Source organism: Hibiscus syriacus, unplaced genomic scaffold (assembly GCF_006381635.1).
Source record: "Hibiscus syriacus cultivar Baekdansim isolate YM2019G1 unplaced genomic scaffold, ASM638163v2 tig00111493_pilon, whole genome shotgun sequence".
NCBI lineage: Eukaryota > Viridiplantae > Streptophyta > Magnoliopsida > Malvales > Malvaceae > Hibiscus > Hibiscus syriacus.
The window spans coordinates 386,322-527,447 of record NW_024063102.1 but is presented as its reverse complement, the minus strand read 5'-3'; the positions used below and the strand labels follow the sequence as shown (position 1 = coordinate 527,447).

General features: G+C 34.5%; 4 protein-coding genes, 3 long non-coding RNA genes and 3 pseudogenes across 11 annotated transcripts; 6 read left to right on the top strand and 4 right to left on the bottom strand.

The window, feature by feature from the left end:
• The first annotated feature begins 27,743 nt into the window (after positions 1-27,743).
• On the top strand, positions 27,744-31,945 carry LOC120163655 (ankyrin repeat domain-containing protein 2A-like). Of its 5 annotated transcripts, XM_039173537.1 has the most exons (9): positions 27,744-27,831; positions 27,962-28,008; positions 28,398-28,543; positions 29,903-30,115; positions 30,233-30,381; positions 30,533-30,701; positions 30,784-30,876; positions 31,494-31,633; positions 31,723-31,945. In XM_039173537.1, the coding sequence occupies exons 2-9, from the start codon at positions 27,972-27,974 to the stop codon at positions 31,820-31,822; spliced, it is 1,047 nt and encodes a 348-aa protein (XP_039029468.1). In that variant the 5' UTR covers positions 27,744-27,831; positions 27,962-27,971; the 3' UTR covers positions 31,823-31,945. The 5 variants fall into 5 exon arrangements, with proteins under 5 accessions (XP_039029468.1, XP_039029471.1, XP_039029469.1 ...); XM_039173540.1 differs by lacking the exon at positions 31,723-31,945 and having other exon boundaries at positions 27,756-27,832; positions 28,374-28,543; positions 31,494-31,637; XM_039173538.1 differs by lacking the exon at positions 27,744-27,831 and having other exon boundaries at positions 27,874-28,008.
• Positions 31,946-37,250: 5,305 nt separating this feature from the next.
• Positions 37,251-41,012, top strand: LOC120163665 (phototropin-2-like). The gene is made up of 11 exons (XM_039173543.1): positions 37,251-37,304; positions 37,503-38,218; positions 38,514-38,696; positions 38,795-38,886; positions 38,955-39,225; positions 39,358-39,574; positions 39,812-39,882; positions 40,305-40,411; positions 40,509-40,558; positions 40,649-40,753; positions 40,923-41,012. The coding sequence occupies exons 2-11, from the start codon at positions 37,539-37,541 to the stop codon at positions 41,010-41,012; spliced, it is 1,866 nt and encodes a 621-aa protein (XP_039029474.1). The 5' UTR covers positions 37,251-37,304; positions 37,503-37,538.
• Positions 41,013-59,506: 18,494 nt separating this feature from the next.
• Positions 59,507-60,448, top strand: LOC120163704. The gene is made up of 5 exons (XR_005519675.1): positions 59,507-59,629; positions 59,810-59,859; positions 59,979-60,083; positions 60,180-60,302; positions 60,415-60,448. It is a non-coding gene; the product is annotated as an uncharacterized LOC120163704 (long non-coding RNA).
• A 509-nt stretch (positions 60,449-60,957) lies between these two features.
• On the top strand, positions 60,958-61,498 carry LOC120163705. Its single transcript, XR_005519676.1, has 3 exons — positions 60,958-61,086; positions 61,195-61,310; positions 61,470-61,498. It is a non-coding gene; the product is annotated as an uncharacterized LOC120163705 (long non-coding RNA).
• A 1,764-nt stretch (positions 61,499-63,262) lies between these two features.
• LOC120163656 lies at positions 63,263-64,584 on the bottom strand (annotated as a pseudogene).
• Positions 64,585-71,229: 6,645 nt separating this feature from the next.
• LOC120163707 lies at positions 71,230-98,530 on the bottom strand. The gene is made up of 3 exons (XR_005519677.1): positions 98,463-98,530; positions 83,938-83,943; positions 71,230-71,240 (listed from the first exon to the last, which is right to left on the bottom strand). It is a non-coding gene; the product is annotated as an uncharacterized LOC120163707 (long non-coding RNA).
• LOC120163706 (monosaccharide-sensing protein 2-like) lies at positions 94,237-97,592 on the top strand. The gene is made up of 5 exons (XM_039173560.1): positions 94,237-94,320; positions 94,528-95,094; positions 95,324-96,297; positions 96,718-96,905; positions 97,067-97,592. Exons 1-5 carry the CDS (start codon positions 94,242-94,244, stop codon positions 97,509-97,511), a joined length of 2,253 nt encoding a protein of 750 aa, XP_039029491.1. The 5' UTR covers positions 94,237-94,241; the 3' UTR covers positions 97,512-97,592.
• Positions 98,531-105,907: 7,377 nt separating the features above from the next.
• LOC120163735 lies at positions 105,908-114,539 on the bottom strand (annotated as a pseudogene).
• Positions 114,540-121,301: 6,762 nt separating this feature from the next.
• LOC120163736 (protein NUCLEOLAR COMPLEX ASSOCIATED 4-like) lies at positions 121,302-126,543 on the bottom strand. The gene is made up of 15 exons (XM_039173583.1): positions 126,103-126,543; positions 125,918-126,010; positions 125,733-125,806; positions 125,328-125,389; positions 125,173-125,224; positions 124,866-124,966; positions 124,443-124,537; positions 124,172-124,273; positions 123,928-123,986; positions 123,673-123,847; positions 122,934-123,107; positions 122,698-122,839; positions 122,175-122,232; positions 121,990-122,095; positions 121,302-121,641 (listed from the first exon to the last, which is right to left on the bottom strand). Exons 1-15 carry the CDS (start codon positions 126,463-126,465, stop codon positions 121,447-121,449), a joined length of 1,851 nt encoding a protein of 616 aa, XP_039029514.1. The 5' UTR covers positions 126,466-126,543; the 3' UTR covers positions 121,302-121,446.
• A 2,699-nt stretch (positions 126,544-129,242) lies between these two features.
• Positions 129,243-132,390, top strand: LOC120163664 (annotated as a pseudogene).
• Positions 132,391-141,126: the final 8,736 nt, after the last annotated feature.

Sequence of the window (141,126 nt, the reverse complement as noted above, 5' to 3'; positions counted from 1 at the left end):
TATTAATAATAATTACTAAATCATTAGTATTAAATCATTAAATATTTAAAAATCATTAATAAATTCGACTATGTATAAATTTAAATTAGAGAAGTCCACACTTGTACACTCATTTGTTATTATTCCATAATTATTAGTAATAATTATTAAATCATTAGTAATAATTATTAAATTATTAGTATTAAATCATTATTATAAAATCATTATTAAATCATTATTATCATTATTATTAAATTATTATTATAATGATTATTACTAAATCATATTATAATGATTATTATCAAATCATTACTAAATCATCAAATCATTAAATATTAAAATCATTATTAAATCATTATTATAATGATTATTACTAAATCATTATTATAATTTCATTACTAGTAATCATTAATAAATCATTAGTATCAAATAATTAAATATTAATAATAAATAATTATTAATAATAATTACTAAATCATTAGTATTAAATCATTAAATATTTAAAAATCATTAATAAATTCGACTATGTATAAATTTAAATTTGAGTAGTCCACATTATTACACTCATTTGTTATTATTCCATAATTATTAGTAATAATTATTAAATCATTACTATCAAATCATTAAAAATTAATAATAATATCATTATTACTAATCATTACTAATAAATCATTAAATATTAATAATAATTTCATTATTACTAATCATTACTAAATTAGACAAGTCATTATTACAAATCAAACAAGTGTTCCATGGATGAGTATTAGTTTTGTAACAAAAATGGCGTTAATTAAACCACACATCCATTCAAATCTATTTAACTCCTCGAATTATAAATCATTACAAAATTAAATCCGGATAAATACATAGAAATACATATATGATTACTAATGATGAGGCATATATCTTGGTAAATTAGGACAATTGTTTTTTGAATGGCCTTCACCCCTACATAATTCGCATCTCTTTGATTGACCTCTCTCTCTAGCATGAAAATCCATACTGGTATAAATATGAGTGGACTCAGGTTGACCCTTTGGACTTCTACGAAGCATTGGATTTGGCAGCCATTCATCATGATCATTTTTGGGCCAATACGATTCATTTGGGATCTGTCTGAACGCATAGCTGTAGACATCTAATATCCTACGTAGGTGAAAGAATTCATCAACATAAGTGTATGCGCTTACACCTGCATACATACATGGAGCGACTGCATGAGCACATGGATATTTTCATGCCTGAAAACGACCACAATCACACCATTTGTGTTGTAAATCAACTCTAAATGTTTGGTATTCTCCTCCGACGTTACGACGTATGCACAACACGACAAAAGTATGACCAACTCGATCAAAATTATGAACCACCACTATAGGAGCCCAAGTTTTACCTCTATTTATGAGACTCTCAATTTCCTTGCCTTTATCCGACCAAACTTTAGCCAATCTAAAGTACGTCTCTTTCACCACACTTGCTATTGAGAGATGGCGTGTACCTTTTAGTATCGAATTAATGGCCTCAACAAGGTTTGTGGTTATATGTCCGTATCTCCGACCTTCATCGTATGCTTGCGACCATTTTTCCCGCGGTATTTTTGAAGCCCACTTCCAAACACGTTGATCATCGTAAAATACCTTCAAATTCTCCAATCTCTTGTCAAAATTTGGTCGACGTAGTTCGTATCCTGTTTCATAATATATTGTGTTAAACTGCAATTAAAAAAAACACGTAAAAAATGCACAAATATTGAAAATAAAACTTACCCATGCTGACTATCTCGCTACGAATGTGTGCGTTATGAAACTGGTCGATACTATTCTTACCAATATGACGGATACAAAATGTCGAATATGCATATGGAGGTATCCAACGACTTCCTGGTCGTTCAATTGCCGCCAAAATACCCGTTCCTCTATCGGATATCAAGCAAACTCCATCTTCACGAACGACATATTGACGTAGATTGGTCAGAAAGAAATCCCAAGCCTTTGTTCTCTCTCCCTCAACAATGGCGAATGCAATTGGGAAGATATTCCGCTCACCATCTTGAGCAACTGCCATCAAAAGTACATGCCTATATTGACCATACAGCCACGTACCATCTACTTGGATCATACGTTTGCAAAATGGAAATCCTTCAATACATGCCTTGAATTCCCAAAATAGTCTATGAAATATTTTCTTCCCTGCCAGAAGTTGACCTTCTTCGTCATATGGTTCCTAGGATAAATCACTTCATTTCTTGTAGCAAATTTGGTAGCTCATTGTACGATGTATCCCAATGTCCATACGCCAGCTTCATTGCCTTCATCTTCGCATTCCACACCTTGCCATATTTTACTTGATATCCAAATTGGTTTCGAATAGGTGCAACTAACACTGAACAAGATATCCTTGGACCCTTTTCAACCATCGCCTTCACGTATTCGCATATTACATCAGAGTCCAATAGTCGGTGGTCTTGTTCGATGGAGTTTCGCCATGTGTGCGGACCATTGTACCTCGTGATGACCCAAACATCGTGCCTTTGATTTTTTGACACTCTGATCTTCCACTTGCACTCTGGGACATATTTTATACACTTTGCGTATAGGGTTTTCTGGTTGGACTCTGCAACATGAACATCAACATGGCATTTGATGCAGTACTCTTTAATCGCCAGGGTAGCTTCATTTTTTCCTCTGAATTGCACCCCAACTGAAAATTCATCAGAATTATCGAATGATTCAGTCATTTGGTACGGAGGTAAATGTGGCATGTCTGGGAATTTAGGTTCCCTCATCGCATCATAGTCTATCTCGTACATGTGAGGAGTAGCTTCATACGGTGTCGGAACTTCATCAATTACACCTCCATCGAAAATATTTTCATTGTCGCCCAAAACGGGTTCTTCGGTTTCTTCATCTTCGCTTGAATCATCATGAATTTCTCCCCATCGATTTTCAGCATTAATATCAACAGCCAATTCCGGTATGTTTCTCGTCTCATACTCTGCTGTTGTAGATGTCCCTCCGACTTCATTTACACTTTCCAATAGTGCCATAAAACTGTTCGGGAACCTGTATGTCGGCTCCTCAAACTGACTATATAAAGCCATTTCAGATGGATTTTGAGACACATCTCTTGATGACCCAGGAACATCACATATGTTATGCACATCAACAAAAAACTCAATAACTGCTATATTAGTTGACTTATGTAATCCAACCATGGTTCCAATATCATCATCTTCTTCAAGTGGAACTGCAGCATATCTGACTGGGTTGGGGCATGTCATAAACCTATACCTCAAACCATCAACTGCAGCTCGAATTTTTCTTTCTATCTTATGCTTCATTTCTATAAATGTGATGTCTTTTTTGAACATCATATTTATTGGTTTTTCAGACTGAAAAACTACTCCGATCTCATTTTCCATAATCTGTCCATTATAATGGACAGTCGTGAAAAAGTTGTTGCTCATTCTCTCTACAAATAAAAAAATAAATAAATTTAGATTACAAAATTAGATAAGATAATTTCATAAATCATTTAGTAATTATTACTAATAATAATGATTAGTTTGATAATATTTTTATTTTTTTAAATATCAAACAAATTTGTTAATAATTGTTATAAAATTTAAGATTATATAATCTAATATAAATTAAACAAAATATTCTTTTTAAAACACCACTAAATATTTTTAAACACAATATTTTTTTAAACGGAAATAAATTAAACAAATTAATTTTATATACTCTAATATAAACTAATTAATTTACACATACACAACAACAAAAAATGAATAACAAAAAATTATAAATTACCCCGTATTTATGCCTTATTCCTTTCTTTTCCTTTCTTGTTTCTTTCTTCGAAACAATATGTGCGTGGGAAAATGTTGTGGAATAATGCATTGTACGTGTAAAAAATTATTTTTTTAAACAACAATAAATTAAACAAATTAAATTTATATAATCTAATATATTATAATATAACTTAAACTAATAAACTATTTCTTTATTATAATATAATTTAGTTAAAATAACAAACTAACAAACTAATTAAGCACTAATTAACTTTTTTAATATTTTAACTTAAACTGCAACAAACAACCTAATATACGTTTAAACACACTAACAAATTAATTAAATATTTTTTTACATTTAATAACTTAAACTAAGAAACTAATTAACTAATTTTTTTATATAATCTAATATATAACTTAAACTAACAAATTAATATAATATAACTTAAACTAACAAACTAATAATTTATACTAACAAACTAATTAACTAAATTTATGTTTTACCATAAACCCTAAACTAACAAACTAATTATTTCATAATTTCATATTAATAAACTAAATTAAACAATTAAAAATTACCTCACGAACGATGTTCGAGCCTTTATCTCCCTTTCTTCTTCTTCTTTTCCTTTCCTTTCCTTTCCTTTCTCTCGCCAAATTTTCTTTCTTTCTTATGATTCTACCCTAAACCCCTCATATCCAATATATAATGATCTTTGCACGGTTGGTAAGCTGCAATAAATTTGAGCTGTATAATTCACGTTGAAGGCTGTAAAATTTTCAACCGTTGAACGCTGCAATAATACAACACTAATTGCTGCATGCAGCAGCTGATTTTACGCTGCACCAATGCAGTTATGATAACAAGAGGGGACAATCTCGAAGCTATGGCATGAGGGAGCAGCTATGACTCGAAGCTAGGGCACGAAGCTATGACACTTTGCAGCTCAAATCATGCTGCAATAATGCAGCTATTACAGTTGCATGCATGAGGTCTCCTGAGCAGCTGCAAGAGGAATCACGCGAGGAACAAGAGGAATAGGTTATCCTGAGCAGCTGCAAGAGGAATCACACACGAGGAGAGGATTGTATGGCGACCTACAAGGTCGCCCGGAGTGCTTGGCGACCTACAAGGTCGCCCGGAGTGCTTGGCGACCTACAAGGTCGCCCGGAGTGCTTGGCGACCTACAAGGTCGCCCGGAGTGCTTGGCGACCTACAAGGTCGCCCGGAGTGCTTGGCGACCTATGCTTGGGGACGTGCATGTGCCATACAACACGTTTATTCTCTATGTGTGTTTGTTTGGAAGCTGGCCACGTAGTAGGTCGCTCGAATGGCATGGGGACCTACAACCAATACTGTGGATTTTACCCCATTTGGGCAATTAATCTGGGGAGTGCATTATCTCGTGAAATAAAAAGTTCGAGAACATTATTTCGTTAATTTTGCCGGCGAGAAATCATTAACCTACTTTTTTAAAATATATATATTACTCAACAACTCTATGATTGTTCCTCTATTGCTTAATGTTAAAGATTATTATAAGATAGGAATAGTAAATTGTATTACTTTTTGGTTAGAATGATCAATAAAGTAAATTATAGAAGATGAAGATCAGTGCAGACATTTTTTTACTAAAATTTAGGAAGAAATTTCAATCAAAGAAGATTTTGGATGAACTTTGCCTTAATTAAAAGATAAGAAAAGCCATACAGTTTTATCTTTTGAGATCAAGACATTAAAAATGTTCTCATTCGTTTAACTTTTGGGTAAATTACGCCTTTAGTAATTAAACTATCAGTTTTAGTACTTAAACTATCAGTTTTAGTACTTAAACTTTCAATTTTTTAAAATCATACTTAATGTTTAGTTTTTGTTTCACTCTAGTGCATATGTTCAAAATTTAACGTTAAGTTCTGAAAAATTAAAAGTTTATGTATTAAAACATACCAAGACTGATAGTTTAGGTATTAAACGCCTTATGTTTTTTACGGTGGGGTACTAAAATGAAACAAGAACTAAATGTTAGGTATATTTTGAAAAAAAAAATGAAAGTTTAGGTACCAAAATAGATCAATACTAATAGTTTAGATATTAAACGTGGAGTTGAAGCCTACTTTTTTTTATTGTCCCTCAATAAATTATAATCTTGCTATATAAAATTTCAAATATATAAAATTAAATTTGAAATTTTATATATTCAATAAATTTTTTTTTTGTAATTATAAATTGTAAACTTTGTGGTTTAATGATTAAAATTGAGACTATGTATAATTAATTAAATATTATGTAAAGTATTCGTTTAAATTTTATGTAACAAATCTTTTAAATTAGAATTTAATAAATAATGTTTAATATTATAAATATATATATATATATCATCTTATTAAATTGAATGTTACCCCATGTGTTGTTTGCGGTCCTATAAACCTGGTGAACTCCATGATGAACCTTCACCAAGGTGCTTTGATGCTTCTAGTTCTAGGCCCGACCATGAATGCCAAGGTTGCATTTGAACTCTCTAAAAGGATTCATCATTTAGGCTTGAGCGTGGAGGAACAATGTCACAGTGTCATGGAATAGCTTTTTGAATGAAATTACTAGGTTTCCGGGTTGTCTACTCGGGCCTTGAGGACCACCCTCAACACCAACTATTGAATTCCATGGCCAACACGGGTTATGGGTTCGACGGGTATTCTTTGTGTCGACGTGGAATCATAGCGATTAGCTTGAGTAAGTATGAGACTTTCATGTCTTGCTTTGAGAGCAGTACCGGAAGTAAACATAATGCTAATGAAAAGGTCCTTGTCGGTATCTCGTCGGGACTGGTGAGTAGCAAATGGGTGGTGAAGAATGGGGGACAAATTAGTGGGGAAGATGAGCGAGAGATGGGTGGTGGAAGGTGAAAAATATATAAAAATAATATTAATAAAATATTAATTGGTTTAAAAAATAATAAAAAACATGTCATCACAGAATTAGCGAATTAACGGTAGAGTGACAAAAAATTTTCAATGTCTAAAGTTCAGTAGCAAATTAAAAAAAATTAAAAATACGGTGAATAAAATGAGAGATAGAGTAAAGTTCAGAGAGTAAGCATGCAATTTACCCAATACTTTATCGTGGATAAGATAGCAAGCAATTTAATTTGTCAAAAAATTTAAAAAAAATGGTAAATTAGTGTTCAATACCCAAACTATCAGTTTTAGTCCATTTTAGTATTTAAACTTTCAAATTTTTCATAACCATACCTAATGTTTTGGTTTTTGTTTTATTTTTGTACCCCACCACTAAACACTTAACACGTTTAGTATCTAAACTACTAGTTTTGGTCCATTTTAGCACCTACATTTCATTTTTTTAAGACGTAACATTAAGTTTTTAATGAGATATTAAAATGAAACAAAAACGAAACGTTAGGTATATAAAAAAATAAAAGTTAAAATATTAAAACGGACCAAAATTGATAGTTTAAATACTAAATGCTTAATTTACCCTAATAAAAATCATTATCTGTATGATGAAATAAAGAATAGAGGATATTCAAAAGATGGATTTCTTCCTTGATTTCTTTAGGTTTACACAGTAGAAGATATATACAAGATAGTGTAAGATTTTAGAATAAACTCGGCTATATAAGTGACATCATTTCCCCTTTCAACTCATGTAACAAACTTAACCACATCTTCTATAATAATTACAGACCACATATTGGCTCAATATTCTCTCTACTCCTTTAGGCCTTCTTCTTCAATAACACAAACTCTTTTTCAGAAAATAGTAAAAGAGGGTTTGGTTAATGATTTAGTTAAACCATCAACAATTTGATGACCTACATATACGTAATTCACACATACTTCTTTGTTCATCACCTTTTCTCTAACAAAGCACGTGTCTAATTCAACATGTTTTATTTTTGCATAAAACACCATATTAGCACTCATGGAAATGACACTAATGTTATCACACTAAACCACAGGAATATCACTGAGTTGTTCTCCTAAATCAGCAAGCAATGTTTTAATCCAAGTAATTTCAGAAACACCATCGGCAACACTGTGAAATTATGCCTTGGTGGTCGAACGAGCAACTGTCTTTTGCTTCTTGGAGCTCCACGAGATGAGATTACTTCCCAAGAAAACACATGAGCTTGAGATCGATAGACGATCATCAGCACTGTTGGCCCAATCAACATCAACAAAAGTAAGAATTTTAGAAGACATCAAAACAGCTCGAAACACTATACCATGTTGTAGTGTTCCACGTAGGTATCTTAGAATTCTTTTTACAGCCATCCAATGTCCTTCACAAGGACTATGCATGTACTGAGCAACTCTATGAAAACTTAACATTATATTAGGTCGGGTATGGGTAAGGTAGAGAAGGGCTCCAACAATGATTCTATAAAACTGAGCATCTTCAAGCAATTTTCTAGAGTCTTTTATGAGTTTAGGAGAATATACTATAGGTTTTGGAGTTGGATTTGCTTCACTCATATTTGTTCTTTCAAGCAAATCGACAATGAATTTTCTTTGTCGCAACATAAGACAATTACTAATCCTGGTAACCTCGATACCCAAGAAAAACTATAGATCACCAAGGTCCTTAAGAAAGAATTGCTTACCTAATTGCACGATGACCTCTTCAATGATAGTAATAGAGTTTCTATTGATAATTATATCGTCGACGTAAATTAGCATGGAGATTTGCGTGCTACCAGTTCGTTGGATAAACAGGGAAGCATCTGTAACAGACTCCTTGAACCCAATTTGAGTTAAAAACTACTTCAAATTTCTATATCACATTCTCGGGGCTTATTTTAAGCCATAAAGAGCTTTATTTAGCCGACATACTAAGGGTGAACTATTATGATAGCGTTGCTTGAAACTAGGTGGCTGTGACATGAAAACCTCCTCACTCAAGTCACCATTAAGGAAGGCATTATTTATATCCACTTGACGCAATCCTCATCCATTTGAAACAATAATGGACAAAACAACATTAATCGTAGAGAGCCTTATAACGAGGCTAAAAGTTTCACCAAAATCATGGTCAAGGACTTGATAGAATCCCTTGACAACTAACCTTGTTTTGTGTCTTGCAAGTGAGTCATCAGAGTTGCATTTGAGTTTGAATAACCACTTACACCTAATGATTACTCGACCAGGCGGAAGAGGTTTTAGGTGCCAGGTATCATTACAAAGAAGAGCAGTGTATTCATCAAGCACTGCTTGTCGCCATAATGGATCATTAAGGGTCTGGGAGATTGTCCTCGACACAACTTCTTCTTCAAAGGAAGAGGCATCTGTTAAAAAAATTGGTTTGAAAATTCTTAGCTTGCTTCTCGTGAGCACAGGGTGTTGATTTGATGTTGCACTCGTAGACTAGGTTATGGCAGTATGTTCTACATTAGTGTTAGCACATAAACATGAACTAAACATAATTACGAAGGTTTTATCGGCTAGGTTAATATTTAGGAAGATGTGGACAATACTTTCCATTGTGACCTTCACCTCTGCAATGGTCACAAAGTTTTGGTAAATATTTATCTCATTAAGGATCATCCATATCAGTATGAATTTGACTAGATTCAGGTCGATCCTTCAACTTCATACGTAATTCTAGATTTGACAACCATGTTTTAAAAATAATTGGTGGCCAATAAGCATCGATTGGGAGATACTTAAATTCACAATTGTATATGTTACGCATAGTATGCAAGCTATAACAATCATCAGCATAAGAGTATTGGTCAACATTAACATGCATACATGCAACAACGACATGAGAGTATGTGTATCTAAAAGCTTAAAATCGATCGCAATGACATTATCTTCTATTGAGTTCATCAATGTATGTGGCAGAATTGCCACCCTCATGAGATTGAATAAGTGCTTGGACAATGTAATCAGAATAAAGTCTAATGAAATTATGAACAAATATTGATGTTGCATGTGTTTGACTTTGTTCATTACCTTCTCCAAATCTGGAGCCCAATTTCTCTCATCATTGATCATTGCCTCTATTTGTGCATTTTTTCTACCCAAACTTTTATCCAATCTAAAGTAAGTCTCTCTAAAAATACTTGCTATCGGAAGATGTCGAGTCTTTTAAGCACTAAATTGATACATTCTGCAAGATTGATTGTTCTATGGTTGTAACGTCGACCTTGATCATCATATGCTTATGACCATCTTTCCCGAGGCATTTCAGCTGTAAAGTTATAAACATATTCTCTGTATATCCTCAAATTTTCTAGTTGTACAAGGAAGTTTGGTTGTAGTAAATCATATTTAAGAATAATAAAGAAAGAACATAAATGAAGCATAAATCATTAACCAAAAAAATGTAGAAGTTACTCATGTTGGTAATCTATTTTTTGATCTTTTTGTTCTTAAACGACATCATAGCATTGGAGGCAATATGATGTATAAAATACATTAGATATACGTGGGGAGACGACCACCTATTTCTTAGTCTAGAAATCGTTGTTAACAACCTAAGTGAATGATATGGTATCATGTAAACCCTATATTAAGTGAAACCATAAGAATACAAGTTGGAGAGAAAGAAATTCCAAGTTTCCTTTGACTCATTTTTAACAATGGTGAAGGCAGTAGGGAAAATGTTTTTGTCACATCTTGTGCAACAGCTATCACCAAGACGTGTTTGTATACCCCATACAAAAAAGTCTCATCCACTTGAACCATTTATTTTCAAAATTGAAACCTTTCAATATATGACTTGAAAACATAGAACAAGTCACAAAAAATTCTCTTTCCTGTGATAACTTCTCCGTGAATCTTAGCTGCAGAAAGAGTATAAGATCTTACAATGGTTTTAGGGATGGAAAATCTCATTAACTGCAACAAATGTGGTAAATCATTATGTAACACCCTAGACCAGTACAATACACAGTCGACCAATTAGGGTGCTACACGAAAACACTAGAGTGGTTGACCAACCTTTTTCTTATTTCTCTTATTTTAAAATGATTATTTTCTTTATAATTTCAACTATAAAAATATAATTAAAATTGTACACTGTGGAGCTCCCAAAATAAATATTTACATTCAAAATAATAATACAGACGACTTTAAAATACATTTACGACTCAAATTTGTCCTTATGGAGCATTCTAAAATCCATGACCCCGTGAAATCGTTGCCTCCAAAAATCACCCTTAATATCGAAACCTTGTCCCTATACAGCAATCTCAACAATATCAGAATCATCAAGTATTGGCGTGTCGTCATCTACTATCATTGGAACGATAGTTTCATTATCCTCGCTAAACACAACAAAGCTTTCACTGAATCATCCAACAAGGTTATCATTTGCACCACTTTTATGTGGTATAGATGTTCCTGGTTCTTTTGTGACAGGTGCAGCTGTTGATGAGGTAGGAAGATTTGATACATTTTTCGTTTCAGTATAAATTACGATCATTTGATTATTTGATGATTGAGGTAGTCCAATAATAACAACAATATCATCATCATCCTCAAGCTAGATTGCTCCATATGTGAGTGGAGTTTCTGAGGTTAAATGTCGATAACTCAAATATAAAACAAAAAACTTTAAGTTTTCTTTCAATTTTCTGCTTTATTTTACGATGAGATACATATGCAAGGAATGTCATGTTTACGGGCCACTATGAAGTAAACACGACATCGTCATCAGTTTCTAGAATTTGGTCATTGGATTGGACAACTTTGAAAATTTTGTTAGCCATTGTTTGAATTTTTTTGTAGATTCAAGGAAGTTGTTAAAAGTATATTTTTTTGTAGATTTAAGGAAGCTGTGAAAAAATATTTTTTTAAAGATTCAAAGAACATAGAGCAATTTAAAAGACCTTATCAAAATGTCCTTTATCTTTTTAGTGATATATTAACTGAATTTAGTGATATATCATACCATTTAATGATGTTTTTGACCATTTTTAATGAAAATGTCCTTTTTTTTCTTTTTAGTGACCATTGAATGAAAAAAGACAGAGAATATTTTTAGTGATATATCTTGTCATTTCTAAACTTTTTAGTTATATATCACCTTAATTCAGTGATATATTAGATCATAACATAATAATTAATCAGACCCTATCATAATAATTCAAAACGTTCTTTTTCTTTTCAGTGATATATCACCTCATTTCTGAACTTGTTGATCATATTTACTCATTGATCATACCCTATCATAATAATTCCACCATGACTTTTCAGTGATAAATAACCTCAAAATGACATTTTAGTGAAATCTAAATGAAAAACGTCATTTTTCCTTTCATTGATATATCATCTAATTTATGAACTTTTCAGTGCTTATTTAATAATTGATCAGACCCTATCATAATAATTTCACCATGACTTTTCAGTGATATATCACCTCAAAATGAATTTTCAGTGATGTCTAAATTCAAAACATCATTTTTTTCCAGTGATATATCAAATTTCAAGGTGTAAATATCTGATAATAACATTAAAATGTATATTTATGTAGATATCGAGCCTAGACAAGTTCCGGAACATTGGACAAGTAGATCGATTGAGGAAAGATAAGAGACCGATATTGACTATAATTGACTAGTGAGGCCAGGTGAGTGCATACTCGATAGTATATGTTGTGTGATGGGAATAAGGTTTGCGATGAGTCTATTTCCTATAAGTGTTATGTATAAATTCATGATTAAAGGCATGAATTGAATATGAGTGTATGTATGTTTGATTATATGAATTGATCTGTTATTGTATGTGCTATGTGATTCATGTAAAAACACTATTAAGTGATAATAGGAGAATATAAAATAAATTAAGAAATTATATGAATATAAAGGATAAGTTATGTGATAAGATCTTTGGGATATATGAAAATGAAATATAAGACTACGCGAATACAAGATATGAGATAGATTAGGTAATAATATGAGAATATAATAAAAGTGAGTTTATGAAAAATGCTATGAACTAAGTATGCAAATATAAATGTTATATAAACAATAAGAATTTGAGTTGGGTAAGTACATAATTATATGATCATTGATGTGAAATAGTAAAATAGAATTATATTATTAAATGAGAAGTGAAATAAGCCAGATAATATTGACCTATAGGATGAAATGAGAATAGTATATCAACTAGGAGACTTGAACATAAGTAATAATATAAACATATAAAATAAACTAGATGGGAGAGATTCATATGCTTAAATAAAAATATGACGCATGGGTTGTATGATAGAAATCTATGGAGCCATATGAGAAGATTATAAGAGTTACATGAAATTGAATTAAGTATATAGATTAATTGGTATCTAAAAGAAATAATAGAAGTGATATATATATATATATTTATAAGTATGAAACAGATTACATGATCTATGTGCCTATATGTGTGATATGTGATTTAAGTAACAATGAGTTATATGAAAATAAGTGAAGTGATTGCATGATCACAAGAGATAAGTGATATGAAGGTGAATATGTGACATAGGTTGTGAGCTAAAGAGATAAATTATATGAGATATGACATATGTGGTTACATGAGACATGATATGAAAAAGAGTACAAGTATATGTGATAAGATATGTGAAGGTGAATTACACGAAAATATGTTATGTGTAAGTGAACCATGTGATTATATGAACATGTGATGAACATATCATAATGCCCATGTTATGTATCAAGAGAGCTAGAGGTATAATTGGCAAGCCAAGAGCCGAAGGATTATCAGTGGTCCTTCGGGACATAATGGTCCTTTGGGACATAGTGATCCTTTGGGACAAATATTCAGTGCCCCTAGTGGGAATTTATTCGAGATGTGGTGACAACATTCGTGCACAACTTCAATGTACTGGCATATATTTAGTTCTCATGAGTATACATGGGCTAATAAAAGAGATAATATAAATATATCTTGTGTGATGCTATTTGTGCTCTTGCAAAAGGTGTTATATGTTGTGCATAAATGATAAGTATAAGTTTATGCGTTAAAAAAGGGATAATGATGGTAAGGTTATATACACGATATGATATTGATAATGATAGGTATAGTATGTAACATGATCATGTAAATATGATATAGTCAAAGAGATGAGAATTTATATGTTCGAAGGGAGTTTTAAAGAAATAGAACAAGTGTTTTAATGAATTAAGTAAGTATTTGGATTTGGTATTTGATGAAAAAAGAAGAAGGAAATACAAGTATAAGAGACGATAATTAATGAGGTTTTGTATAAGTAAAGTTGAATATCAAAGTTATGGAAATGTGAGAAAGATCGATAAGTAGAGATGAGTATTAGCGATTAAAAAAGAGTATTGAAATAAGAAGAAAATATATGATCTATGTTGTAAGAGGATTTTCAAAAGTGGAGAAGATAAGGATTTGCATGTTTGAAGGAAGTTAAGGATTGATAGAAAAGTTTAAGATGATGAAAAAAGGCATGTGTATTGTGATTTGAATAAGGATTTTACAAAGAATAAGATTTGTACAAGAAGTGTTGACTATCAGAGTTATGAAAATGTTATAAAGATTGATAATCAGGGTGAAGTATGAAGGATATAAAAAGAGTATATGAGTATAAAGGAAAAGATATGATCCATGCTAAAAAAGAGATTTTAATTGAGGGAATAATAGTTAAATAGAAAATTTAAGATAAAGTTAAAGTTTAAAGGATCAATTATGATAAAGATTATATTAAGGCATGGATTATGAGAATGATTAGAAGTAAGAATGGTATATCAGATGATGTGAAAGATTAGTTAATTTAGAAAAGTGTATGTTTTAATCAATTATGATGAACATTTAAGGAATTTGATTGATTCATGATTTTGAGTAATATGAATTAAAGCTATTGTTTACATGATAAGTGACAGTAGAGGGAAGGTATCAACAAAAAGGTAGTGGAAGAACTAAAGGAAGGAAATGCAAGTTTCTAACGGTGACAAGAAGGAACATTAAAAGATATGTTCTTATTAAGGTGTGCAATGAAAATTCGAGGACGAATTTTCTTAAAAGGATGAGAGATTTGTAACATCCCAAAAGCTGTGTCAGTGACTAAAATGCAAATTCTGAAAACTTGGAGCTCAATTTTGAAATAAGTTAAAAGTTCAATGACTTAATTGGAAATTGTTAGGATTTTCGGAAGCTCGAATCGACAACTGGAACGGTTTGCAAAGAGGGGTCAGAACGGTTTTGTGTTTAGGGAGTAAGGAAATTGAAAAATAGAGAATTGCACATCGATTTATAGTGGTTCGACTTTCTAAATCAAAGTCTACGTCCACTACCTTAGCTCCTCACCAAGGATTTTGCAACAAATTCACTAATTTGTTCTTTCTTTTGAGGATAAAGAGTAACCTTACAAACTCCCTAGTTTTTCCGGGCTAAACTAGAACATTTCCATAGCTTTTACACGGGCTAAGCTAGAACCTTATCCCTTTACAAAATGATAAGAAATGTAAACAAGAAAACCTCTCTAAGGTAGGTGTTTACAAGATTGAGCTCGCAAGAACAAAATATATACAAGAGAAAGATGAAATAAGAATGAAAAATTCTTCTCTTGTGTTTGATTGCTTGGATAGTTGTTCTATTACTTCTTCAAGTGTCCTTAGCTTGTATTTATAGCTTTGAATGTGTTTGAAGTCATATCTAGCCGTTGGGATGTTTTGGAGCCGTTTGGGAATGATTTTTGCTGCAAAAATAGGCTGCCCAGAATGGGGGGAATCGGTACCCCTTCATAGGGAATCGATACCCCTTCATAATATTCAAATATTATAACCGTTGGGCTGATGAACAGTGAGGGAATCGGTACCCTCAAGGGGGGAATCGGTTCCCTCCGAGTAATTTGTTATTTCTCGAAGCCAAACCATGCAGGGGGGAATCTGTACCCGGGGAATCGATACCCCTGGGGGAATCTGTTCCCGGGGAATCGATACCCCCTAGGGGGAATCTGTTCCCCCTGGGGGGAATCTGTACCCCCTGGACAATCTGATTTTTCTTGAAACCCTTTAAAAAGAAAATATTTTTTGCTCGATTAAGGCTCAAAATACTTTGTAAAATTGTTTTAAAATAGTTTAAGTATAAAACACAATTTTACACTTTAGTAAGGATTAAAATGAACTTTGAAAGACTTGGAGTAATATTTTGATATTCGAATAATTACATCGAATATACTTAGAAAATCTTTTGTAAAATCTTAAAATTCATTTAACTTAATTTGTTATATCGAAACATCAAAATGTTTTCAACAATCTCCCCCTTTTTGATATAACAAAACATTTGAGTAATTTTAAGATTTTGAAATCAAGTTTGAAATTACTCCCCCTTACTTTAACACTTCTCCACTTTAACACCTTCACACTTCTCCCCCTTTTTGTTAAATCAAAAAGACTCTAATATTTTAAGTTCAAAATAACTTTGGAGAGTAAGTAGTAAATTTGACATTTTAAAAATCATTTGAAAAAAATTCAAATATCCCCCTCAATAAATGCATTCCAAATAAAATTTTTCTTTTAGGATCTTGACACTTAAACAAAATTGAATTTCAACAAAGAATAACAAACATGTTAGTAGCATATGAAATTCAATATATCCAAGACTAAAATACTTTATGCAATACCAATTGTTGAATTTAAGATCATATGCATAAAGTTTTCTAAAAATGTTATGCATTTGAAAATTTTTGATATCAATTATTAGAGGAATATCATTTTTATTTAAACCACATGCATAAACATTTAAATTTAGGTCAATTTTTTTAAAGATTTATAAAATCAAAGTATTTGAAAAGTTGATATCAATTGTTAGAGAGATGTCATTTGCATTAAAACAAATTTTGACCAAAATTTTATTATGATGAACAAAATATTCTGAAAAATCATTACAATTTTAAAATGTTCATCATAATCATCTTTTCAACATACATGAGAGTAAAACAATGATGCATAATCATTTAAAACCAAAACTCATGCATGCTTAAAATCAAATGAGCAACCAAATAATCCAAAATTAAAAGTATTAAGCTTAGAGGTTACCCATTCCTTTTTCATGTGTGGCTAGAGCATATTGAATATTATCATTTTCATCACAATTGCTTCCACACACCTACAAGAGACATTTAAGTAGATTTTGGTATCCAAATTGCTTTGGATCCTTGAACGTTAGTTACAATCCCCCTTGTTCCTTTTGGAACCCTTACTTGCCTAATTTTAAAATGTTTTCCTTTCTTCAAAGGACAAGTATGTTCCATATGACCATGATAATGGAAATGTGAGCATTTTGCCATTTTTAAACTTAATAGATTGTTTTTAGAAATTAATTCCTTTTCTTTTGTTAAGCATTTATTTTGATTTTTGAAAGTTCTAAATCATTTTTCAAAATTTCATTTTGATTTTCAAAATCAACTCTAGCTTTCAAAATAGATTTATTTTCAATTTTGAGTTTTGAAATTAATTTCGTATATTTGGAATTCATGGTCTTAAATCCCAAATACAACCTATTATAAGCATCTTGTAACTCATCAAAAGTAAATGAATTAAATTCATTTGAGTTAGAAGATACCTCGAATTCTTCTTGAGTGGTCATGAGGCATAGGTTGACTACTTCATCTTCATCATTGGAATCATCTTCATCACTCCAAGATGCAACAAATATATTCTTCCCCTTTTTCTTTAGAAGAGGACATTCATACATGACATGCCCCTTTCTTTGACAATCAAAACATACCGGGGGACTCTTCTTCTTGGTTGATTCATGTTTCACTTCCTTGGAAATCATGAATCTCTTGAGTTCCTTCAAGAGCTTGACCATCTCTTCTTTTTGTTCATCATCGTCTTCACCCACCTCATCACTTGAATCTTGATAGCTTTCATTGATGCCTACGTCCTCATTCTTCTTCTTCTTGTTTTTCTTCTCTTCCCTTTCTTCATCTTCCTTCACCATCATCTCATGAGTGAGAAGGGAACCAATTAGCTCATCGAGAGTGAGAGACTTTAGGTTTGTTGCTTCGATAATGGCCTTCTTCTTTGATTTCCACTCCTTTGGAAGAGAGTAAATCATCTTCCTCACAAGCTTCTCATTTGGGATTACTTCTCCATATCCATTGAGACCGTTGACAATCATAGAGAATCTATCCATCATAGCTTTGATGTCTTCATCGGGTTTCATCTTGAAGTTCTCGTAGCTATGGTTGAGAAGACTTTTCTTTGATTCCCTCACTTCGTCGGTTCCTTCATGAGTGACTTGGAGCTTATCCCAAATCTCTTTGGCACTGGAACAAGATGAGACTCTTCCATATTCATTTGGGCCTAAAGAACAAAATAGAATATGTATAGCCATAGAATTAAGCTGAAAATTTTTCTGCTCTTCTCTACTCCAATCGTTGTACTTACCGGGTGGAAAGGAGTAACCGTCCATGATTGAGTACCAAGCTCCTAGATTGTATGATTTAATGAAGTACATCATCTTATTCTTCCAATGTGTATAATTTGCTCCATTGAAGAAGGGTGGCTTGTTGACTGGTTGTGAATCCATAATAGGATATTCTTCAAGATAATAAGCACCGGAGGAAAAAGTCATTTCTTTGTCGGTTGTGTCGGGAATTGGTAGAGCTTCTTCTAGGATCGTCTCAAGGTGGTTAAACCTTCTTAACGAGTTAGGCTCTGATATCAATTGTTAGGATTTTCGGAAGCTCTAATCGACAACCGGAACGGTTTGTAAAGAGGGGTCGGAACGGTTTTGTGTTTAGGGAGTAAGGAGATTGAAAAATAGAGAATTGCACAGCGATTTATAGTGGTTCAACTTTCTCAATCAAAGTCTACATCCACTACCTTAGCTCCTCACCAAGGATTTTCCAACAAATTCACTAATTTGTTCTTTTTTTTTAGGATAAAGAGTAACCTTACAAACTCCCTAGTTTTTCTGGGCTAAACTAGAACCTTTCCCTAGCTTTTACACGGGCTAAGCTAGAACCTTTCCCCTTTACAAAAGGATAAGAAATGTAAACAAGAAAACCTCTCTAAGGTAGGTGTTTACAAGATTGATCTCACAAGAACAAAATATATACAAGAGAAAGATGAAATAAGAATGAAAAATTCTTCTCTTGTGTTTGATTGCTTGGATAGTTGTTCTATTACTTCTTCAAGTGTCCTTAGCTTGTATTTATAGCTTGGAATGTGTTTGAATTCATATCTAGCCATTGGGGATGTTTTGGAGCCGTTTGGGAATGATTTTTCTGCAATAATAGGCTGCCCAGAATGGGGGGAATCGGTACCCCTTCATAGGGAATCGATACCCCATAATAATATTCAAATATTATGACCGTTGGGCTGATGAACAGTGAGGGAATCGATACCCTCAAGGGGGAATCGGTTCCCTCCGAGTAATCTGTTATTTCTCGGAGCCAAACCATGCAGGGGGAATCTGTACCCGGGGAATCGATACCCCTAGGGGGAATCTGTTCTTGGGGAATCGATACCCCCTGGGGAGAATCTGTACCCCCTGGACAATCTGATTTTTCTTGAAACCCTTTAAAAAGAAAATATTTTTGGCTCGATTAAGGCTCGAAATACTTTGTAAAATTGTTTTTAAATAGTTTAAGTATAAAACACAATTTTACACTTTAGTAAGGATTAAAATGAACTTTGAAAGACTTGGAGTAATATTTTGATATTCGAATAATTACATCGAATATACTTAGAAAATCTTTTGTAAAATCTTAAAATTCATTTAACTTAATTTGTTATATCGAAACATCAAAATGTTTTCAACAATCTCCCCCTTTTTGATATAACAAAACATTTGAGTAATTTTAAGATTTTGAAATCAAATTTGAATTTACTCCCCCTTACTTTAACACTTCTCCACTTTAACACATTCACACTTCTCCCCCTTTTTGTTAAATCAAAAAGACTCTAATATTTGAAGTTCAAAATAACTTTGGAGAGTAAGTAGTAAATTTGACATTTTAAAAATCATTTGAAAAAAATCAAATCTCCCCCTCAATAAATGCATTCCAAATAAAATTTTTCTTTTAGGATCTTGACACTTAAAAAAAAATGAATTTCAACAAAGAATAACAAACATGTTAGTAGCATATGAAATTCAATATATCCAAGACTAAAATACTTTATGCAATACCAATTGTTGAATTTAAGATCATATGCATAAAGTTTTCTAAAAATGTTATGCATTTGAATTTTTTTGATATCAATTATTAGAGGGATATCATTTTTATTTAAACCACATGCATAAACATTTAAATTTAGGTCAATTTTTTTTTAAAGATTTATAAAATCAAAGTATTTGAAAAGTTGATATCAATTGTTAGAGAGATATCATTTGCATTAAAACAAATTTTGACCAAAATTTTATTATGATGAACTAAAAATTCTGAAAAATCATTACAATTTTAAAATGTTCATCATAATCATCTTTTCAACATACATGAGAGTAAAACAATGATGCATAATCATTTAAAACCAAAACTCATGCATGCTTAAAATCAATGAGCAACCAAATAATCCAAAATTAAAAGTATTAAGCTTAGAGGTTACCCAATCCTTTTTCATGTGTGGCTAGAGCATCTTGAATATCATCATTTTCATCACAATTGCTTCCACACACCTACAAGAGACATTTAAGTAGATTTTGGTATCCAAATTGCTTTGGATCCTTGAACGTTAGTTACAATCCCCCTTGTTCCTTTTGGAACCCATACTTGACTAATTTTAAAATGTTTTCCTTTCTTCAAAGGACAAGTATGTTCCATATGACCATGATAATGGCAATGTGAGCATTTTGCCATTTTTAAACATAATAGATTGTTTTTAGAAATTAATTCTTTTTCTTTTGTTAAGCTTTCAAGCTTAACTTCTAACTCAAAATTTTTCTTTTCTAAATCATTTATTTTGATTTTTAAAAGTTCTAAATCATTTTTCAAAATTTCATTTTGATTTTCAAAATCAACTCTAGCTTTCAAAATCGATTTATTTTCAATTTTGAGTTTTGAAATTAATTTCGTATATTTGGAATTCATGGTCTTAAATCCCAAATACAACCTATTATAAGCATCTTGTAACTCATCAAAAGTAAATGAATTAAATTCATTTGAGTTAGAAGATACCTCGAATTCTTCTTGAGTGGTCATGAGGCATAGGTTGACTACTTCATCTTCATCATTGGAATCATCTTCATCACTCCAAGATGCAACAAATGTCTTCTTCCCCTTTTTCTTTAGAAGAGGACATGCATACATGACATGCCCCTTTCTTTAACAATCAAAACATACCGGGGGACTTTTCTTCTTGGTTGATTCATGTTTCACTTCCTTGGAAATCATGAATCTCTTGAGTTCCTTCAAGAGCTTGACCATCTCTTCTTTTTGTTCATCATCGTCTTCACCCACCTTATCACTTGAATCTTGATAGCTTTCATTGATGCCTATGTCCTCATTCTTTTTATTCCTCTTGTTTTTCTTCTCTTCCCTTTCTTCATCTTCCTTCACCATCATCTCATGAGTGAGAAGGGAACCAATTAGCTCGTCGAGAGTGAGAGACTTTAGGTTTTTTGCTTCGATAATGGCCGTCTTCTTTGATTGCCACTCCTTTGGAAGAGAGTAAATCATCTTCCTCACAAGCTTCTCATTTGGGATTACTTCTCCATATACATTGAGACCGTTGACAATCATAGAGAATCTATCCGTCATAGCTTTGATGTCTTCATCGGCTTTCATCTTGAAGTTCTCGTAGCTATGGTTGAGAAGACTTTTCTTTGATTCCCTCACTTCGTCGGTTCCTTCATGAGTGACTTGGAGCTTATCCCAAATCTCTTTGGCACTGGAACAAGATGAGACTCTTCCATATTCATTTGGGCCTAAAGAACAAAATAGAATATGTATAGCCTTAGAATTAAGCTGAAAATTTTTCTGCTCTTCTCTACTCCAATCATTGTACTTGCCGGGTGGAAAGGAGTAACCGTCCATGATTGAGTACCAAGCTCCTAGATTGTATGATTGAATGAAGTACATCATCTTATTCTTCTAATGCGTATAATTTGCTCCATTGAAGAAGGGTGGCTTGTTGACCGGTTGTGAATCCATAATAGGATATTCTTCAAGATAATAAGCACCGGAGGAAAAAGTCATTTCTTTGTCGGTTGTGTCGGGAATTGGTATAGCGTCTTCTAGGATCGTCTCAAGGTGGTTAAACCTTCTTAACGAGTTAGGCTCTGATGCCAATTGTTAGGATTTTCGGAAGCTCTAATCGACAACCGGAACGGTTTGTAAAGAGGGGTCGGAACAGTTTTGTGTTTAGGGAGTAAGGAGATTGAAAAATAGAGAATTGCACAGCGATTTATAGTGGTTCAACTTTCTCAATCAAAGTCTACGACCACTACCTTAGCTCCTCACCAAGGATTTTCCAACAAATTCACTAATTTGTTCTTTCTTTTGAGGATAAAGAGTAACCTTACAAACTCCCTAGTTTTTTCGGGCTAAACTAGAACCTTTCCCTAGCTTTTACACGGGCTAAGCTAGAACCTTTCCCCTTTACAAAATGATAAGAAATGTAAACAAGAAAACCTCTCTAAGGTAGGTGTTTACAAGATTGAGCTCACAAGAACAAAATATATACAAGAGAAAGATGAAATAAGAATGAAAAATTCTTCTCTTGTGTTTGATTGCTTGGATAGTTGTTCTATTACTTCTTCAAGTGTCCTTATCTTGTATTTATAGCTTGGAATGTGTTTGAAGTCATATATAGTCGTTGGGGATGTTTTGGAGCCGTTTGGTAATGATTTTTCTACAAAAATAGGCTGCCCAGAATGGGGGGAATCGATACCCCCTGGGGGGAATCTGTACCCCCTGGACAATCTGATTTTTCTTGAAACCCTTTAAAAAGAAAATATTTTTGGCTCAATTAAGGCTCGAAATACTTTGTAAAATTGTTTTAAAATAGTTTAAGTATAAAACACAATTTTACACTTTAGTAAGGATTAAAATGAACTTTGAAAGACTTGGAGTAATATTTTGATATTCGAATAATTACATCGAATATACTTAGAAAATCTTTTGTAAAATCTTAAAATTCATTTAACTTAATTTGTTATATCGAAACATCAAAATGTTTTCAACAGAAATATTTTGTGAAGGATAGTTTTGTAAAGATTGAACGAAAGAAGGGTAAAATAGTCATTTGACAAGAAAGATTTTTATCTTTATTTTATAGGCAATAAAAAACATGGACAATGAAGGAGAGTTTCCAGAGATTTATCTCTTCTTCTTCTTCTTTCTCTTCACCGTAAGAGCCATAGAAAAGGTGAGTTTCCATGTTAGTTGTTTATTTGTTGAATATAAGGTTGAGTTATGATATTTGGGTAATAAATAAGCTTAAGAAAAGTTTGGGTTATCTTAAAACCATAAGATGAAAGAGTTATGAGAGATTAAAGATTAAGAGTTTTTGAATGAAATTTTGGAATAGTGTTCATTACTCGAATTGGAAGTTGAATTTGACTTGTCATTAGTCAAAATAAGAATTTCAGAATGATAGAAATGAATTTGGAGCATATTGATTTATTGGTTTAATTATCGAATCTAAGCATGTTTATGGGATATGAGATGTTATGATGAGTTAAAGTGAAATAAGTTGATTTGTGTAAGTATAGTTAAGTCTCAAGGGTTAAAAGAAGGTTAAGGAAGAAGAATTAAGTAAGTTTGAGTGAATTTTCGTGTGGAAACAGTCTGTTCTGGACAGGGTGCATCGGTACACTATGAATAGGTACTGATGCACTAAACCAAATTTTGAAGAACAACTTTAAGGTGCATCGATACATTCAGGGGTGTATCGATACACATAGGCAGGCATCGATGCATGGGAATTTCAAAGCTATTTTGGGTACTGATGCACCCATAGTGCATCGATACCCCCTAAAGAAAAAATGAATATTGGTCTATTAAATTCGTTTAAGTTATTAGCATTAAATTCCAAGGTGTAGATATCTGATAATTACACTAAAATGTATATTTATGTAGATATCGAGCCTAGACAAGTTCTGTAACATTGGACAAGTAAGATCGATTGAGGAAAGATAAGAGATCGATATTGATTACATTGACTAGTGAGGCCAGGTGAGTGCATATTCGATAGTATATGTTGTGTGATGGGAATAAGACTTGTGATGAGTCTATTTGCTATAAGTGTTATGCATAAATTCATGATTAAAGGCATGAATTGAATATGAGTTTATGTATGTTTGATTATATGAATTGATATGTTATTGTATGTGTTATGTGATTCATGTAAAAACACTATTAAGTGATAATAGGAGAATATAAAATAAATTAAGAAATTATATGAATATAAATGATAAGTTATGTTGGGATATATGGAAATGAAATATAAGACTACGTGAATACATGATATGAGATATATTAGGTAATAATATGAGAATATAATAAAAGTGAGTTTATGAAAAATGATATGAACTAAGTAAGCAAATGTAAAGGTTATATAAACAATAAGAATGTGAGTTGGGTATGTACATAATGGTATGATCATTGATGTGAAATAGTAAAGTAGAATTATACTATTAAATTAGAAGTGAAATAAGCCAGATAATATTGACCTATAGGATGAAATGAGAATAGTATATCAACTAGAATACTTGAATATAAGTAATAATATAAACATATAAAATAAACTAGATGAGAGAGATTCATATGCTTAAATAAAAATATGATACATGGGTTGTATGATAGAAATCTATGGAGCCATATGAGAAGATTATAGGAGTTACATGAAATTGAATTAAGTAAATAGATTAATTGGTATCTAAAAGAAATAATAGAAGTGATATATATATTTATAAGTATGAAAGAGATTACATGATCTATGTGCCTATATGTGTGATATGTGATTTAAGTAACAATGAGTTATATGGAAATAAGTGAAGTGATTGCATGATCACAAGAGATAAGTGATATGAAGGTGAATATGTGGCATAGGTTGTGAGCTAAAGAGATAAATTATATGAGATAGGACATATGTGGTTACATGAGACATGATATGAAAAAGAGTACAAGTATATGTGATAAGATATGTGAAGGTGAATTACATGAAAATGTGCTATGTGTAAGTGAACCATGTGATTAAATGAACATGTGATGAACATATCATAATGTCTATGTTATGTAACAAGAGAGCTAGAGGTATAATTGGCATGCCAAGAGTCGAGGGATTATCAGTGGTGCTTCGGGACATAGTGGTTCTTCGGGACAAATATTCAGTGCCCCTAGTGGGAATTTATTCGAAATGTGGTGACAATATTCGTTCACAACCTTAATGTACTCGCATATCTTTAGTTCTCATGAGTATACATGGGCTAATAAAAGATATAACATAAATATATCTTATGTGATGTTATTTGTGCTCTTGCAAAAGGTGTTATATGTTGTGCATAAATGATAAGTATAAGTTTATGCGTTAAAAAGGGGCTAATGATAGTAAGGTTATATATACAATATGATATTGATAATGATAAGTATAATATATGTGTATGTCTGCATTTCGTTACATATAATATTATATGAGTGGTATGACATGAGCATATAAAATGTTTTGTATTGTTAAGTGATTAAGTTTGCAATATATTTTTTAATATGCCTCACTAAGGCTTAGACTTAGCGTGTGAGTGTTTCACACGTAAATTCCGGAAAGCGAGAAGAGAATTGAAGAGGAGCAAGACAGGTTAGCATCTCCCTTACAAATTTCATATCAGAAAATTTAAGAGATGACTAGATGTATTTTGTTTATTGGAATATAGTTGGCATGTACTAATTAATTGAGTTGAATATGCTCTGATATGTTTGGTAAACCAATTGTTTTAATTAATGTAAAATGTTCATTTTCTTGAAATGTGAATTTAAATTGTAACCAGTTTGTAAAGAAAAACGTTTTAAAAAGTCAATGTGACACCTCAGACTTGGATCCGGGTCGGATCCGGGTTGGGGTGTTACAATCTTCTTGTTATTATTATTATTATTATCATTATCATTATCATTATCATCTTGTTTTTCTATTTTAGGTCCAATTCTAAGTCAAGGTCCAAAGTCAGTGTCTATAAGTTCGAACAGAAGTCCAAAATCGGGGAAACCAACAAGCTAATCAGCAGGCTATCTTCACAAAGTCCAAACGTAATGACCATAAATCCAACAAAATAGGAGTCCAACAAAAGCCCAACAAGCAAAGCCTGACCCAGCTCTGCAAGTTAAGGGTTCGATTTTAAGTCGAGCACTACCTTCATCAAGGTCTTTGGATCATGTGGATGATCAACGATTTGTAGCACGCATGAGCTAGGGTTTCTAAACCTTAGCACTCACGAAGTCGATCCACAACCGTTGGATCGATCCCTTTGCTTCAACGACTAGAAATAGTCCCACAAGTTACCAGGAGAACCGAAGGGTCACTGACCAGCGAGAAAACAATGCGTGAAGACCACTCGTTGGTGAAAATCTCATTTTTTTTTGTTAGATCTTGGCCACACTGTGTGTTGCATGGTTGATTGGGGATCAGATTTGGGTTCACGGGTTTGAGACGAGTATTTTTGGGTAAAGTTTAGGTGTCCGTCCAGCGTGGACGGTGATAGGAGCAATAGAGCAGCGGTGGCCGGGGTATTTTAGGTTGTTGGGGTTGGGTTCATTTGGGAGCTAGGTTGAGAGCATTTGGGAGTTATCATTTTGGGGAAGGGTTGGAAATAAGAGGGAAAAAAGGGGAAAAAATCTTTTTATAAGGAGGAATCAGTTTGTAATTAATATTATTTTAAATTATTTCCGTTGTCCCTTCACTTTTGATATGTACTTCATTTCAGTCTCCCTTGCAATTTAACCTTTAAATTTTAATTTTGTTTCGATTTAGTCCTTGTTATCATTTTATTTTATTTATTTTAAATTGGTACATTGATATTTTTTTTGTTTTGCATTATTTATTTCTTTTATTTTATATTATTTTTATTTTTAAAGGGAACCTTATAATTCCTAAATGATCGTCAAATGTATTAATCTGGATCGAACTTTAATTTTTATTTAAATTTTTTTCGATTAAGACAACCGAGTAATCGAATGATACCGAAAGGGCGATTTAAGTGTGCTTATACTTCTTCGATCGTAAATGACTCTTGAACCCTAAAACTCACTGGTATAATATAGACCCGATAAGATAGTAAGTTCGAGGTGTTGGATCCACCTAATTCGAAAGCGATCGATGACGACTCAATAACACATTCCAAGTCGGGAATCGAACCTGGGGTGACTCGAAGGACCGTTATCACAATAGGAGTTAATGTTTATGATATAATGTAATGTAATGTATAAGTTAATGCTTCGAATGTAAAATTTAGTAAAAAGTATTAATATGACTGTTTGAGCTCATCACTCACACATGACGAGTTCTTTGTGCCCTTTGTCCAACGACTAGTTTTTTTAAATCAATAGGAACTCGTCACGCCTACAAGACGAGTTCCTTAGTTTTTAAAATAATTATTATGTAAAAAATTAAATCTCTAAATTTTAAAAAACAATTTTTAAAGGAACTTGTCATGCTTCCAAGAAATATAATAAAATTATAAAAAAAAGTAATAGATTTTTGGTTGCCCTCCAGTTCTAAAGTTTCGTCCTGATTAATCTGGATCGATCAAGATCGCATACCTGATTTTGGTAGATGAGTTTCTTAGCGGAGATTTTTTGCATACATAATAACTCGGAGACCTTATTTAAGCGATATCAAGCTACTTACTATTTTAACCAACCCATTGGTAAAAAAATAGTTTACACATAAAATATGGATTAATAATAGAATTAGATCATGACAAATAAAATACTATAAAAATACGAATATATTAAAATTTATATTAAAAAAACACCTTCAAAATATAAAAATAATATAAAATATATTGAATATAATTACACCAAATTTTCATTAGTTATTTTTTAGTTGCTTTATAAATCCCTAAGCCTTCGGTCCTTAGCTTCCTATACTCCTCCCACTGTGCCTTGCTTGTCAGAAACAAAAGGAAGAAAGGGTTTTCATTTTTCATCTCGAATATATGATTTAAAAAAACTGGCCACCATCATCGTTTCAATCTAATTTCTGATTAATTTCTTCTTCTTTTAAATTAGTCATTTCTAAAACTTTTTGTTGTTGTTTTCAGCTATTTCACCATGGCTTCCAATTTGAAGAAGGAACTCACTGCTGCCGGTGAGCATAATCCCAGATTTCTCTTTCTTTCTTTATCGGTGTTTGGAATTTGTTCTGAGATCTATCTGATCTGTTCATGCTTACATCTTAATCGGCACTTAATTTACTGTTTTAGGTTATTCTGATTATTCCTTTTTTTCCCTCTACGAAGTTTAGGTATGGGATTGATCTGATTTTCAATTCGGAAATGATGCCTATTCCTTTTTATTTTACTAAGTTTGTGGTCTGGCAATTGTGTTAGGGATTGAGTAATTTCAATTTGTTTGTGGTTAGTGTGGATGAATCCAGGTATGGCTTGGTTTGGAACTTGGAAGATAGTGAATTGATGGATTGATTATTCTTTATGTTTCTCTTGTATTTTTTAGATGAGAAATTGACTTCGAAAACAGAGAACAAAAGTTCAAAGCCCGAAGCATCCACCACTGGGGAGTCACAACAAGAACAGGCAGGTAGTGCCCCTGCCACCGCTATGCCTGGTCCTGGGTTTGCCCCACCAAATCCGTTTGATTTCTCAGCCATGAGTGGCCTTCTTAATGTAAGCATCTCTCCTTTTATTTTCTAAATTCTTTTTTGGAAATTTTGTGAACTTATTGATTTTATCGTTGCTTGGGATGCATCCTTGCTAATGCTGCAGTTGTAGAGCATATTAATGTTTCTGGCTGATCTCATTGATTGAACCTAGAGGTGGCAAACGGGTCATTCGGATCGGGTTTGGGTCGGGTCATTTTGGGATTAGATTGTATTCGGTTTATTTTTGTTCATGTCGGATCTAATCGGGTTCGGATCTAGTTCGAGTGTACAGTAAATCGGATTGGTTTGGGTATATGGTCAGGTCAATTTTCGGGTTAAGTGATTATCAGATTGGTTGATTTTTGAGTCGGGTCAATATTGGATCAGTTAGATTTCGGGTCGAGTCAATATCAGGTTGAGTCAATATCGAATCAGTTGATTTTTCGATTTAGGTTAACTTTTAGATCATGTCAATTTGGGTTGAATTGATTATGAGTCTAATCAAGTATATATTGAATTATTGATATATTCTTGTAAAAAATGTCTTCTTGTTTGTTAATCTTATCATTTAAGCATAATTTCAATTCTCAATCGTTCAATATTTTGAATTAAACTAACATATAGAAATGATAAATCGATAATTTGACATAAATATGATCTTATAATGCGTATTAGAATTTGTTATCAAAATTTTATATTGATCTTGTATGAAAAGTTTATAATAAGAACTATTTGATAAAGAAATAAATTTTATTTCTAATTATAAATTTAATTTTTTTTATTAAATTTTAAAAAATAATGCATAAATCTATTTGTTAAGTTTTAGTCGTAAGTCGTAACAGTAGTAAACTTTATATTATTTTTATTATCAATCTAATATTATTTCTTTTGTTTTAGTTGTTTTCTATTATTTTTATTTCAAGTAAGATAAGTAAACTTTATTTATTATTGTTTTCAATCTTACAAATAGATTCTTACTTTAATATTCCTCTTGTGTAATAACATAAGTAAACTTTCTATTATTTTTACTATAAATATAATAATTTTAATAATTTTTCAATTTTATTTAAATTAATTTATTATTCGGTTCGGATTAATTTCTGTTTGGGTTGCTTTCGGGTTTGGTTAAATTCAGTTCGGGTTGCTTTAGGATCTGGTTAATTTCGGGTTTGCTAAATTTTGGGTCAGGTATGGGTCGGGCATCGGATTTAATTTGATTATCATATTCGGGTTAATATCGGGTATTGGGTTGGGTAAATCGGTTCTGGTAATCGGGTTCGGGTCAAGTTTGCCAGGTCTAATTGAACCTTTAAGCAAGGAACGAAATTGCTATGGACTGAAATTCAGACTTATCTTATGGATGTTAACCATCTTGGTTTGTTAGGATCCAAGTATCAAAGAACTAGCCGAGCAGATAGCCAAAGATCCTTCATTTAATCAAATGGCAGAGCAGCTCACGAAAACATTTCAAGGACCAGCAACTGAAGAGAGCAGTCCACAATTCGATCCACAGCAGTACTATTCAACCATGCAACAAGTTATGCAGAATCCGCAGTTTATGACCATGGCTGAGCGCCTTGGTAATGCATTAATGCAGGTATATGTGGGCTCAGTTGCCACTTGGAGTGGATTAATGATCCTTCTAGCCTTTTTTACCCCTAATATGAAATTACATGAATCACTTCTGGCTGATGAAAATTTTGTTGTCCTTCAGGATCCAGCTATGTCTAGCATGCTTGACAGTTTGGCTAATCCTCAACAAAAGGACCAGATTGAGGAAAGGATGGCTCGTATAAAAGAAGATCCATCCTTGAAACCTATTTTAGAAGAAATAGAGACTGGTGGTCCTGCAGCAATGATGAGGTGAGCGATTACAATGGTAAAATACTCGTAGATTAGAAACCATAATGATAATCGATAAGCTTGTGGGCACAACATTTTCTTCTTTTCGGTGTATGATTTTGCATCCTACGATTTCTTCAGTAAATTAATTAAGAAAGGTTTTATTGTTTAGATATTGGAATGATAAAGAAGTCCTGCAGAAGTTGGGTGAAGCAATGGGTCTTGCTGTTTCAGGAGATGCAGCGACTTCTGCTGGTAATTCTGCGGCAGGTGAAGAGGACGAAGCCGGAAATGAGGATGAGTCAATTGTACATAATTGTGCTAGTGTTGGTGATGTTGAGGTATGGTAGAACGAATGTTTTCTACATATGTTTTCTCATTTGACAGACAATCTGAAATGTCTCGACTGTATTCATGGTTTAGGGTCTGAAAGCTGCACTATCCTCGGGTGCTGACAAGGATGAAGAAGATTCAGAGGGAAGGACTGCATTGCATTTTGCTTGTGGTTATGGTGAGGTAATAATAAACTTTATCTGAATCACTCTTCCGTCCTTCCTCCCCCTCGCCCCCCCCCCCCCTTCTCTCTATACTGCTGCATTATCTAACAAATGAAGTAGTTCCATTTTGCGAGGATAAAGTTGGTGTGGAAATCAGTTGGTTTTATTCAGTATTGCAAGAATTCGTTACCAATCTCTAATTGCTTTCTCCCTTTGCATCATTCATAATAAATAAATAACCACAGTTGTTAATGCACTAAGGGCTTCTTAATAGCCTCATTGAGTGGAAGCTTTAGGACAGACAAATATTGAACCCAATAATAGACTGCCAAAAGCAGTTTGGAATGTAGGACTTGGATTAAAGCATCCTTTTGTTTGTAGCATCTCATCTTGGGATCTTTGTCGCTAATGCCTAATACATATTTGAAAGACTGAAACAAATCAATCAGGCTTTTCTTTTGAGGGACTTATTCTACCAAATTGCGGCTGTGCATAACAAAACAAGAAAAAAAACAGATAGATATAATCTAGCAGTTTGCATGAGTTTGTCTGAGATTAAATTATTTGGTTGCTTGAGCTAGTATTAGGTTTGTTGTCTGTGGGATAACAACAAATGCAATTTTGGTTTTATTTCAGGAGAAATGTGCTCAAATCCTTCTTGAAGCTGGGGCAAAAGTGGATGCTTTGGACAAAAATAAGAATACTGCACTTCATTATGCGGCAGGTTATGGAAGGAAAGAGTGTGTGGCCCTTTTACTGGAAAACGGTGCTGCTGTGTAAGTAATGAAGTGTCTTGGTTAAACATTTATTGTGACCCTACCTCTTATGAGTAAATAATGACTATTTGCTTTGATGTTGACTGCAGCACTCTCCAAAACATGGATGGGAAGACTCCCATCGACGTTGCGAAGCTCAACAATCAGACCGAGGTAGTAAAATTGCTGGAGAAGGATGCCTTCCTTTGAAGTGTGAAGTGGGAAAAGCCATTTTGGGTGGGTGGGGGCAATGCCAATGGTATGTGTATGTTTGGGTCGGATCATATTTGCTATAGGCATTCGATCTTACTTTCGCTATTAGACAAATTTGGTTTTAATCACGGCTCGATGCCTTCTATGCTGTTTTTGCTTCTGCCTACATTCTGAGTATTTTTTAAAATGTAGTGCTTTTCTAATGAATTTTTAACTTAACGCATTAGCTATCCATACCTAGATGCAAGCAATCAGTTTATTTTAAATTGAAGGTCAAGTTATATATATATATATATATAACAGTAGATAGAATTAATCCAAAAATATAGAGTGACGTGAAAAAAATTTGTTGTTGCTAAATTTTTAATAGGGTAAATTGTACAAATAATCATTGATATTTGAGTAAATTTTTGTTTCTCCTACTAAAGTTTTAAAAGCAACTCAGTGATCACTAATATTATTGTTTTGTTACAAATTAATTATTAATATTATCAATTTGTAACAAAATAGTCACTCTATCGTCATCCCGTTAATTTTTTTTTGGTTGTCCTCCAGTTACAAGATTTCGTCTTGATTAATCTGTATCGACCCAGATCATAAATCTGACTGTCATCCCGTTAAATTAATGATGTGGTAATTTTAACAAAAATATTAATATTTAGTTTTATCTTTAAACTATTATTAAAACATCAAAAAAATCTTTGAACAATGTTTCTTACTTAATTTATCTCAAAAACTTTTAAATTTTCACTTTTTTCCAATTTCTTTTACCACCTATACTATATTCAAACCATTCTTTACGCCGCACCTCACCGGCCTACTCCAAGACAGCAAAGTAGAAAGACCAACGACCAAACCAGATGTTTAAATATGTGCTTTTAGTGTTTTCTTGGAATTTTAGGTTAAGAACGAATTCATTATATATAGAAATAACGTGGATGTTTCTCCTAACATTGAGGGGAAGAACCATTCAGAATTTAAAAGCAAAGATGGGGTGGATAACCATGGAAATGACGACAATCAAGGACAACTTGACTTGATTATTTTCAACATGTTTCCTTATTTTACCGTTTCATCATATCTTTTGCCTATATTGTCATGATTTTGGAATTGGTCTTTACCCTGGTTAACTGTTTTTTTAATCATTGAATTGAACTAAACCATAGCATTTTCGCCGTTGATTATTACTCATTACTTAAGGACAGGTAATAGTTTAAGGTGTGTTAATTAAGTAAAAAAGGGAATATTTCATGCATTTTTACTTGATTTATTGTTTGATTTCAAGCTCATTTAATTTGATTTAATTGCATTAAAAATGCATGTGATGTAGTTTGCTTGGTAATTTCTTATTATTTATAAAATGATGCTTTGATGGAGGAAAGGTAGTGTTTTGGTGTGTCATGTGCAGGTTAAGGAAAATTGTTGGGATGAAAAAATTGCTGCAACATTCTAGATAATATTTCTGGGCACAAAAAAAAGGACAAAATGAAGATATTTTTATAGTTGTTTACGTAACCTCCCAACCAACTGTGACCCACTTATGTGAAGGGAATCGGGCACATAAGAAATTAAGGCACAAAACCCTAGGAGCTTCCATTAAATAAAGCTAGGGACACCTACATTAAAGGTAGAATGGAAAGTGTGAGATAAGAGAGAGAAAAGTGAGAGGCGACCACTTCATCCTTCTCCTTCATCATGGTGACCTCCATTATTGAAGCTCCAAGGGATAAAACTAGTTGGCCTTTGAGAGAAGCAGCAGAGCTCGAGGTGGTTCACAACAATCCACGATAGCTCAGGAGTTTTCTTCCTCTTTAGTTTTCTCTTGTGTTGTTTGTTGTTTGCTTGAGGTTTTTATTCAAATGATCTTAATGGATGTTTACTACCCAGCAAGAACTAACTTAGCTTGGTTTGGGTTTATTTTATATGACTATATTTTGTTTTGACGAATGTTGAAACATTTCCAATTTATATACATGCTTTGTTTGATATTTTATAACTTTTGAGAGTTAGTCTTTATCTATGTATGATGCTTAATATTCGAGAGAGATTTAAGCTATATGTGGACAATGGGACTGAGCTGAGAAGCAAAACCCTAACTTGCCTTGGATAAGGATAGGGTTTCAATGACTAAAAGGAACAAAGCTTCATAGATAGTTTCATGTTAGGATTCACGTTGAGAGGTATTGTTTTAGCATTTTCACTGTCAGTAGCATAGAAACATCTTAGAAAATTCTGTCGAGCATCATATTAACTTGAAGTTGTTAACATTCATTGAGTAAAATGCATAGGATTTCAAGATAGACCCAACCTTTTATCCTTCTTGAAAGTTTCACACATGTGAGGTCGTATCTTCGTCTTATCATGTAAACTCAATTCTCAACACAATCTTATTACAACATTCCTTTACTTTTACCTTTTTCTTATAGCATTTCTCATTCTTCTTATTTTGTTACAGCATTCATCTCACACTATTCATACCATTTATATACATTACTTGTTTATAATTGATGTACTGTGGAGATGATTTCACTTGTGGAGATGATCTCACTCATCACTTTATTACTTGTTTGACATGTATATTTGAACAGTTTGTGTATCAAAATATAGTATACTTACACACACAACAATTGTCCCTTCTTCGATTGCCAAAGTAGGATCGCCGAGATTGTGGAAGACTATTAGTTTGGTGTGGGAGATGACTCATAAATGGATTTCTGGAACGATAACTGGCTAGGAGATGTTGATTTATTACGGGATGCATGATCCCTCGGGCATGCACAGTGGCGGAAATGGTGGATTCCAATGGCGAATGGAAGTGGCGGGATATTCTTGAGATGTTGTCTCCAGTAGTTTTTCCATATATCAAGGCCGTACCACCTCCGTCGAATCAGGGGAATAACCAGTGGGGTTTTATTGCTAATTACAAAGGACTTCCTCGTGTTAAAACACTGTTATGGCTGTTGTGCAAGGGTTGTCTGCTAACGAACGAGGAGAGGGTTCGTCGTCATCTCACTTCGGATGCGGGATGCCCTATATGTGGGATTTCAGTTGAATCTTTGACACACGTCTTTAGGGATTGTTTTGTTGCTAGAGCTGCATGGGAAAGTGTCATTAAACTGAGCAGATTTGAGGAATTCCTGCGTATGGAGATGTTGTCTTGGATCAAACAGAACTTTAGTCAACCAGGTTATTTTCCTTTGTGCGCGGAGAGTTGGGATTTGATTTTTGGGGCCATAGTTTGGAACATCTGGACGAGGAGGAATAAATTATTATTTGACGAGAGTTTTATGGTTGGCCAGAACATTCTTTCTCTAAGTCGAAGGATGGTTAATGAGACAGTTTGTGCTTGAGCTAATTCCATGGTTGCTCTACGCGGCCAAGGTTCACCGGTTCATGGACAAGATGAAGCGTGGGAACTGCCACTGTCGGGTTGTGTCGAGTTGAACTCGGATGTTGCGAGGCACATCGGTTCAGGTCGCACGGCGTGTGGGGGAGTCATCAGTGGCAGCGATAGGCAGTGGGTGATGGGATATTCCGGAACTATTGGGTTTGCTCCATTTTTGATGCAGAGTTGTGTGGTATATTGGAAGGCCTTAAGTTGGCAAGGGAGTTGCAGGTAGCAGCAGTTATAGTAGAAACGGATAGCAGTGATGCGTTTGAAGCTTTGAACTGATGTGCATACAAGGGGAGTGGCTTGTCGTTATTACCACACATCACATCAGGTATTTGTTGAGTAGGAATTGGCAGGTGAATATTAAGCGGGTCTCGCGCACTTACAATTTTGTAGCCGATGGTTTGCATAGTTGGCATCGCCTGAATGGTCTGGGACATGTTTTTTCCAACAACCACTTACCACCAGCTAGTGTAGTCGAAGTTTATCGTAAGGAAAGCAGTGCACATAGTCGCCCTGGAGGTCTAAGGTCAGAGCAGCAGATTGGTATTTCTGTTTTCTTCTACATGCAAAAAAAAAAAAAATATTACTCTCATAGATCATTATGATTGTATTTGTATCTTCTAAAAAAGTTCAAGATTCTGTTTTTTTTTAAATCTAAATTACTAATTTTAATCTGCTATAACTTCTTCGGTTTTACAGATTGATGTTGTGAAAAGATTGTCACATCAGTTGTGGCGATGTTGATGGAGGTTATGGGTATAAAATGTGGATTCTAACAAAAACCGAACAAGTTTTAATGCTGTGGTCCCAATGATCTTGACATCTTCATTTGATGATATTCCTAAAACAAAAATCCTAGGAAGCACGGGAACGTCATAGTTGTGCCGTTTTAAGTACTCGATATGTTTTCGGTACGAAGATGACACGTGGACGGCTGAGATGCGTACCGAAGACGTGCCACGGTGACAGGATACGGCTGAACAACGTCGAGGACGTTTCACCGAGACCTAGGGATCTTTTTGTCTTGTTCGAGTCCACCTTTAAGTTGTCGGAGACTAAACTCTTAAGCACTTCAATAGAAACTCAGCATTTATAGAGATGATCCGAGAGAGTGCTGGATGGGTGGTTAAAGTCTTGCAGATTGGCTACGCCCTTAAAGACCAAAATGTGCTGCTTCACCTTGTTGAATGTTTAGCTTGAGATTTAGAGAATTTGAGAAATCTAAACTGATGGGTTAAAAGAGAAGGTCAAAAGGTATTTATAAATGGTATTTGGTAAACATCAGTCATCATCAGAGGTGGTGGTCGGAAACGGATGATGTGATGGTAATCTTTGCCAGATTCTAGCTCTACTGCTTTATCTTTAAAAGCTAATGAAATTTTAGAGTTAATATTTTTTTAGACTTAATATTATGGTTTGAGTATTAAGATCTGACACTTTAATATTATGATTTTATTATGAATTTTATTATTATAGAGTTAATATTGTAGTTTGAATCTTGAAATTTGATATTTTAATATTGTGGTTTGTTTATGGATTTTACTGTTTTAAATTTAATATTGTGGTTTGAGTATTGATATTTAAATTTATTTATTATTATATATATATATTTTATATTTTAAAATTATTTTATATGTCGTACTCTGTAATTTTAAAAATTACCGTCCCATATCTGCCCCGGTGCAACATAGCAAAAATCTATTTTTGTTCGTAACTGCCTCCCAAGGAACAAACCAAAATTGCCGACGTTGAGAGCGACAGTGAATTTTATCTTCATTGAATCTCGACGTACGGGTCCTTTGCATTGCAGCCTCACAAATCTGGTACTGTTTTCTTGCTCCTGTGACGATAAAAATCTTCTTCCTCATCTAAATGTGACTAAATTTCGGATAGATTTGATGCAAAAATCGACGATCTTGATGTAACTATTTGAACTAGCCACATATAAAAATGTCATGGTCATTGGAGCTAGTAAACTCGTATATATGAAACATTATCCTGCTATTATGTTCAATAGAAACCAGAACCAGAAAATTCGGAACTAGAATGAATTTAGAGCAGCGTCACCGTCTCCATTGCCGTTAAAGTGCTTTATAAGTTTGAGCTCATTTAAAAGTAGGTATAATTGTGTGTACAGTTTCTGTTGATAGGTGCTAAAATCATTTATTCTTCATGTGTGCTAGAGTTCATATCGGAGATATTTTCCAGCACTGAATTTTAGTATGGGAGATGTTTGACAAAAAGTTACTTTGATTAATGATCATTTCTTACTTGGTAATGTATGCAGCCTTACCTGCATTCACCGAAGAGACGTCGGAAATGGAGAAAGGAATGGCCATGGGGCTTCAGGGATCATCTGAATCAAGTTTTAGTCCCTCATCAAATAATCTATCAAGAAGTAGGGAACAACAGAGATTGATTGAGTTATTTGAATCTTTGGGAACTCGGAATATAGAGCGCGGATCAGCTACGAAAGTCACTACTGCTACAAGGAAAGAACCTATGGATAAATGGTTGGCTTTGGAAGGAGAAGCTTCCAACAATTCTGAGGTCATAAAGTTTGATGATGACTCCTCCGAAATCTTGAATGGGGGTGGCACTGCAGGGGAAGATTCAAATGGACAGTCCTCGATCAAACCTAGTATAGGCTGTATAGCTGAAAGGACAGCAGAATGGGGTATTGCAGTGAAGTCGGATGCTGGAGAACGTAGTTTCAGAGTGATTGGTAGAGGAATGGCAACCGGAGAAGGAAGTCGGAACAGAACCTCATTAGACATATTTGCAAATGACTCAACAAGGACATCGGAGGAACCAAATTATGGATTGGATGGAGGAGCCTTTCCGAGGGTGTCACAAGAGCTGAAGGATGCTTTAGAAACCCTGCAACACACTTTTGTTGTATCTGATGCCACTAAACCGGATTGCCCTATAATGTACGCCAGCAGCGGATTTTTTGCAATGACAGGTTATTCATCGGAGGAGACCATAGGAAGAAACTGGTAAGTTGAATCTTTTAAATATGTAGAGGGGCAGTTGGGAGCTGTTCCAAATTTCACAAGATAGAGATTGTAGATAATTTTCTTACATATTTTAGAATAGTAATCATTTCAAGTACTGTTGCACACCCATAACTGATAGAGATTGTAGTTTTCAAAATTTCAATTACAATAAAGCTCTTAACATCATACTATATCGTATTTTGATTGATAATATCACCATACTTTCTATTTACTGTTTAGTAAATTTGTTTCTTTTCAAATACTACGAATTTGAGAGTTCGAGGATGTTATGCAGCCGGTTTCTACAAGGACGAGAAACAGACAGGAAAGAGGTTGCCAAGATTAAAGATGCAGTTAAAAATGGAAAAAGCTTTTGTGGCAGGCTACTCAACTACAAAAAAGATGGAAGTCCTTTCTTGAATCTTCTCACTATCAATCCCATCAAAGATGATCAAGGAAAAACGATCAAATTCATAGGGTTAGTTCGCTTTATTTCTTTTTCTTTCATAATTATTTCATGTCAATATTTAAAAAAAAAACGTATGCAAATCTATTGAATATTGCTGTGTTGTGCAGAATGCAGGTGGAGGTCAGCAAATACACAGAAGGTGTCAATGAAAAGGCACTGAGGCCTAACGGACAGTCCCAATCATTAATCCGTTATGACGGTAAATTTTTGGAGTATTTTATTGCTTGCTTTCAATTTTCTCATGAATAATCCTACATTTCTGAACAGCTCGACAGAAGGTTAAGGCTTTAGGTGACATCACAGAGGTTGTTTGTACTCTGAAACATCCTCAAACTCACATTCAAACAATAAGTAATGAGGCCCTTAACAAGCTTGAAGATCAGGAGAAGTTCAACCTCGATTACCTTCTGACTAAATCTGGCGAAACCGGAAGCATTAGTACCCCTGGAAGATATACTCCCCGTTCAGACATCAGTACTACTCCAGGACATGAAATTGGCAAGAAAAATAGAAAATCAACACGCATTTCGTTGAAGGGGTGAGTCATTTTGGTACATGATATCTTCCCCTTTCAGCAATTTTCTATTCAAAATACGTTTAAGAAGTAACTCCATTGTGATGAAATGAGAGCATTTTCTTCCTTATCTGATACATGATATCTTCCCCTCAGGTTTAAAGGCAGGTCTTTCAGCTTTGCAGCCAAGCATGAAAAACAACCAGTGCTTGAACCAGAGGAGTTAATGACCAAAGACATAGAACGCGTTGACAGCTTGGAAGATGGTGAAAGAGAAATGAACATACGCCAAGGGATGGATCTAGGAACCACATTGGAACGTATTGAAAAGAATTTTGTGATTACAGATCCTAGACTCCCTGATAATCCCATAGTAAGGAAGAGATTTCATTATTGTTCTTCTCACAGAATCAAAAGTCTGAGATTACTGCATTTTCTTCTTGAAAAATGTATCCTTCTACACTAATTTATTTGCTACTTTATGAAGTTTTGAGAAATCATTGAGTGAGCATTGCTTCTCAGAGCTGTTTTGGAACTCTATTATGTGTGATATTTTAGCCTGGATTATATATGTATCTGAAAAGCCACTGTAATGTTGAAATGTATGCAGATATTTGTATCTGACAGTTTTTTAGAATTGACAGAATATACACGCGAGGAAATCTTGGGAAGGAACTGTAGGTATGAAGTTTATACTACTAAAAATGTCAAAATTATGGTAACTATTCTGCGTTTGGTTTATTTTTGCTATGAATATTTACCAATAATATTCATATGCTCCTAAAGTTATTTTCTAAGTTCTAACCGATAACTAATTGGTCTAGTGGATGAAGCACTAAATCCATTAAACAAGGTCAGAGATTTGAAAATGAAATAAACTGGGTTGGGAGGTCACTTATATATGAGCTTCCGAAATACCCAATTTGAATAAATCGATTAATAGATTAGACCCTATTTTCTAACCTTTGTCCCGTTTCAACCCTTATTTTCCAAACTAACTACTACTTTGTTTTTTGATTAACCAAACTAACTACTTCAATCAACTTTCTAGAGGGTGTTTTCCAGAACCATATAAAACTGGCATAACATTTTCTTTTTCACAGGTTCCTTCAAGGTCCAGAAACCGATCAAGAAACTGTGTCGAATAGAAGAGATGCAATTAAAGAACAGACGGAAATAACTGTTCAGTTGATCAACTACACAAAAAATGGTTGGTAAAAGCAATGAAAAAGAAAGAAGAAGAAGAAGAATATGTATGCTGATAGAAACATTATTTCACTGAATTGTTAAAAATTTATGAACTGCAGGCAAGAAATTCTGGAATTTGTTTCACTTGCAACCTATGCGTGACCAAAAGGTAGTTCACAGTTAGCATTTTCATGTGAATATCCTGCAGAACATACTCTCTTTGACTATCACTTGTCACAAATTCCTTGTTATTTTATAGGGTGAGCTTCAATATTTCATTGGTGTCCAACTTGATGGAAGTGATCATATTGAACCCCTAAGAAGTCGCCTTTTCGAGACAACAAAACAACAAAGTGCTAAGTTGGTTTGTAATCTTTCTCTTCCAGTTATATACATAAAAAGTTATTTAAATTATGGTCATGGTCGCATTTTCAGTGTGGTTGTATTCTTTGTACTTAAGGACATAATGTATGTTATCATGATCTCGGTGAATATCAATTCATTTGATGTGTTGACGTCCTTCTATATATCAGGTCAAAGCTACAGCAGGAAATGTTGATGAAGCAGTTCGAGAACTTCCTGATGCCAATTTGGTAAGGTATTCTTTATTTCCCTTAGAATGATTGTTGATATATAAGAAGGTCTTAAATCAGTGATGTAAGATAATAAATCTGTTCAACATTTCTTGAATGCATTATAATCTTTTGTATGCATCTTATGATTTAATTTAAACGCGGATTTATACAATCACTTCTGGAAAAACATCTAACCTATTTATTTTTTTAAATAGGATACTTTGTATTATAATCAATTACAAAGTAAAGACCTCACTAAAAAATCTCCCTAACCCTAAATGAAGAAAAAGAGTGTACCTTAAGGTGGAAAGGATCTTATACAAGAATAGCTCTTACATCAAACAAGACATAACCCAAACCATAACCCAACACATACAAACACCAATACTTTCCAAACAGCGGTGAAAAATAGAACAAAATAGACAGCAAACTGATCTAAAGCGAACACAGCAACAAAGGGATGGGTCCAAACAGCAGCAGATAACTAATTCACCAAACCTGCTAAAACACAGCAAACATAACCCTACATAACACCATAACTTCTTCAATCTTCAATCCAACTCGCAAAACGCAGCAGCAATGGACAAAATCCATTATACAATCACTCCCCAACAAAGATAAACACATCAACGGACCATCAAAACAAAAACCGCTCATTACTTATGCCTGAAACAAGTGCTGGAAAATGTCGCAACTACCACTAAAGCAAGAGAAACAAGACAGCAAGGCTGCAAAGGACAAGCATAACACGAATCTTGAAGTGATAAAGAGCAACAAGAAAAAGAAGTTATTACAACAAACAAAGAGTTCTTCAAACCAAACAATACCCCACATTCCAATCGATTCTGACAACTGAACAAACCTCTCAAGCTTCCTCCAGAAGACCTGGAGCAGGATCCGAAAACAGAAACAATGAAGCAAAGACCCAGTGAAGAAAACAAAACAGCTGCAGCTGAATCTACACCAAACAATTACAAAATCAGTTCTTACACGATTCCTCAAGCTACTCCAACCTGCGCAACACGTCCCCTCTCGACGCAGAAAAAACCACACCCAAGGCCTCGCTAACAGCGAAAATAGCTTCAGCTTTGTCGAAACGATTTTTACACGGGGAGCGAGGTTTTGAAAATCGCATTAATTTTTAATTATCTTTTTTATGATTGAATTTTAATTAAAAATAATGTGATTTTAGAAAACTTTTCATTTCGAAAATTTGAGAATTCATTCACGATAAAAACACAGATTCGAAGAGTTGCCACCAATCTTTGATTAGGGTGGGATTGGGCACCCAAAAACATTTTTGTCATTTTAAATAAAAATTAATTTTAATTAAAACAACAAATTTAGATCCGCGTTACCAGAAAATGAGTTCGGGAGTCGGTTACGCGTGGGGAAGGATTAACACCCCCACAACGCCCTAAATCGATACCTCGTCGATTAATTAATGTCTTTGCAATGAAATTTACAAATTCGATTTTAATTTGGTTTATGATCCCGACAAACAACACATGAATTTTACAACTATCAAAAGCACCAAAATAGATTAAATTAAAATTACCAGGCCTTTAGAAAGATAAAGAATATTCGATTATTTAAAAATGTCTAGACTAGATCTTAAATAGTTATAACAACCTTTTCTCGATAAATTTAAATAGTCGAACATTTCTTTTTCTTTAATTCCCAAATTTTAAAATGATAAATTCATTCTTTAGGTGTCACTGATGGGATATACTTTTAATTTAAAATCGTCAAATGTGGATATCTAATCAGTTAAGACAACCCACTTCAACAATTTTAAATTAAAAGGATATTACCGTTAGTTAAATTATGTAATAATGTCGAGTTATGCACATGAGGATATCATGCAAAAAAATAAATAAAAATAATAATTAGATAATGTCACACATTCGAATAAACATCTAAGTCTAAAATAAAATATGCGCATACACTAAAATAATATAAATCGCTATAAAAAAAACCTATTGTCAATAACAACAATCTCATATTCAATACTGACATGGGGGATCAAAATAACAGAAAACTAGAACCAAGCATACAAAATAGAAATTAACCATTAAACTCAACAAGCATGCTAAGTGACTAAATTGTCAAATAACCAGAATTACAATTTACATTGGAAAATAAAACATAACATCAACTCAGGACTGACATGTAACACGCGAAACATTCAAGGTTAAATGTCTAAAAAACAGAAGCTAAGTACATTACTAATCAGGACTAAAATGCAACGTGCAAAACATTCAAGGTCAAACGTTTAAAGCAACGAAAAATCAGCTACAACAATACTCAGGACTAAAATAAAAGAAATCTAACAAACAGACCAGAAATATAAGTAACACAAAATGTATACTAACTACCGAAATGGACTAAAATAAACATTATGAAATTTAAGAGCCGGATACATGAAGTTGTGGGAAATTTAAAATAACCTAACCCATACTAAAATGTAACAAACATAAAAATTGAGAACCCAATTAGAAAATTACACAACATTGAAGAAAGAGTTAAAACGAAACATATGAGAACTGCAGGGGACGTCTGCGTGGTTAACCCTCTCCTAGGCGTAGGTCCTAAACGATGCCGTTTAGGAGACTGAAAATATTAGGTACCTTAGGTTTAGTTTTAACCTAATTTTCATTCTAAACTCAGCCTCACTTTGATAAACTCTCCCCCCCCCCCCCCGTCGTTCTCTCAAAGCTCCTCTCATTCTCTCTCAAAGCGACCCAAACGAGACCGTGGCCACCATGGCCGCCACCCAAGGCTCCGATGAAGAGCCACACAAGCTCGAGTCCACCCCGTAAATCGCCTTGGACCCTTAAGCTTCAAATCTCTCATAGCAAGAAACCATAACCCATAAGCTGAAAAATCTTACCCTTGATGACACAAAGAGGTTCGGGTTCCAGGCGGTGGTGATGGTTCTCCTCTCCGACTCAGGAAGGTATGGGTTGTGTGGTTTTGCTTTCTCCAACTTTTTTGGTTAGTGTTGATTACTCGGATATTTTCTTCTTCTTTTTTACTTTCCACTGATGGTTCTTGGTTCCGTGTTCTCTCTGCCTCGTTCGTGATGTTGCAGGTCACGGGTGACGGCCTCGAGGGACTTCCTGTGGGGTGCTCGCGCTGCTCAAGAGGCGTGGATCCTGGATGCTGTCGGCTCGTGAACAGGGTACCTAGGGAGCAGACTTCACGTGGGATGTTGCTCGGTCACAGCTGGGAGCCGAGCCTTGTCTGCTCAGTTGTAGTGCTGGCAGGACGTGGTTCACGAGCTACTGTTGGGCGCTCCACGTGGGGGACGAAACATGGGAGCATGGGCAGCATGGGGCGTTGTGGAGCCAGCTGGTAGCAGGCGTGGACCGCTTGGCATTCACGTGGGCAACTCGGTTGCTGCAACCGGGTCGGGTTGGTGCAACCGGGTCAGGTTGATGAAACTGGGCCAAACTTGGGCCTGATCTGCTTTTTGGGCTCTGGATGTAATTGGGTTTGATGTTGTTGTTGGGCTCTGGATTGGGTCGTAATTATTTGTAATCTAATTTGGTCTTGTAAGTGGACTTTAGAATTAATTTGGATTTTGGATTGACTTTGAATTTGTATCTCAATTTCCAAAACGAAAACGTATACGATATCAATCCAATTAAGCACCAAAGTTTCCAACTGCAAGCTTCCACGATTCATCACTTGAATTCATTCCCCATCGAGCACAAACAACTTCAAATTAATTATCGGTCATCTCCAGGGAATTTAAAAGGCCCGGACAAAATTGGGGTATTACAACTGCCCCTCTTTGCCCGTTATTGTGAACACAAGAACGTAGCAAAGACAAAAAATAACATAATTTTGTCTGACCGCAGCGTCTATTTTCCTTCTTCAGTCTTCTTTAACTTCTCCTCCATCTCACGTGCACATTCCCTTATATTGATTGTTCTGCTTCTTCATACCCGAGAATCTTCGATTTTCTTCCATATCTGACGATTTGATGATTTGCTCCAACATTATTCTGAAAAAGGCTAAAAATGGCTCGGATGCCTTATTATCCTGGTGAAAAACATCCTGCCCGAAGATCTTATGGATGACCCGAAGGACTTATCATCCTGCTCTAAAGGCTTATAGATGACCCGAAGGATTTAAACATCATGCTCGAAAGACTTACTGATGGCCCAAAGGATTTAAGCATCATGCTCAAAAGACTTACTGATGGCCCGAAGGACTTATAAATTGTGAAATTTTGAAAATCGCATTCTTCGTTTTCAAAAATTTCATCTTCTCAAAACATCGTTTTTTCATTTTCAAATTCATTTGAAAACATCATACCCGAAGGTTTTATGGATGGCCCGAAGGACTTATCATCTTGCTCTAAAGGCTTATAGATGACCCGAAGGATTTAAACATCATGCTCGAAAGACTTACTGATGGCCCGAAGGACTTATCAATTGTGAAATTTTGAAAATCGCATTCTTCGTTTTCAAAAATTTCATCTTCTCAAATCATCATTTTTTTTCATTTTCAAATTCATGTGAAAACATCCTACCTGAAGGTTTTATGGATGGCCGGAAGGACTTATCATCTTGCTCTAAAGGCTTACAGATGACCCGAAGGATTAAGCATCATGCTCTAAAGACTTACTGATGGCCCGAAGGATTTAAACATCATGCTCGAAAGACTTATTAATGACCCAAAGGATTTAAACATCATGCTCAAAAGACTTACTGATGGCCCGAAGGACTTATAAATTGTGAAATTTTGAAACTCGCATTCTTTGTTTTAAAAAATTCCAACATCATTTTTTCATTCTCAAATTCATGTGAAAACATCCTACCCGAAGGTTTTATGGATGGCCCGAAGGACTTATCATCTTGCTCTAAAGGCTTACAGATGACCCGAAGGATTTAAGCATCATGCTCGAAAGACTTACTGATGGCCCGAAGGACTTATACATTGTGAAATTTTGAAACTCGCATTCTTTGTTTTCAAAATTTTCATCATCTTAAAACATCATTTTTTCATTTTCAAATTAATGTGAAAACATCCTACCCGAAGATTTTATGGATGGCCCGAAGGACTTATCATCTTGCTCTAAAGGCTTACAGATGACCCGAAGGATTTAAGCATCATGCTCGAAAGACTTACTGATGGCCCGAAGGACTTATACATTGTGAAATTTTGAAACTCACATTCTTCGTTTTCAAAATTTCCAACATCATTTTTTCATTCTCAAATTCATGTGAAAACATCCTACCCGGAGGTCTTATGGATGGCCCGAAGAACTTATCAATTGTGAAATTTTGAAAATCGCATTCTTCATTTTCAAATATTTCATCTTCTCAAATCATCGTTTTTTCATTTTCAAATTAAATGAAAACATCCTACCCGAAGGTTTTATGGATGGATTTGCTTCACTACCCTTCGGTGAAGGCTTAATATGATGCTCCACTACTCTTTAGTGAAGACTTAAAATGGATTGTTTCACTCCTCTTCAGTGAAGGCTTAAAGTGGATTGCTTCACTAATCTCTGGTGAAGGCTTAAGATTGTTTGCTTCACTATCCTCCTGTGAAGGCTTTAGATTGATCTGCTTCACTCCTCTTCGGTGAAGGCTTAAGATTGACTTTTCTCCAATCTCATGTGTGCAAGTCTCTCTTCATACACGAAAATCTTGTTTTTCTTCTACATTTGATGGTCTTCACTTCAAAGCAATGCTTCTTCTGTGGATTAGACCTCTCTGTTTTTCAGGGTATGCCTCTTTAAATGCAACTCTTTGCATTTGAGGTTTGAAATCTTCTTTTCAATCATCGGGATTTTAACATTCTGCATCTTCTCTTTTCAATGGAAGACCTGTCAAAATCATGTGTTTATGCATAAAACATGAATGCAATTAAATATATCTGTGTCATGCATTTTCTTTTATGCATATGATGTTCTCATGAATGCATAAATGTTGAATCAATCTTTGTTTGCCTTCAAAGTGGCGAACTCAATCTTCTTCTATTTGATCATTCTTTCCAGGGTCTGCTTTCTATACTCGTGTAGTAACTCATAGTTTTCAGCTTGCATTTTGACGAGCCCTTTGATCTTCTTCTATCTTCTTGTCGTCTTTGTTTTCTTTCTTCATTTCGGAGAAAATGTTTTCTCTCTCAATATCTTGCCATAGTCAGAAATACGACTGTGTTGCCCCATTTCCGTCCTTGGCTCAATTATGCTTTCAGAGTTATTCTTCCAGGACTCTGCTATTGATCGATGCTCAGTTGATATGATTTACAATGTAAGCTCTGCTCAAATTCACGGTCTGCCCCTGACACTTCAAGTTGCGAGACTCATTCTCAATAATTTCTTGGTCTGAATCTTTTCATCTCAACATGACGTGGGTTCGGTCGTGCCCCAACATTATCTTACACTGGTAAGCGCCTTCAAAATGCCCCATCACCTCAAATTGTAAGGCTCATTCTTCATACCTCCTTGGTCTGAATCTTTTCATCTCAACATGACGTGGGTTCGATCGTACCCCAACATATCACAACTTGAATGTTCTCATTCTTGTGTCACTACACAGTAGTGTTGTCAAATAGTTTGAGGGCATTTTTTCGTGCTACTTAAGAAGTGATCAACCCTTCTAACACAATGTCTTGTATTTTATACAAGTTGTAATATGTGCCCCTTCTGAGCAATGAAGTCATATTCTTCCTAATGGGTTATTGACAACGTCACAAGGAAATATTACCATTTCTTCCTTCATCCATTCTGATCTCTTGGACCGTCTGCTTCAAGATCGCGGAATGCTTCATGTTTTGGCACCGCTTATTCTTTTTCTCCAATAGAGGCACAATGAGCCTCACCAGCTTCAAGGACCTTTTACATTTGAACTCTCCTGTTTGAAAATGCTTTTCCCTTTCTCTTATTTTAGGGATCAAAGAATGAAAGAATTTTATAAAACATTGTCCCTTAATTCAGACTCACAATCAAATCAAATCATAAACATGAGTTCACAGAATATCAAAAGAATCAATAGCTCTTTAATGTTTTCAGGGTTATAGCTCTTTGACAAGTATCAAAATTGAGGGGTTGGTTTTAGGTTGGCTTCCTATTTTCTAAGGCTTCGACCACCAAAATACCATCTCTTTCTTGATCATTGTGACCATCACAACATGCCCTTCTTTCTTGGCTTGGTATTTTAATCGGATGCGGACAAAATGACGCAACTAGTATACTCCATTACTAGACTTTCCAGAACACTTCCATTTCAGTTCTCTGAAATCTTCCATTTGTTCAAGCTTCGTATACTCCTCTAACCAAGGTAGTGCAGAAATATCGATCTAAAAATGAAATTTCTGAGTGCTCGTGTGAAATTGACTATGACAGGTGTTCCTTAACTCCCTTAGTCCATTTTTATCGCAACTCCTTATTTAGATAAACTTGATTTAATTTGCCATTATCGGGCTAGCTGAAATCAGCTTTATTGTAATTTACCTTTATCGGGCTAGCTGAAGGGTTCATCTCATCACAAAGTCTTTGACTTGACAATCACAGTGGAGCATACACCGAATTGCCAGGTACCCGATCAAGGTCATGGTTTGAATATAATCTATTCATAAAGCCAGGGCTTTCGAGTTTCCTCTATAACCAATTGCTTTAGTGGAATAGCTCAGCTTTATTGTATATATATATATTATATATTTTTGATGAGTATGTGGATTCAATTTCTTAAGCTTGTCAAGAAGAACCTGTCATAGTCTAGGTGTTGTTGAATGTCAGAAAATCTCATCGTTAGAGTTCAATTTCCAAGCAACTGACCTAAACTAGATTTACCTACTTGACTATTTCATCCGTAAAGATCATAATCATCATCGAACGTCGCCAACAAAAGTATGGTCTAGTCAGTTTTATAACATCATATACAAAAGATGCCTCATGTTGTCTGCTCCTATACATACCTGAATACCAAGCCTATGGTTCATTCCTTTATGATAGGAGAATGCTATATCGGTCTCTACAATAGAATGGTATGGTGTTCGAGTGTATCTTCTGGGGGTAAGGTTCAGGGTCCTTGTTTTATCAGGTTTCAACCTTGTCATTTTGTCAAAGATTTATAACTATAATCATTAAAGAGCTTTTAATTCAATTGATATTCAAGGAATTTCAAGTCATGAATTTGATTCAAGGCTCACCATCCTTAAAGCAACATAAATTCATTTAAACATCATTGCAAAACTGATGAGAAAGTTCAAAAAACATGTTCAAACAAGATGTTGCAAATGACAAAAGGTTTCGTGATGAACAAAATGATTTTTTTGTGCAGTCAGAATGTTCCATTTATTCTTCCGATGCAGCGATGTTTGATTCGATCGGGCGCTACGCATTGTGCTCTAGTGCCCCACTCTAGCTCGTCATCCATTGTTCCACTAGTTCTTGTGTCAACGTCCCATTTTCTACAAGCATCTCTATCTCTTTCAACAACGGCCTACAATTTCCCGTAGAATGCCCCAATGCCCCCAAGTGAAAATCACAGACACCATCTGGATCATAGCTGTAAGCAGAAGGGTTTGGTTGTACTTTCGCTGGCCTCGGTGTGAGGTATTTACCTTTAACCAAATGAGGATATAGATCCGAGATAGAAGTTTGGTACACTTTCAAAGTACTTTTCGATCGTGTGACCTTCTTTGGACGACTCGAGTAACCAGTTGCCCCTTTTCTCTTACGGTTGTGGGAGCTAGGGACGAGACATTCATTCACCTCATCAGCTATTCGCTCTTCATTTCTTGAGCTTTTGGAAGTGACTTTCAAGTTTCCCTTACTGATTGCATCTTCAATTAACTCGCCAGCCATCATAAGATCCTTGAAGTCATTCGTCGAATTTACCAGCATTAACTCAAAAAATGGAGCTGGAAGAGAATCGTGAAACATATATGAGATTTCCTTTTTCATAAAAGGAGGTTGCACTTGTGTTGCCACTCCTATCCATCTTAAGGCATATTCTTTGAAGCTCTCGGTAGCTTTCATCCTCATCTTTTGAAGGTGATGACGCTTTGGGGCTAAGCCTATAACATATCGATATTGCCCTAGAAAAACATCAGCTAGATTGACCCACGTCTTGATCTGCTCTCTGTTCAACCGGTTATACCACACCACAACTGGCCCAACAAGACTATCATGGAAGTAATGAATCAACAGATTATCATCATCTAAGTACCCTTCCATTTTTCTACAAAACATTTTCAGATGAAATAGAGGGCAACTGGTGCCATCATATTTCTCAAAATTAGGCACCCTAAATTCATGTGGGATGACCAAATCAGGGACCAAACTGAGTTCCCTAGCTTCTAACTCCTTGTGAGAGCCATTAACAACCTTTATATTTTTAATGGCTTCATTCAACCACTTGAACTCGTCTTTAAATTGCTCAAAATTGACGAGTCTCATCTCTCGGTCTGAGTCAGATGCCCCAGGGCAAATTATCACTCTTGATGTACCAATCTGAGATTGATTTCCTCTGTCATCCATTTTCTCTTTACCAGCAGCCTGTGGTATCAGTACTCGGGCCATTTGATTTGATACGTCTTGTAGAGAACCCGATGTTTGATTCCTCGTACCTTGTTGTAATCCGACCAACTGTTCTTGCAACTGATCTTGTGATTTCTCATTAACTTGCTCCATTGCTTCTATTTGTTTGTTCATGATAATGAGGAACAGAATGAATGAATGATCTTGTTATTACTGTTACATAACCTCCCATAAGTTATTTCCATGTTTTCATAATTAATGCATATAAAATGCTTAAATAAATACATGCAATGTTAATGCAAATGCAAAATGCAAATACAAAAGGTGTCATTCTAGAGTGACCATCTTAAAACAACTTTCATTGAACACAAAGGTTTCGGTATATCAAACAAACTTTTACAGATAATGGACAGCTTTCACTCCTAGCTTTTCTATCTCCTTCAAAAGCCAATTTAACTTCCACTCATGCTCAGAGGTTGAGATGTCAATCTGATTTAATTCTCTTGCAAATCCAGCTAAATCAACCCACTTGTGAGCCACATCGCTTGCTTGGGTCATAACCTATTTTATAACGTTGTCACTTTTCTTTATCTTGAGTGTTGATTCTCAGAGCTGCAGACACTGTTGTCGATTTTTCTTTGTAAGAAAGTCATTGTGGTTATGAAACTCTTGCATAAGATTACTACAATCATCCACCATCTTCATCAACTTCTTATTCTTGGCTTTAGTGGCTTCTAGCTCAGCTTCACTCTCCCGTTTATGGCGTTGATGTGAGATTTCTATGTTAGCTATGGCCAAATTCAACGTCTGATTCTTGGCTTGGTATCTACCCAAATCATTGATAGTTGTATCGCACATTTTCTCTGCAATCTGTAATTCATAAGAAAACTTATCCGCTCGGCCTTCATGCACCTTGCAATTCTTTCTCCATTGTTCAACATCATTCTTCAATTTAGTGACTCCTGCTATCCACTCCTCTGGGACATTTCCTATGCCGGAAAATTTAAAGGCGTGGTTGATCCTTTGAAAACTATCCAGCATAACTTCCATCTCTCTGCTTAATCTATCATTCTCGCTCCTTAAATGAAGAATCTGAGCTTCATATCTCGACAAACTATCTTCTTCTTGGATGTCCTCACTGATACCCTTACCTTTGAACACTTTTGGCTCTGACTTAACAGGATAAGCTGCTACCAAAGCGTGTTGTCTTTCCGACTAAAATTCTAATACTCCATGATCTAGAAGATATTGGACTCGATGTTTGAAGGTGGTGCAATTCTCAATGGAATGTCCTTGAACCCCATCATGATATTCACAACGAACATTTCCGTCATACCATCTTGGATATGGAGGCTGCAACGGCTTCACATAATGCGGAGCTACTTCTCGGGCTTCCACTAGTGCATCATACAACTCCTTATATGATATTGGGATAGAATCAAAATGAGAACCACTTTTTGTCTTGGGTTGAACTGCAGTTTCAATTTTTTACTTCCCCCGATGTCTGGAGTAGACTATCAAATGCCACTGCGTTCTGACTGCATGGCTTCTTTTCATTCTTCTGAATTTCTAAAGTTACCACTATTTCTTTGGCGTTTCCAAAGAGCTTGTTGATACGAACCATGATTGGGTGTGACTTCTCATACTGGCTAGAATCAGTAGGCTCTAAAGTAGTCTCTTGTATATTTGACACCTCAAAGTTACTTCCGTCAAGCTCTTTCTTCCTTGTTGTAGAAGTCCCACTTCCTTTGGTCAAAGCATCTATCTTATCCATCATCCTGGACATATGCTCTTTTATCTCTCTTATCTCCTTTTGCTCTTCCTCAGCCATGCGATCTTTAGGTGCAGAATAGCTATCCACCATTCTCGAAGCTTTCTCATGATGCCACTTCTTGACTGTGTTATAGCTTGCTTGATCACAAAACCCTTTGTCCATCATGAAAACCTTTTACTATGATGAACACCCACAAATCAACACCTTTTGATTATGTCATGGTCATGCAATGCAGACAGAGAAAACAAAACAACATAAAAACAAGTTAGTACACACAAGACATCAAAAGGACCCAAAAGTAACAATAGCACAATGAATTTATAATCATTATAAGAATGCAAATGCAAACGCAGATACAAAAGGTGTTAATTCCAAAAGTGACCACTATAGAACAACCTTCATTTAGAACACAAGAATTCATTACACCATGTGATCAAAATACAATTGTAACTCGTCATCTCTTCATTTCCTTGAGTCGTACTCTTCATGAAATCTGGCATTGCACCTCCAAAATTGTCGGCGTACTTTATTGTCTTTGATGAAGTCGAACGTCCTTAAATTGAATCTTGGGATCTCCATCTTCACTTTAAATGCAAAATGGTCTTCATGTCTTTGTGAAGCTTCTTCTCGTCCTTGGTATTACTGCATATATCCCTTGAGGGAACATCTTCGGCCTTTGTTCATTTGAAAAGAGTCTTCAATCAACTTCTAATCTTCATTCATCAGATGTATTTCTTTGTGGATCGGTCATCAATCAGTTTTAGATTTCTTCATTCATCAGATGTCCATCTTCATGAATCGCTTAAATGTCTTTGGATCTCCCGATTTTGACTACATGGCTAAGAGTTTCTCGCCCCATTATGACCAGCCTTCTTATTAGTCAATCACTTGTGAATTAACACCTTTGAATGACATGAAGATGCAAATGCAATAAATCCAAAATAAAATAGACAAAAAATGGGTTAGTACTCATAAGATAAACAGGATAGCAAGTACCATAAATATCAAATAAAACCTACCCTCACATGTTGACTACCCATTCATGCTTAGTAGATCCTACCCAACATGATATCTACCCCCATGCTTTGTTATTCACAAAAAGTCCTAACCGCATGATAACTAATTCGCATGCTTGTACGAGAAAATAAACCTAACCGCATGATTTCTAGTTCGCATGTTTTGTTCGAGAAAATAAACCTAACCGCATGATTTCTAGTTCGCATACATTTATTCAAAAAGCGAAAATAAATGACTCGAAAACTTTTCCTTGTGTACACTCCTCACAGAACTCTTAAGGTTCGGGTTAGGCACAACCTAAGTTCAAGCTCTATGTTCACTACATGCTGAGTTCGGTTCTAAAGCATTAGGTTCTCGAATTATCCTTGTCGGTGCCCCCCTTGGGCTGCCGAACCCTCAATCCTGGCCCATCACAGGCTTTAGGGATCGAGTTCAACTTCGAGGGAACACACATCCTTATGTCCATGCGGAGGTGAATACCATCACGAGGATCATAAGGCGTGAGCTCCAGGAGTGATCCACTATCCCATGCGGAGGTGAAAACCACACGAGGAAGTAGTCTCTCACTCCTACTTAAATAGGATAGAGCGGGGTTTTAGCTCATGTTATGCAAATACAACTGTGCAGTGTGTGAGGAAAAGCGAAAATAAAACAACACATATTCACTTAAACACTCAAAAGATCAAACTTCTTTGAACACAATTAATCTGAAACCATTAACAAACAGATCAGTACAACTATTTATTGGTTAATCAAATTACAAACAAACAATATTAAAACCAAACAGGGGATCAAAAACCAAATTAAAACGAACTTATAACTTTCATTTGTAAAGACAATCAATTAACCGACTATAGGCCTGACCCTCTGAAAAAAAACGTCCCCAGCAGAGTCGCCAGCTGTCGAAACGATTTTTACACGGGGGGGAGCGAGGTTTTGAAAATCGCATCAATTTTTAATTATCTTCTTTACGATTGAATTTTAATTAAAAACAATGTGATTTTAGAAAACCTTTCGTTTTGAAAATTTGGGAATTCATTCACGATAAAAACACAGGTTCGAAGAGTCGCCACCAATCTTTGATTAGGGTGTGATTGGGCACCCAAAAACATTTTCGTCATTTTAAATAAAAATTAATTTTAATTAAAACAACAAATTTAGATCCGCGTTACCAGAAAATTAGTTCGGGAGTCGGTTACGCGTGGGGAAGGATTAGCACCCCCACAGCGCCCTAAATCGGTACCTCGTCGATTAATTAATGTCTTTGCAATGAAATTTACAAATTCGATTTTAATTTGGTTTATGATCCCGACAAACAACACATGAATTTTACAACTATCAAAAGCACCAAAATAGATTAAATTAAAATTACCAGGCTTTTAGAAAGATAAAGAATATTCGATTATTTAAAAATGTCGAGACTAGATCTTAAATAGTTATAACAACATTTTCTCGATAAATTTAAATAGTCGAACATTTCTTTTTCTTCCATTCCCAAATTTTAAAATGATAAATTCATTCCTTAGGTGTCACTGATGGGATATACTTTTAATTTTAAATCGTCAAAAGCGGATATCTAATCAGTTAAGACAACCCACTTCAACAATTTTAAATTAAAATGATATTACCCTTAGTTAAATTATGTAATAATGTCGAGTTATGCACATGAGGATATCATGCAAAAAAATAAATAAAAATAATAATTAGATAATGTCACACATTCGAATAAACATCCAAGTCTAAAATAAAATATGCGCATACACTAAAATAATATAAATCGCTATAAAAAACCTACTGTCAATAACAACAATCTCATATTCAATACTGACATGGGGGATCAAAATAACAGAAAACTAGAACCAAGCATACAAAATAGAAATTAACCATTAAACTCAACAAGCATGCTAAGTGACTAAATTGTCAAATAACCAGAATTACAATTTACATTGGAAAATAAAACATAACATCAACTCAGGACTGACATGTAACACGCGAAACATTCAAGGTTAAATGTCTAAAAAACAGAAGCTAAGTACATTACTAATCAGGACTAAAATGCAACGTGCAAAACATTCAAGGTCAAACGTTTAAAGCAACGAAAAATCAGCTACAACAATACTCAGGACTAAAATAAAAGAAATCTAAAAAACAGACCAGAAATATAAGTAACACAAAATGTATACTAACTACCGAAATGGACTAAAATAAACATTATGAAATTTAAGAGCCGGATACATGAAGTTGTGGGAAATTTAAAATAACCTAACCCATACTAAAATGTAACAAACATAAAAATTGAGAACCCAATTAGAAAATTACACAACATTGAAGAAAGAGTTAAAACGAAACATATGAGAACTGCAGGGGACGTCTGCGTGGTTAACCCTCTCCTAGGCGTAGGTCCTAAACGGTGTCGTTTAGGAGACTGAAAATATTAGGTACCTTAGGTTTAGTTTTAACCTAATTTTCATTCTAAACTCAGCCTCACTTTGATAAACTCTTCCCCCCTTCTCTCAAAGCTCCTCTCATTCTCTCTCAAAGCGACCCAAATGAGACCGTGGCCACCATGGTCGCCACCCAAGGCTCCGATGAGGAGCCACACAAGCTCGAGTCCACCCCGTAAATCACCTTGGACCCTTAAGCTTCAAATCTCTCACAGCAAGAAACCATAACCCATAAGCTGAAAAATCTTACCCTTGATGACACAAAGAGGTTCGGGTTCCAGGCGGTGGTGATGGTTCTCCTCTCCGACTCAGAAAGGTATGGGTTGTGTGGTTTTGCTTTCTCCAACTTTTTTTGTTAGTGTTGATTACTCGGATATTTTCTTCTTCTTTTTTTTGCTTTCCACTGATGGTTCTTGGTTCCGTGTTCTCTCTGCCTCGTTCGTGATGTTGCAGGTCACGGGTGACGGCCTCGAGGGACTTCCCGTGGGGTGCTCGCGCTGCTCGAGAGGCGTGGATCCTGGATGCTGTCGGCTCATGAATAGGGTACGTGGGGAGCAGACTTCACGTGGGATGTTGCTCGGTCACAGCTGGGAGCCGAGCCTTGTCTGCTCAGTTGTAGTGCTGGCAGGACGTGGTTCACGAGCTATTGTTGGGCGCTCCATGTGGGGGACGAAACATGGGAGCATGGGCAGCCTGGGGCATTGTGGAGCCAGCTGGTAGCAGGCGTGAACCGCTTGGCATTCACGTGGGCAACTCGGTTGCTGCAACCGGGTCGGGTTGGTGCAATCGGGTCGGGTTGATGAAACTGGGCCAAACTTGGGCCTGATCTGCTTTTTGGGCTCTGGATGTAATTGGGTTTGATGTTGTTGTTGGGCTCTGGATTGGGTCGTAATTATTTGTAATCTAATTTGGTCTTGTAAGTGGACTTTAGAATTAATTTGGATTTTGGATTGACTTTGAATTTGTATCTCAATTTCCAAAACGAAAACGTATACGATATCAATCCAATTAAGCACAAAAGTTTCCAACTGCAAGCTTCCACGATTCATCACTTGAATTCATTCCCCATCGAGCACAAACAACTTCAAATTAATTATCGGTCATCTCGAAGGAATTTAAAAGGCCCGGACAAAATTAGGGTATTACAAGCTTCATTTGTTGAACCAGATTGGCAGCCATAATTAACCCCGTCTAGAACTTTGTCGACCTTGTTCAATCTTGAGGATTGGAACCCACCACAGCTTTTCAATTTCACCTTCTTCCTTTTTAGAGCTTTACCTTTCTTAGAAGCTCCCTTGTCAACCGAATTCACTCATTTATCAGCACTTAATAAATTATTTTCATCAAGTGAATTCTTCAAATCCATATTCTCCTTCAGAATTTGTGCAGTAGAATCCAGGCGCGAAACTTCTGCTAGCCCCTCTTTCACTACTCTGAAGGATGATACTTCTTCAACAGTGACATCCATCAATCTTGAATTATTAGAAATTGACTAGGACGCCCAAAGCTTATCCAAGTCCCTGTTTATTTCCACCAGCCCAACACTCTCATCTACGGGTTGAATACTTAGCCCAACATGAGAAATAATCGGGACATCAGGCCAAGCCCCCTCAACAACTGTCGCCCTAACCTCATTAATAACATCATGCTCTGATCTTCAATCCACCGATCCAACATCATTATCACTCCTATGACAAGAAGAAACACAAAGATCTACTACGTTAACACCAGTCTCGGGACCAATTCCATCAGCGCACGCTTCTTCGATCGGAGGGCCTACATCACACTCTTCTTTGATCAGAGGATCGGCGGTTACTTCTTCGGCAGCTGTTTGCCACACTCCACCACCAGCTAGAGAGCCGTCTATGAACATTCGAACCTCTTCCTGGATTTCAGCCGGATTTTGATGGAGTAAATTCTTTCATTAAAAACAATAGATACCTTATCTGGAATGTCTGAAACAAACTATACTTCCAACAGAATCTACGCTACATCAAACCTAGCCCGACTTCGAGTGTCTTCATCTATCGCTACAACTTTGCCCCACAAACTGCCTAAATCCATGAAGAACCTCTCACTCCATACTGAGAGCGGAACATCCATCAAAGTAATTCAGACGTTAACTTTGATTTTATTCTCATAGCCTTCCAGTAATTCCAGCTCATCAAACCAACAACGAACCCAATCATCTCTTTTAGACCAACAAATATGACGATCCTTTTCATTTTTAATTTGAATAACGACGAGGAGTTCATGCCAGATACTGACCTTGACTTCTAAACCTTCTGCACTAAAGGTTGTTTGCACAATATCTTCGTTATACATATTTTTTTATTTTTCCAACTAAACAATTATGGCACCATGAAACCTCCTTCTTCGAAATAGAAATATTCCTAATATTACGATCGGCTTTTGGTGCTAAACTAGGAACATTATCTTTAACAATCGAAACGTGAACTACATTTTCCGGCACTGATTTTTTACTAGGAGGAACGCTATCTTCATCAGCGTGTAATTTTCCATCTTCTGTCTGCAGACCTCCAAGGGCTTCCTTAAAGGACCAAGAATCTCGTAACGATGGCTTTTGAACTTTTTTAAAAACTCTATCAGTCTCAGACCTCTTATGCTTTGCTACATCCTTGTTATCATGAAAAACTCTAATCTTATAACCGTTCATAATCCTACCATCGACATTACGGACCGATGTTTCAGCGTCCGATTTGCTTAGAAACCTGACAAAGGAAAAAGTGGAACCGAATGCTTGTCTACTTTTGCTTCTATATGCTATAAACACGTCAGTCACAACACCATACTCCTTGAAAGCTTCCTTTAGAGTTTCTGAATGGATCCTCTTACCCACATTGTTAACAAACACAGAAAACCATTTGGAGACACGAATCGGATCCTCCACTACTGATTCTCTCCTCATCTTTCAAACTTTGTGAAAAATCTATGAATTTTGATAGAAAACTTCTGTGATAGATCTTGACAAAGTAACACAACCATCGAACAGGAAGGAATAAAAACCTAGTTTACTGTGGCTTTTACACAAACACCTTGCATGTAGAAGTAGCAGTCACAAATTGACTCCAGAAACAAGCTATATTATCACAATCCCACACCGAGGAGAAGATTAACTCAAGAACTTTAATACAAAATACTTAAGAAAACCAAAATTCCAGCACGAACTAGCAAACAAACTAAAAAGAAATAAAAACCAAAATTCCAGCACGAACCAGCAAACAAACTAAAAAGAAATAAATAACACTGGTAGAAGAGAAAGAGTCGATCTCACCAAGCTAGAAGAGCATACTGAATCAATCGTAATCCCAAAATCATTCTCTAAACTCTAAACCCCTAAATTACAACCAAGAATTGGCTTTCCAATGGGGTCGACTCTCGTAATCAAACTCATATCAGTACTCTCTGTTGTTCTCTCTTCAAGATTCAACCGCCATGAAAGATGACCAGCAACCTATCTCAATATTTGGAACCCCTTCACTCATCTCAAACTGCAATCTTTTTATAATCAAAACAAACTTATGATTTAATTTGAGAACACAATTACATCAGGTTATAATGATTTGATCAGCCAAATTGGACTAAAATTTCCAAACCATGGGCAAGTTGGTTAAAATCGTATATAATAAGGCATTTTTGGTCACTGAGGCGATTTTCTCTTTCTCATATTCACCCAGCTTTATTCCTCCAAACCATTTGATAATTGTTAATTATGGTATTTAAAATGCTAAATTGACGCTAGGATTGAATTATTGTTGTAAAACAAATGGAGCTGAACTAATGTCTTCTTATCTCCACAGATTCCCGCACATGTTTGTTTAATAACAGACTTTTTCCCTGGTGGAGAGTTATTTGCCCTGCTTGATAAGCAACCTATGAAAATGTTCAAAGAAGAATCTGCAAGGTGATAAGCACTAAAAAGAACCCGTTCTTCTTACTTGAAAAACATGAATCCTTCCTTGCATGTGGAATTTAATCATCTCCTCATAAAAAGTGGGACTAGGCTTCTCTGACAGAAACAGATTGATTCCTAGTACTTCTCCTAGTGTCTGATATTATTACTGCTATGTAATTGGTTTTCCAGGTTCTATGCAGCTGAGGTTGTCATTGTTTTGGAATATCTTCATTGCCTAGGTATCTTAATAAACTTGGAACAGATATATTTGGCAATATTAGCACTTCTTTTTTCCTTGTATCTTGATCGACTCAAAAGTCGCAATAATATGATTCAACTATTTTCTGGTTTATAACAGGAATAATATATCGAGACTTGAAGCCAGAAAATATTCTACTTCAAAAGGATGGCCACATCGTATTAACCGACTTCGATTTATCTTCTGACTTCTTGTAATTCCAGGGTATGCCATTTTTATGTTTTTACTTGGTATTTGATAAGATTGTTTGATAAATAGCGATAGATTTTGCATGAGATTAAAGTTTATAATAATTTGCAGGTTTTAAAGCATCCCATGCCTAACAAGAGAAGAAGATCTGGGAGTCAACAACCTCCTACGTTTGTTGCAGAACCATCTACAGAGTCGAATTCATTTGTTGAAACCGAAGAAAACATTGCTCCGGTAAAATGATTCAATTCAATTCATGCTTAATGTTCACAAGTTCAACTCCATTTATAATTTATTGTAGTTGCAACAAATAATATGTTCCCTTTCATATATTTCTTGCTTTCAGGAAATTATTACCTGTGTGGGACACAGTAGCACCATTGATTGGTGGTCTCTTGGTAAGTAAATGGTGATTTTGTGTAATTCCATTCTAAACTGGGTCTAGAGCATTGCTAATATTCTGTTAAACATGACATGCATGGAATTACATTTGGAATTTAGGTATTTTGCTGTATGAGATGATTTACGGCCGGAAGCCTTTTCGGGGTAAAAACAGGCAGAAGACTTTCTACAACATCTTGAACAAAGAACTCGCTTTCCCAAATAGCATTCCGGTACAATTATAATCCATCGAGTACGAATGATTTATATAGCAGTAGATTATATAACTTTCACCATCTTTCTGAAGATGACATAACAGAATTGTTTGGCAGAAACATAATATTTATGGATTTTGAACTACAATCAGTATGTTCATGCAATTTTAACTATTTAGATTCTCCACATGTTCTTATTGTTTTCTAGATACATCAGATGAAGTACAAGAACCAGATTCTGTGATATAACTGTTTACCTGTGCTGCTGAACTGAAATGCAGGTTAGTCTCGCAGCTAGGCAGTTGATTAACGCATTGTTAAACCGAGACCCATCCAGCCGTTTAGGGTCGAGGACTGGCACCACTGAAATTAAACAACACCCTTTCTTCCATGGCATTAATTGGCCTCTTATACGCTACACGGTAATCACACTTCCGCCTACATTAGAAAACTGAAACCAATTCGATAAGAAGATAACTTGTTGCTGCCGCTTCTGATACATTGTTTTGATTATTGTTTTTCACTTGCAGAGCCCACCGCCATTGGAAGTACCTCTTCATTTAACCAAGAAAGATACAAGTACCAAATACGTAAAGTGGGAAGAAGTGCTTGTTAGTTCTATTGACATGGATACTTTCTTCTAAAGGTTCGTTAACCAATCGTAGCTTTAAAAAACTATCGACGCCATCATATAGATTATGTCGTAATGTAGATTTACCTTGCTTATAGTAATTTCAGAAAGAATGATCCATAGAATCTACTTTTACACTAAACGAGTATGAACTCTTAAAATAGGACATTGCAGTACGACAAAAAACAAGATGCTTCCCAGTAAACAAGATGCTTCCCAGTGCGATTCAAGATGAAGCTAGCTGGTGACAGTGCACTTGCTGATTACAAAAGATCGACAGATTAGTCCTTATTAACATATAGACTATTTTGGCTGGTTAGGCTGGGAGACAGAAGTGACGGGTAGATCAATGTCATACCTTGAAGTCAGTTACTTGGAGGAGCCTCCAGGTTAAAAACTCCATAGTCAAGCTGTACCATGAATTTGACTTGATACTGGGAATTGTATACTAAATTTAAGTTCTATAAGATTTTGCTTAATGAAAACAGAGATAGTTGATATGAAACTCCAAGATTAGCAAAACTGAAAACCAGATAGCTTGGCATATTCTTCTAGGACCAAAGACAAAAATTTGTTCCAGAGCACTTGATACGGAAGTCCGAATTGTCTCTGAAAATGGAGGTTGGACTCACATCAACCTCTTTTTCACTTTTTTTACCCAGATCTTATCCTCATTCTTTCCAGATTTTGCAAGTATTACCACTATGACATGATTGCTTCAACAAGCCTACAACTGCCTGTTTCAGCTCCCCTCAACAGAAAAGGAAGAAACAAATACAAAGGAAGCAGGATTCAATGATTCACCACTAAAACATTATGCAGTTTCCTCCTATCTGCATTAAACATGTGAATCAATTAAAGGGGAAAACATTAAGCTAATAGCCAATCAACCACAAATCCCTAGAAAGTTCATGTCATTTTCTTTATATATGCTAGTAGCTTAGCCATTGTCCATAGCTCCGGCTGCCTCTAACATCTGCTGCCATTCTTGACATTTTATTCACAAAACCTCAACATATAATATTGCAGAATAATATAGCCCTATGTGATGCAATAAAAAAGGGAATAACATGAGAAATACGCTTATCTGAAATTATTAAGAAAGATATTGAAGACTATGGAACACCTGACCAGCAAAATTATGACTTTTTGTGGCAAAGAACCATGCGATTCTATTAGTAGAGTGCGGGACTATGAGGTTCTATAGTCAGGGATCAAACCTTGGTAACCTCAAAATATATAAACAGAAACAACAACTTGCTTCGAAAAGCAGCTTTCATCCAATTACATCAGCAGCACTTGCAAGACAGTACTAGACGCTTATGCAGCGATAAGGTACAAGAGATATCATGAAGGTAAGGGATATTAATTAGGATCTCTATTTGCATCTGTTTACACAGCTTGAGCAATAAACAGAATTCAAACGTGAATTACCTTAGGCATTCTTATCACTGGATCAACTGATATGAAATGAGAACTCTGCATGTCAACATTTTTCGGGGGATAAATTTGGTATTAAGAAAGCAGGAAAACTGCTACAGTGGTACTGTTTTAGACCATGTACAAATACAAATCAAACAATATGCTTATAAGCCTAAAACGAAATCTATACACAATCAATGGTTCACCCTATTAGACCTATTAATATTGGTTCCTGTAAGTTTAATACTAATCAAATCTTTAATATTTTTATAAACTTCCTGTGCATTTGACTGTTGAGCTTAAAGCATCAGTTGTTCCTCTCTCCATAGCAGATATACATATGCTGTCCAGGCAAGCCTCATAATAATGACGATCTCCATGTTTCCCTATCCTTTTGTTTCTCTTCTTGCTAACCCATTTATCAAATCATTCTGTCAAATATATTCTGATATGATTTTAGTTTTTTTTTCCTGCAATGTCTACAGTTTAGGACACAACACACTTACCAGCAATTATCTGCAAAGGCACCATTATTGTTGCTTTGATTTTATCATGCAGATAACAGTTGAAAAGCATACCAACCAACACATTCAGGCAGCAAAATAAAGAAATGAGTTGTAAAAAGAAAAGAAGAGGTAACATCCATTCATTAAGTCTAAGAAGCTTCCATATCATAAATGTGAACAAATAACAGGAAACCAAGAAAAAAGGGGCAGGACAAGGAGACTTAAAAAAGGAGTTAGAATGTTTTCTGAGATGTTTTCTTCCCAAATATTGCTTCCCAAACCAAAGGGAAAAAAGGTGCTTTCTTGTCCAGAAACTGTCTCAAAGCTTTATCATTAACCAAAAATCCCTTCTGTTTTAAAGTTCCAATAACCTTCTCTGCTTCTTCCACGCCCTTCTCCTTACACAACCCCTCAACCAAGCCCACAAAAGTGGGGACATTTGGAGAATGTCCAGCGTCAAGCATTTCCAAACAAAACTCAATAGCATCATCCAAGTGATTACATATATACAATCCTTGAATCAGAACACTATAACTAAAGGCATTGGGAACCACACCTTTTGATTGCATCTTCCTGAAAATTCTCTTTGCATCATCGAGTTTGTGTGCTTTGCAGAAGCCATCAACAACAGCTGTATATACAACAACTTCCGGGATTGTACCCTTTTCCCTCATTAATCTGAAAAGCTTCATTGCTTCTTGGATAAGCCCATCTTTACATAGACCGTCGAGCATGGCTACAGCATTGGGGATAAGACCATTTTCTTTCATTTTCTTGAAAATCTCATCAGCATCCTGTGGTGGGGTAACCTTTTCTTCATGCTCTTTCCTATGCATTGCTTCTCAATATGGGGGCAGTTTTTCTCTCTTGTTAACAAGCCCAAGCTTGAACTTTTCCAGGAAGTTCACATCAGATTGAGAATATTCTCTCTTCTTTATAAGATCGGAATCAAATCTGGCCGTGGGATGCTGAAACGAGGAACCATTACGATCAAAGTTAGCTCCTTTGTTTTCTAGTGTAGAGGGATTGAAAGGCCTTTGACCCCTTGAGGGCCTAATGGGGATACGTTGAGAGACCTCAGCATCGTTCTCGTTGCTATTAAAACCGATGGGTTCGTTTTCTCTGATGGGTCGTCTTCTATCGCTGAAAGGGCGCGTTTGCAAGAGATATAACGAAGGGGATGCTCTTGAAATGGGGTAATGGGGCTTCAAGGTGAAAATCTTCATCAGCTTCACGAAAACCCACCGAGATTGTGATGATTCCATATTATTGCACTAGTTTCGAGTATCAAAGGTTGATCATTTCCTTTTCAATTCAAAGGAACTGCTATGGGTTTGACAGGGAATGAGGGTTTAAGCTCAGATAAGTTGGTTTTGAGCCCAAAAGGAAACAGATGGAGGGGAAACATTAGGGTGATTTTGATTCAATACTTTGGTAGCATTATCTTTCGAAATAGGATTATCGGAATGTAACACTACTTAACACATTATTAAGGATATGTTGTATTGTTGTGTTTGTTTCGTTTAGTAAGAATGTAATATTACAGTGTTTGCTTAAAAGAATAAAATATTATTACAATGTATATTTTACCAAATTATTCTTATTATATATCAATTTTTTTAACAAGTTAAATTGTAAATATTCAAATAAAAATATTTGTATAAAAGATCATAGAAAATATATTTTTTTAATATTTTTAATTTATATATATATTTTTAAATTTTAAATTCATAAAATTTATATAAATTTTTACAAAATGTAAAAGATAAATAGATTTAATGAAAGAGTTTAATTTTATTTTAACCTTTAAATTTCATATAAAATTTTAATTTGGATTTTTTTGTAAATCTAAAATAGTTTAAGGATAAATTTGTAATTTAACCTTCGTAGAATTTTTTTATTTAACGACATAAAGAATATTTTTGAAGAAAAATATTCTATTAATGTCATTTTAGTCCAAAACACCGGGGATGTAATAATACCTAAGAGATTGAGGAGAATCACATTCTCGGTAATAAGCCCCTAAAATACCACTGTTAGGAATGACTTATTACCGGTGGTTGAGAATTTTTGAAATCTAAATACGGGAATCACATTCTGAAAAAAAATATTCCCTCGATAATCTTACATACTACCATCCAAACACACCCTTAAGATAAACTGATGAAATGCTCACTTTTGATTCATAAGTATTCACACTCATCAAATTTTAAAAATCACGCTTTAGTCCTTATATTATTTATTTGTAACTTTTTGGTTATTTATGTTATATTAATATTTTGGGTTTGACACGTTATTAATAAAAGTTGATTGTTAATTTGATCTTTGAATATTAGATAAAATATTAATTTGATTTCCAATTTTATATGAAATTTCAGTTTAGATTTAAAATTTTAGATAAAATATTAATTTAACTCATGAATTGATCAAAGTTTCCTTCACTAGCTACAGCTCATTATCCTTATCAATCACTACCAATCACTCGGGGCGGATCTACTAAGCCTTGAGAGGGCCAATTGCATCCTTAATATTTCAAAAAAAAGATGAAATTAATTTAATATGTCAAGAAAAAATGAAAAAAAAATAATTTTTTATATACCCATTATTTTTTAAAAAGAATAATATTTAAATTTTTAGATTCGTCACTATCGATTAAAATATAATATAGTCGACAATGATAATTAGATCTCAAAATTCTCAATTCACTGTTCTTTTATCTCCCGAGTGCAAATTCAATTTTTATTCTCCATGAACATAACATATAACCCTTTGATTTCATTTAATTTGTTAAATAGAAGAAATGCCAGTTTTATTGAAACAAACAGAAAAAATAACGAAAGCGATGGGGTTGCCCCAAACTAAACAATGCACAAATTAATAAAGCAATCAGGAAAACTTAAACTAAGAAAATAAAGTAAAAGGAAAATATGCTGGCCTTTCCTTTTCCTCGCAGCGCTTTTAGAAATTCTCAATGTAACCGATGAAGAAAACCATATGAAGATATAGCCTATCAAGCTTAATGAGAAATATAAAAAAAAACTACGGGGATGCAAACGAATGTTGGTACAAGTGGTTGAATTTTCGGAATTTGAATTTGTAATGTCAAATTCGAATTCTACCACCGTCACTTTTTGTGAGCAACCTGTAAATTCCTATATAAATCACAATTGAGTTATGCCATGACCCTAAAGTGGGAGTCACCCCTCACTAAAACTTTATCTATTCCAAAAAAAAGAAAAACTATGGGGATCAATCCACCTTATGTCCTCCGTAACTTCAACCACAACACACATGGGAGATTTCTCAACCTAAAATCGATCATCCAATCTCAGGTCTCGATCAGTTGCCTAGAGACGTGACATAGGTAGGTAGTAGGCTGTCCCCAAACGCCAGGTTGAGAGCAGCTTCCGTGGAAGACCTCCGGCAGTCAAAAAATTAAAAATAAAGATAAAATATAATGCATGTTTAAATAAATAAATAAAATACGTAGTTGGACAATCTTCATATGCAGTCTTCATATGCACGTCTGTAATGGGAAGTAATCCCTGCAAATACACCCCTGCGTAAAAATATCTGCATATAGACAGAAAAGTAAGACCCGTCCAAAATTATAAAGAGGAAACATGAAGAACAGTATATAAGGAATTCAACGATAGCAGGCTTCAAGAATGGATAAAGTCAAATGGGTTAAAACCTAAAACTAAGGCAACACTACTCTGCTACCTTAGTTCTAGGCCTTCATTAATTCCAATGACAGAAACGTATAAAAAGTATAAGTAATGAAATTACTACAAAGGCATTAAAAGAAGACAAAGATGATACACCCAATGGATGTGACTCGCCCTACTCGGCTACCCTGGTCTTAAGTCGCCATAATTTCCTATCAGAGGTCATGTCCTCAGTAAGGGCTAAATCCTTTAAATCAGATCTCAAGCAGTCTTCCCATTTCCGCCTTGGTCGACCTCTCCTTCTGGTACCGTCGACTGTAATCGACTTTACCCTCCTAACCGCATCCGATGGTTGTCGTCTTTGGACATGCCCAAACCACCGTAGTCTTCCCTCCCTCAATTTTTCGGATACATGCACCACCCCCAAGGACATCCTAATAGCAGAGTTTGGTGTCATGTCCCATAGAGTCCTACCACACACCCATCGAAGCATTCTCATTTCTGTGGGCTCCATCTTCCTTACGTGATCCTTCTTGATAGCCCAACATTCTGATCCATACAGCAGCGCTGGTCTTATTGCCATTCTATAATTTTTTTTATCTTTTTAACTTTGAATATAAAATATAATTATATACTTTTGTACATTTCAAATTAAAATAATATTTATTTAATTTGAATAATAAAAGGAGTGTATATATGTTTAATATTTTAAATTTAAAAGATATTATTATCTTTTTAAATTTAGATATTAAAATATGTTTAGTTGGAGTAAAACTCTCTTGGAAATCTCTTATAAATAGTAAGCAAATCTGTTAGGTTTTTCACATCTCAAAATTCAAGAAGTTTTATTCTCTTGAAAAATATTTTCTCTCATTCTCAGAAAATATTATTTTTCTCCCTTAGTTTTTTCCGATGATAGTTGATGACAAGGAAAGTTCGTGATTTCTACTGTTGTGCTACTAGTTGATCATCTAGTTGTTGTATCCTAAGAGATAGATGCCAAAAGGATCTCGAGCACTAAGGAGTGACCGAAAATTTATCTTAAAGAAGCTGTGTAGCGACATGCATCAACTAATTCCGATCACAATATCAAAAATAAAAATAATATTTTATCTTCCTTTTTATTATCCTTATTTTGTAAAGAATTTAATTTCTTCTTTTATTTTCTCAAGTTTCGAATTTATCTCAGATTGTTACTCTGGTTAACATCTCCTTCTATAATCACATTTTGAAATCCCAGATCAGTCATAAATTGAATTGCGTGCACTGCTGCCATGACCTCCACGAGAAATGTCGAGGTAATCCTTAACATTCCCCTTCGACATGCACCCATGATTTGTCCCTCACCATTTTGAATCACCACTCCTGACCAAGCTTTGTTTTGTCCATGCGACAAACAAGCATCAAAGTTGACTTTCACAGCGGGTGCAACAAGAGGTTTCCATCGAGCGATGCCTGGCTCTGAGAACCTTAAAGACCAGTTATGAAATTAAGATATTGTGCTTGAACTAGGGTAACAATTTCTTCAACCCTTAACTGAATTTTTTTATATATTAGCTTGTTTCGTGCAAATCAAAATGCCCAAATAATGACCACAATTTTAATATGTCTAGAATTTAAATATTGATTGAAGAGTCATAGTAACCAATCTAATAAATCACCAACCAATTCAGTAGGCTATTGGTAACCCATCTCAGACCAAATTACTCGAGCTAATTTGCAAGCACAAATAACATGTAAGCCAGATTCAATAGTGTAATTGATAACTCTCTAAAAGAGTTTGTAACACCCTAGACCAGTATGACACACAGTCGACCAATGTAGGATGTCACACGGAACCACCGGAGTGGCTGACCAGCACCTTACTATTTTCTTGTACTATAAAATGATCATTTCCACAAATAAAACATCCATGAAATAATATAATTTAAAATTTATATTGGGAGCACCCAAAATAAATATTTACAATTAAAATATTATAGACCGACTCTTAATAAAATTTATGACTCAACTGATACAACAGGGTTTATAAAATATACATGCCCTTCAAAAACTGCTGAGACGTACTCTGAATCTGAACTGGATTTGGACCTTGATCTATTTACTGCTCCTCAAACTCTCGATCTACTGACTTGCCCATAGAAAACAATCAGAAGTTAGCTCAACGCCACACTAACAACTAAAACATACTAAAAGTTTGTCACTGATATGCTCAAGCTATCAAGTCTACTACTATCTGGTCTATTCGGCTTTAGTGAGTATACTCGTATACTCACTCTCTATTCTATGGTAGACATCATGGTGTGGTTGAGGATTTTGCATATCGGAGCTTACACACCCCTCTAGTCTACCGAGAATGTAGCCCCCAGAATCTCTGCATCGGACACCACACTCTTGACTAGCCCACTCCTTGAGTGTCGGACCTTGCGCCCAAACTAATCAGCTTATAGTGTCTTGCGCACTCCCTATGAATATCTTGACTGAATCTATACTTCTGACTTTGCTATCTTTTCTAAAGGAACTCGGGTGTCCTGGTCATTTTCCCGAGCATTCAAACAAGGCTAGTCTTATTTCACCCTACTTTATTCTTGTTTCTACGTTTGAATTAAACATCATTAATGTTCTCACTTGAAGTCTTATGTGAGGAAATACCGAAGTGTTGGGGTACCTTGAGTCTAATTCCCTTAAAAACTAACATTTTCGCCCAAAACAGACTAAAAGTATCGATACTAGCCCAAGAGTATCGATACTCCTGCAAAAGTTCGATACTTTTTAACATTTTGTTCTGCCTAGTTTTGAAACTTTCTAGGAGTTTCGAAACTATGACTCAAAGTTTTGATACTCTTGAAAGAGTATCGATACTCTTGCCTAGAAACTCACGAATTTGCCCAAAACAAAGAACAAGTATTGATACTATTCCTATAGTATCGATACTCTACATGTAGAAGTCATAAAACAAGCATGGGAAACTCTATTCTTTAATCCATAAGACCCTAGTGAGGTCCCCAAACATTTTTAAAGTCTTATGAGATATTAAGGGAGCATAACTAAGGCTTATAAAAATGATGAAAACATTAAACATAAAATCTACCATGAAAGGATAATAAACATGCTCATTCTCAACTTTCAAGCTAAACTTCTTTCTAATGATCCTACAACTGGTATGGAAAAGCTAATCGTGTGTTACCTTGCTTCTTGCTTGCTAAAAACTCCTTTTCAAGTTAACCAAGGGCAACTTCTCTTTTCCTCTAGGTTTAGAGTTTTCTCCCACCTCTCTTTATAAACTAAGATAAGAAAGGGTTTACTAAACTAACTAAGCTCTTGGATTAAAGCTTAAGATGCTCTAGGTAACTTGTTGAGTTAATCGATTGACTGAATTGGCCAAGAGGGGGGTGAATTGGCAATAAAAATTTTGGTGGAAGCTTTTGCAGAAAATTGAAAGAAATTGCACAGCGATTTAGAGTGGTTCGACTTTATCAACCGAAGTCTACGTCCACTACCTTAGCTATCCACACTAAGGATTTTCCAACAAATTCACTAATTTTTTCTTTCTTTTTAGGCCAAAGAGATAACCTTACAACTCCCTCAAGAATATACCCCAATTCTTGAGAACACTCTTTTCTCAAAGAGAAATACAAATTTGCAAACTTACAAGAAAAACCTCACAAGGCAAATATGTTTGCACAATTCTAGAACAAAGAAAGAACACTCAAGAATAAATACAATTGAGCACAATAAGTGTTCTTGAAAGCAAAATGAATATTGAATGAAAAATAGGCTTGAAATGCTCAAACTTGAGGTTTGATGCTTTCTCTTTGATTCTCTCTTGATTCTAATTGCTTGATGTTTCTTGTTGTTGATCAATGGCTTCTAAGCTTGCTTAAATACACGAATCACTTCTGAACGTTGGGGATGATTAGAGAAAATAATATAGCCGTTTTAGTGTGAAAACAATTAATAAAACAGTTTAGAAAAAAGTAATACAGTGATGAGTGAGTATCGTCTCCACAGGGATTGGAAGGATATTGAGTAAAATTTATGCACTATTCTAAATTAATTAAGTATAGCTAATGGTATTCACAAATGATTATGCCGAGGCAAATGAAATGTGTATGAGTAACAAAAAGAAATGTCATGGCAAAGGAAAATGGTAAAAAAAACAGTAAATAAATAAAAAGAAGATAATCCTCACGTGACAAGCTTTCAATAGAATGAATGGTAGTGATTGATCTAAGGATGCTAAACTTATTTCTCAAGTATATTTAAGTTTTCTGGACTTCACTTACTCGACAGGACTTTCCTAAAATGTTCTCACAGGAACCTAACAGAATAGGATGCCAAGGCATCTGCTCTCACTCAACGATGTTGGACAACCTAACCTATTGATAAAGACACCTTTTTTAGTCGTTGAAATCCTATCCTAGTCTCTTCCGAGATCTAAGGGATTAGGTTATAATATTCCTAGGTCGGTTCAAATCCCCTTGAAAATGCCATAACTCATTGCTTATGAGGATCTTATCTTGCGTTTCTTCCGAATACTTACAAGTATTTTTAGCTTAGGATTCTTCCGAACACCTAACATTCATCTAAGAAATGGACATTTACATGCCTCTTACAAGCCTAGATGGTGAAGCATTCACAAGCAAAGCAAATAAAGAACCAAAATAAACTTAAATATACCATTAAAAATAAAGTTTAAACATCCATTAAACCAACCACCACCAAATAAGTTAGTTCATGGTAGGGTTCGAAATATTCATAGAAAAATCCATAAAATATTCGTTCCAACAACCCACAAATAAAATAAATAAAAATAACAGCAAAGGGAAGTGAGAAAGAGCCTTCGACGCGCGCCATCGGAGGTCTCCTCGGCCACCACGAACCGCCTTAGCTCGCTAGCTCCTCTCGGCGCCTAGCTCGCCACTCCTTGAAGCTTTATCAATGGAGGAAAACCCAAGGAAGAAGAAAGGAAAAGGGAAAATAAAAATATAATTTTTCTGCTACAATATGCGTCTCCTTTCTTCCCCACACTCTCTCTCTTGTGAGGTGTAATATATAATAAAAATATCTAGGGGTAATGATGATGTTGTTGGGATATTGTTGGGTGCAAAATACCCCTCATACCCCTAGAATCACATGTTGTGCATGAACCTTATCCTCCAGGTGTCAGTGGTCCCCTAGCAGGCTGTTACAGCCATCATTTCACGTGCAGAGCCAGCTGTCCACATACAGCTGTATATTTTTGTCGTTTTCTGTGCCAGAAATGCCAAGGCATTTCAATCTGCTTCAGCAACGTGTGATGCCGTGGCATTACTTCCCAGCTCGCCTATTTTGCTTGTTATTTCCTGCACATACTAAAAACCACACATTCCTCTTCATATAGCACCTTAATAAAATAAAATAACATAACCACAAAAAATGCAATTATATGCAGCTACATACCTCTAAAATGACCTATATGTACCCTTAAACAAATAATAACTTAAGTTGAAAAGGCCTTAAAAATAGTCTTTTTACGGAGTTATCAGTACCTCCTATGGGGAATCGGTTCCCTAAGTGTAAAATTCAAATATTTCGACCGTTATACAAGGGGGAATCGATACCCCCTGGGGGGGAATCGGTTCCCTCCGAGCATACTGGAATTCTCGGAGCCAAACCATTCAGGTTGGAATCGGTACCCCCTTGGGGGGGAATCGGTTCCCTTTGAGCAATCTGGAATTTTTGGCTTTGAAATGGTTCGAAATACTTTGTAAAATTATTTTGAAATTGTTTTAAGATTAAAACTTAATTTTACACTTTGAGTAAGGATTAAAAATGATCTTTGAAAGATTTGGAGTAATGTTTTGATATTCGAATAATTCTATCGAATATACTTAGAAAATCATTTGGAAAATCTTAAAATTCATTTAACTTAATTTGTTATATCGAAATATCAAAATGTTTTCAACAATCTCCCCATTTTTGATATAACAAAACATTTTAGTAATTTTAAGATTTTGAAATCAAGTTTTGAAATTACTCCCCCTTACTTTAACACTTCTCCCATTTATCATTTAAAAACACTTTAACACTTCTCCCCCTTTTTGTTAAATCAAAAGGACTTTTTAAAGAATTTAAACAAGGTTTTGAAATCATTTAGCCAATTGATTATATATAATATAAGCTGTTAAGATCACAAGCAAGAGAAACATTAGCCATTAGTTTCATAATCAATATTCATAATTAATGTGAAATGGCAAAATTGGTCATATATCTAATCATGAAGTAAATGATGCAATAATGAATAAATTTAATCACACCAAATAGATAATTTCTAACCATTCATAAATCCAAACAAATTCAAAGTCAATCAATCCACAAATTCAAACATTCCAAAATATTCAAAATGTTAAAACAATAAGTTTGGAGTTCAAAGCAAAACATTGAATCACATATCCGGATCAGGAGGAGGAAAATGAGCTCGCATAACGGCCATTTCGTTAGTGAGGTCATTAATACGTGCGTTGGTTGCTTCATTATTTGCACGCATTTCCCGAATAATTTCTAATTGTTGAGCTCCCATTGTGGATAAATGAGACTCTATAGAAGTAAAGCGAGAATCCATAGTAGCGTATCGAAAATCGAATGTCTCCATAAAGGATTGGAAATATGGAGGCATTGGATGCGTTTGTTGTGCTTGCTCTTCGGGCTGCTCCTCGGGCTGCTCAGGCTAATCTTCGACTTCATCGATGTCTCGCATTAATTGCTGAAGCTCGAGATCTTTGTCAGCTTCGGGTGGAGCTTGTGAAGAACTAGCTCCCGGAGTATTTGCAGAAGATCGAACCCATTCACCGGTTTCCTTATCCTTAATCTATCCCGCTCTCGTTAAGGAAAGAAGGTTAATTTGTTTCTTAAGGGGAAAAACGGCATCTAGACCGACTCTAAGCCCAGCTTTGGAAAATAGATTACTCAAAATGCAACCGTAAACAAGAGATAAACAGAGTTTTTTGTTAGGAACAAGATTTACGGTTTCAACAATTTCAGCAAAAATAATCTGAGGTAGGTTGATTTTAATATTATTTTCGAAACAATGTAACTACCAAAGATCTAAGGCTCTAAGAGTAGAATAACGACCTCCGGATGGTCGAAACCACCAAGAAATCATTAGATGAAGAAAACGTTCATGAAGGTTAGGACACTTGCATTATCCCTACTTTTATAACGAGATCCTAAAACTTGTTTTTCATTTGAAATACCATCATTATCTAATCCGAATGTATTGGCTATGTAAGCCGAGTTAATATATAAGAATTGTCCTAGAAGGTATGAACGAATTCCTATGATTTCGGTTTCAGTTTGGTTTTTAACACAAACGGCATTAGAATAGAAAATAAGAACAAGTTGATGGTAAACGATGGGTTCAAGGTCAAAGAGTTTATCAAATTTCCACTCTTGTAAAAGAGGAAGATATTTAAAATTGATAGCTAACATAGCTTGACGAGAAGGAATACGTTCTTCCCGGATTTTGTAAGAGTCGAAATATTGATAATACCAAAAACAATGATTTCTAAGACCAGGATGATTGAAACACGAATTTTGGATAGTCAAATTAGGATCAATAGGATTAGGATTAGAAATTGGAATAGGTGGAGGATTTGGAGGTGGATTTGGTTGACGGTGTGAACAACTAGATGAAGACCTAGCACGTTTAGGATTGGACATGGTTTAGGAAATCGGAATAGAATTGATAACCTGCAATTTAGAAAAGATATGTATGCAATTCAATCAATCCCAAAACTCAATTAATTCCTCAATATTTCAAGGTTCTCTAAATCAATCCTAATGGGCAAAGTTTTTTGAAAAACTTTTGAAAAATATGGTTTTGAGAAACAATATATGTATAGTTTTCATAATAACAACATAATTTAATCAAAACACAATAATTTGAAAATTAATAAATTTTTTTTTATTTCAAAAATTTAGAAAATTTTGAAAAAAATCTTGTGTTTTTGATGAAATTAGTTGTAATATCTAGTTTCTAATCACTAAATAATCAATGCCCGATCAAAAATTCAACCTAGAACTAATTAAAACTAGTTCTATATTCATAAATTGATAAAAAGAAGTTTTGCAAAAATACCTTGAATGATTTCAGATTTGAGTGAGATTAGATGAAGTTTGCACGTTTTTTATGATTCCAACAGGTTTAGAGGATGATATTTGAAGTGAATTCTGATTAAAAACGTTGATTTGAGGCAAATTGGAGATATGGAGAGCGTAGAGAGGAGAAACGGCGTAAGAGAAGAAAAGAGAGTTTTGAGCCAAAACCAAGGGTTCTGCCCGATAAAACCAGAACCCCAGGGGGGTATCGATTCCCCTGTGGGGGGAATCGGTTCCCCTTCAAAGGGGGAATCGGTTCCCTCAAGGGGGGATTGATTCCCTCTGCATCAAAATGCTAAAATCTGATTTTAAACATCCAAAGTACTAAATTAATTTCCTCTAGTGGTATTGGCAACTCATATATTGAAAATTAATCATGTTCAAACAATTCAATTAATCTTTAAACGATATTTGAACATAAAATTAATTTTTCATCAAGAATCATAAACTCCCCCTAACTAATAGCAATAAATGCAATCAAAAATTACTATTATAAGCATTTTTCATTTATTATTAAAAGTGCTAAAATTATTTTAAACACTCAGTGAAGATAGATTGGTCAAACCTAATTCTCTCCTAAGTGTCCAAAATCGTTCCTTGTCTAAAGGTTTTGTAAAGATATCCACTAATTGGTGCAAAGTATCAACAAATTCTAGAACTACATCTTCCTTAGTGACATGGTCTCTAATGAAGTGATGTCTTATTTCAATGTGCTTAGTTCTAGAGTGTTGGATGGGACTTTAAGTGAGACAAATAGAACTAGTATTGTCACACTTGATAGGAATGGTACCTACTTCAATTCCATAATCAAAACGTTGTTGTTTCATCCATAAAACTTGTGCACATCAACTACCAGCTGAAATATATTCGGCTTCAGTGGTAGATAATGCAACACAATTTTGTTTCTTTGAAAACCAAGAAATTAGCATATTTCCAAGGAATTGGCAAGTACCGAAGGTGCTTTTCCTATCTAATTTGCATCCTCCATAATCTGCATCAGAAAAAGCATGCAAGCTAAAGCTAGAGTCTCTAGGATACCAAAGTCCTAAACTAGGAGTGTCTTTAAGGTATCTAAAGATTCTCTTAACAGCTAGTAAATGTGATTCCTTAGGACATGATTGAAATCTAGCACATAAGCAAACACTAAACATAATATCCGGTCTACTTGCAGTTAGATAAAGTAAAGATCCAATCATTGACCTATATAATTTAACATCTACACATTTACCTCCTTCATCTAAGTCAAGCTTTGTTGAAGAGCTCATTGGAGTGTCATGAGGTTTCTCATTTTCCAGTCCAAACTTCTTGAGCATATCTTTGACGTACTTAGCTTGATTGATGAAGATGCCATCTTTTCTTTGTTTGATTTGGAGTCCCAAGAAAAATGAGAGCTCCCCCATCATGCTCATCTCAAACTCACTTTGCATTAGCTTAGAAAATTCTTGGCAAAGAACATCATTAGTAGAACCAAATATTATATCATCAACATAAATTTGAACTACTAATAAATCTTTACCTTTATGCTTCAAAAACAATGTAGTGTCAACCTTCCCTTTTGAAAAACCTTTTTCAATTAAAAAATTTGACAATCTTTCATACCAAGCTCTAGGAGCTTGCTTTAAACCATAAAGAGCTTTTTTCAATTTTAAAACATGATCTGAAAAATTTAAATCTTCAAAACCTGGAGGTTGTTCCACATACACTTCTTCTTTTATAAAACCATTTAAAAATACACTTTTAACATCCATTTGATATAATTTAAATTCATTGAAACATGCAAATGCTAATAACATTCTAATTGCTTCCATCCTAGCTACGGGAGCGTATGTTTCATCATAGTCTATGCCCTCTTCTTAAGTATACCCTTGAGAAACAAGTCTAGCCTTGTTTCTCACTATATTACCACTCTCATCAAGCTTATTCCTAAATACCTATCTAGTACCTATAGTAGATTTATTACTAGGCCTTTCAACTAATGTCCATACTTTACTTCTCTCAAATTGATTTAACTCTTCTTGCATAGCCATAATCCAATGTTCATCATTTAATGCTTCTTTTATATTCTTAGGCTCTATGCATGAGATAAATGCAACATAATTACAAATATTTCTAAGAGAAGATCGAGTTGTTACCCCTTTTGATGGATCACCTATAATTTCACCATCCTTGACATAGTTGTACTCTCTTGGATAAGATACTTCCCTTTCTTCAATGGTTAGATTCTCAAGAGGATCATGAGTTTCCTCATTTTTCGTTTCTTCCTTTGATGATGGTTCTCCAACGTCATTTGTATTTATAACACCTACATCATCATTCACACAAGAATCCTTCCTCAGAAGGGGATTATCATCGAAAACAACATGTATAGACTCTTCTACAACTAAAGTTCTTTTATTAAATACACGATAGGCTTTAGAATTTAAGGAATAACCCAGAAAAATTCCTTCATCACTTTTAGCATCAAATTTGCCAAGGTTTTCTTTACCGTTGTTTAAAACAAAACATTTACATCCAAAAGGATGAAAATAACTAATGTTAGGCTTTTTATTTTTGAAAATTTCATATGGAGTTTTCTTTAAAATTGGCCTAATCATTACTCGATTTACAACATAACAAGCGGTATTTGTGGCTTCTGCCCAAAAATATTTTGGCAAATTATTTTCACAAAGCATGGTTCTAGCCATTACTTCTAAAGTTCGATTTTTCCTCTCAACAACTCCATTTTGTTGAGGGGTTATAGGTGCTGAAAAATTATGGCTAATACCGTTAGAGTTACAAAATTCAGTAAATCCAAGATTTTCAAATTCAGTTCCATGATCACTCCTAACACTAGTTATAGAGTAACCTTTTTCATTTTGGATTACTTTTGAAAACGTGATGAATTGTTCTAATGCTTCATCTTTAGTATTTAAAAATAGAACTCAAGTATATCTAGAATAGTCATCTACCAAGACAAATGCATATTGTTTTCCACCCAAGCTAGTAGTTCTAGTTGGCCCAAAAAGATCTAAATGGATCAATTGTAAAACTTTACTAGTTGATACATCATTAATGGATTTAAAAGAAACTCGCTTTTGTTTTCCTTTAGCACAAGCATCACAGATTTTATCATTATCAAATTTAAGCTTAGGCAACCCTCTTACTAGGTATCCTTGAATTAACCGTTGCAAAACACTCATACTAGCATGTCCTAGTCTCCTATGCCATAACCAACTATCATGTTCATCCTTAGCAACTAGGCATAAATTAGTCATATCAAAAGAATCTAAATTCACCATGTATATGTTTCCTATTCTATGACCAACAAGCATAATCCGATTAGATGCAATGTCAATGACTTTACAACCATTAATTTCAAATAAGACATTGAATCCTTTATCGCATAATTGACAAATACTCAATAGATTATGCTTTAATCCATTCACATATAAAACATTTTTAATTTGTATGGAAGAGGTATTACCTATTGTACCAATACCTTCAATGTGACCTTTTGAATTGTCTCCAAAAGTCACTTCTCCTCAATTTTTGGCGTTAAGCTCAATGAACCGGCTTTTGTCTCTGGTCATGTGTCTTGAGCATCCACTATCAAGGTACCATGAATTTGAATTTGTTTCTCGTGCCTTGTAGCAATGCTCCTTTCCCTATAAACATAGATTAATTTTTGATTTTTGATACCCAAATTCTTTTGGGTCTATATTCATTAGTTTCCAAAATCCTAGTCCCCTTAGGTATCCATTTGTGTAGGATATTTTTATCTTTAGTAGTAATGAGTTCTTTAGGAACCCACATACTTCTAACGATTTTTCTATTAGAGGTTCTTTGGGGACCTTTATGATTGTAGTTTCTAAAACTTTTTCTAACAAAGTTGGATTTTGAATTTCCACCTTTTTCAAAATGTTTTGTTCCAACTTTATCAAAAGAAGTTTTAAGATCATCAATTTTCTTTTGATGATCATCATTGGTCTTTGAAAGTAAATTTTGCAAATCGAAATTTTTCTTTTCAAACTCTTCTAGTTTGATTTGCAAATCTTTGATTTTACTTTCAAGATCGTTGTTGGTTTTGGATATGAGTTTGTTTTCATTTTTTAATTTTGAAACATCATTTTTATATTTTAAAAATAATTTCTCATAATCCGAAGCCAACCCATTATATTCCTCTAATAACTCATCATAGGATAAATCATCAAAATCGGATGAGTTAGAGGTTACCTTAGAATCTTCCCCAAATGCCATCAAGCACAAGTTAGCTACTTCTTGTTCCTCTTCATCGGAACTTTCTTCATTGCTCCATGTAGCCACATGAGCCTTGTGCTTATTCTTTGATTGACCATTTTTCTTCAATTGTGGGCAATCATATTTGACATGCCCTGGCTTTTTGCATTCGTAGCAAATGATTGGGTCATTCTCTTTCGGTTCATTTTTTAGGCCTTCATTTCATTTGAATTTTCTTCCTCGATAAGGTCTCATCATTTTTATGAACCGTTTGGCAAACAATGCCATTTCCTCGTCATCGTCATCGTTATTCGAATCACTCTCATCTTTTGTGGATTTGAGAGCAACTCCAATGTTTTTCTTCTTCTCCTTCTCCTTTGGTGTCTCGTCAATCTTGTTGAGGTCCACCTCATCTTCGAGCATCATTTCATGAGTGAGGAGTGACCCAATTAGCTCTTCAAGAGTTAAGGACGTTAAGTTCTTAGACTCGATGATTGTCGTCTTCTTTGATTGCCACGATTTTAGGAGGGAGTAGACTAACTTCCTCACAAGCTTTTTATTTGAAATGATCTCTCCATATGATTTGAGACCATTGACAATCGTTGAAAATCTATCCGTCATAGCTTTGATATCTTCATTTGGCTTCATCCTGAAATTTTCATAGCTATGCGTTAGAATACTAATTTTAGATTTCTTTACCTCGTCGGTACCTTCATGAGTGACTTGAAGTTTGTCCCATATTTCTTTGGCGGTTGTACACGATGAAACTCTTCCGTATTCATCTGGTCCAAGAGCACAAAAAATGATAAGGATGGCTTTGGAGTTGAGCTGGAACATTCTTGTCTCTCCTTCACTCCACAACCTTGGATGAATGAGAGGTTTGATGTATCCTTCTTCTACAGCATTCCATGCTCCCATGTCACTTACTTGAATGAAGTACATCATTCTATTCTTCCAATAGGCATAGTTAGCTCTATTGAAGAAAAGAGGCTTGTTGACAGGCATCGAGTCGAGACCGGATTCGAAGTTTGAAGCGGAGGCCATTGATGACTTTGATTATCGATATAACTCTTCCCGAATCGACTCAAGAGGCGATTAAACCTTGAAATGAGTTAGGCTCTGATACCAATTATTGAGTTAATCGATTGACTGAATCGGCCAAGAGGGGGTGAATTGACAATAAAAATTTTGGTGGAAGCTTTTGCAGAAAATTGAAAGAAATTACACAGCGAATTAGAGTGGTTCGACTTTATCAACCAAAGTCTACGTCCACTACCTTAGCTATCCACACTAAGGATTTTCCAACAAATTCACTAATTTGTTCTTTCTTTTGAGGCCAAAGAGATAACCTTACAACTCCCTCAAGAATATACCCCAATTCTTGAGAACACTCTTTTCTCAAAGAGAAATACAAATTTGCAAACTTACAAGAAAAACCTCACAAGGCAAATATGTTTGCACAATTCTAGAACAAAGAAAGAACACTCAAGAATAAATACAATTGAGCACAATAAGTGTTCTTGAAAGCAAAATGAATATTGAATGAAAAATAGGCTTGAAATGCTCAAACTTGAGATTTGATGCTTTCTCTTTAATTCTCTCTTGATTCTAATTGCTTGATGTTTCTTGTTGTTGATCAATGGCTTCTAAGCTTGCTTAAATACACCTTGAATCACTTCTGAACGTTGGGGATGATTAGAGAAAATAATATAGCCGTTTTAGTGTGAAAACAATTAATAAAACAGTTTGGAGCGTGGGGGGAATCGGTACCCCCTATGGGGAATCGGTTCTCTAAGTGTAAAATTCAAATATTTCGACCGTTATACAAGGGGGGAATCGGTACCCCCTGGGGGGGAATCGGTTCCCTCCGAGCATACTGGAATTCTCGGAGCCAAACCATTCAAGGGGGAATCGGTACCCCCTTGAGGGGAATCGGTTTCCTCTGAGCAATCTGGAATTTTTGGCTTTGAAATGGTTCGAAATACTTTGTAAAATTATTTTGAAATTGTTTTAAGATTAAAACTTAATTTTACACTTTGAGTAAGGATTAAAAATGATCTTTGAAAGATTTGGAGTAATGTTTTGATATCGAATAATTCTATCGAATATACTTAGAAAATCATTTGGAAAATCTTAAAATTCATTTAACTTAATTTGTTATATCGAAATATCAAAATGTTTTCAACATAACTTAAATACACTATAACCAAGCTTGGATTCATGGATCCCTTAACTCATAAAACCCATTTTTGAAAACAAATTCTAAAACTTACAAAATGGAGCTTAAAACAAAGCTTGAAGGATGGAGGAAAACATTCTTACCTTGGATACAGCAAATTAAGCTTAGAATACTTGAAACTTGTCTCTTGAAATGAATAAGAAATGGAAACTAATGGAATGAGGAAGAATAATATTGGATGAGATATTATAGGGAATTTGGTTATGTGAAATTATATAAAAAGAGGGGCAAAGTTTTCAGCTTTAACAAAACAGGTAAACTACACTTTAGGTCATTCTCATATTTACTTACTTTTAAAAACACCACTTTCCTACAACTATTGGGCCAACCTAAGCCCAATACTCTTAAGAATTGGTCTAAAATTGGCTTGGAAAATCTAATAGGCTCTACTGACGGGTTTCAGGTTGACCAAAACTACTAACCCAAAATTCAGGGCATTACAACTCTCTCCTCTTAATAGGAATTTTTGTCCTCAAAATTTTGACAAGGTATCTACGACATATCTCAACCATTAGAACATCTAATTCTAAAGAATGAATACTAGTTTGGCTAGGGTAATTACTAAAATAAAGAACAAGGTAGGTTACCTGAGATCTCATCAGCTACATCATCATCTTCTCTAGCTCTAATCGCAAACTGACGGGCTGTAACTCTAGGCTCCCCATTGGCTCCAGGTTGTACGACACCTCTACTAGTCTGACCAGAAGAACTTTCTCCTCTCTGGAATCCTCTACCTCTCTGAACTGTATGAGTTGACTGTTGGGTCAAAACTAGAGCTACATTTTGAGCTTATGGACAATCTTAGAGAAAATTATTCAGGGATCTGCAACGGTAACAACCTTTGGACCTAATCCTACAGGCTCCTAGGTGCCTCTACCATAAAGGGAACAATGAAGATGAGAAGGTGTTCTCGACGATCCTTCAGCATTAATTACCAGTGCGATATACAAAGGTCGCATGTGCTGACTGGTACTACTCCCTCTTCCACTCACACTCTAAACTGGTCGACTAAACTGGTCTTTCGGGGCTATCTCAGTCTCTTGAGATTCTCTTGACCTCTTGGATGGCTGGGATAGTTCTACTGACTCAACCATTTCTCTACTCTGACATGAAGTGACACCCTCTTTTAATGCTCTCCTTCCCACAACTCACTCTACCGCCTTTGCCTGACGAACTAACTAATAAAAAACTTTTGGTGGTTTAGCGGCTAAATGAGTAAAAATATCTAGTGGGAGACCCTCTATGAACTTCCTACAGTGCTGATACTCTGAGGAAACCAACTCTGGGGCATATCTACTCAGCCGGAGAAATTATACTTCATATTCAAACACTGATTTGTTCCCTTGAACCAACTGAGCAAACTGATCTCTCATCGCATCCATATAAGCCTCCCCAACATACTTATGATAGAAATCCTCTAAGAATCAGTCCCAAGTAGGTTGTTCATGCTCTAACAACATCTCCATTATCTCCCACCAGTCTATTACATCGTCTTTCAGCAAGGAAATGACGCACTCTAGCATACCCTCTGGAGTAAAATGCAGCTGACGAAGATTCCTCAGGGTTTCTCTTAACCACTGGTCGGCTACTACGATATCATCATCCCCTGACCCAAATAACTCGATGGTCTGGTACCTTTAAAGTCTTTCTACTAACGTTTTCTGAGATGCTACAACTGGAGGAATGGGCTGGCTGAACAAGCATTCTAGGAAGGGCTCTAGTTATACAATCCAAGGTAACAGTTGGATTTCTAAAGAAGTTTGCCTCATCTACCCCACACCTTCAGGCTCATCAAACTCTGTGTCTAGGACAATCTCATCTCCCAGAGCACCTGCTAAAGAAGCTCTACTCTTGTCACTACCCTCTATACTGCAGTCTGGGCTCTCATTCATCTTTAGAAATTTGAAATTAAGAGGAAACGAAGAATTACTACTACTGCAGATACCGAAGTACGATATAACTCTGTAGGACATGTATACTCAAAAACTCTTTTATTGACACTGACTCGTGAACCCTAGGAACGTCAAATCTGACGCTCTGATACCACTAAATGTAACATCCTATACTAGTACGACACACAATCGACCAATGTAGGATGCCACATGGAACCACCGGAGTGGCTAACCAACACCTTCCTTTTTTCTTGTACTATAAAACAACCATTTCCACAAATAAAACATCTATGAAATAATATAATTTAAAACTTAATATTGGGGAGCTCCCAAAATAAATATTTACAATAAAAATATTATAGATTGACTCTTAATAAAATTTACGACTCAACTGATACAACAAGGTTTATAAAATATACATGCTCATCAAAAACTACTCAGACATACTCTGAATCTGCACTGGTCTGGACCTTGATATATCTAATACTCCTCAAACTCTCGACTTACTAACTGTCCATGGAAAACAATCCGAAGGCTGAGCTAACTAGTTCAACGCCACACTAACAACTAAAAATACTAAAAGTTTGTCACTAAAATGGTCAAGCTATCAATTCTACTACTATATGGTCTAATGTTATCTGGTCTTCTGGTCAATTCTGTTCTTCTTTAGTGAGTATACTCATATACTCACTCTATATACTATGATAGACATCATGGTGCGGCTGAGGGTTCTGTATCTCGTAGCTCACACACCCCTCTAGTCTACCGAGAATGTGGCCCCCAGAATATCTGCATCGGACACCACACTCTTGACTAGCCCACTCCTTAAGTTTAGGACCTTACGCCCAAACTTCAGCTTATAGTGCCTTGCGTACTCTCTAAGGATATCCGGACTGAATCTATACTTGCGATTCTGCTATATTTTCTAAAGAAACTCGGGTGTCCTGGTCATTTTCCCGAGCATTCAAGCAAGGCTAGTCTTATTTCACTCTACTTTATTCTCTTTTCTACGTTTGAATTAAACATCATTAATGTTCTCACTTGCAGTCTTATGTGAGGAATTACTGAAGTGTTAGGGTACCTTGAGTATAATTCCCTTAAAAACTAACATTTTCCCCAAAACATACTGAAAGTATCGATACTAGCCCAAAAGTATCGATACTCCTGCAAAAGTTTCGAAACTTTATATAAGTATCAATACTTTTAAACATTCTGTTCTGCCCAGTTTCAAAACTTTCTGGGAGTTTCGAAACTATGACCTAAATTTTTTATACTCTTGCCCAGAAACTCAGGAATTTGCCCAAAACGAAGAACAAATATATTAAATAATTAATTTAATTTTAACTAATTCAATTCGAACTGTAACTGAATTAACCGTATAGGCATCCTAAGAATAACGCCCCTTAAATATATCCATAAAAATCAAATTTGAAGCTTTTCAAAGATATATATTAAATAATTAATGTCCAAAAACTAAAGTTTGAGATGTGTTGGGCTAAAGTGGGTTCAAGTCCAACCTAAGATAAGATAGTAAGCCCATTCAATCAAATGCTTTTCCTTGGTTTTTTTGTCTAATAGGGCAAATGGGTAAATTATTTAGGAAAATAGGGCGAGTAAAAGTTTATTTTGGGATATTCATCATTTTTTGTAGTGTTCATGGGACTCGTTAAGTCAAGGTGACGAGTTCTAATAAAAATAATTTTTATTCAAATTCATCACCTCGAGGTGACGAGTTCCAATAAAATATAATTTTTTTATTAAAATTTATCATATCGAGGTAAAAATTTTGATTGAAAAATATTTTTTATTAAAACTTGTCTTCTCGACGTGATGAGTTCCATGTCACTGTAAAAAATATCGTAAATCTCAAAATAAACTTCTATTTGGCTAGATAAAAACTCATAGACCGTAGTGGGCCGATTTTACCCTTTCTGAATTGGGTTTTTGCCCTGATAAGGAATTTCCTTTTAAAGCAACAATGTTGCACAATGTTAGAAAAATATTGAACGGTTAGATTGAAAAATTCATTCTTATATTAACTCTTACAATAAATGATTCAGAATAAACGATTAATGAATTTGATATCGCCGATTATATTAAAAAAAATATCGAAGAAGGAGACTCGGTGATTCTTTGAATACAACTGGGCTTATTGTTTCCAAACTTATGCATATGAAAATATTCTTATTAATCACCAGTGAGTCCATTGAACATAGATGGGTGGGAAACCTTATTCCTATTTCACCCTTGCATGTTCTTCTCTTACACGTGAATGTTGCTCTTGCATTTATTTTACACATTGTGGGATCACGTTCATGAAACACGTTCCAAAATAATTCAAATTTATTTTTATTCAATTGTATATTTTATTATTAATTAATTTGTATAATTCTAAAATTTATTTAAAATAAATATAATTAAGATATACAATGCCTTTTATATTAATATTCTCAATTAATTTTTTTTATTTCATTATCATTAGCGCAGTAAATGTGATGAGACATGTCATGAGTTATTTGAGTTCGACTAGTCAAAGCTCGGTCAACACTTGAATTGAGTAAACTCGACTCGAGTTATTAACGAGTCGAAGTGAACTACTTGATACTCGACTTGAAAAGCTCGCGAACAACTCGAAAAAATAATATATGAAATTTTTAATTTTTTAAATTAAAATGTTAATAATATCAACATTATATGTTATTCTCTTTTTAAAAAAAATATAATACAAGACTTTTATGTACTTAAGGTTCAGGTTTGAACTTGAGTTCGAGTTTGAACTGAGCTCAAGTTTGAGCTTCAATCGAGCAAGCCTGAGAATGTTTTGAGTTGAAGTTTTTTCAAGCTTGAGTTAACTCGAGTTTCAATTTTTGATTTGAAGTTCAAATTGACAATTTTAAACTCACGAACTTTCAAATCGAGTCAAGCTCAATTTTAAACTTTCTCAATCTCAACTCAACTCGTTTATAACCTTAACAATCACGACTCTCGTAATCTTACCAATACATTTTTTAAAATGATGTTTTGCATGGTTTTTATTAAATAAAACGCAAACAATGGTCTCGCTAAAAATCATCCCTATTATCAATACATTTTTTAACCTTATTATCAATTATATAGAAACTAATGTCACCCATCATCTAAACGAACATATAATAAATTCCTTGTTAACAATATATTACAACACTAAGAATATCATTTTCGGCGAAATTGATTAAAAAAAAGTAAATATTTAAAATATATTATATTTTTATTTAGGTCTAAAATATTTTCCTTTTATCAAAATGAGTACCTAAAACTTTTTCAATTAATTACTTAAAATTTAACAAGTGACATTAAGTAAAATATATTTTAAATATTTAAATAAAATAGGCAATATACTTTATATGTGTTTTTTTTTGAAAAATACTTTAAACACTTTGATAAAAATTAATTAATTACTTATTATGAATATACCTTTGTTTGATGACAAAACAAAATTAAATTATTAGGTATAAAATCAATTGTGACACATAATTTTCTTTTTCTCTCATTAAATGATTTAAATAAGAAAATGAAGATATAGATTTCTCCAATGGCATCAAGAGTAGATTTTTCAGGGCAAAATATCTTTGATTCCAAATCTACCATTTTAAGAAATCGAAATATTCAGTTGAGTGTGAAAATTTACAAATTAGTTAATTTTGAGGTCCAAAAAGCATGGGTTATAAATTTGTTAGATTTTAAGCCTTTCATGTTGACATCAATGACGGATTTTAGCAATTCGATTTAATTTTTTTTAGAGATTTTAAAGGATTTAATTTAATTATTCTAAAATAATGGATGTCTAATTAAATTTTTCAAAATTTTGATACTGAATAATAAAATTAAAAATTTTAGGAAAAATAATTAAAGCATTTAAAAATTTAAAACATAATAATAATATATTTTTTATTTTTATTTTTTGAAAATATCTAATTAAAAATTTTGAAAACTAAATATTAATTTTCTAAAATTTTGGAGGGTCGAAACTTTCTTTGATTCTGTTAAGATTACGCCATTGACATAACAAACTAGGCACGGCAATTTAATCTGAAACAGATCGGTTCTGATCCGATCCGAGTTGATAGGATTAAATTTTTATTAAAAAAATGGGTTTGGTTGGGTCATATATTTAAAGGGTGAGGTCGGGTCGGATTCGAATTGAGGGTGAAAAAATCCGCCCGAAGTCGAGTGATATATATATATATTTTTTAGTCGGGTTGAGTCGGATGAAAGGTTTATAATCTTCGAATCAGGTTCTTATGGAGGATACATAATTTTAGGTCAAGTCAGGTTAACTAAAAATCTAACCCTAACTCGACCGGTTGTCATCGATATAACATACACATAAACAATAAACAACTATTTTTTTTTCACACGTCACATTTGTAATACCCTCATAACGATATGGATAATTTGATTCGGTTTAAGGTGTCACATTAGGATTATTGAAACGATCCACAACCAAAATCCAAAAAAAAATTAAAAATTTTGTGAAACCTTTTTAAACAGTACAACGGTTATAAATAAAAATACTAATTTTAGAAAATCATTTATATTTTAAAATAGAATTCAACCGTGCACAGTGTCATACAAATTTCAAATTCAATATAAAACAAATGTGATCTACATATTCCTTAATTGCAATTGTACCTAACTATGCAAGCAACACCTACGAAATTCTTAATATTGATATCGACAACTACATAAGATCAATTCTTTTTAACCTAAAATAGTAAATAACATAGTGAACTTTGAGAAAACTCATAAATACAAAATTACCATATGATGTTAATGGACAAGCAGATATATGATAAGACATAAAATTTTCTTATTAATCGTCAAAGTAGGGATGCAATTCCAACTCACATTAAGAGTCTTTTTGTTTTAATGTAATTGGTTTTTCGAAAAACATTTTATTCATTTTTCAGTCTTTGGTTGATGGAAAACATAAAGTCAATATAATTCATTTTTCTGGTCAACTGAATTTCTTTTGTATTTTCTGTAAAATGACTTACGGTTTGATTTTCTGTAAGTCATTTCTAAACTTTTCGCTACAAAATAAAAATAATAAAATAATATTATTTTATGTATTTAATATTAATATACTATTTTAATATAATTTCATAAGGTTTAATACCAAAATAAGTGCTCAAACTATATCGTTTTTCCCAAATAGGTGCCTAAACTAATTTTCGTCTCATCTAAGTGCTTAACGTTATAATTGTTACCTGTTTAGGTGTTCAAGCTGTCAACGGCGTAAATTTCCCCTATTAAGGGACACGTGCCAGGTGATTTTGAAAATTTTCAAATAAAATAATACAAATATTATGATATTTATAAAAAAATACTAACTTTTACTTATATTATAAAACAACCCCAAAATCTCAAATCCTAACCTTAATCAACCGTCGCCGCCCTTTCCGGCTACCGACGTAGTCTCTGTCATCCTCCTACTCATACATTGTTGTATTTTTCATCGATTGGCATTTGGAATCGCGGAATCACGATTTTAATCCTAAGGTTTGGACGGTTTAAAATGTTGATTCGTCGTCGATCGGCAATGATTTCATGGAGGTTTTGGTCGTCGAGGGGGAAGGGATGTCACCTAAATGGGCAACGTTTGTAACGTTAGGCGCCTGGATGAAACGAAAATTAGTTTAGGCACCTATTTGGGAAAATGAGTATAGTTTGGGCACTTATTTTGATATTAAGCATTTTCATAAAAATATTAATTATTAAAATATATTTATTAATAATTTTAATAATATAATATAATATTTTTATGTTATAATAATATATTATATTATATTATCATAATATTTGAGATATTATAGTTTTATTTTAATAAAATATAATAGTCTTAATATTTTTATTCTATAAAATTATAAAAATAATAATATTATATTAAATAATATTAAATTATTTTTTAATATTTTAAAATAATAATATTAATTATTTTCTGATTAATAATTAGGCATGGCAAACGGGTGGGTCGGGTGCGGATACCCCCTCCCCCATCCCCCTACCCACCTAATATTTTTCAATCCACCACCCGCCCACCATCCATGGTGGGTACAAATTTTTAAATCCACACCCGCCCACGCGGGTACATTTTCAAATTCATCCCCACACCCACTACCCACTAGGAACATACCTATCTAGACCCGCCTGATAGCAAACTAATAGGATGTTGGAGTTGGTTCCCAGACAATTCGTGATGAGGTAGCAGCGCATGCTTCAATTTGTCAGAGGAGTAGCTCTACGAATGTTATGGAGACAGATTGTAAGGAGCATGTAGTCACAGAGCTGGATTGTTGTGTTGCTTTCGATGTTAATGCTCATAGTGCTCTTAATATGGGTTTTGAGGGGCTAAAGAACATGGAAACTCATGCTTTTGATGTTAATGCTTATAGTATGACTAATTTGTGTTTGGATGGGCAATATGGGCTAAAGAACATGGAAAGTGACGTGGTTAGTGGGATTATGAGTTTAATCAAAGAGCTGAATATTTCCCTAATTAAAGACCAGATTAAAGACTAAATATCCTTAATATTTGGATAAATTATATGTTATATATTATTCAATATTAAAATTTATAAATTAGTCTCTAAAATTACACCTAAATTCATAATGGTCTAAAATTTAATAGATATTTAGCTGGGTGGGTAGATGTGGGGCGGATGCGGGGCGGGTAATGTCTCAAACCCATTACCCGCCCACCACCCACGACGGGTACCACTTTATAAATCCACACCCGCCCACTACCCGCTAAAATTATACCCATCCCCGCTCCAATTGAAGCGGATGCGGTGCGGAATCTACGAAACTGTACCCGTTTGCCATCCCTATTAATAATATTATTTATTATATTCAATATTTATAATAAATATTTTTTAAAAATTTAATAATTGATAGAAAATAGTTTACATAATACCATCCACACAAGTAAAATAATTTTCAAAATTTATTTTTCATGAAATATAATTTACTTTATAGAAATTATTTTTCAGAATCTGTTTTTTCATGAAATAAATGGACCTCAACTTTTATCTGAAAAGATTATCTTTATTTTATTTTTTTAACCTTTTAAAAATATTTGTACGTGGAACAAATACATCGTAATATTAATTTTCTTCATGTGTTTGGTAGGTCAACCTCCTAACGTGATATTCCAGAAGCTTCTTTTAATGAATTCGCCAAAATAATAATGGATTTTATTTTGATCTTAATTTTTTTTCATTTTAATATTTTAATTTTTAAATAAATAATTCTTTTTTTAAAAAAGCTTTGACGTGATAGGCATGACCCCGTGGAGTCCACATCTAATTGTCGTATAGAGTTTGGTTGTTTTATTTTAATTTATATAAAGGTAATAAATAACTGAAAATTATCACATTGTTGATATGCGACAACCAATCCCATTTGGGAAACCACATTTAAGTGTCAGTTGGAATTTTATTATCATCTGTCCCAAATATTTTTTTTATTATTCCACTGGTCACAATTATTTTTAAACTTTTTATATCTGATAATATAAATTTTATATATAAAATGAATTTAAAATTTTCAATTTTGTTTGGGAATTATAGTTGCTATTTGAATGTAATAATTGGTAATAAAATAAAAGGTTAATATTTACTGAAGAATACTCTAAATTTAAAAATTAGATATTTATTTTGAAGAATTGCTCATCCACTTTGTTAGAGAATTCTATGACATATAAACTATACTATATATAAATTGAAGTTTACACAAGTATTTTTATTTAGTGTTATTATTATTTTAGATTTTAACATTTAAGTTTAGAGGTTTAGGTTTTATGATTTTGAGTTTAAAATTTAGAATTTTATATATAAAGATATAGAATTAAAATAGATATCTTCTATAAAATAAATTTTACTTAATATGTATACATCTTAGAAATATCGCTACTCAAGCACAAAACATCTAAGGAGATCAACATTCACTTTTATCACTGAATCCACTTGATGAGTTCAGGTTATTTGTGGAGTTAAAAGAACTTGATTTCAACATATTTGATTATTGAATTGAGTGTAATGGAAGATCTCTTACTACACTCTTAGTAAGAAGAGTGATATAAATTGGCAATGGTGGATCTACTCTTTGGTTGCCTACTTTAGAATTCAAACTTTTTTGGATATTTATTTATTTTATTAATCATGTCCATCATTAAATTTTATTTGTACCTACATAATACAAAAATTTTATGTTATTAATATATATATGAATCTACTCTCGTAAGTATTTCTTGGATCTGTTACTGAAAATTGATATAATTACACGTATAATTATATTCTTAAATAGTTTTATAATCATATTACTCTAAATTTTAAATAATTATAATATAACTATATATTATAATTTGTACTATCAAATATGACATTAAAATTTAAGATATAATCATAACATAGGGTTTTTGCCTTCTTTTCTCTCGGTCGACTTGGCTGTTTACTAAGGTTTCTGCCTTTTTCCTGAAGTTTTTCTGAAATCTCTCTTAATCCATAAAGAGATTAGTTACGGAAATGGCAGAATTGGAATAAACGTTGGAGGATCTGCACTTAGAGGAGGATGAAGAAGACGCCATTAAAACTGAGGAGCAGGGTCAAAAGATAGGGATATCGTTTGACAACTGTTTCGTGGGAACAATATTAACGGCGAACCTGGTAAATTTCAACTCAATGCAAACAATGTTAGCCGGCATATGGCATCTAATTGGAGGGATCTCTATCACTGAATTGGGAGAGAACATATCACTGAACCCGGGTCACAAAATTAGATTTGTTCGGTTACCTGATTACCCAAGTGTCCGGTGACATTTATTTTTTATATATAATAATATTACATATATAATTATTAATAATTTTATATACTAAATTAAACTAATAAAATTTAAAAAAAAACTCCCTCGAAAAAAAACCCCACTTGTTGGAGAATGTAATTTGAAAGTTTAAATTGGTGTATTTTTTAAATTAATAATTTGAAAATGATAAAAAAAATTGAGTACCCGCAACATCCGAATCGAGACAAAGGCCGACCAATCAAGTACCCGAGGACCCGGGTACCCGGAACTTTGGGCAACCGAAAACCCGGGTACCCAAATTTGAACACCTCTAGATACAATTACTCAAACTCAGAACCTCTAGAGAGAATAATTTTCTCTTTTACGTCTGTGGTCATTTGATCTAAATACGTTCCGGTTACGTATAGAGTAATATTTAAACAATATTTTTATAATAAGTTTGTTATACTTATACCTCATAGGTACTCGTAGCTCGCAGGATTAACCCATTTGACCAAAAAGAGAGACGAGAATAGATACCTCACCAGCAAATAATGGGTATTATTTATTTTTTGAATAAAACGAGGTTTAAATTGAAAACAAAAGTTTGTTTTAAAACTAAAAAAAAAATTAAAAAAATTCTTGATATTAATGACTTATTTTTTTATAATTTATATTATAATTAAATTTAAATAAAACTATATTTATAAGTTGTTCGTAATACATGCACTCTGGATCACTGTTATGATCTGGATTCGTAGGGGAAAATAATGTAAAAATAAGAAACTCGCAAGCTTCTCTGACTGATTTTAAACAGGTTGTCCTTTTCGAATGAACACATGATAAGTGCAGGCAACGAAACACAACATATGCATCGTTTTGCATGGCAATCACAGCAAATCAAAATCAGAAAACTAGTAATTTAATGTATAGTAACAATAATTTTCGGGATTTTTAGATCAACCTTTTCTTGTTATCTTCCCATTGCTGTTAATGCAAGCAAAAGCTTTTCAGTTTCTAAAGATTCCTATCTGGAAAGTAAATGACGGTGTTTACAGATTCATCTGATTCAATACCCAGTTTTTTTCCCTTTGCATTTCTTCATTAATTATTAAACATTTATTCTCTTTCCATTAGAGATGATAAAAAAAAATTTGCCAATAAGCGGTGTCTTTTCGTGTATTTCGTGGTACTATTTTTCTCCGAGAAAATTAAAATCTGGGTTTTCCTTTACGCAAGCAGCAATAAAGGTGAAAAGGACGGGAGAGCTGATTATGCCTTTTCTTTGATGGTTATATACTTTGATGTAATCAAAGGAAAGTGAGTGAAGTGATTGGTTTTACAGCGTGATAGATAACGGCAATCGTATACGTGCGATTTGGAGAGCAGTATAAGGAGGGCAGGTGGCAAGGTTCCGAAGGCCAATCCACATACCATCTATTTTCCCTTTTGGATTTTCATCTTCTTCTTTTTTTCAATTTGATTTTCTCTCTGTTCCCCCCCCCCTTTTTTTTCTGTTTGGCATTTCGTTTTTCTTGTTATTGTGAAAAAAATAAAATAAAACCTCATCAACCCAACGACAATTGCCGTTGCATTTATTTAACGCCAAAGGTAATGGCATTCGCAGGGAAGTTTGTTATGGATTTTTGTAAATCTGATGATTGTTGAAACTCTTATCAACGGCTTCCCGCTCCTTCCATATTTGCCTCTGCTTCCATAGGTAACGTTAACCACTTTTTTTCCTGCTGTTTCGTATCGGATTTCGATGTACACTTTTTTCAATTTCATATCGGATTTGGATGTACACTTTTTAATTTCTTTGGATTTTTCTGTACTTTTTCTTGTTTGTTTCCTTTTCCTTTAAATACGCCGGAAGTTTTTGTTTTCATGGTATGAAGTATGAACCATGTGGTGTGTTTGTACACGAACTGTGATATGATGTTATTTTTACAGATATTGAATCAGGCATTGGTTTGATTGTATTGAACCACGATCCGGGTTTTCGTGATTAGTTCAGTGTCAAAATTTTCGTTTTCCGGCGCAAATGAATGCAGCGGTGCTTATAGCCCTTGCAGCAGCCATTGGCAACATGTTGCAAGGATGGGATAATGCCACCATTGCAGGTGATTTACTCCTTTTTAGTTTTTCGCTTGTTTCATGAACATCGAAATCTCAGTCATTTTGACTAAAATTGTCACTTTCTTATGCCAAAGATCTATTATAAAAGTTTGAGTTGATCTCTAATTTCCTTGATGTAACTGGTTAATTTGTAGATTGTAGAGGTTTTCAGATTCATTGAGCATATATCCTCCTTGTGTAACATGTTGCAGGTGCTGTTTTGTACATAAAGAAAGAGTTCAAATTGGAAACGGAACCGACTATTGAAGGCCTGATTGTAGCCATGTCTCTCATTGGAGCCACCTGCATTACTACATGCTCGGGAGGCATATCGGACTGGCTAGGCCGCCGCCCCATGCTGATAATCTCATCCGTTCTTTATTTTCTTAGTGGTCTTGTAATGGTATGGTCTCCTAATGTCTACATCTTGCTTTTGGCGAGACTTTTGGATGGATTTGGAATCGGTTTGGCCGTGACTTTGGTCCCGGTTTATATATCCGAAACTGCACCACCGGAAATAAGGGGGCTGCTGAATACCTTTCCACAGTTTACTGGTTCCATGGGAATGTTCTTTTCGTATTGCATGGTTTTCGGAATGTCGTTATCGCCGTCACCGAATTGGAGATTGATGCTTGGTGTTCTTTCTATTCCTTCCCTAGTATATTTTGTATTAGCTATATTCTTCTTGCCTGAATCACCGAGATGGCTCGTAAGTAAAGGGAGAATGGATGAGGCGAAACAAGTTTTGCAGAGGCTGCGTGGCAGGGAGGATGTTGCCGGTTAGTTCTTCTATGATGAATCTTATAATTTATCTGACAATAAAACCAGTCAAATGTTTTGATTGTGTACATATCATATAATTTGATCCTCCTTGGTAATTGATACACACCTTTTGAGACTATTTTCATTTTAGACAAGTTTTAAAGTAGAAATGACTGGCTGCCATGGGATTTACTATGATGAATATGATGCATAATGTGGTTGGTACTGATAATATTTAGATGACAGGTGAGATGGCTTTGTTAGTTGAGGGGCTTGGTGTTGGAGGTGAAACATCTATAGAAGAGTACATAATTGGCCCGGCAACTGATGATGTTGAAGATGACGATATATCTGCTGAGAAAGATCAAATCAAGTTATATGGACCTGAAGCAGGCCAGTCTTGGGTGGCCAGACCAGTCACTGGACAACATGGTAGTACTATTGGTCTTGCGTCTCGGCATGGAAGCATGCTTAGCCAGACTGGTCAGGGACTCGTGGATCCTCTTGTTACTCTCTTTGGAAGTGTCCACGAGAAGCTCCCTGAACAGGGAAGTATGCGTGGCACACTTTTTCCGAACTTCGGAAGCATGTTCAGCGTGGGAGGTAATCAAGTTAGACATGAAGAGTGGGATGAAGAGAATGCTGCCATGGAGGGAGAAGATTACGCACATGATGGTGCCGCTAATGATTCCGATGACAATTTGCGTAGTCCTTTGATCTCAAGGCAAGCAACCGGCATGGATAAGGACATTCTTCCAACAGTCCATGGAAGCCTTACTAACCTGAGACAAGGTAGTCTCATGCAATCAACTACAGGAGAACCGATTGGTAGCACGGGGATTGGTGGCGGTTGGCAGCTGGCATATAAATGGTCTGAAAAGGAAACCTCGGATGGGAAAAAGGAAGGGGGGTTTAAAAGAATTTATTTGCATCAAGAGAATGTACCCGCATCCAGGCGTGGCTCAATAATTTCTCTGCCTGGTGTTGATATCTCTGCTGAAAGTGAGTATGTCCAAGCTTCTGCTTTGGTAAGTCAGGCAGCTCTTTATTCCTCGGAGCTTGAGAAGCAGCATCCGGTCGGACCAGCTATGGTTCATCCGGTCGGACCAGCTATGGTTCATCCGGACGAAACCACAAAGGGACCAAGTTGGCATGATCTCTTCGAACCAGGAGTCAAGCATGCTTTGTTGGTAGGGGTGGGAATTCAAATACTTCAGCAGGTAATGTGAAGCACCTAACCAGATTCTTCTTCTTATCTACCTGTTCTCTTAAAAGAGGCTCAAATAACCCTTATAGCTTGAGCATGAAGAAATGTCAAGCATTCTCTATAATCTTCTCATTTTGCATCTTAAGCAGCTTTGCTATTGCTTTGCATATAGAAACATGTATTTCTAGCTATGAAATCAGAATCTTGTTCAAACCTTCAGAAATAACATTCATGGAATAGAATACATGGCACTGTTAGAAATAGTCATTCATTTCGCTTTTGTAACAGAATCTTGTCTAACCTCATACACTGTGCTCTTTGAAACGGCTCGATGCACTGCCATCAATGTGGTATAGTATTCTTGAAAAATTATCTTCCACATTTGGATGACTTGCTTATTGAGGATCCATGTTTCTCTGCTTTTAAAATGCAGTTCTCTGGTATAAATGGCGTTCTATACTACACTCCCCAGATTCTCGAACAGGCAGGAGTCGGGGTTCTTCTTTCTAACTTAGGCCTCACTTCAACTTCTGCTTCATTGCTTATCAGCGGCCTTACAACCTTATTGATGCTTCCAAGTATAGTTATCGCCATGCGGCTTATGGATCTTGCTGGTAGACGGTAAATTTCTTCCTTTAGTAGATTTCCTTGGATAACAAGTCTCACCCATAAGCATATAGATATCTGTTTCCATCATGGATTCTTATATTTTTGTGGTTTCATTAGACATATCGTGCCTACTATCTAACTTTGATCTGTTCTCGTCTTCGCTTCTGTCACAGGAGTTTGCTACTCAATACACTTCCTGTCCTGATAATCTCTCTCGTAATCTTAGTCATCGGAAGTGCCGTGAAAATGAGTAGCGTCGTGCACGCCTCAATCTCAACCGTTAGTGTCGTGCTCTACTTTTGTTTCTTCGTCATGGGATTCGGGCCAATTCCCAACATTCTGTGTTCCGAGATTTTCCCAACACGCGTCCGTGGCATCTGCATCGCTATATGCGCACTAACATTTTGGATCGGTGATATCATCGTCACTTATTCACTCCCGGTGCTGCTGAAATCAGTCGGTCTCGCTGGTGTCTTTGGCATGTACGCAGTCGTGTGTGTTGTAGCATGGGTGTTTGTCTTCTTAAAAGTTCCGGAAACCAAAGGCATGCCTCTTGAAGTCATTACAGAATTCTTCGCACTCGGTGCAAAGCAGGTTGAAGCTGCCAAGGAGAACTGAGTTTTGGGTTATTTCTTCAATTTTCATGGATATTGAAAGTTTTGGTTTTTGTTCAAATTTTCTCCTTTCCATTCAAGTAGGCAGATTTTCTAAATGACATTTAAATCTTCTGTTTTCGAATTGTTATTTGGATTATGAATACAATAACAAAATGTTGTTGCAAATCAAAGAGAATCCTATATGTTATTTTTCCTTAGAATCAAACTACTTTATGTTATATTTCTAAGTTTATGCTCCCCGATTCGAGTCCTAGTGAATCGGCTAGCACAGAAAAGTCTTCTACTTGCAAAAGTCGAAGCCGATTCTCTAGGACTGTGTCACGATGGAAGGGGAGTTAGGGTTTGAAGGTCTTAATTTGGGAAAAATCGAAGAAGGAAGTTGGGGAATCAGCAGTAGAAAGGGGGAGAGGAGAGAAAGGAATTAGGGATCGAAGGGGGATTAGGGATTGAAGTTTTATCTGAAGAGGGAAAGGCAGAAATAATGACAGGAGATGGGTCACACGGGATTGGGTATGGGTCAATAGGGTAACTGGGCTTTATTATTTAGACCCAATTAATATATCAGTAGGCTTATGAGTTAAAGGGTTGGGTAGGTCTGGATCTAAGTCAGAGGTGAGAGGGATGGAAGGGTGAGTCATCATTTTAGACGGTTATTTTGTTAGATTACTGAATTGCCAGCTAGAGGTACTGTATATATATAATTGTACCTAGAATCTTTGGGGATTTATCTTATGAAATGAAAATACACACTTTCTGTAACCTATTCTCTCTATTTCTTAAATCCCTAAAAAAATTCTTCTATCATTCTATCCTAAATCATAACAAATTGGTAATCAGAGATGAGTTCTGTGATCCAAACCATTTTTCACGCTGGGAAAGACAAGAAAGATGCAAAAGACTGGAACCATTGAGGTACCAGAACAAGCAGCAGAAGTGAAGGAAGAGACCTTACCATCTTGGTGGGTGGGGCAGAAAGCAGAGCTGGAGGGAAGGATACAGACCTTGGAGGAAGGAATGACTGAGAACAAGGGTTATTTGCAGAGAATCCTACAGCTGGTCAATCAAGCAGCTGAGGAAAAAGACTCACCTCAGTCAGCAAGGAGTCATCCACCAGCAGCTGAAAAGCAAAACAGAGGTGAAGGTAAAACACCATGTTTAGTTACAGTTCTTAGTGAGCATGAGAAGTATACTTTTAGACCTAATGAACCGGGGATATTAGCTGATAAACCTGCGGGGTCTACTGGTCTTCTACCTTTTAATCAGAAATTACAAGAAGAAAATATTATGGGCAGTTCTAGTGAGGTTAAAGTAGACAGTAAAGGTTTATTTGGGAGTTCAGGGCTTATGTTACCTCGACCTAAATTAGAACTACAGATGTTTGATGGTAGTAATCCCAGAGGATGGGTGAGAAAATGCCAAAAATACTTTAATCTTTTGGGAGTCCCTGAGGAACAAAAATTGGATATGGCTGCAATGTATTTGATGGGAAAGGCTGAGACATGGTTTGATGGCTATATTATGCAGAAGCATAGAGTGACTTGGCATGAATTTGAGGCTGATTTGTGTCATAGATTTTGTAACAGAAACTATTCAGATATCATTGAAGAATTTAATAAGTTAATGCAGAAGGGTAGTGTAGAAGAATATCAAGAAAAGTTTGAAGAGTTAAGACCCTATTTGCTACAACAACATATGCATTTAGGGGAAGATTATTTTGTCTCCAGTTTCATTAGTGGTCTGAAGAAGGAATTGAAACATAAGGTGAAGGTGTTGGAGCCCAAAAATCTATATGAGGCTTACAGGCAGGCCAAACTTTATGAGTTGGCTAATGAGATGGAAGGAAAGAAGTATAAATATTCTCAAAAACTTTTTCCTTATACTTCTTCAGGTGGTCAACAGAACAGTGGGACTAAAAGTTTGCAGCCTAAGACAACTCTTCCAAATTCAAATACAAGGTAGAGTTTACTGGAATATAGAAGAGCAAATAATCTGTGTTTTAAATATGGGGAAAAAATTGCTCCTGGACATCAGTGCAAAGTTAGACAGTTGAACAGTATGGAAGAGAAAGAAGATTCTGCTGATCAGTAATTGACAGAAAGAGAAAATGGAGAAGGGAATGATGTAGCTAAAGAAGCACTGGAAATTTCTATCAATGCTATTACAGGTAATGTGGGGCACACTACCTTGAGAATTCAGGGTTTTATCAGAGGAAAACCACTTAATGTGCTAATTGATAGTGGAAGCACACATAGTTTTGTGACTCCTAGGTGGGCCAAAGAAGGAGTGGAACTTGTTCAGACTCAACCATTAGTTATTACAGTAGCTAATGGGGAGAAGCTATTCAGTACTGCCAAAAGTAATCAAGTAAGTTGGAAGATGCAAGGCTATGAATTTCAGCATGATTTTAGAGTTTTGTCTTTAGGGGGCAGTGATATGGTACTGGGAGTGGACTGGATGGAAGAGTTTAGTCCTATAATGATGGATTTCAAAGCCAAGACAATTAGTTTTGAAAGGGATGGAAAGACTGTTATGATTAGAGAAACTCAGAAATTGCCCACCATCAAAACCATCTCAGGTGAAAAATTACAGAAGTTAGTGGAGAATGATACTGAAGTAAATGGAGAAATCTATTTGTTGAATGCTGAAATGGAGGAAAGTAAAATTCCTCTACCTTTACAAGATTTATTAGAAGAGTTCCAGGAAGTGTTTGAGGAACCTAAGGGGATGCCTCCTAGCAGAAGATATGATCATGCCATTGTTCTGAAACAGGGGACACAACCAGTCAATCTAAAACCCTATAGATTTGCTCATCATCACAAGACTGAAGTTGAAAAATAGATTGCACAAATGTTAGCCTCATCTATCATACAAGTAAGTAAGAGTCCTTTTGCTTCTCCTTGTTTACTTATTAGAAAAAAGGATGGAACTTGGAGGTTTTGTGTGGACTATAGGCAGCATAACTCTTATACAGTTAAGAATAAATTTCCTATTCCTATAGTAGAAGATTTATTAGATGAATTACATGGGGCTAAATTCTTTTCAAAGATTGATTTGAGATCTGGTTATTGGCAAATTCGGATTAAAGAGGAGGATGTTCATAAAACTGCTTTTAGAACTCATCAAGGGCACTATGAATTTAAAGTTATGCCTTTTGGCCTGACTAATGCCCCAGCTACTTTTCAAGCTTTGATGAATGACTTGTTTGGAGCATATTTTAGGAGGTTTGTTCTTGTGTTTTTTGATGATATTCTGATTTACAGTTCCAGTATGATAGAGCATAAAAATCATTTAAGAGTGTTGTTGGAAATTCTGCTGAAGAATAGTTTGTATGCCAAAAAGAGTAAATGCTTTTTTGGCCAACAGCAAGTAGAGTATTTGGGACATTTAATTTCAGCTAAGGGAGTAGCAACTGACCCTGAAAAAATAAAGGCTATGCAACAGTGGCCTTTACCTAAAAATCTAAAAGCTTTGAGAGGATTTTTGGGTTTGACAGGGTATTATAGAAAATTTATCAAAGGGTATGGAGAATTGAGTAAACCCTTGACTAATATGTTAAAGAATGAAGGATTTCATTGGTCTCCAGAGGCTAAATTATCTTTTGAGAATCTAAAAAGGGTTATGTGTGAAGCTCCAGTTTTGGCTTTACCAAATTTTGAGCAGAATTTTTTTTTGGAAATTGATGCTAGTTCCAGGGGCATTGGGGTTGTTTTATCTCAAGCAGGAATGCCTATAGCTTATTTAAGTAAGGCTTTGGGGCCAAAGCATGCAGACCTTTCTATCTATGGAAAGGAATACTTGGCCATTCTAATGGCAGTATCCCATTGGAGGCATTATTTGGAAAGTGGCTCATTTGTGATTAAAACAGATCATGAACCTCTAAAACACTTATTAGAACAAAAACTGACTACTACAATCCAAAAGAAAGGTCTGACTAAGTTACTTGGATTGGATTATACAATTTAGTACAGGAAAGGCAAAACAAATAAGGTGAAAGATGCACTTTCTAGACAGCTACTGGATTCTGGTGAATTTTTGCAAATGGGGGTTACTGTTGTAATTCCTACTTGGAGACATGATATTGAGCAGAGTTATGAAGGGGATCTACTAGCTCAAGAGAATATTCCTATTTTACTTATTCAGCCTGACAAGATTGAGAATTGGAAGAGAATTAAATGAGTTTTATACTTCAAAGACAGAATTTATGTGGGCAGCAAAGGAGATCTCAGGCAAAAAATTATGGTGGCTTCACATGATTCACCACAAGGGGGTCATTCAGGTATTCAAGCTACTTATCAGAGGGTTAAAGCTTATTTTTATTGGCCAAAGATGAAGCTTATGATTCAGGAATATCTACAACAATGTGAGGTTTGTCAGAGAACTAAAATTGAACACATTTCCAAGCCAGGTTTACTACAACCTATTCCAGTTCCAAATAATGCATGGGAAGTTATAACAATGGACTTTATTGAAGGGTTGCCACCTTCGACAAAGTACAATTGTATTTTGGTAGTGGTTGACAAATTTACTAAGTATGCTCATTTTATGCCACTGTCACATCCCTACACAGTGGTACAAGTTGCTAAGCTATATTTGGAACAGGTTTATAAGCTTCATGGTCCTCCTAAGATAGCTATTTCTGATCGGGACAAGTCTTTTACTAGTCTATTCTGGCAAGAGCTACTTAAATAATTGGGGACAACTAAACTTTTTAGTACTGCTTATCATCCAGAGACGGATGGCAAACTGAGAGACTCAACCAGTGTTTAGAACAATATCTCAGATGTATGTGTTTTTTAAAACCTACATCTTGGTCAAAGTGGTTAGCCCAAGCAGAATGCTGGTATAACACTAATTACCACTCTGCTATCCAAATGACCCCATTTGAAGCCTTATATGGTTATAAGGCACCTCTTGTAACACCCCCAACCCGTACCCGACCCGGATACGAGTCCGACGTGTCACATTGACTTTTCAAATCTTGACTCTTAAGAAAAATCCCGGGAAATTTAAAACTTTATTTAAAACAAAATACAGACTTGATCAGAGTGCTCGTACTTAATGACTTATTACATGCCAACACTTTATACATAACCAAATATATACTTTGTCAAATACTTCTGATCTGATCTTTTAGTAGTGATACTGTCTTTGCCACTTCTATTCTTTCACTTCTCGTTCTTGGTACCTACGTGTAAATCACTTACACGCTAAGTCATAGACTTAGTGAGGCATATAAAACATATAATATAACCATATATCATTTCATATAAATAAAAGACATACATATACAAACACTATCAATAATCCTTTCCACTTACCATATACTCATCATATAACACATATAATTCATGTATGTGCATTCATATCATTGAATCACTACATATCAATATGCATGAATCTATGGTATGATAACAATATACAATCAGGTCATGCACACATGCAACTTACCTTCTTTTATCACTTTCACTTTCATTTGTCTTTCAATTTCATTGCTCATGTATATTATTGAGAATAGAGGTATGTGAGTACATTGAGGTTGTGCACTAATGTTGTCACCACAGCTCGTATAAATGTCCCGAATGACCTATCCAGAGGTCACACAGACCCCGGTAACTATCCAGAGGTCATAAAGAACCTCGGCAACTGTCCATAGGTCCCAAAGAACCTAGGTAAACTGTCCATATGTTCCTTAGAACATAGGTATACTGTCCATATGTCTCGAAAGACATAGGTAAAACCCTCGACTCTTGGCATGCCAACTATACCTATAGCTCTCGTATCATATACTATGGGCATTTATTTATACATTTCGTATCACTTGTTCTTTCTCTTCTGTCACATACCACATGTATGTGTAACCATATATCTCATATCATATCACATGTATTATATATATATACATGTATTCATGTAAATCATTTCATGTAATTCATATCACATATATCACATGTGCATATAAGCTTATAGCTTCTTTCACATATACATGTAGTCACATAGCTTCTTTCATGTAACCATGCATGTCATGTCAAATAACATATCATATGTTGCATTTTCACTTAAGCATATAAATCATATAACATAGCATCCATCTATTTCTATGTATTAATGCATACATGGTAATCACATAACAATTTAGAAGTTACTTCTTACCATAGTAACTCCATCACTGGCTCATCACAAGCCAATGTTAATTCAATAAAATAAGTACAAAATAAATTGTACTCACCTTAGCTTTGCTTTGATTCGATTCTAATTCCTCAATTGTCCTGAAACGGATCACTTTCTATCTCTACATAACAATACACAGATTCATATCAATATTCCAATTGATATATTCTAAACTGTCACTTCTTAGGCTAAGAGAAAAGCCCATTTCCTCTTTCAATGAAGGTATGCATCGATGCACTACTTGTGCATCGGTGCATAAAATGCATTCGATGTTTTTATTTTAAAAGGATGCATCGATGCATTAGCTATGCATCGATGCATCAAAGGCATTCGATGTTCTTTCTTTTAAAGGAATGCATCGATGCACTTATGAATGTGCATCGATGCACCTTGTCCAGAAATTGCATTTCAAGCCCGAAATTCATCAATTCTTCATTCAATTCTTCTATTTTAATCCCCTATTATGACTTTAAACTCAACTATCATTATTGAAACCAACTTATGTCCATAAATCATATTTATCTTCCATATTTCATCAAGATTCTTAAAATTAAGAATCTTACTAAACTTTCAAATTTGTTATAAATCTTTTCTAACTTCATAAATCTCTTATTCTTCTTGATGACAAGTCAAATTCCATCTTAGAAATCTCTTATTAACTCTTTTCCAAAATTTCCTTTAAAAACCCATTTCTTTAATCTTTCATAACTTCTTTATCTTTCAATCTTAAGATAACCTAAGCTTTCCTTAAGCTTAGTTATTATCTAATGATCAAAACCCAACCATAAATTTAGCAAATAACCAACTAACAAAGAAACTCACCTTTGCAAGCTGGCTCTTCACGTTTGAGAGAAGATGAAGATGAAGAAGATAAGTCTAAAACTTATCTCTTCAATCATACCTCTCATATATTATAATACCCATTTATTAATATTTAATATTATCTTTGTTCAAGGACCATTTTGCCCTTCATCTACTTTAATAATTACTAACAACTTTTAGGAATTATTTCCAAATAAATCATCGAATTATTCCATTCTTCTACTTAATTCATCAAATTCTTAAACTTTACAATTTAGCCACTAACCCCTAGTTTGGGATGTTACACCTCTTCTGAGTTGGTCAGGGGATTCTAGAGTGGATGCAGTACAAACTATGATGCAAGATAGAGAGCAATTTAATGCTTTACTACGTGAACAACTACTTAAAGCCAGTAACAGAATGAAGCAGATTGTAGATAGGCATCGTACAGAAAGGGATTTTCAGGTTGGAGAGGAAGTTTACCTAAAACTTCAGCCTTACAGACAGACATCACTCGCCTTAAGGAAAAACCTAAAGCTTGCTGCTCGATATTACGGTCCCTACAAAATACAGAAAAAAATTGGTCAGGTTGCGTATCAACTGGAATTGCCACATGATTCTAAATTACATCCAGTGTTTCATGTTAGCTTATTGAAGAAGAGAATCGGAAAATAGGGACTTATCTCGCTGAATCCTCCTGAAACATCTTCAGATGGTCAATTGGAAATTTACCCAGCAACCGTGTTGAACCGACGCGTGGTAAAACGACAGAAGCAGAATGTTCCTCAACTGTTGATTCAGTGGACGAACATGGGACCAAATGATGCAACGTGGGAAGATTCTTCGGTGTTGCAGAACCAGTTTCCCGATTTCGATCCTTAGGGACAAGGATCGTTTGATGGAGGGGGTATTGTCACGATGGAAGGGGAGTTAGGGTTTGAAGGTCTTAATTTGGGGGGAAATTGAAGAAGGAAGTTGGGGAATCAGTAGCAGAAAGGGGGAGAGGAGAGAAAGGAATTAGGGATCGAAGGGGGATTAGGGATTGAAGTTTTATCTGAAGAGGAAAAGGCAGAAATAATGATAGGAGATGGGTCACACGGGATTGGGTATGGGTCAATTGGGTAACTGGGCTTTATTACTTAGACCCATTTAATATATCAGTAGGCTTATGAGTTAAAGGGTTGGGCAGGTCTGGATCTAAGTCAGAGGTGAGAGGGATGGAAGGGTGAGTCATCATTTTAGACGGTTATTTTGTTAGATTGCTGAATTGCCAGCTGGAGGTACTGTATATATATAATTGTACCCAGAATCTTTGGGGATTTATCTTATGAAATGAAAATACACACTTTCTGTAACCTATTCTCTCTATTTTCTTAAATCCCTAAAAAAATTCTTCTATCATTCTATCCTAAATCATAACAGACTGGTACTGAAACGTGACTGTTTCCTTTCATGGAAGATGTCACCCTCTATCCTCCCTGATCTATATGTTTATACATTCTCTTTATGATAACCGTTTGGAGGTGTTCTCTCTCACTTTCTTTCCGAGCTGCTTTGAGATTTCTCGACCTTTTTATCGATGAACGACAGACATGTTCGAAGACGTGAAGAATAGGTTCTGGGTCTGTCATGATTTGTGGAACCGGGTTCCTCGGCGGAATGCCTACTGAACCGGTGAAAGATCAACAGAAAATACACGAGGAGAGTGAGAAAACATGCACTTCCGCAAATAAGGAATAGTCCCCAGAAGCTTTTTAAATCGAGCTTCTCTGATTCATCCTCGGGCTCCTCAGAACTACATGCACTTCTTGACAACCATCTGTCACGAATCTTCTGAAGCTCACCATTCTCTGATAAAGCAAGAATGACAGTAGACATGTCGACGGCTAACGGAGAGTCTCGAGGAAATGCCTAAAGAAAACCATTTACCAGAGATAAACAGTTGAATTTATGTATTTTTAATTTTTTTATAGCTCCACATCATGTAACACACATGGAATAAGTGGAATAACTCACAAATCCCCGCTGCGTTTGGTGAACTCCGGCCCTCTAACTGAGAATTCACAGTGCTCTGAGAGGAAGAGATCGACATACGGTTACTCATCGACTATTGCAGCTACGGTTCTCTTCTCAATGGCTTCTGCATATTCTCCAGGTGAGCCAAGTGCAATAAGTCTAGATCTCGGAATATTCAGTTCCTCGATTAGATAGTTTCGGGTGAAAGATCCAACTTGGAAGCCTATTGGTTCACTGCTACTAATCAAAGAATAAATTCCCTTTATAGGTGATGATAACTGTTGCACCGTGAGGATCGATGTCAGGCTTGCAGTGTAGCTTGAATTAATTATCAGAACTACGAAAATGTTGTGGAATTCGGGTTAATTTCCACCAATAACAGATTCACCTTTGAAACTATTATCTAGGTGACTAGTGTGAAAACAATTGTACTAAAAATCACCCCAATATATATTCCCAGGAAAGAGGAGGGTCACAATGGTCCCTCTTAAAACTCACTTTCCTTAGACAGAACTACCAAGACAAGTAATTTTAATAGAACAATAATTAACAACAACTATACCCGACAATAGCTATTAAATAGACATAAAATATAACACCAAAATATTTCACTAATAGAGGAAATATTACAAAGAGAGAGAATACAAATAGCCTTTAATATAGAAGAAGGCTTATATTTATGGGATGATTAACTAAGGAGGATGATGGCTTTATTTATAACAAAAGAATTTCCCCTTCTCCTTATACACAACCAATGTGGGACTTTGCCAAAAACCAACAAATCTCCACCTTGGCAAATTCCACACACATCTCTAAAAAAACAATCTTTTAATTTGTAACAATATTGACCAAGTCTAAACAATGTTTAAACTTGACCGCAGTTACCACTTTTGTCAACATATCAGCAGGATTCTCAGTGGTCCGAATCTTCTGGATTATGACTCCACCTTCTTCTAGAATCTCTCGTACAAAGTGATATCGAACATCGATGTGCTTCGTCCTTGCATGGTAAACCTGGTTCTTTGCTAAATGAATAGCACTCTGACTGTCACAGTGCACTTTGATGTGCTTTTGTTCCATTCCCAATTCACCAAGCAACCCTTGAAGCCAAATTGTCTCCTTCACAGCCTCTGTAACTGCCATATACTCTGCCTCTGTAGTAGACAAAGCCACTGTTGACTGTAAGGTAGACTTCCAACTGACTGGTGCCTTTGCAAATGTAAACACATAACCAGTAGTTGATCGACGCTTGTCCAAATCACCTGCATAGTCTGAATCACAATACCCAACTACACACTGACCGTCTTGTTTGTCCTGCTGAAAGACCAAACCAACATCTACGGTGTTCAGAATATACTGCAGAATCCATTTCACAGCTTGCCAATGCTCCTTTCCAGGATCATGCATATACCTGCTCACAACCCCAACTGCCTGTGAAATATCGGGTCTCGTACACACCATTGCATACATCAAGCTACCAACAGCACTTGCATACGGAACCTTTGATATGTATTCTCGTTTTGCATCATCCTTAGGTGACATTGATGCACCGAGCTTGAAATGAGGAGCAAGAGGTGTACTAACTGGTTTTGACATCTCATTTATGCCAAAACGTTTTAGTACCTTCCTCAGATATTCTTTCTGAGACAAACAAAGCCTCCCCAATTTCTTATCCCTTGATATCTCCATGCCTAGAATCTTCTTCGCTTCACCAAGATCCTTCATCTCAAACTCCCTGTTCAATTGAGTCTTTAGTTTCGCAATTTTTGTCTGACTCCTGAAAGCTATCAACATATCATCAACATAAAGAAGAAGATATATATAGGATCCGTCTTCTAGCTCGCGTAAATATACACAATGATCATATTTGCTTCTTGTGTACTTCTGCCCTATTATAAACTTGTCAAATCACTTATACCAATACCTTGGAGATTGCTTCAATCCGTACAATGATTTTTCTAATTTGCACACCATCTCTTCTTTTTCAGCAACTTTGAATCCATCTGGCTGAGTCATGTAGATTTCCTCATCCAAGTCTCCATGTAAAAATGCAGTTTTTACATCCATCTGAACTAGTTCCAAATCCAACTGCGCTACCAAAGCCAACAAAATTCTGATGGAGGAATATTTTACAACTGGAGAAAATACTTCATTATAATCAACTCCCTCCGTTTGAGCGTAGCCTTTAGCCACCAATCTTGATTTGTAGCGGATGTTATTCTTGTCAGGAAATCCATCTTTCTTTGCATATACCCACTTTCACCCAATTGCCTTCTTTCCTTTCGGAAGACTAGCTAGTTTCCACGTCTGATTTTTTTGAAGGGATTGCATTTCTTCATTCATGGCGATCCTCCACTTTTTATGTTCTGAACTTTGAACTGCTTCATTAAAAGTGGCAGGAACGTCATCAATTGCAATTGGTGATGCAAAAGAGACCATATCAGCATAACGAGCAGGTTCTCTAATGGTCCTCTTTCCCTTTCTGAGTGCAATTGATTCATGTTGCTGTGGAGGTTCTTGGGTCTGAACCTCTTCTTCATCTGACTCTTCTTCTACCATAGGAGAGTCAACATCAGTTTCTTTACTGGTTGGGGCAATCTTACTTCCTTCAAACTCCACCTGTTTGGGAGTTCCATCTGTCTGGTCCAATTTTTCTACAGTCACCTTTCTCAACATGGTAGATTCATCAAAGGTAACATCCCTGCTGAAGATTATTTTCTTTGTTTCTGGACACCAAAGACGATAGCCTTTCACACCAGAGGTAATCCCCATAAAGATCGCCTTCTTTGCTCTTGGATCCAGCTTTGACTCCTTAACATAGTAGTATGCAGTGGAACCAAACACATGTAAGGAATCATAATCTGTAGCAGGTACTCCAAACCATTTCTCTAATGGTGTTTTACCACCAATAGCAGTCGATGGTAAGCGGTTGACAAGGTGACAAGCATAGACCAAAGCCTCAGCCCAAAATTCTTTGCCTAACCCAGCATTAGACAACATACACCGAACCTTCTCCACTAATGTCCAGTTCATACGCTCTGCCACCCCATTCTGTTGTGGTGTACCTCTGACAGTGAAGTGCCTGACAATACCTTCTTCTTCACAGACTTTCAGAAATGGATCATTTTTGTACTCTCCACCATTGTCTGTACGGAGACGTTTGATTTTTCTGCTTGTTTGAGTATCCATCATCTTTTTCCATTTAAGGAAAAATCCTAGCACCTCATCCTTTGTCTTCATTGGATACACCCAAACTCTCCGGGAAAAATCATCAACAAAGGTGACATAATAGTGTGTTCCTCCCAATGAAGTTGTCTTGGAAGGCCCCCATACATCTGAATGAACATAATCCAAAATACCTTTAGTATCATGGATTGTTGTTCCAAATTTCACCCTTGTCTTCTTCCCTTTGATGCAATGCTCACAAAAAGCTAATTTGCAAGTCCGAGCACCCTTCAATAATCCTTGATCTATGAGTAATTTCAAGGATTTTTCACCAACATGCCTCAAGCGCATATGCCATAACCTGGTTGCTTCTGACTCATGTTCATCAGTAGAAGCTGCCACTGCTGCTGTCCCAACAATTGTACTACCCAGAAAGTAATACACATTGTTTCTTTTCCGGATTCCCTTCATTATCACCAGTGCACCAGAGATAATCCTCATAATCCCATCTTTTGCCCTCACTTCTAAACCTTTTGACTCTAAGGTTCCCACAGAGATGAGATTTCTCATTAAATCTGGTACATAATGGACACCTGTTAAGGTTCTGATTGATCCATCCTGATTCCTCAAGCGAATTGAACCAATCCCAAGTGTGTCAAGAGGGGAATTATTTCCTGTGTAGACAATTTCATCTTTTAGTTCTTTAAAATCAAAGAACCATTCTCTATTGGGGGGTCATATGGTGGCTACAAGCTGAATCTAACAGCCATGAACTGGAACAACTGGTTGATGGCGTAGCAGCGAATGCGAAATCTGAATCTGCATCATCATACTCGACCACATTTGATTCTGAGACAGCCTTTCCCCTTTCAGGTTTGCATTTGTTCTTTAGCCTGGGACGTTCTTTCTTCAAGTTCCCTTTTTCTCGACAAAAGGCACATTCATCTTTGCTCAATCTGGACTTTGACTTCGATCTCCCTCTCCTTCCTTTATTCTGACTCTTTGAACGACCTCTAACAACAAGAGCTTCTTCTTCGACACTTGTGTTTTCTTGTTTGTCTTTCTTTCTCAATTCATAACTATACAAGGCAGCAGTTACTTCACTGAGAGACACATCAACTTTCCCATGAAGTAAAGTAGTTTCAAGATCCTCAAACTCATCAGGAAGTGATCCCATCAACATCAGAGCCAGATCTTCGTCTTCAAAAGTCACATCCATATTCATCAGATCAGTTACCAACTAATTAAAGCTAGTAATGTGATCATTCATAGTAGTACCTGGTACATAGTTGAAGCGAAACAATCTTTTTTTCATGTAGAGCTTGTTCTGACCGCTTTTCTTCAAAAATTTCTCCTCCAATGCCTTCCACAATTTACTTGCAGAAGTTTCCTTAGAAAATGCATACTTCTGCTCTCTAGAAAGACACGATCGAATAGTACCACATGTCAATCTATTGATCCTCTTCCATTCTTTCTCCTCAACATCATCTGGTTTCTCTCCTTCAATAGCAATGTCTAGATCCTGCTGAAATAGGGCATCTAGAACCTCACTTTGCCATATGCCGAAATGACCGGTGCCATCAAAAATCTCAACTGCAAATCTAACATTTGTCACAGCTGTTGACGACGATGTGGATGTTTTTGTTGCGTCTGCCATTTCTGCTACAAATTCTATTTAATAGATGTCAATGCGGAATGCCAATTATCCCAAGGAAATTTTTTTTCTGATGTGGAAGATCAGCCTAAGCCGCAACCACAGAGCATACTAAAATAAACCAAGAGCGCTGATACCAATTGTTGTGGAATTCGGGTTAATTTCCACCAGTATCAGATTCACCTTCGAAACTATTATCTAGGTGACTAGTGTGAAAACGATTGTACTAAAAATCACCCCAAGGTATATTCTCAGGAAAGAGGAGGGGTCACAATGGTCCCTCTTAAAACCCACTTTCCTTAGACAAAACTACCAAGACAAATAATTTTAATAGGACAATAATTAACAACAACTATACCCGACAATAGCTATTAAATAGACATAAAAGAGAACACCAAAATATTTCACTAATAGAGGAAACATTATAAAGAGAGAGAATACAAATAGTCTTTAATATAGAAGAAGGCTTATATTTGTGGGATGATTAACTAAGGAGGATGATGACTTTATTTATAACAAAAGAATTTCCCCTTCTCCTTATACACAACCAATGTGGGACTTTGCCAAAAACCAATAGAAAAGCCAGATGATCAGTACAAGGCTCCCGAGTGTGCTCACTGTATTTTCTCCTGAAATTTCCGAAAACACGAGTTGGTACGATATCATGAACATAGCTGGTTCTAAGTTCTAAATTCCAAACAGAAAGTCGAAACAAGTTAAATTGTCCGAATGATGAAACAGAAGGAACTTACTATGGGCAAAAAACATTGTCGAGAAGCTAAACCTGCGAGGGGAAATGGAAAGAGATGCAATATAAGCTAATGCGTACATAAAAATATGAACTTCGTATGTTTACTCACGTTAAAATTGTTACAAGTGGAGGCCCCCGGAACTCGTCGTTTAATCTATGCTCAAGGATCCACACAACCGTTCCGACAATGAGGAAAAATGCTTCTGTGACTGCCCACATTAATGGACTAAATGGCCGTGCGAACGACCAAGGACTCAAACTTGTCCTTTTTACTGGAGCTACCACTACCAGCCCCGATTCTATATATGGCTGAGTGAAATCGACTATTCTTGTTCGGTCTGTTACAATGTCAATATCACCTACTGCACCATTAAAGACCTACAAGAACAACATATCAGAATTGATAGGAAAATTAACTGTCGAACATTTCAAATCATTTAAGAAACCAGTATCATGTTTCGTTCTAGTATACTTACACCAGAATCGATTTTACTGACAAGCTCATAATAGCTTGGGTTCTTATGGCCATCTCCGAATGGAATGAACCTGTATGGAACAGCATAAGGCATCAACTTAATTGCAGCAAGAAATACATCTATGCAATACCCTTGCACCTTATCTGTGCCATTGACTATCGAGACGAAATCTCGGAAACTAACTCGATTAGGAACTCCGATTCTTAATTGTCTTCCATTGTTCGGAAAAACCAAACCACGAGGTCTTGTTGATCCTCCTCCAGGCCATACCACACTACCTAACTGTTGGTTCGAACTAGAACGATTAGGATTTTTCCCGTAAAATGTCTCAGGTGGCACGATGGAAAGACCAGAGTGGTTAGACCAGAATCCAACCGTTCTGTACCCAGATTTAACCACATTAATAACATCATAGGAAGGATATATCCGGGATCTGTCTTGATCAAACCGAACAGGGCCTGTCAAACTGGTCATATTTGTCTCTATTATGTTCTTAAGCAACTGCTTCCCGCCATCGAATATATTTAATGCAGAAAGATTCAGATCTATCCCACCAGCATCAGTTAAGTTTGCGTAATTCGAAAACGAAATGTTGCCTCCCTGATCAAGTAACAGCTTTACTGCACGAGCAATCATCCAGACGGTATCATATGCATAAAGACCATAGGGGTTAAACCCAATAGAACCATTACTCAGCTGGTTCCAATGTGAAATAAAGTCCCTTCCCCTTTTCGAATCAGTTGCACGAGGGCGAAGCGTAAGTACTCCTCGGATCGAGTTCGCTGTCTCGGGTTTAAGGGGGGAGGTTGAATCTAAAACAGTGGACAGCCAAGTAGAAGCTATCCAAACATAACCTTTCCCCATCATTCCAAGGCTCTTAGCAGCTTCAAAGACCAAGAGACCGGTTCTCGAGAACGTGTGCAGCACAATAACTCGAGATTCCATCATCTGAATTTTAGTTAATTCTCTCCGAACATCACTACTCGTCGCTGTCGGATCGGGCGGAAGTACGGCTTTATAAGAAATCCTGCAACGTCTCCCGGCAAGTTCATCATCTAATGTAATCACACCATTTCGGTTCTGGTCATCATCACTGAAAACAGCAATCACTTCAGCCCAGCGAAAAATAGCAAACCATCTCCGCAATGGCAATCATCTGGAACTTTTCATTAGGTGCCGTTTGAACAAAGAACGGGAACTGGAGAGGCGACAGACCAGGATCCAGGGCCGTGAACGACAATAACGGAACATGGAGTTCGTTCGCAAGATGCGATAGAACATGTGCCATCCCCGAAAATTGTGGACCGATTATTGCTACCGTATCAATCTCCATAAACTGCAATGCTGTGAATACCAAAGAAATTGAAAACATATAACATGGATATCTGCAATGTTGCATTAGAAGTACTACCATCTATTCTAACTCATAGTAAACATAGAAATTTGGTGATGGGATATGAACGAAATGAACTGAACATAATAAGCAGAGATCGAAGAGTACACCTCCGATAATGCCGAGAAACGAGCTGAAATTCGAATCGTGGAAAGCAATCGACAATTTATTTCCACCAAGAATTCTCGGATCAGAGTTTATATCATTCTTAGCAGCCTTCAGTGCAACCTTTGCAACTTTCCCATTAGTAGTGCTAAATGAGAAAATAGCTCCAACATTCACAACATTAGGCTTCAAAGCCTCTTTTGAAAACACCCCAACAAAGAGATTAAGAATCAAAAGCACCAAAACCAGGTTCATGGTGTTAAGCACAGAATCGAGAACCACCAAATACCCCAATAAATGCTCGAATTCGTCGATTAATTAGCAGTCACACTGAAGGAACAATAGATCAACTTATAACCCACAATTAATCAAAATTCATACATAATCTATAAAGTGAAGGGAATGATTCAGTTCCAAGGCAAGCACCAACAATAAGGCAAAGGTCAAAGAGACCAAAAGGCATTCTAAAGATTTCTATTCAGTAAAGTAAATCTCACCAGAGAATAGAAAGTGCATAAAGCTTTATTGTTTAGGAAAATTAAAACAACATACCAAAAAAAAACATGCAAAGCAAAAAATCAAAAGTTGAGGCGATTTCTGAACTTTCACAAGAAAACCAACAACACTGATGACAACAAGATCAGAGGAGAAAAATCTTCAGAAGAAGGCTGAAAATGGATATTTCAATGGAAGCAACAACCAAAGAAACCAACTGAACGGGAAAAGAGAAATGCCCAAAATTTCCCATTAGCTTACCAACTCTATAAAGCTCGTTAGGTGAAAGATCATAAAGGGAAAGCCATTATGGTGATTGGTTAGTGGAAGCCACTCCTAATGGATATTTCCCAGCTTGCTATGGTGGTCGTACGATTCATGAATGAAAATGATCATATGCAGAAAGGAGTTACAAAGAAAATATGGATTTTTCTGTTTATGGAAGAAAGAACAAATCAGGTTCATTGAAAATGAGCATCCACTTTCGTCCCAGAGAACAAGAAATTATCGGAATTCTGGGAGTAGTGGGCTTTCTACTTTTGTTTCTCATTTCTGCAATAGCTAATTGAGCATGTGTTTCATGTGGTATTTCTCATAATAACAAGTTATTTAACAAAATGTGTTTCATTGATACATTCGTAACATTTGAGATTCTTATCTTATCGTAAGATTTTTCTTTTAGAAAGAAAAAAGGAGGGATTAGGAGCAGGATAGGTTTTATGAGTGTTCCTATATTATCTTGAGAAGTCACTGTACATCAAACAACCTTGGCCTCTAAGCCATAAGCCTCTATAAAAGACTCTAGGCTGTTTCCTAAATCTTCTTCCCTAAGTCACTTTTTCGAAGTTATGCTCCCTACGTTCATCTTCTTTCTTAAGCTTCAATATTGTAGATTATCTGATGCTCCCTCGCTTGGCTTATTTATTGACTTAAGCATAAGAGAACACTCTAAAGTTCAAACTATTGTGCTCCTGAATTTATATTTATTTTCCTCTCATTAAGGAAGCTACTAAAAGCTCGAGATCTAACAACAAGAAGTCCACATTCTCATCAATTGGTTACTTTCGTTTAAATTTTATATATTTTTTATTGAATTAAAAAATATAAGATTTCGTTTTTTATTTAAGTAAGATTTAATCACTAAGATGTTGGCTACTATTAGTTTTATGACGCGACACGTTAGTAAAACAATTTAATTTTTATTTTAATCACTCAACTTTAGATAAAATAATAATCGTACACCTTGTATAAATCTAAAGTATTTTAGAGATAAATTGTAGACCTGGGAGAACTCAAAGAAGCAATGTCTCAACTTCCATTATCATTAGGGTGTAAAAAGTTGACCCGACCTGTAAAACTGACTGAAACTGACTCGAGTTAAAATTGTTTTTGACCTGCACTGTGGCGATCCAAAATTGACTCGAGTCGGAACTGGTGTTGACCTGAATCCGATTTGGACCTAAAAATTGTGGATCCGAACCCGACCTGCATCCGACCTGAGAACGACCTGAACCCGAATTGAACCGAAAATATGATACCCGAACTCGAACTGCATCCGACTGATATGAACCTGAACCCGATATTGACCTGGTAAATAAATAGTATTACCCGACTTGTTTTCAACCTGACATGCTTTCAACCTAACCTGTTTTCAACCTGACTTGTTTTCAACCTGACCTGTTTTTAACTTGACCCGTTTTTAACCTAACCTGTAAATGATCCGACTTGTTAATGATCTAATCTGATATTTATCTGACTTACATATTACCATGGAAATCTTATAAATTATTAGTTTTCTAACTTATGGTGTAATTAAAATATTAATATGATTATTTTTTAAATGTTATAAAAAAATATTTATTATGATAATTATATTAATAAACAGACCTATTATATAAAATTATTTAAATGTAAATTAGATAAAACATTATTAATAATGCAAAGGAAAATTAATATAGTTTAATTTATATAAATTATATAGTTTAATTTATATAAAGAAAAAATAATATTAATAATAAAAGTATTTATTATGTAATATATATTAATGGTTTACCTTAATAATATAAATAATTTTGGCAATAAAATAATAATTAATTTGATAATAAATGAATATTAGTATTAAACGTGATTAATTCTCTAAAATATAAATATAAACTATACCGTTTAATTTTTGTACAAAAAATTATTTAACAATTATAACATAAATGAAAAATAATATAAATATAAACTATACCGTTTATATAAACTATATACTTTATTACTTTATATAGTTTATGCATAGTATTTCTATAAATTGCATCGAATTGAAAATTTAAGAAGATATTTACAATTAAACCATGACTAAAATGAAAGAAATTAAAAATCAAATACAAGTGGAAAAATGATAATTGTTGGAGGAGCATGAGCTTAATTAACCCAAAATATCTTATTGGACACTATATTTGGCACCAGCTTCCCAAATTTTTTTATTTCCTCTAAATTTCACAATTTTCCTCTAAATTCACAATTTCCCTATATTCTCAAAATTTACTAATTTCCCTCTAAATTCCCAAATAAAATCAAAAAAATTCACACAAAAATCTTTCTTTTAAAAAATTTTCTCTCACCACTCACTTTGAATAATATATATATATATATATATATATATATAATTAAACATAAGTGACTAAAATAAAAGATTCTAAAATTAACATTAACATTTAATAATTAGCCTACATGTATTACAAATATATACATTTAATAAAAAAAATAAAAAACCCTAAACTACTCCTAGCCGCCGATTTTTTTGGTGTAGGAGGGAAAAATTTTGACTTTGGTTTTTGAAAGGAGACAAAGCACTAAATATTAGCCTAACTTTTTAGGTGGTGTGATGTCACTGATCCATGGCTAAAGGTACCAACAAATTCCAACCCTTGGATCAAAAGTAGATCCAATGGCCAAGATATTGTCTTCTCCAAGAAGACTCTAAGTTTCATTAACGTCCTATATATAAATTCTAATTATTTTTAATTTTCCCTTCTTTCTTTAATGTGCATAATTATTAAATGTTAATGTTAATTTTATAATATTTTATTTTAGTCACTTATGTTTAATTATATATATATATATATATATTATTCAAAGTGAGTGGTGAGAGAAAACTTTTTAAAAGAAAGATTTTTGTGTGAAAATTTTTGATTTTATTTGGGAATTTAGAGGGAAATTAGAAAATTGAGAATATAGGGAAATTGAGAATTTAGTGGGAAATTGGAAAATTTAGAGGGAATAGAAAAATTTGGGAAGTTGGCGCCAAATATAGTGTCCAACAAGATATTTTGGGTTAATTAGGCTCATGCTCCTCCAACAATCATCATTTTTTCACTTGTATTTGATTTTTAATTTCTTTCATTTTAATCACGGTTTAATTGTAAATATCTTCTTAAATTTTTAATTTGATGCAATTTATAGAAACACTATGCATAAACTATATAAAGTAATAAAATATATAGTTTATATAAACCTTAAACCCTAAATCATAAAACCTAACCACTAAACCCTAAACCATAAATCCTAATGTATATATAAACCATGTATAATATATATATATATAACCTATATAAAGTAAATTACTTATATAGTTTATAGAAACATTATGCATAAACTATATAAAGTAATAAAATTTATAGTTTATAGAAACCCTAAACCCTAAATAGATTAATGCATACATATATATACTATATTAATAGAAATGACCATCCAGCTCAGTTGGTAGAGCACAAGGTTCTTAACTTTGAGGTCGTGGGATCGAGTCCCACGGAGGGCATTTCATAATTCGGAGGTCTCTTACGAAAGCTGCTCTCAACTTGATGTTGGGAGTAGCCTACTATCTTACCTCCCCCTACCCCATATATATGGGAAAAAGGGACAGCCATTTTTTATATATATACTATATTAATATAAATTATAACATATAAATTATATATTTTATATTTTATATAGTTTATATATATATATACTATATTAATATAAATAATATTTTATAAACTATATACTTTTTATAGTTTATACATATATAGTTTATATACATAGTTTATATATATAGATCACATAAACATAATTTATATATATAACTTATAATAATTATATAATTTATAATATAAATATAGTTTATAATTTTATATACATAGTTTATATATATAGTTCACATAAATATAATTTATATATATAGTTTATAATATAAATATAGTTTATATATAATTTTATATTATATATATATATATATTATTTTTTCAATTTTTTAAATGAATGCAAGTTAGTATATTTTTCATTATTTCTTCACATTTTTCATTTATTTCGATTTAATCCTTTTGTGTTTTTTAATTTATTTCAATTTTAAGTCTTTCACTTTTATATGTATTCAATTTAGTCCTTAAATTTATATTTACATATTCCATTGTTAGTTGTTATTTATTTATATTTTTGTAATCGGCCCATAATTTTTTAAATGTGTTTAATTTAGTCCTTTTTTTATATTAATTTAAACCTCACATTTTAAATTTATTTCGATTTAGTCCCTTACCTATGTGTGTTGTTTAATTTATATTTTAAGATTTTATTTGTAATTTTACATTTCTTCAATTTTGTCATTAAATTTATATATTTTTTACAAAATTGATCCATGAATATTTATTTTTCTCTTAATTTACTCGAAATCATATACAATTACAACTTGCAATTCAACAATCACGAAAGATGACAAAATAATTAATCCATAAAATAAAAACGACCCGACCTGAACTCAATCCCTATTCGATAAACATCCGACCTGAATTTTATTTGTCAATGATGTGACCCGATCTGAATGAGATCCGACTGAAGTCTACCCGAACCTGAATTAACCTGATTTTTATATGCTTCGGATATGAACTGTTTTTATCTGAACTGACATCGATCCGAACTGAAAATGACCCGACCTGATCCCGATCTGGATCTGGTGTCAAATCAACCTGAGTTGACTTGTACCCGATTTTACCCGACATGTCAAGATTCGACTGAATACTGTCCGATTACCTGATTTTACCGCCCTAATTACCATCCATTTCACATTGTCGTGAGTGGTAGGATTTAAGGCATTCTGTCATAGAATTCCCTCACTGTTCCATTCTCTTTCCAAAATATAGTTACCAACTCGGTTTTGAAACCAAATCATTGGACTGATTGTAACCAATACCATAAGACCCCAATGAGTCGTCCTTTTGGCCTTTTCGTTTCCACCAAGCAATGTGAACCTCATGACCATCAAAATGCATAGAAACTTGTGGAGAAGATTGAAACTCTTCGTTGAACCCTTCTTATGAACTATACTTTCCAGCATTACAAGAAGAAACATCGCCCACACAAAGCCCAAGCCATATGGGTCGCTCTTGGATCTCCTCCTTCCACCACAATCAACTCCATCGATTTCTTCGTCGCATTTGATCTAGATTTTCACACAAATCAAAGCCATCATGCATGGACCCATATTTTTTCATTTCCATTCTTATTTTTGAAATAAAAATTGGGTTCATGTTGTTGTCGGTCTTCAAATGGTGAATTTTTTTCAGGTGAAGGAAACCCAACATACAACAGAAAAGGAGTGAGTGTGAACGAGAAGGAAAAAGGGTAAATAGAAAATTTGTCCTTAAATTGCTTTAGATTTACAAAAGGTCCACAATTAGTATTTTATCGAAAGTCTAAGGATTAAAAATAAAAATAAAATCATTTTACTAATATATTCCATCACCAAACTAATGACAACAAACATTATAACCATCACATCTTAGTTAAATGAAAACAAAAGTGACTAATTTTTTTTTTAAAATTGATCGATCATGTAATTTATCCAAAAATCTTTCAATTGAAAAACACAACAAAGTAGTAAGTTTCACAAGTTTATTCTTTTGCACCTAGGGATGGGCATGGGATCCTAACCCGACAGGTTCTTCCTTTTTTTTAAAAATCGGGTTCGGGTCAGGTTTTTCTAAATATGGTGTTCGGATCGGGTCAAATTTGGGTTTAGGGTGAAAATACCTGACCCGACTCAAAACAATATAATTTTACCTTATATATTTAGGAATAATTATAATAATACCCTTCTATATATTACTCTTTTCAATTAAATCATTATTTTTATTGAATAAAAATAATTTTTTATTATTATTTCGGGTCGGTTTGGATTTTATTTCAAAAGGTTGGATCGGGTGTATAGTATATATTATGTGGGTCAGATTTTGGGTGGAATAGTCATTGTTCTCGGGTCGGGTTGAGAGGATAAAAAATTCGACCCAACCCGACCCATACCCATCCCTATTTGCACCTTTCTTTTAAAAGAAAAGAATACAATGAAAATTGAACTCAACAAATTTACTAAAATATCTTTTCATTTTGCAATTACTTTTAAACATTTTAATTAAGATATCTTAATTTTGGTGCAATTTTACGACACTCAGTTGTCTCACAATACTTAATCTAAAAATACTCGTGCAATAACATCAGGCCTGGAGTGTATTCAAATATACACATGAAAATTTTATGAAGATCACGACTCTCCATTGCCCATTTTACTTTTAACTCCAATAGAATATTATAAACACTTGAACTTGATCAATACCATAATTATATAATCGACATTTTTGTTTCATAATAAACTCTCGTTCTAGAATAATTAAATCATTGAAAACATAAAATATTTGATTTTCCATTAAAATGTCTCGAATTAGATGTAATTTATAAATAGAAAAAACTCGTAGCAGTATGAGATACACGTACCGGATAAACGAACTGGCGAAGGAATAGCACAGAAACTCAAAACTTGGTATTAGTTTCTCAAAATCATATCTTTTTTTTAACACTGACAGATTTATCATTCTCCCCCCCGGAAACAACTCACGAACATTATCGGCATTCTAGCCGCTGTCGTTTTGTAGAAGCAACATTTTCTTTGGATGTTTCTTGCTCCTTATTTTCGCTCTCGTTTTCCTTGCTTCCCTCGTATTTGAAGGCCCAACCACAAAATTCAGTCTCGGGAAACAAAGATGTCGGCGTTGCTTTATAGAAGGCTAAAGGAACCTGCTTTACCCGACGTCGAATCTGGCATTTATGGGGAGAAAGATCAGAACAATGAATTACTTTAAAGTGCATATCAGAACCTATGTTGTCTTGACTACTTTTCTAAAATATTCGACGCAGGGCAAATCATATCAGACACTCTGTTAGAGTGCCAGAGCCCGGGTGATCTAGACCGGGATCATGAAAGATTTATTATGAGAGCTTGTAGACTGTCCAGTCCTAATGTAAAAGGCCATTCCAAAGTTGACAAACTTCTAAATTTCAGGTAGTATATATAGAAATAACAAATAGAATCAGGAAATCTTCTTTTCTCCAATGTCTACTTAACATTTCTGCATATTGATAGAGAAGGATAAAGATGATATTTACCTCGTCTCCAAATATTGTTGCATATGAACCAGAACTAAAATCTTTGATGTTCATTTCAGTGGTTTTGGATCTAACCGTCAAATCATTCTCCAGTGACAACACAAACCTAAAAGAATCAAAAACTGAAATCATCAGTTACCGTATGCATATATTGTTTCAAAGGATAAAAAGCACCGTGTTCTTACCTTGAAACTGGCGGGCAGTAATGGTGTCGAAGGGTATCTATTTCCCAAACAGAACTTCCTGTTCAAGGAAACATTGACATAAAAATGAGCTATTGGCTGCAAAACCAAGAATTATGTTGTACAGAGGAACAGTGTACATTCAAGATTTGTATCATTCGTAAAGCTTCTCAATTAAACCCAATTCCATTCAGATTTGGAGACAGGAAATGCCACTTCCCAGGTTAACCAGCAAAATCAAAAATGACAATAAAGAACATAAAATTTTCAAATAATATGGTGACGGTAAGAAATTTATGTCCAGAAGGAATGCGTTCGACTACAGAAATAATCAATGCCAAGGACTTAACAGTAAACTGCTAAAAGCTTAACCAATGGGTAAAGAGAATTCAAAATCTCTTAAGTTGTTAACACTCACTAAATAGAAGCTTATGGAGGTAAAAAGATGCATAAATTCAACAATTTAAGAACACTGAGGCAATTAAGTTTTGATTTTGTACACAAAACATGCTGAAAAGATACTTACTCATGGCATTAGATTTCATAGGATTGCTCTCCTCACTATTGAAATGATCAATACCAGGTCTTTTTTCAGATCCAGAATCATTTGCCTTGTTGGCTATATCCTCAGCTTTAGATCTATCTTCTGGACATTCATCGTCATCTTCCTACAATGGCCAAAAACACCATATTCATAAACTTCGTTGCATTTATGCAAGAGAGTTTAATTAAATTTGATAAACAATAAGATTGTAGTAATACCTTGTGGACCAAACAGTTAATTGATGGATGTCGACGTAAAAGGTTGTGAATCAAAGCTATGATAACCAGTGCTCCAGAAGGAGGGACAGAAACAGACAGTCTACTTAATTTCTTAGAAAAAGCAGCAGCCAAATATGCAGGAAGAAGTGGCGACTTCAGGCAAGAATCAAGAAGCTGCAAAACAAGGAAAGAAAACATATTAAACTAGAAGATAATAACTGCAGCAGCATAACTCTTTACTTGATTACAAAACCCTACAATGTTCTACATGATAATGGATAGAAAATTTTTACCAAAAAGAAAAAGACAAGGTACAGAACCATGCTCAGGAGTCAGGACCTAAATTGATTAAAACAAGAAATATTTTGAAGTGTCATGATCTTTTAACACATTTAGTCTATCAAGCACAACTGAAATAACAGGAAAAAAATAGAAGTATAAAAAGTTAACCATCAATGACACTAACAAATAACAATTAGATACATTTACAGTCTCTCAACAGTTTGATATAGTTTCACTGTTTAAATTTAGAATCAATGTCAAAGAACAAGTAGATGCATTTACAGTTTCTCAACAGTTCAATATAGCTTCACTGTTTGCATTAATACCAAGTCGGACTATCAAGTTAACAAAAAAATTTCCAGTATCAAATCTAAAGCTAAATTTTACAGCATTATGTAGACAGAAGGGTGAACCTATAAAAGTGGAAAACAATGTGATGTTTAGCAATTTGTATTACCTGAAAAAACTTGGCTCTATGTTTTGCCATAAAGATAGAAGGTGACAGAAGCGCATAAAGCTTTTCATAGAAATTTGGGTACTCTAGACCATGTTGTGTCATTAGGATGAAGAGGCTGCTAAGTGCCATGACACTAACAACACCGCCAATATCATACGATCTTGTTAAGAAGTCGCTGCACATTATAGTAAATAAATCAGCTTATTGTGATGATGCATCAATAAGTGCTAAAACTACTGGGATTAAATCAATTACCATAAAATTATAGGATTCGACAAATAAGGGATGACTGCCTGATGAAGAGTGGCAAGAACCTGTGAAAGCACATGCAGGAATGTATAATAACAAACATAGTCCATATTTCATATAACCAGAAATAGAAGATACATGCAAACTTAAAAAATCAATGTGAGCCTTAAACCAGCCTACCACCAATAATGAGGCCGAGGAATAAGCATTTAATATCAGTTCAAAAGAATAGAACAGCTTTAGTGTTTACCTCCTTGTATACATCTATAGGAATCGGTAGTCTAAGGAATGAAATCCATGCTTTAGTAAACTTCAGTTTCATCTTCTTTGCAATGGTGGCTGGAGACAACACCTGAGTGCATCGCATCCCACCCCAAAAGAACCAAAAAAAAGGGAGAACTTAATACTGCAAGGTGTCAATTACAGTAAGCAAAAAAAAAGGCAGACTGTCTACCAATATGCAACTAAATCTAAAAGGAAATGATGGAACCATCTTCCTCAAAAAATAATTCATAACTTACATTATTTACTTGTTTTTCAGTCTTACGCTTTTTATCTTCTGACTTTTGACGCTTAGAGGGCTCCTTTTTATCATGTTCTTCCTTAGATGAAAATCCTGCTTAGTACAGAACAAATAAATAATTTTGCTCCACCGATAAAGCATATTTATTATGAAATTTAAAAGGGAAGTTCGTGTCTAATTTTCAGCAAGTTCCTAAGATCACTCACACTACAAATCAAGCACAGCAAACCTAAAAGGAAAGATTAAATCAGAAAATTTTCCATATTAATAGTTTCATCCAGGCAGAAGTAAGAATGAATCATAATCTCCCCCCAGTCAAGGCTCTAGATGACAATATATAGAATAATTCATCTAAAATTAAAATTCGTAATAAATATCCAAAGGACAGCTACTTTAAACATAAAAAAACAGAGAGAATCACCTGATCCACTCCACATATCATACTCAGATTTTTCATCATTGCCTTCCAAAGGGGGGATGTGAGATATGATGTAATGAATCTTGTGAATAGAAAGCTCAATGCTGCAACAAGCACAGCAGCAATTCAGCAACCCCCAGTTCTCATATTGTAGTTATAACAACCAACCAGGCATTATAAGATGACATGGGCAATTCTTTCATGTACTTGAATAAAAGATATTTAAGCAGATTTATTTTGCAGAGATACACCATAAAAGTAGAAAAAATAGTATTTAGAAGATGCTAACAATATAGTGGCCATATCTAACCTCTCTCTTGATTGACTCCCACTGTGACCGTCTCCACCCACAGTTTTTTCATCTAAACAAGGGAATATAAAGGAAGTTAATCAAACAAAGTCCAACAAAATAAAATCTGAAGATAACAAAGATGTACTTTGAAATAGAGACTGGCTAAAAGGTACCAGGGATATCTTTCGTGTCTAAAGTTTTAGCAAGTTTTTCCAAGCTAATGAAGGTAAAATACCTGTGAAAGAAAAAAGGCAATGCACCGTTTATCATATTCATAACAAGAAATGACACTTCCCCAAGAAATATGAAACCTAACATAAAAATCTCAGCAACTACAAATTTGCTCTGTGGAATGGAAGCCAACAAGAAGAAGATATAGCAAGAGAAACAACTGAAATTATAAATAAAATACACTATCACCTCTTCCATCAATAACAATGACATGATTGGTAGCATTAATCCAAAACCGTTAAAGAAAGGAATTGGAACACAGGCATTATTTAACTATTTCAAAATAATGAAACTTAACAAAAGGTCAGATTCGTGCATTTAAGGGCAACAGAAAGTTTGAACCATACCGGACATCAATATACTTGAAATACTTTGAAGCAAGCAACTCTGATAAAAAATCAACAGGCGTCGCAGATTGAACCTGAAAAAATTATAACTAATTATAAACTGATAATAAAAAAGTAAATGGAAATAATTATAAACACCATTGAAGCGTGATTTTAACTATACTTTCAAGGTAAATAAAACATACAATGCTGCGCAGCAATTTGTGATAAATAGCAGAATAAAAACTTCCTCCGTTTCCGAGCTTCACGAATTCCATGAACGAATCCAACACAATTTCCTGCACAAAAACAGCAATCAGAACGTCGCCGTCAAGTTCAAATGTATAAGGAAGAAGAAGAGAACTTAAAAGATAAAAGAAAACAAAGTTACTCTCAAAGCGTCTTCAGTATCCGGCGAAACCAAAACTTCAATCAACAGCGTAATGAACTCATCGAATTTCGATCTCAGCCAAGTCCTGTAAATAAACTCAGGATCCTCCTTAGCTGAATCGTCGAGACGCGGCCGTTTTTTCGATGAATGAGAGGGAGGGAGGTCGGGGAGTACCGTGGTGAAAAACGACTGCAGCGAAAGGAGTGATTCGAGAACGTGTTGCGGCGGCGACGACGGCGACATGAAGGTGAGGAGGATAGGGAGATTGTTGATGTGAGCTCGTGAAGAGAGGAGTTGCTGACCTAGGGTTTTCAAGTCTTTCAATTTGGTCTTTTTTGGTTTCTTTGTGAGAATTGATGCCATTGTTGATAGCTAGAGAAAGCTTGAAGCGAGTTTCAAGTCGGAGGGAAGGAAGGAACGAAAGGGCTAAACATAAAAGAGAAGCAGCGCAGTTTTATTAGGTTTCTTTCGAAGAAGCGTATTAGGTTAAACTACATCAACGATCATTAACGTTTAGATAAGTTTCTCTTTTTCACCATTATGTTTAAAAAACGTATAATAAGGTCATTAACGTTATATTTTTTGTAATGAAAGGACCATTCCACCCTTAAATTAATGTAACATTAACAAAAAAGATTAGTATTTAATTGGCCCATAAAATATTGCATAAACACCATCTTAGTCCTTCAACAAATTACCAACTCCTAGGCTCCAAGAAAAAAATTCAAAATTCTGCTAATTAAAAAGTAAAGATGAACAAAGATAAAAATTTGTTAAAAAAAAAACCCATCTCTTCTACAATAGAATCACAGGTACAGTGTAATTCTAAGAATCTTTAATTTGTCACATCTAAATTCTGCAAATATCTCACAAATTCATAAATGTGGAAAATGATTAGTGTTATAACTTGTAAATGAGATAAGATAGATCACAAATTATTCAAATTTAATTCAATTATGATGCGATCAATATTTGAATAGATTTAACTTGAGTTCGAATTCAACTCGAGTTATAAACAAGTTAAAACATACTATCTGATATCCGATTCAAAAAACTTACGAGCAGTTCAAAAAAATAATATATTAAATTTTTAATTTTCAGTTAAATTATTAATAACATTAACATGTATATATGTTGTTATTTTTAAAATTTTATAAGATTTTCATTTATTTAAGATTTAGGTTAAGTATTTCAACAAACTCTACTTAATTTATAATATTGTTAATGATAAAAAAAAACAAAGAAATAAAACCATTCAACTAAGAATTCGAACCTAGACCAATTATAAAATATAAGAGCACCTAAATCTGTTAAACAAATATAATATTTTTATAATTAAATAGATTATATGTATTATAAACCGTATTTAATAGAAGGTTTCAAATTTAAAATAAATTTATTATTTTTATATTTTTAAACTAAATTCAATATTTTTTATACTCATTTTGATAGTTTTATATTTATTTTTAGAAATATAAATAATGAAAAAAATACTGAATTTGATTTAGAAATATAAAAAAATAAATTTAAAAGGAAAATATTGAATTTAATTTAAAAATATAAAAATGATAAATTTATTTTGAATTTTAAACCTTATATTAAATACAGTTTATAATACATGTAATCTATTTTATTGTAAGAATATTATATTTTTTTTACTAATTTAGGTTCTCTTATATTTTATAATTGGACTACGTTCGAATCCTTATTTTAATGATTTTATTTCTTTATTTTTCTATCATTAATATAAAATAAATATAGTTTGTTGTAATACTTAATCAAATGAAGCATTTGGCCTAATGAATTTGGTGTTTTTCTGTAACAACAAGTTGAAACCCCTAAGTGCAAGTTATCTTCTTTTTTTATGTTTTCTATTCAATTGAAATATAACACATGTTACCATTTGATTCGATAAAAATATATTTAATTAAATAAATTAAAAGGTATTAAAAAACTTCTAATCAAGAGTTGACATGCGTCAGATGTGACATGTGTCATAATCATATGTTCACACATTTCACCTCCTGATTGAATGATTAATTTATTAAATAAAATTAAAATTAGGATCAAATTGATTGAATATACAAGTATTGAGGTTCAAATATATAATTATATCAATTTTGTTAATTGTCACGTAAGTACTTTCGTTAAATGTTAACGGCGAGTGATTATATTGAAATCAATTAAATAATTAAGTGGGCATAATAACTCAATTTTTAAGTAAGGTTAGGGGTTCAAACCCTGACGTTTGCAAATGGAGCAAACTGCGTTGGTAAGGTTGCACTTGCCTCTGCAATATCCGATCTAGATTAGTCGGTCAATAAATCAAATATCAATGATTAATTAAAAAAAAAGTCATATTGATACCAACTTCATAATTGGATGGTCATTCATATATCTACCAAAAAAAAAGTGTTTCATAGACAAACAAATATAATCGGACACTTTGTACCACCAAATAAGAGTTTAAAGATTTATTTATTGAAGGCGAGTTTAAGGGAACAGATGAATAGACAAAAGAAGAAGAGAGTATAAAATCGAAAAATATTAAAACTATAGTTTTTAAAGTGGCATCAAATGTTTTATTAAAGATATATTAGGGGTGAATAAAACTTGCCTCTATTAGGAAAATCGATTTATTCGATTCAATTTGAAAAAATTTAATTCAGATTGATTTTAAGTTGTAATTTTATAAATTCGAATTGATTCGAAAAAATTTTAAGTTCAAGTCGAGTTGTAAAATACAACTCAAATAATTCAAAATTTCTAGTAATTAATAAATTGATTTTGAAGTTTGAGTTGAGTTCCACGACTCTGTATGGTATATGTATATCACCTAAAAAATATGGAGAAATATATATGTATTGTGTATGATTATAAAAAAAATTAAAATTAAAATAAATAATATCATAATATTATAAAAATTTACAATTAATTTTAAACAAAACCTCAAAAATTTGACTCCACTAGACTCTCAAAAATTTGACTCCACTAGACTCGACTAAAAAAAGTTCAAGTCAACTTTGAGTTATAAAATAAGACTCGTCAACTTGAATAACTCAAAAAAAAATTATTCGACTCGACTAGATCGAAAGCTCACTCCTACCTAATATTAAGAAAGAAATGTTGAGTCTAAAAGAATGAATGGCCAAAAAGATAGTAAGTATGTTTTTTAATAGTTTGGGTGATTATAATATATTATTTGTTTAAAATATTTCTTAATTATTGACAATTAACACATAACTCTACCGACGCAATTACTCAAATTTAGAATCTCAAGAGATGCTAATACTTTCTTTAACCACTTAAATCATTTGATGAGTTTAGATAATGAAAATGTTAATGTAATGTTTTATATTGCTACATTATAATGTATACTATGTTTTTATTCTTTACATGACTATGTTGTATATTGATTATTTCATTAAGATTTTTAATTTCTTTAATAGTATATAAATAAAATTAACCTTTATTTTTATTTTTTAAAATGAGTTAATTTTACTAAAAATAATATTGTAGATACAATTTAAATATTTTTACTTTATGGAATTAAAATTTTCTTAATTAATATATTTTTATTTTTTTGAGAAAATTAATATATAAATATAGATATGAATTTATTGACTAGATTTTTTATTAGTATGAGGTGAATATAAAATAATATATGTTGTAATTTCAAAAAAAAAATATGTTGAAAGAGTTTGAATTATTTGACACTAAATACTCATACACCATTGTATATATAATGTTCGAATCTATAATCTTAAGAAATAACAATAATTCTTTAATTAGTGGGGTTGAATAGATATAGAATATACGTTAAATATTATGATATTACAAATTTACGTAACACACCTTACAGGATATTATAAAGTATAGTTTCCCATTATTGTCTCCGTCTCTTTCCATCAAAGTGTGTTATTTTGTTCTTTCAAAACAAAAGAAAAAAAGAAGTGTATTATTTTGCGAGCTAAAAAGAAGTTTGTTATTTTGTATTTTTTAAGTTAAAAAATATATTTTGCTTTTGTTCTTGTGATTATTGATTACGATCACATATTTTGCATTCAAATTCCCATATAAAGAAATTCAAATTTCATCTATAGAAATTTTTTTAACCCAAACTTTGTTTTGATAGAGGAATTAATGAGTCATGGTTTCCGATAAGGTAAAGATCTCGTCCTTATCTTTGAGAAAATCATGTCTCCTTTGTCGGGAGAAGAAACACTTCTCATAGGCGAGCCGAAACTGTTATTGTCGCATCCCAAAACATTGGCCAATGTTTTTATAGCCATCGTTGGTGCCGGCGTTTTAGGAATACCTTACGCTTTCAAGAGAACTGGGTGGATCATGGGCTTTCTCATTCTTTTTTTCATTGCTGGTTCTACCACTTATTGTATGATACTTTTGGTTCAAATCCGCCGTAAGCTCAACTCAATTAACAATGGTGTCGCCGAAGTTAATTCTTTTGGCAATCTGGGTTTCGCTGTTTGTGGCACATATGACAGGTTTTGTTGTTGTTTTGAATTCTTTCCTATATTTAGATCTTTCGTTTAGATGTTATATAATCTTCTAAAATTTTTGTTAATATTAAAGGTGTTGATTATTAGTTTTGCATTGGATTATATCATGCTTATCATTTGAAGTTCTTCAACAATGAAACAAAAATGCACCAATAATTTTTCTTAGGTTAAAATATGCTCTAAGTCCCTGTACCCTTAGTACTTTTGAAATTTAGTCCTCTTACATTTAATTATAAGAATTTAGTTCCTATGCTTCTCAATTTAAAAATTCAAGTTCAATCATTAACATTATTAAAATTCTTATTAAAATGACTGATGTTTTTATTTTAAAATTAGAAGGAAAAAAAAAGAACTAACTTAGCAACTATGTAATGGACTTAAATTTAACTAAAGAATTTTAATGGTGTTAACGATCGGAATTGAATGGGGACTACATTTTAAATGTATTAATAGTGAAGGGACTTGGAACACATTTTAACCTTTTCTTTATTGATCATCTGTTCCTTGCTTCACCAAGCTTATAGCTGACTATTGCAAGCTGTCTCTTGTTGATGGTTTTATTGCTTTTATGTGTATATTCTAATGGGGGAAACATTCTAATTTGATTATCTTATCCTTCCATTGCTAAAATTATATTGGCAGGCTAGTTGTTGATGTACTTATTACTCTCTCTCAAGCTGGATTTTGTATTGGATATCTTATATTCATTTCCAACACCCTAATCAATCTTTTTCACAATGAAGCATCCATGAATTTGAGTTTAAACTCGGGGATGTCCCGTTTTACGGCGAAGAAATTGTATATATGGGGACGTTTTCCATTCCAGTTGGGAGTTGAATTCGGTTAAAACATTTACACATTTAGCTCCATTAAGTATTTTCGTTGATGTGGTGGATATTGGGGCAATGGGAGTGGTTATGGTTGAGGAATTGAGACTTATTATGAAGCAAATCCAGGAAGTTAAGGCTTTTGGGGGTGTCTGTGTGTTCTTTTACTTCATGGGTGTGGTGCTTTTCGGATATGAAGGGATTGCTATGGTTTTGCCTATAGAATCTGAGATGAAAGACAATGCCAAGTTTGGGAAAATTCTGGCACTCAGCATGGGTTTGACTACTTTGATGTATGGAGCATTTGGAGCTCTGGGTTACTTTGCTTTCGGTGTTGCAACCAAAGATATTGTAACTTCTAACTTGGGGCCTGGCTGGGTCAGCTTTTTGGTTCAACTAGGCCTTTGCATCAACTTGTTTTTCACTTTCCCGTTACTGATGAATCCGGTTTATGAGATTGTAGAGAGGCGATTTTCGGGAGGGAGGTACTGCTTGTGGCTAAGATGGCTACTTGTTTTGTTTGTAAGTGTGGTAGCTTTGTTCGTGCCGAATTTCGCGGATTTCTTATCCTTGGTCGGAAGCAGCGTGTGTTGCTGTTTGGGGTTCATATCACCTGGTTTGTTTCATTTGCTGGCATTCAAGGACGAGCAGGGACGGGAGGGATGCGTCTCGGATGTTGGAATTATGACCTTTGGAGCTGTTCTTACACTTTCAGGGACTTGGTTTTCTGTAATGGAGATTTTATCTCAGAAAGACTAGACGTACAATCTCGCAACGAAGGTCAGGTCTCCGAAACTACTACTCGTTCAAAATCGCATTCGTAAAATCCAGTCATATTCTTTAGGTCTCTGTGCTTTGTGTGTTGAAATTATTACCATTGGCCTTGTTCTTGTAGGTTCAGGGACTTGGTTTTCCCTGATGGTGATCTTATCTGCGAAGTCGTAGACAGTAGGATTTCGTATGAAGGTGAAGTCTCCAAACTACTCGTTTGAATCGTATTCATAAAACCCGATCATTTTCTTTAGACAAGAAATTAGATCATCAAAATCATAAAGTTGAAGAGGCCTGATTGTGTTCCCCAACTTAAGTTTGCATGTTCCCCATATGTTCTTCATTCGTCCATTTTGTATGATATTAGAAATGCCCTTTCTATTTTTCGAGGATTACAATGCCTGTAAATCACTTCCCTTTCCTTCATAATTGTAAATCTAAATAAAGATTTTGCAGTTATTATTCTGTTTTGGTCATGTTGGAGTTTCTGTAATAGTACTTCACTGCATGCTGGTAACTTTGGTGAGTTTACATGACATGAGAAATTGCAACTATGCATTAAGAAGTTGAATAAGTTCTGTTTTCATGGCGTGTTTCGGATGTAGATTTTATATTACGGGTGAAATTTTAGAATTTTAACGACTACGAATTTATAAAATTTTAGATGATGAAAATATATTATCAATAAAAATATTTAAGGTGCGTGATAATTTATTGGTATCGTATTCATAGTATTAGTGATGTGTATAATTCAAAATTTAAAACGTGGCATGAAACGAAAAAAGAAAGAAACAAAAATTACATCATGAGTGCATGTCTAAATTTATGAATTAATAATTCTTACATTCTTCTACTTTGTGAAAAGAAAAACATTAGTATTTATAAAGGTAAATTACATGGGTGACCACTAAATTATTACCGAAATTCACTTTGGCCATTGATGTTTGGATTCGATCAATCAGACCACTCAACTATTTAAAATGTTTTAATCAAATCACTGACCGTTAATTTTTAACAGAAAAGGTGACGTGACAGTTAAAAACTTTTGTTGAGTTAATCGATCGACGAATCGACCAAGAGGGGTTGAATTGGCAATAAAAATTTTGGTGGAAGTTTTTGTAGAAAACTGAAAATAATTGCACAGCGGTTTAGAGTGATTCGACTTTCTCAACCAATGTCTACGTCCACTACCTTAGCTATCCACACTAAGGATTTTCCAACAAATTCATTAATTTGTTCTTTCTTTTGAGGACAAGGAGTAACCTTACAACTCCCTTAAGAATTATACCCCAAATTCTTGAGAACACTCTCTCCCAAAGAGAAATACACAAATTTGCAAACTTACAGAAAAACCTCACTAGGAAATATGTTTGCACAATTCTAGAACAAAGAAAGAACATTCAAGAATGAATACAATTGAGTACAAGTAGTGTTCTTAAAAGAAAAAATGAATATTGAATGAAAATTGGCTCGAATTGCTCAAACTTGATGTTTAAGGCTTTCTCTTTGTTTCTCTCACAATTGTTGTTGATCAATGGCTCTTAAGCTTGTTTAAATACACATTGGATCACTTCTGAACGTTGGGGATCATTAGTGAAGTCAATAGAGTCGTTATTGAGTAATTATCATTTAAAAATCTAGTTGGAGAGTGGGTGCATCGGTACACTCTCAATGGTGCATTGGTACTCTATGTGTAAAATTCAAATATTTCAACCGTTATAAGACCTAGTGCATCGGTACACTTGGGGTGCATCGGTACACTAATTACATTCGATATTTCAAAAGAGCCAGGAGTGCATCAATGCATAGACTGTGCATCGGTACATAAAATGCTTTCGATGTTTCAATAAAATCAGGAGTGCATCGATGCATGGTTGTGCATCGGTACACAAAATGCATTCGAATTAGGGTGTGCATCGATACATCAAATAGTGCATTGGTACATCCCTTCATAAAATTGATTTTTGGCTCGATTTTGGTTCGATATACTTTGTAAAAATTGTTTCAAAAATATTTTAAGAATTTTACACTTTAGTAAGGTTTGAAATTGACCTTTGAAAAACTTGGAGTAATATTTTGATATTTGAATAATTTAAATAATATACTTTAAAATGATTATAAAATCTTAAAATTCAATAACACTTAATTTGTTATATCGAAACATCAAAATGTTTTCAACAATCTCTCCCTTTTTGATATAACAAAACATTTAAATAATTTTAAGATTTTCTTTGAGAATCATCTTTGAAATCAATTTTGAAAATTACTCCCCCTTACTATATTCTCCCCCTTTTTGTTAAATCAAAAAGACTCTAAAAACTTTTTTAAACAAGGTTTTGAAAATTTAACCAATTGATATTTAGATAAAGCTTAAGCTGCTAAGATCACAATCAAGAGAAATGTTAGCCATTAGTTCCATAAATCAATATTCATAAATAATATGCAATGATAATTGGTCATATTCTACTATGATGTAAATGATGCAAAAATTAATAAACATTAGGTTCAAATTAAAAATTCAACCAAACCAAATATATAAATATAAGCATTCAAGTTCAAACATCCAAACATCCATATCAAATTTAAATATTCAAACATCCAAAATAAAACAATCCAAAAACATTCAAAATGATTTAACAATGGGTCCTAAGTTCAATCCAAGAAAACTAAAGCAAGGAAAAAATCTAATCGTCCATCGGTGGATTAGGAGGAGATAAATGTGCCCATATATTAGGCACATCATGAGTAAGTACGTCGACCCTATCGTCCATAGCATCGAAACGATGATTCATCGCTTCGTTGTTAGCAGTCAAATGCGGCTCAATGGAAGCAAACCTCATGTCAAGAGTCTCCATAAACAATAAAAAATATGGAGGCATCTGAATTTCTTGCTGTGCCGACTCATCCTCGGGTACGTGATCGTTGATATCTTGAAATAGCTCTTGAAGTTCAGGATCATCGTCCATTGCCGGTACCGAAGGAGCTTGTGAAGAGCTAGCGCCCAGTGTTTGCTCAGTGGATCGAACCCATTGATCATTTTCCTTCTTCCATCCCGATTTCTTTAAAGATGTGAGATTTATTTGGTTCTGGAGAGGGATGGGAATATCAAGCGTAACCCTAAGCCCAAGTTTGATAAACAAATTACTAAGGAGACAACTGTAAACTAAAGTTTCTACATTTTTGGATGGAACAACGTTTACGGTATCTACTAATTCACCGAAAATGATATGTGGCAAATTTATTTTCTTATTATGTTGGATACAATGTATCCACCATAAATCTAAGACTCTAAGAGAGGAGTACCTACCTCCGGATGGTCTAAACCACCAAGAGATCATCAAGTGAAGGAATCTCTCGTGATATGGTACTTACACTATCCTTAGCTTTATAAGGTGTAGCCACGATCTCTTTCTCGTTATCTAAACCTTCATTGTCTAGTCCAAAGGTGTTTGCAATAGTGTCGGAGTCAATATAAACGAATTGACCTAGAAGATATGATCAAATTCATATGGTTGCAATTCGACAATCATTTTGGACACACACCACATTATAATAGAAAATACAGACTAATTGATTATAGACAATCGGTTTAAGGTGAAAAAGTTTATCAAATTTCCAGGATGTAAGGGTAGGAAGATATTGAAAATTTATATCAACCATTGCTTGCATAGAGGGAATCCGCTTTTCTCGGATTTTATATGACTCAAAACAATTATGATACCTATGGTATAGATCTTGTCTACGACCAGGCTCATTGAAATAGGAGTTTAGAATAGTCATATTCGGATCGTTTGGATTTGGATTTTGAGATGGAGGTGGAATAGGAGGTCGGTTTTGACTCGAATGACTAGATGACGACCTAGGACATTTAAACATGATTAAAGATCGGAATGAGTAAGGTAACCTGCAAATTTGAAACACATGTATGCAATATAATCAATCCCAAAACTCAATACGGGTCCGTAATATTCAAGGTTCTCTAAAATAATCCTAATGGGCAAAATTTGAAAACTAATTTTGAAAAACAATGTTTGAAAATCAATATGTAGTTTTTAAAGCAACATAATTAAATCAAAAACATCAAATTTTAAAATCAAAACAATTTTTTTATTTCAAAATTTTTGAATTTTTTTGAAAAATCTTGTGTTTTTGATGAAATTATTTGTACAATCTAGTTTATAAACATTATATAATCAATGCCCGATATTTAGTTTAACCTAGGGCTAATTAAAACTAATCATAAGTTCAAAAATCAATAAAATAGAGGTTTTTGAAATATTACCTTGAAAATTCGGATTTAGTGAGAATGTGATGATTTTTGCACGAGTTTGATGATTCCAACAGGTTTTGAAAATGAAGAACTATTGGATTCCGACTATAGATCGAAGGTTTTGAGCAAAAGTGGAGATTTGGGTTGTGAAGAGGAGAAACGACGGGAGTGTTTAGAGTTTAGGGGTTTGGGAAAAATGAATAAATTAGGGATTTAACCCCAAAAACCCGACGAGTGTATCGATGCACTGTATAGTGTATCGATGCACATTCAAGGAATGAATCGATACACCTTCATAGTGTATCGATGCATATTCAAGGGATGCATCGGTACACTTTCATATTGTATCGATGCACAGTGCACAAAAATGTTAAAATCCATTTTTAAACACTTAAAATGCTAAATTAATTAGCTCTAGTGGTATTAGCAACTCAAAGATCGAAAATTAACAATGTTCAATCAAATAAAACTATCCTTAAATTTTATTTGAACATACAATTAATTTTCACTAAGAATCATACTCTCCCTAACTATTAGCAAAGAATGCAATCAAAAAACATTATTTTTATAAGCATTTTTCAAAACTAATTAAAAGTGCCATATTCGCTCTCTTTGAGTACTAAATATGGGTGTGAATATGTGTGCAAGTATACATAATCGAACAAGTAATAAAGTGATAAGTTGAGTATCGTCTCCACAGGGAATTGGAGAAGTCAAATAGGTTTGTCAAGGCACTTTACTTTGTCACTTAAGTAAAGTTAGTAATGGTATATACAAATGAGAATGTTGTGGCAATATGAATTGACTGATGTGGAAATGGATGATGGCAGTGAGGTAGAAAATGAATATGTCGTGGTAAATTAAAATGTAATGCATGCAAACAAATGTAAATACCAAGGCAAAATAAAATTGCAAATACTAAATTTAATATATATGACTTTAGCTTTCTCACACGACAAGCTGTTATGGGAATGAGAGGTAGGAGTCATTAGGAAAATCTAAGTCTATTTCTCTGAATGATATTTACTCTATGCTTAACCTGCCCGACAGAGTCTACAGAGGTGCCCTATGCTATCTCTAGTAAGGGACTCGACAGATTAAAGATGCCATGGCAAAATCGATTGGCGTAAACCTCTGCAGTGATCCTATTGGTTCACATAACAGGATATGTCTCGTCAATACCTTTTTGCGGCAGCATTAACATCTAACCTATCTTTTTGTACAACTCCTTTTAGTCGAATAAAATCCTAGCCTTATCTCTAAGGTGGATTAGGCCTAGTTACTATCTAGAGCCCCTTGTTTATGTAGTTCATCCCTAGCTTCTCTCGAAGACTAAAGATATTTTTACCGAGGCATTCTCTCGAACCCTAAGCATCTTCTAAGGAAAGGCTACTCTCGTAGCTCCTACAACCTTAAAGCATTAAGCTTCGTAAATAAAACAGATTAAAGCATATAAAAACAACCATTCATTGAAATAAAGCTTAAACATCCAAGCAAACTCCCACCAAATAGGATTAGTTCATGGTGGGGTTCGAAATAAACAAGCACAAAGTAAGTTTCTTTCATTCCTTATAACCCAATAACAAAATATGAAAGCAAATAACTAAGGGGAGGAGAGAAAGCCTTCGATGTGCACTGCTCAGTGCTTCCCTCGGCCACCAAGAACTGCTCCCAGCAGGCTGGCTCCTCTCGGACGCTCAGACCGCCACTCCCTCAGACTTGTCAAGGAGAAATGCCACGACAAGACGGATTGACTGAGAAAGATGAGACCTTCTCACTCTAACTCTTTAAGCTCAATTCAGTATGGAACCAAAGTCTTCTTCAGAGTGGATTCATCCTCTATTTATAGGGGAGAATAAATCCTAAGACTTAGTGTTAGCTATCCTATAAAACCCCAAAACCATGGTTGAGTTACTTGAGAGTCGGGCAGAGCAGGTTATGATACAGCCTGGGTTGCTGACTGAGTAATCGGCATAATCCTGTAACAGGCGCCTAAGGACAGACAGGATCTACAGGATCAGGCGGCGCAGTCAGCAGGGTTGGCTACAGAAGCGCTGACCCCTCCAGGCGTATCCTCGAGGTTGATTTCTTGGGCAGATGACACGGAGAGTCGGGGACAGCTAGCTAGAAAATATATTCTTTCACCTTGTACGCTTTCGAAATGCCAGTTGATCTTGGCATTTTTATTTAGCTCAGCAATCTCCTTATGCCATGACATTTTCTTTCCTCTTTTCCTTGCTCTCAATACCTTCACATCATCAGACAAACACCTATCCCATAAGGCAGCACCGCTGTAAAAATAAAATGCCACGGCAAACCGAAATCCACCTCATGCAACTAAATGCTTCTAAATACATCTACATTGTCCTAAATGAGCTTTTAGACATTCAATAGCTAAAGTAAAAGGTCCCAAAATGTGTCTTTTTATGGAGTTATCATGCTATAATTATTTTAAACACTAAGTCAAGGTATGTTTGTTAAACCTAATTCTCTCCTAAGTGTCCAAAATCCTTCTTTATTTAAAGGTTTTGTAAAAATATCCGCTAATTGATGCAAAGTATCAACATATTCTAGAAATATATCTCCTTTAGTGACATGATCTTTAATGAAATGATGTCTATTTTCAACGTGCTTAGTTCTAGAGTGTTGGATGGGATTTTTAGTGAGACAAATAACACTAGTATTGTCACACTTGATAGGTATAGTACTAACTTCAATTTCATAATCTAAAAGTTATTGTTTCATCCATAAAACTTGTGCACAACAACTACCGGCTGAAATATATTCAGCTTCAATGGTAGATAATGCAACACAATTTTGTTTCTTTGAAAACCATGAAATCAACATATTTCCTAGGAATTGACAAGTACCAGAGGTGTTTTTCCTATCTATTTTGCATCCTCCATAATCCGTATCAGAGAAGGCATACAAGCAAAAGCTATAGTCTCTAGGATACCAAAGTCCTAAACTAGGAGTGTCCTTAAGGTATCTAAATATTCTCTTAAAGGCTAGTAGATGTGATTCCTTAGGGTAAGATTGAAATCTAGCACAAAAGCAAACACTAAACATAATGTCTGGTCTACTTGCGGTTAGATAAAACAAAGAGCCAATCATTGACCTATATAATTTAACATCCACACATTTACCTCTTTCATCTTTGTCAAGCTTTGTTGATGAGCTCATTGGAGTGGTATGCGGTTTCCCATTTTCCAATCCAAAATTCTTGAGCATATCCTTGACGTATTTTGCTTGATTGATAAAGATGCCATCTTTTGTTTGCTTGATTTGGAGTCCCAAGAAAAATGAGAGATCCCCCATCATGCTCATCTCAAATTCACTCTGCATTAGCTTAGAAAATTCTTGACAAAGAGCATCATTAGTAGAACTAAATATTATATCATCAACATATATTTGAACTACTAATAAATCTTTACCTTTTCTATTTAAAAATAATGTAGTGTCAACCTTCCCTTTTGAAAAACCTTTTTCAATTAAAAAGTTTGGCAATCTTTCATACCAAGCTCTAGGAGCTTTTTTTAAACTATAAAGCGCTTTTGTCAATTTAAAAACATGATCTGGAAATTTTGAATCTTCAAAACCAGGATATTGTTCCACATACACTTCTTCTTTTATAAAACCATTTAAAAATGAACTTTTAACATCCATTTGATATAATTTAAATTCATTGAAACATGCAAATGCTAATAACATTCTTATTGCTACCATTCTAGCTACGAAAGCGTATGTTTCATCATAGTTTATGCCCTCTTCTTGAGTATAGCCTTGAGCAACAAGTCTAGCCTTGTTCCTCACTATATTACCACTTTCATCAAGCTTATTCCTAAATACCCATCTAGTACCTACAATAGATTTATTACTAGGCTTTTCAACTAATGTCCATACTTTACTTCTCTCAAATTGATTTAACTCTTCTTGCATAGCCATAATCCAATGTTCATCATTTAATGCTTCTTTAATATTCTTAGGCTCTATGCATGAGATAAAAGCAACATAATTACATATATTTCTAAGAAAAGATCGAGTTGTTACCCCTTTGGATTGATCAGCTATTATTTCACCATCCTTGACATAGTTGTATTCTCTTAGGTAAGAGACTTCCATTTCTTCAATGGTTCGATTCTCGAGAACACCATGAATTTTCTCATCTTTCATTTCTTCCTTTGATAATGGTTCTCCAACGTCATGTCTAAAGTCATTTGCTTTTACAATACCTACATCACCACTCACACAAGAATCCTTCCTCAGAAGGGAATTATCATCGAAAACAACATGTATAGACTCTTCTACCACTAAAATTCTTTTATTAAATACTCGATAAGCTTTATAATTTAAGGAATAACCCAGAAAAATTCCTTCATCACTTTTAACATCAAAATTGCCAAGATTTTCTTTACCGTTGTTTAAAACAGAACATTTACATCCAAAAGGATGAAAATAACTAATGTTATGCTTTTTATTTTTGAAAAGTTTATATGGAGTTTTCTTTAAAATTATCCTAATCATTACTCGATTTATAACATAACAAGCGGTATTTGTGGCTTCAGCCCAAAAATATTTTGGTAAATTGTTTTCACAAAGCATGGTTCTAACCATTTCTTCTAAAGTTTGATTTTTC

Bases quoted from the DNA above. Each gene is read 5' to 3' on its own strand.
- LOC120163736 (XM_039173583.1), bottom strand. From the start codon at position 126,465: ATGGCATCAATTCTCACAAAGAAACCAAAAAAGACCAAATTGAAAGAC. The intron at 124,274-124,442 runs GTAAGTTATGAA...CGATGCACTCAG, and splicing joins CTGAAAAACAAGTAAATAAT to GTGTTGTCTCCAGCCACCAT. The intron at 122,096-122,174 runs GTAAGAACACGG...TGATTCTTTTAG, and splicing joins TACTGCCCGCCAGTTTCAAG to GTTTGTGTTGTCACTGGAGA.
- LOC120163665 (XM_039173543.1), top strand. From the start codon at position 37,539: ATGGAGAAAGGAATGGCCATGGGGCTTCAGGGATCATCTGAATCAAGT. The intron at 38,219-38,513 runs GTAAGTTGAATC...GATGTTATGCAG, and splicing joins GAGACCATAGGAAGAAACTG to CCGGTTTCTACAAGGACGAG. The intron at 38,887-38,954 runs GTAAATTTTTGG...ATTTCTGAACAG, and splicing joins ATCATTAATCCGTTATGACG to CTCGACAGAAGGTTAAGGCT.
- LOC120163655 (XM_039173535.1), top strand. From the start codon at position 27,972: ATGGCTTCCAATTTGAAGAAGGAACTCACTGCTGCCG. The intron at 28,544-29,902 runs GTAAGCATCTCT...TTGGTTTGTTAG, and splicing joins CCATGAGTGGCCTTCTTAAT to GATCCAAGTATCAAAGAACT. The intron at 30,116-30,232 runs GTATATGTGGGC...GTTGTCCTTCAG, and splicing joins TTGGTAATGCATTAATGCAG to GATCCAGCTATGTCTAGCAT.
- LOC120163706 (XM_039173560.1), top strand. From the start codon at position 94,242: ATGAATGCAGCGGTGCTTATAGCCCTTGCAGCAGCCATTGGCAACATG. The intron at 94,321-94,527 runs GTGATTTACTCC...AACATGTTGCAG, and splicing joins GGATAATGCCACCATTGCAG to GTGCTGTTTTGTACATAAAG. The intron at 96,298-96,717 runs GTAATGTGAAGC...TTTAAAATGCAG, and splicing joins GAATTCAAATACTTCAGCAG to TTCTCTGGTATAAATGGCGT.